The sequence below is a fragment of the Drosophila persimilis genome, unplaced genomic scaffold (genome assembly GCF_003286085.1).
Source record: "Drosophila persimilis strain 14011-0111.01,24,50 unplaced genomic scaffold, DperRS2 tig00000002-arrow-pilon, whole genome shotgun sequence".
Taxonomy (NCBI): domain Eukaryota; kingdom Metazoa; phylum Arthropoda; class Insecta; order Diptera; family Drosophilidae; genus Drosophila; species Drosophila persimilis.
The window spans coordinates 2,909,634-3,029,223 of NW_020825289.1; the positions used below are offsets into that span (position 1 = coordinate 2,909,634).

Below are 119,590 nucleotides of genomic sequence, written 5' to 3' on the forward strand. Positions count from 1 at the left end.
ACTTCGCGCGCTCTTGCAAAAGAGTGAGATACTCTTCGCGCCAACGGCTCCAAAATATTTGTTGTAGTTGGGTGACCCGCTGCCAGCCATCCAGACGATTGTAGTTCAGCTTCGTTAGGTCAGGCTCGAGGATTTGCTCATGGGGGCCGCCTAAAAGCAGATGAGCAGGAGTCAAAACGTCTAAATCATCAGGATTTTCTGAAAGCGAGAGCAAAAGGCGAGAGTTAACAATTGCAGTGATCTGACAGATCAGAGTGCGCAGCTCGTCGAAGCTAAGCACAGATGGTCCAACTGAGCGGTACAGGTGATATTTTGCGGTCTTCACGGCCGCTTCCCACAACCCGCCAAAATGCGGAGAGCGAGGTGGGATGAAACGCCAGTCGATCGAGTCAGCCAAGCAGTATTCGTGGACCTCCTTCATATGCGGTTCGCTCAGACAAAGCTTCTTTAGCTCCAGAAGCTCGTTCTTGGCCCCAACGAAGTTGGTCGCATTGTCCGACCAAATTTGACTTGGCCTTCCTCGAGTGGAAGTAAAACGCTTTAGTGCACCTAGAAACGATGCGGTGGTCAAATCCTTTATGAGCTCCATGTGTATAGCCTTAGAAGTGAAGCAGATGAATACGCTAATGTAGCACTTGATCGGAGGCCTTGTGCGGATTTCTGATCGGTAGAAAAAAGGTCCACAGTAATCTACTCCAGTGACTTCAAAAGCTCGAGATCCCTCCAAACGTTCCTTAGGTAGGTCTCCCATGATGTGTTCAACCATGCGCGGCCTAGTCCTGAAGCATCTCACACATCTGCTGACGACCCTTGACACTGCCTTAACACCTCCAATGGGCCAGTATTCCAGCCGAATTTTGGATAGCAAGGCGCGAGGTCCGGCATGGAGGTTTCTTTCATGATAATATCTTATCAGCGCAAAGGTAATGGAATGTCCCTTTGGCAGAATGAGCGGGTGCTGAGCGTCAAATCCTAGCGATGAGTTGCCAAGACGACCTCCAACTCTAAGTAGTCCAGAATGATCGATTAACGGGTTGAGCGAACTAATAGAACTGGATTTCATGACTTGACCATTGCGCCGAATCTCCTTTATGTCCATCCACAAATTTGCCAGCTGAATGTGTCGAATTAGAAGATGCGTTCCTTGCCGAATATCAGAAACGGTGAGTCCTGGATGCCTAAGACGATGTATAAATTTATGCATGTAGGCGAATGTGCGCTGCATGCGAAAGAATGAATTCGCAAATTTGCATCCGGACGTGAGATCGGCATGTGGAGACGTGATTAGCAATCCTCTCTTGCGAAGCTCCAAAGTTGCTATGTTGTTAGATGGAGATACAGGCCACTTATCCTTGGAGCCTAGCAAAAAAGATGGGCCGTGAAACCATAGCTCTGACTGGATAAGATGGTTGGGAAGCGAGCCTCTCGAGATAATATCAGCAGGATTTAAAGATGTGGGAACATAGCGCCATTCCGTGGCTGCCGTCAACTCCTGAATTGATGCCACTCGATTTGCCACAAAAACTTGAAATTTAGCTGGCTCGTCCCTAATCCAAGATAATGCTGTTAACGAATCCGACCAGCAATAGAACCGACCTGTAAAGATTCCCATGTCCTTTACATTCTGCATGATTTTCGCAAGCAAATGGGCTCCACTTAATTCCAGCTTAGGAATCGATATAGTCTTTAGCGGCGCCACTCGCGACTTTGAGCACAAAACGTGGCTCGAAGACTGGGCTTCCCTGGACACGACATACACGCAAGCGCCATATGCTTCTAAGCTGGCATCACAGAATCCGTGAACTTCTGTGGCCACACTAGAACGAAGAACCAAGCGAGGAAATGAGATCCGAGAAATGCTTGCCAAACTATTTCTCAAGTCCATCCAAGTTGAATGCAACGCTGAGGGTAGGCTTTCATCCCAATCCAAATTTTCTCTCCAAAGCTGCTGAAGGAAGACTTTGCACCTGACAATGACTGGATTTATCAATCCAAGAGGGTCGTAGAGCCTAATCGTAGATAAAACCGACCGCTTTGATGGCTTTGAGTTTGTGTCCAGTGCGGACAAGGCAAAAAGCAGCTGATCCGAAGCAGGGTCCCACGCTAAGCCGAGAGTTTTGGCTATGTCGCTTATTTATTTATTATTAAATTAAAAATTATCTGTTAATAATGGTACTTAGTTACTAAAGGCGGAAAAAGATAACTTAAAAGTTAGCTAAATTTAAATGATTATAAATATTGCATGCAATTAGTTTAAGAGACAGTTCAGGGGATAGGGTTTGACAGAGGGAGGTATAATTATGGCATAAAACCCTAAAAGGTTAATGATCAGCATAATTAGACCTACATATGGGTAGACGGATAGGCCTAAAAGTACGGGTAGGTCTAGATGGAACGGCCAAGTCAATCTGACCCAAGAGAGTTTGGGAGTCAACAGTCCCAAGAAGGAGCTTGTGCACGAACATTACGCCATTGCATATTCTGCGATGATGCAACGACGGCAGGTCAATAAGATTTAGCCTAGACCGGTAGGGTGGCAAGATTCTACCTGAGTCCCAGTTAAAGTTCCGAAGGGCAAAAATTAAAAATTGCTTTTGCACGGATTCAATAACAGCCTGCTGTACTTTATACTGCGGGCTCCACACACAAGAACAATACTCCAATATAGGACGTACTAACGAGATGTACAGTTGTTTCGTAACGTACGGGTCGTCAAACTCCTTGGACCAACGCTTGATGAACGCTAAAACACCCTTAGCTTTATTTACAGTTGCAGCTATATGGGTGTTAAAACACATCTTATGATCAAAAAGGACTCCAAGGTCATTTGAACTCGAAATTCGCTCAAGGACATGATTTCCTAGAACATATGGGACAAAATGAGGAGCGCGACGGTAAAATGTCATAAGTTTGCATTTGGAAAGGTTCAGAAAAAGAAGATTAGTTGAACACCACAATAGTAGTTCACTTAGATCAAGTTGAAGGCGTGTGTGCAAATACCAATCAGAGTAAGAAAGACAGATTTTGACACCATCAGCATACATTAGTGTAGTAGAGTATGTTATAACTTGAGGAAGGTCATTCACAAATAAAATAAACAGAAGCGGGCCCAGATGACTTCCCTGTGGTACACCTGAAGTAACATTAACAGTATTTGACAACACGTTAGAAAACAAAACACGTTGAGTACGGTTAGAGAGATAGGACAAAATCCAATCTAGAAGATTCGTTGGGAACCCTAATAAAGAGAGCTTGTGAATAAGCAGAGCATGGTTCACAGAATCGAATGCCTTGCTGAAGTCAGTAAAAACTACATCCGTCTGCAAACCAATTTGAAAACCACGGTGGATTAGGTTAGAAAACTCAAGAAGGTTAGTCGATGTTGAACGATGTCTGAAAAAACCGTGTTGCGACGGAGATATCAAGCTGCAACAAAGATGTTGCAGTTGCCGGGTGACTAGGAACTCAAGAAGCTTCGGGATGGCGGAAAGCTTTGCGATACCACGATAGTTTTCAATGTTTGATCTTGAACCTTTTTTGTGAAGCGGAATGATATAGGACTCATTCCAAATTACTGGGAGACAAGACTGTTCCAAAGAGAGGTTGAAGAGAAAGGTCAAGGGTTTGCAAAGGGACTGGGCACAGTGTTTTAAGATGCAACTTGGTACCTTATCTGGACCCGCAGAAAACGACATGTCCATAGATGACAAACCTTCCAGAATAACGCTTTCCTCGAAAAAGGGCAGAAAAATGCTGTTAGCTTGAGGTTGTAAATATGAGATGAGTACGTTGTTTGGAAAAAGTTAGCGAATAAATTTGCAATACCAACAGCAGAAGCTTCTGTTTTGTTCTGGTAATGAAGGGACGGAGGAAAACCGTTTGACTTGCGCTTAGAGTTAACGAACGAATAGAATTTTTTAGGATCACTACGAAAGTTTCTACTACATTGTGAAAGGTAATGATTATAACACTGACTATTGACGGCAAGGAATAGAGAGCGAGCGGAGGAGTATAGAGCTAAGGCCAACGTGGAACCCGACTTCTGGTACTTTTTATAGAGCCGGGATTTATTATTTTTTAAGTATGACAAATACTTGGAGAACCAGGGAGGCTTGGACGATACAGGTACAGTGATATCTGGAACAAACTTATTTAGGGCGGAGTAAATAGAACTATAAAACGAGTTAACAGTTGCATCTATGTTCGGTAATGAATAAAGAAACGACCAATCAACACGCGAGAGATGAAGATCTAAATCGATAAAGTTTGTTTTGCGAAAACACTTTATGTGACAAGGAGCCATGGAACCGTCAGCACCTCCAGATTGTGTACACTCCAGTGATATCAACAAAGTTGGATGGTAAGGATCTTCAGGGAGAGATATTGGGCTTGCTCTTGATACCGTAGCAAGAGAACCATCGTTAACAAAAACGAGGTCAAGAAGTCTGTCCCTAATGTTTTTAACGGCATTAATTTGGACAAGGGAAATATCCGTTAGCCCATTGATAAAGTCGTTATGACAATTGGGAAACAACAGGTTGGCGTCATCACAAGGCAGCCAAGAAAGAAATGGGAGGTTAAAGTCCCCCATGACAATAATTCGATCATTGCACCCTAATGCAGAAACAACAATATTAATTGCTGAGAGGTGGTGTAAGTAAAGCTCAGCATCAGACCTGGGAGGAATGTAAGAGCAGGTTAAATAGAAAAATGCGGAGCCAACACGAACTTTGACTGCAACAAATTCAATTCCGTGAATGTTATTAAATGGGAATAACTCAGATGAGAAAACAGATTTAACTGCAATCTGAACCCCACCTGCAAAAGATGGGCGGTCCATTCTATAAATAGTGTAACTATCAATGAAAATTTCATGATCATTGACAGAGGAGTTAAGCCAGGATTCGGTAAACGCGATGGCATCGAAATCAAAGGACGCGCTATTAGTATGAATTGGACGCAATTTTCCCAGCAAACTGCGAACGTTCTGATAGTGCATGGAAAAATAGTACATCAGTTTTTTGGAGCATGTTCGGTAATTCTTGGATTCGAGTTTGAATCTTTGAGAAGGAACTCATGCACAATTGTATGCTCAGGCCATATTGACGGTTCTAGAGAACGGGATAGTAAGTAAGAAGAATTTTAAATGATGATATGTTCCGCTTATGTTTAAATGTAAATTTAGTCACAACTATATCAACAGGCGAAGTGTTAAGTTTAGAGGAAAGATGTTGTTTAACATCCTCTGTTGTAGCCTCAGGAATAAGACGAGAAACAAATATTGCTTTCCAAGGGACCACTGCTCTAAGTTGAAGTCCCGAGCGAGATCGAGATGGTGGAGCCACTCCTAAAAGAGATCTCGGTCCAAGGGCAGAGGAATTGGCAGCAATGGTTGTAGCAGGAATCGGAGTAGGAAATGGGGCAGGAATTGGAGCAGGAATTGGAGCAGGAATTGGCAAGACGTCGTCAGCAACCAGCACACCCGCACTAGGAGCACTCACCGCGTCAGAAGTGACGGCCACATTGCTCGGTGAAAAAGAACTCCGGAGCCACCGTTGGCGGATTTACAGACAACGGCGTGACATGACTACACGGAATTGCTGCCGATGGATGAAGGTGGGAGGCAGGCGTACCAATCGGATTAGGTTGCAAGAGATTGGTATCATTATGCGGAATTTTCCGTCTAGGCGATTCGCTCAAGAGTTTGAGCCCAAGAAACTGTGATTCAAGGGCAAGAAAATTCTCGTTGAGAGCCACAAATTGTTTCCGGACATCCAGAAACCCAGTTCGAGTCTGTCTCATAAATGTGCGCATTTCGGCCTCAATCTCCCGACAAGCCAGACATGACCAAGACAGGCCCATGCGTTTCGAGATCAGATCATTCAGCCGGCCAAAATTTCCACCACCAGCACATTTTATGTGGGCAAAATGGTCGCACAGCCAGCAGCTAAGAAATGAATCACCAATGATAACACCACCGAATTCACATTTCTTTGCACTACAAACGATTGCCATTATTGACAGCAATAGAATCACTGTGCACGAAGAATAAAAGAACGGAGTGAGATCGCAGGTAAAGTAGGAGAGCAGACAGCAGAGCGAGCCAGACAATCAGCTGCAGCAGCAATAATTCAAAGCAGATGATCCAACGAAGTGCAGAAAACGAGCAGTAAACTCACCAAAGCAGAGACACAAAAGAAAAGTCCACAGTGAGGGAGAGTATAGGCAATCCAGAGAGAGTGATAGCAACAATGCGAGCAGCCCGCTTATGCTCACGAGAGAGTGTGGGCGATGCAAACGCTGATGCGCGAGAACAGTGCACACCGAAGAAGCGATAACGAAAAGCAGACTGAGCAAAAAACAATAACAAATTGCCTGCACGAGTCCGATGCGTTACGATTGCAATATTGAATTTATATTAAACACTTGTTTACAAACAAAACACTGGTGGTTAACACAAAGTAGAATCAAATTAAAGAGATGCGATAATATATCAAAACAAAGTCACAACAATGTTGTATGATATTTAGGCAAAGGGCGGAGATTGCGGGAGCAAGAAAAAAAAACACAACCGGCTTAAGCAAGAGCTAGAAGCCAATTATTATTCCATCATTAAACTTTAAGAACTTCTCTATGTCATCTTCAGGTGTTCCCTCAAGTACTTCCTGGTGACGGGAGCACCATTTCCTAAGTCTAAAATTACCACGGGACAGTAAAGCTGATGTTTGATGCATCTTGTCCATGACCTTTGCGACCGAATTACCGCCCGAAATAAGATCATCCACGTAAAACTCCTGCCGCAGAGCAGCTGAGCCAAGAGGGTAGGACTCACCCTCGTCGATGGCCAGCTGGTGCATTGCGCGGACCGCTAAAAATGATGCAGCCCTCGTCCCGTATGTGACGGTGTCTAATGTGTAGACTTGAACCTCGGACTCGATGGAATCTCGCCATAGGATGCATTGATACAAATTGTCGGGTGGAGACACTCGTACGCAGCGGTACATTTTACAAATGTCCCCAGTGAGAGCGACTGGATATGTTCGAAAGCGAATCAATATGTTAAACAATGCAGGCTGAATAACAGGGCCTGTCATCATCACATCATTTAGAGAATATCCAGTTGATGTAGCTGCGGATCCATCGAAAACGACACGGAGTTTTGTCGTCGTACTGTCGTCCTTTAGGACACAGTGATGAGGCAAGAAATACTTGCAGAGGCTACGGTAATCAGGGTTGACTTGGTGCATATGATGAAAATCAATGTACTCCCTCATAAAGGCGGAATACCGCTCCTTGAGTGTAGGATTACGCTCCAGTTTTCGCTCCAGACTGATGAACCGTCGATAAGCCTGCGCATAAGATTCTCCTAAACGATCAGTATTGTTATTTAGCGGCAGACGAACCGCATACTCCCCGGATGGCAACCGTGAAAGGTGGCTTACGAAATGTGCTTCACAATCGTCTTCTTCTTTGGTCTGTATACTATCGAAGTGCAACAAACTATGATGCCTACCGCCGCATACTCGACATTTTCCACTATTGCATGCGCGGGTCCGGTGCCCCGGTTTTAGGCAATTGAAGCATAGGGAAAGCTTCTTCACTTCTTTGTGGCGCAGCAACGGTGAGAGATTTCCGAATATCTTGCACGAGTATATTCCATGGCCCGCTGAGTGGCAAAAGACGCATACAGACGGGTCGGCGGAAGAGTTGGAAGCTACAAACGTTTTCTTAACATGCGTATAGGAATGGTTTTTTCCCACCTGATCGCTACTGGCGTGTGTCGCTGTAGCATATTCCAATCGCTCCATTTTCTGGCAGCGTTGCTGCAAGAATTCGAAGAATTCCTATGCGGTAGGTAAAGCATCCGACGATGTGTGCTCCTCCCATTTGGTTTGCGTCTTCGAATCCAACTTCTGCAGCAGCATGTTGATGACCATGAATCCTGAAATCTCCTCAGCAGTTCCCAATGTCTGCAACGCTCGCATGTGTAAATTGACTGCATCCGAAAACTCCCGAAGCCTTTTAGCAGAAGGCGAGTCTACCCTCTTTAGCCCAAGAATCTTCTTGATGTGTGCCTGGAAAACAAGTCTTTTGTTATTAAAGCGTTTATTAAGTATATCCAGAGACGCACGATAATTGGCACTGGAGAGCTCCAACGATCGAACCGAATCCAAAGCCGCATCAGCGAGGCAAGAGCAACAAGTCTTTTGTTATTAAAGCGTTTATTAAGTATATCCAGAGCCGCACGATAATTGGCACTGGAGAGCTCCAACGATCGAACCGAATCCAAAGCCGCATCAGCGAGGCAAGAGCGAAGGTGCTGGAATTTCTCGATGTCACTGAGATCCGCATACGCTTCAATCACCGATTTTAACATTGCTATAAAATTCGAGAACTCGACGTATCCACCAGAAAACTTCGGCACCTTCAGCTCAGGAAGTCGCTGCTTGTGAGCCATGATGATGGTACTATGTCCGGAATGGCTTGGCAGAGTCGTAGAATGGGCAGCGGCGTGTGACTGGCTTACTTCAACAGCAGCCAGAAACTCAGCTTTCAACGATATGAAAAGAGTATCGAAGATTTCGCGCAGCTCACTCCCAATCTCGTTTTGATCGAGAGCCTCCAACTCATTATGGGCCTTATTAAATTCCTCTCGAATTTCTGCCAACATATCAAGGCGCACCTCGACTTCCGCGGCGGTCAGCTTATCGATTTTATTCCCCGCGAAGGATTCGCCAAGCCTGTGCAATCGATCATATAATGACTGACTTTTACGCTTATACAGACCTAGTTTGGAATCAGTCTGGATCGTTGTCCATGTTAACCGTTGTGCAATCGACACAACAACGGAAAATGAAATACCGCTTAAGCGACGATGTATAGACGCGAGAGCGAGAATGCAAGACACGAAAAGTCAAGAACCGCGGCTGAAGCTGCGCAGAGAATGAGAGATTCGACGCTTAAAGTACCGGAACTTGTCTATAAATATTCCAGCCGCACTCTCACTGAATTTGCACTTTAAACTGTTTTTAATGTGCACACAAATGTATTTGTTGGTAGTTAAACTACCCAACAACACAATATTGTATAATTAATAAGTGTTTTAACGGAACGCGATTAAGCAATGGTTTTATATCACGTCGTGGTCACCATTGTTTGAGATGCCAAGCTTTTTTGGCACCTATGTGTTTCAAAAATGAAAAGAGATTTTGGGTTAAACTTTATAATTCGTATTTAATCTTGGTGGCTTAGCGGAAGCTGATTGCTTGCTATTGCCAGATAAACTTTATGCGAGATCGATATGCAACCAATGCGCAGAGGGGTTAACATAGAACTAAACTATAGACGACAGCGTTAGATCAAAGTGATTGCCGAAGTGGCGGCAGCAGATCAATGTAATTGCCGAAGTGGCGGCGGCAGAGAGCCCCTTTAGCGGGAGAGCGCAGCAGCTCTGCAGAAAGTCAACGCTTTACAACATAGGCGGCTCTCTCTGCTCATACAATAATAATGTTAAAGTTACGGTTATTATTCAGCGGCTGGCCCGAACACATTATTTGAGATCTTCATTTTTGTATTATCTTGGACGTTGACATGCAAGAGGCGATGCATTTACTGCACCGTCAAGTGGCCCCTGTGAAACCAGCAGAAGGCTGTTACGCGCGGATCCCAGGCAAAACGCAGCCCTCCTCCCACCCAACCGACCGACGGACGTTGCCGCATGACGCGCGGTGCGTAGCCGAACCAAACGCGAACATGCAAGAAAGATAGCTATTAGACTAACATTCGAGGAAAATTAGCACTAAACTTACTAAGAAACTAAGCATGCAATCAAAATACAAATACCACTACAATTACTAATTACTAGAAAGGTGTGTAAGGATTAGTAATTTAATAAGAGGAAGAGAATTAGTGTTGGATATAATATGGTAGAGGGAATTATAATCCGAGCATAAGACCCTAAACGGTTCATGAAAGGAATAATTCGATCTACAAAGTGGAAGGAACAACGGTATAAAATTTCTAGTCAGTCTAATAGGAATCGTGAAGCTTATGCGGCTCAACAGATCAGGGCTGTCTATGTCATCCCTGATCAAGTTGTGCATAAATATCACACCAAGCATTTTTCTACGGTTAACTAAGGATGGGAGGTTTACTAATAGTAGTCTTCTCGAGTAAGATGGGAGTCTTAACCCGCATCCCAGTTAAGGCCCCGCAGAGCAAAGAGTAACAAGTTTTTCTGTACTGATTCTATACGGTCCTGGTGTACTTTGTACTGAGGGCACCATACACATTAGCCGTATTCTAAGATCGGACGAACAAGCGAGGTATAGAGAGTCTTTGTTATATAGGGGTCGTCAAATTCCTTTGACCACCTCTTTATAAGAGGTTGAGGGTGGCACACTGGAAAGATTTGTAAGGGATATGGGGGGCCTATTCTTCTTCTTAGCCTTAAACTCCTTCACCACCAAATGCTCCGGCCAAAATTTGGCGGAGCAAATGGTGTCAAATTGAGTTGGGGAAATGCTTATCTTAAACGAGGCTATCTCCCTGGCATAAGAGAAGTTAAATTTCTCCACCTTTAAACCCACGGCTTTTATTTTGCTTTGAATAAAAGCAATTACATCATTAGATGTGAGGTCAGGGGCCAGCCGTGAAACAAAAACTTGTCGTTTTGGTGGGACTCCCACCAGTGGTTTAGTCACCACAGCCTAGTACCTGTGGTGGCAATATCCGGGGGTCCGGAACGTCTATTTACTGGTGGGATCAGGATAGACGGGACAACTAGCGAACGTACTTGGCTACACATTCTCCGAGGCGATGAATTCGGCTACCGAATCTGCATCGCCAGCAGCTGTTGTTGCCCTTGGAGTGGCAAACGAGATCAACTGCTGCACACTTGGAGTCGGAGTCAGTTTTTCGGCGGCGCACGGCTGAGTGACGGTTGGCACTTGCAGATCCCGCGGAGTGACCTTTTTGCGCCTCGGAGACTCATTCACCAGTTTTAAACAGCTAAACTGAGCCTCCATGGCTAGGAGCCGATCGTATTGGTTTTTAAAACCAACGGTCAGCTCCTTAAATCCCCTCCGCGTCTGCCTCATAAAAGCTACCATGTCTTTCTCCACAGCAAACCATTACGCTTTGAAATGGCATCACTCACAAGGCCAGAAAATCCAGCGCATTTTGCGTACACTACGCTGTCACAGAGCCATCAGGGGATAATCGGCTGATCGTGGGTGATCTGCTTATTGCATGATTTTTTGGCACATACAACAGAAAACTCCATATTACAAAATTTGAACAAAATTAAAATTAAAATCAATTAATATTTCAAAACAAATGGCTATCAAACCAGTGTGCCAGACAAACGCTAATAGGAGGAGAGGAGAACAGTTGCAGCAGCAGCTAATGAGAGAGAGAGAGCTACTGAACAGAAAGTTACGAGAGCGAGAGAGAAAGAACAGTTATTTAAGTTTAGGTGATAGGGAGAGAGTGATAACACAACAAAAGCTACCAGACGAGAGCCGACTGCAATGCAATGTAATGCGTACTCACTCACTGCAATAACACAAACACGACAAGCCGACGCCGAAAAATAAAAAGTTAAATAATGTTTTAACACAAATCAAAAGGCATGCACTCGCGCAAACGAATAGGTTTCCAGATTGTTGGCTGGTTAGGAAGTTAATTAAAGTTTATTTAAGAAAACACCGGCTGTTTATTCAAAACAAAAGGAAAAAATGCGGAGCGCAAAACAAAAACGCGTCTGATCACTACGAAAGAGAACGAACGAAATGTTTATATATATAAGTTTATTACAAATAAATTGAGCTTAGAATTCTTTTCTGCATACAGCCTCTATGCTTTTGTATTATAGTTTCAAAGTCATCTTAATATTAATACTTATTATTAATTATTAATACTATATTTTTAATATTTGGTTGGTCCACCATTGGCATCTATTACAGCCTGTAGTCTTCGGGGCATCGATGCCACCAAATGCTGATGTCATACTTCCGTACCAATCTCTCTAAAATATCCCAAAGATGTTGACGTTATTCCTTGTCTGTATGTATCTCTCATTGGTGAGCGATGTCCATCCATCAGTTGTGAGACAAACTCCAGATTCAGAACCAATCTTCTCTTTCACATTGGCAATTAACTCACTGTGTAAATTTGGAAGTAGCACATTAGACAGCGTTTTACGTGTGCGCAACTTATAACCAGGGCAATTTGAAACGTCCTCTATCAGCTTCTTCAAATCCGGCTCCTCCACGATCCAGAGAGCATTCTGGACGTTGACATGCAATGACTGCATCTTGCAAGAGGCGATGCAATTACTGCACCGTCAAGTGGCCCGTCTGAAACCAGCAGAAGGCTGTTACGCGAGCATGCAGGAAAGATAGCTGTTAGACTAATATTCGATGAAAATTAGCATTGAAGTCACTGAGGGAACTAGGCATGCATTAAAAATACAATACCACCATAATTAGTAATTACTAGAGAGGTATGTAAGGATTAGTGATTTAATAAGAGGAAGAGAATTAGTGGTGAATATAATATGGTAGAGGGAATTATAATCCGAGCATAAGACCCTTAACGGTTCATGCAAGGAATAATTCGATCTACAAAGTAGAAGGAACAACGGTATAAAATTTCTAGTAAGTCTAATAGGAATCGTGAAGATTATGCGGCTCAACAGATCGGGGCTGTCTATGTCACCCTTGATCCCTTAAGATGGGAGTCTCACACCTTCATCCCAGTTAAGGCCCCGCAGAGCAACGAGTAAAAAGTTTTTCTGTACTGATTCTATACGGTCCTGGTGTAAATTGGACTGAGAGCACCATACACAGGAGCCGTATTCTAAGATCGGACGAACAAGCGGGGTATAGAGAGTCTTTGATATATAGGGGTCGTCAAATTCCTTTGACGACTTCTTTATAATGCCAAGCACGCCCATTAGGAAAACTTTAACTTTGGGTCTAACATAACACCCAGATCATCCACCAGAGTAAGTCTCTCAAGAGAACCACCTAATAGGGTATAGGGATCGGATACTCAAAATGAGTATTGGGGTATATTAGATTTGTGATGAAAATGGATGTGTGTAACGTCCAGAAGAAATCGTTTCCGACCCCATAAAGTATATATATTCTTGATCAGCATCAATAGCCGAGTCGATTGAGCCCTGTCTGTCTGTCCGTCCCTATCAGCGCCTAGTGCTCAAAGACTATAAGAGCTTGAGCAACGACATTTTATATCCGGACTTCTGTGATATGTCACTGGTACAAGAATATTTGAAAACTTTACCCCACCCACTTCCGCCTCCACAAAAAGCGAAAATCTGTGGCATCCACAATTTCGACGATACGAAAAAACTAAAAACGCAGAATCGTAGAGGATGACCATATGTTCTAGAGTGTAAAATCTGAACAAGATCGTATAATTATTACAGCCAGAATCACGAAAACAATTTCACTCTTTCTCGCTCTGTCTCACTCTAACACACAGGTTTCATAGTCGGTTTTGCCAATTGCAAAATATGAGTTCAAGGATCTCAGAACCTATAAGAGCCAGAGCAACCAAATTTGGTATCCACACTCCTGTGATATCGGACCTTGACCGTTTCGTATCCAAATTTCGCCACACCCCCTTCCGCCCCCGCAAATGACGAAAATCTGAGGCAACCACAAATCTCAGAGACTATTAACGTTAGAGTAACCAAATTTGTTATCCGCACTTCTGTTAGATCTCACTATAAAACGTATATCTCAAAATTTTGCCCCACCCCCTTCCGCCCCCACAAAGGACGAAAATCTGATGCATCCACAATATTGCAGATTTGAGAAAACTAAAAACGCAGAATCATAGATAATGACCATATCTATCAGATTGCTGAATCTGGATCAGATCAGATAATTTTTATAGCCAAAAGGAACAAATCAATTTGCAGTGGCTACGCAGCGCCCGACGTCACGCACAGACTGATTTTCTGTCTCTCTCGCACGCACTCTTTGTCGTGTCGTTTAATATTAGCGGCGTCTGCCGGAGGAGAGCCATACTGACTTAGTATCGGGTATAACCGTAGAGTTGCGGTGTCCGCAGCAACTCACAACGTTCCCCCTCGTTTTTTTTTATAATTGATAAATCCTAATTTCAGTCCGTCCATGTTTATTTATATATTCTATATTATATTATTATATATTTATATATTATATTATAAGATGAGGAAGGCATGAATAGAATATGTAAAATTATGAAATTGAGATGGAAATTATAAGGAATATAATAAATAACCTTTGTTGTTTCGGCATCTAAAACAGGTTCAAAAACGTTCCCTTTTTCTTCAGATTTGGTAGCCTGGCAACAGTAAATTTGAATTACATTGCTGTCATCTCCAAAGACATGACCAAAAACATTCCACACCTTGCTTTTACCACGCTTATGTATTGGCCATCCATTATTTATGCTTTTATATCGGCTGGTAATTCGACGCCAGATGGTGACAAGGACTGGGAATTAAATGTGCATATAATATTCGAATAGAAACATACGCATACATTTTTCTACAAAACATACATAATCAAAAGAACCAACAATCGAATATTCCATTTTCTGTAATTAGCAAACAGTAGAAGCACCGACAGAAAATTAAATACAAATGTCCTTCTCGTTAGCTTTTTTACGTTTTCATTTCTTTCAATTCGGGAGTCACTCGACAATTATGCCTTGAGTCAATGAGTCAGAAAATGAAGGAAAGAAAATGAATTGAAAGATAGAGTGAAAAGAAGACATGAATCATGGTTTAATACTGTGCACAGTGTGATTCCTAGCTGTTAACACGAATTAGTGTAAAGGATTATAAAAAAAACATTACCACAAGCAGGAAATTTTGATTTGTTAAAATATAGTGAGTTTAATGTGGAATATATATTTTATGTGATACTATTTATCTCTGACGGACTACTAGCTGACAAATGAAGAAAGTCAGACTGGTGACTACCTCTTCGTTCCGTAGTACGGAAATCCATATCTACTCCTATGTATGCTTCCAATTCTGCGGAATGGTTGTTATTGTCAGGATCCGTATTGGGAGCGTCACATTTATAAGCCATTTCACTTATAATTAGTATAAGGCATATAATATTAAGTCCAATTATAATACTTTTAGGAGCCCAATAAGCAAGTTTTTATTTTGCATAGACATAGCTAAAAACCCACCCACACCGAAGAAGAAGTGACAGCCCCCAAAAAGGGAGAGAGAACGCCGCTCGGCCGGCCACACCGTGAGATCCGTAGCGAACCAAAGCAACCAAGCAACTCTCTTTCGGAAATATCCCATTGACCCGAAAACCGAACACTGAGCGCAGGCAGGAAAGTGTATGTCATCGGATTGCCACGTGAAACGGAGGCATCGATCTTAGAATACGGCTCCTGTGTATGGTGCCCTCAGTACAAAGTACACCAGGACCGTATAGAATCAGTACAGAAAAACTTTTTACTCTTTGCTCTGCGGGGCCTTAACTGGGATGCGGGTGTAAGACTCCCATCTTACTCTAGTAGACTACTATTAGTAAACCTCCCATCCTTAGTTAACCGTAGAAATATGCTTGGTGTGATATTTATGCACAACTTGATCAGGGTTGACATAGACAGCCCTCATCTGTTGAGCCGCATAAACTTCACGATTCCTATTAGACTGACTAGAAATTTTATACCGTTGTTCCTTCCACTTTGTAGATCGAATTATTCCTTGCATGAACCGTGTAGGGTCTTATGCTCGGATTATAATTCCCTCTCCAATTTATATCCAACACTAATTCTCTTCCTCTTATTAAATTACTAATCCTTACACACCTTTCTATTAATTAGTAACTGTAGTGGTATTTGTATTTTGATTGCATGCTTAGTTTCTTAGTAAGTTTAGTGCTAATTTTCCTCGAATGTTAGTCTAATATCTATCTTTCTTGCATGTTCGCGTTTGGTTCGGCTACGCACCGCGCGTCATGCGGCAGCGCCCCTCGGTCGGTTGGGCGGGAGGAGGGCTGCGTTTTGCCTGGGATCCGCGCGTAACAGCCTTCTGCTGGTGTCACACGGGTGCAGTAACTGCATCGCCTCTTGAAAGATGCAGTCATTGCATGTCAACGTCCAAGAAATATATATACTTTATGGGGTCGGAAACGATTACTTCTGGACGTTACACACATCCACTTTTACCACAAATCTAATATACCCCAATACTCATTTTGAGTATCGGGTATAAAAAGCCAAGCACGCCTCATGGCGTAAGTTCTGTAGAATAGCTCAGAAGCCTCTCGCTTGCGCAAAGTTCTCTCGAAGACAACATCCTCTTTTGGACTACGTCCAGCAATGAGTCGCTACATCTTTTCTTTAACAACCAATTCCCCGGCTGCGATGACAAAAAGACCACACTCCTTCGCGGCTCCTTCCGTGGCCTCAAGTGATATCACGAGCTTGCTAAGCCGGGAGAACATTTCCTGGGAAATCAAAAGCCTTAAACTTTACAAGTCCACTTAATGGCTCAAAAAGGATATTCGAGGGAATCTTCTCCCATGGATTCATCCTGGAAACCTGGCTTCATACCAAAGTCGTCTTCATTCCCAAGGCAGGCAAGCCCTCGCATACTGCCCCCAAAGATGTCAGACTCATAAGGCTATCGTATTTCTTTTTGAAGACGGCTTCTGGGGATGCATCTCACGGCGAGTATTCCGCCTAGTCTAATCTCAGGCTCTCAGCATGCCTATCGGAAGGGAAGATCCACCGAAACGGCCCCACACTCGATCACATCGATCATCGAAGCGTCTCTTAACTTTACATACTTTACTACACAGAAGGCGCCTTTAATAGCATCCTCCCGACCGCCATCACGGGTGCACTGACGGACCTGGGGGTTGGCTCTCGGACGGTGAGCCTGATCGATCAGATGCTACAATGCAGGACGGTTGAGGCATCACTGGTTACGTCAACGTCCACCAGATTTGTCAGCAGAGGCATACCGCAGGGCGGAGTACTCTCGTCCCTCCTATGGAACGGGGCACTGAACGTACTGCTGTGGGAGATAGAGTGCGATAGTGGCGTATGCGTACGATGTTGCCATAGCATTCTCCGGTAAATTTTTGCAGACGCTGTGTGAGTGCTTGACAAGCACACTCATGAAGATGTCAAAATGGGCAGACAAATGCGGTCTAGGTGTCAATCCATCTAAAACGGAACTGGTGCTTTTCACTAGGAAGTACAAAGTTCTGGCACTGATTCCCCTAAAACTATGTGGGGAAGCGCTTGCAGAAAAACCATCGGACTATAATGGAGAATGACCCTCTATATATTTCGGTGGCTTTACACAACTATCATATGACCAATCATGCTCTATGGAGTGGTGGTATGGTGGCCAGCCTCAGAGAAAAAATAAACTCAATAAACTCAGCAGAGTTCAACGCATGGCAGAGCTATGCATAACTGGCGGGCTGCGCACTATCCCAAATGAAGCCCTCGATACCATGCTGGACCTCCTTCCCATAGACCTCATGGGAAAGAAGTTTGCAATCCTTTCCGCCCTCAGAATTAGGGAAGCCAAACTATGGAAAGCATCCGCGTTTGGGCGCTCGGGAATCCTGACGAGACTCCCACAATTACCAGAGAGGACATATTACTGTATGCCTAGTTATCACCTCTCTTTGCCTTTCCATGTATCACATTCCAGGTTTCCCACCTAGGGAGGACTGGGAGATGGGCGAACCAGGACCTGCAAATGCGGTCCACTTCTACACTGATGGCTCAAAGCTAGACGGCCGCGTGGGAGGCGGACTCTACTGTAACGAGCTAAACATCAGTCATTGCTGCAGGCTCCCAGATCGCTGTAGTGTGTTTCAAGCGGAGGTTGCGCCAATCAAAGAGGCCATTTCTATAGCATCCAAACTACCCCTCGACACTGACTTGGTGAGGACTGTGCCGGCTCCACCCCTGGTGGAGCAAGAGAGCAGCGCATGCTGCCTTACAATGGTGAAAGTTTATCTTCAGGAGTATCAGCGACATTCCTGAGTTCCTCCCCGACACCAATGTGCCTGAAGCACCCCTAGCAAGATCGCTCCCGTCGGACACATAGTCATCCCGGATGTCATCCGACACCACTGATGCTACATCCGACACCGCAGGCTTGATCTCCAGGCTCGGAGTCTCCGGGGCCTCCAGGTATGGAGGACTTCTATGTACTTGGCCAAATTCATTAATGAAACCAATTTGGAATTTTGAATCGAAACACAGGAAAGTCATATGCACACTAAATCATCGGGGTCAAGCAACTGAGTGCCATCGGAAGTCATATTGGTTAGAAACCTTCAGTTGTTGCTCCATTTTAAAGGGTACGTTCTGTTCCCTTTGCTTCCCACATTTCCTTCTGTTTATAACCATTATATTGTATAATTGACATATATTGTCTTTTCATTATGTCTTCACTATTAACCAACTTTGTACAACACTTGTAGTGCACTACTTCTCTTTTCAACTGTACCCTGCAGTACCAGGAGTAAGCTGGCTGACGCGCTGGCGTCATGATGACGCGGCGGTAGGCGAACGCCAGAGCCGAGGACCCTGTGTTGGTCGTCCCGTTTAGTTGGCTTTAACAGCACAGATTAATTGCCGCAAGAGCAGTTGGTGTCGCAAGCTGTGCGCGTAAGTAGGTACGATGCTTTGGACTGGCTGTCTATTAAAAACCCGACAGTAAAAAGTAAAAAGCTTAAACTATGGCGGCACCTCATGGTGGCCGAAAAGTATGCCCGTTCATTCATGGCTAGAAATTCACCTATTATCGTTATACATTAAATACTAAATCGAATGCCATGGTCAACTATCGTCCGTCGACACCCTGGGATCTAATTTTGAATGTTCGCTCTAAGAAATGCTCGGTGTATAAAATTTCACATACTCTATGGTTAGTGGTAAAACACACCTTTCAAGCCGTCGACAACTAAGACATCAACCAATTAATCAATCCATCCCAAGAGACGCTGCAACATCAAAATAATGAAACAATAACCAACATGTACTCGAGCCCTGCCGGTGCTATTGAAGTATCTGGCCAGGGACCTTGGGATTCATCCGACGATCAGGTAACAATGCCAAAGCAATAGAGGCTAAAATAATAGGGAAAATACCAAATGGCTTGGCATAGATCAGTACAAGTGTACATAAGCCCAAAACGTTTGAATATTCGTGTGTCGCTTTGTAAAAACAGGAAGACCGTTTATTTCGCTTCTTGGGTTGCAATATTTCGTCTTTCGTTTCTAGAAAACATTGACCCTTGCAGTGGTAAGCTAATGCGCATTGCCGTGCTCTTCAAAAATTCGTTTCGTTTGTCATATCGGACTCTTTTTCTGGATTCGCTCAGCTTGCGTATCGTTCGTATGTTAAGAAGTCTCTTATACTTGGGAAGTTAACTATAACATTGGAGCATCGTACGTCTGTGTGCTTTTCCAGTTCGTTTGTGTGGAAGGCTTCTTAAACGCCATTCGCTTACACTTGTGGAATTAAGTCAAATTGTGTACGTAATTCACTTACCGTTTTGCGCATAGTACGCTTGGTATTGTGTCGAACATTGTTCGAACTTAATACGTCGAGCCAAAGCTTGGCTGTTTCTATCGTGCGCTTAGAACGGTTCGAAGTCCTTTCGTTCAGGCGTTTCGTATTTTATCGAATTTATGCGCGTGTGGCTCGAATATTGTACGGCTGGAACGCACTACATTTAATTTCAGCATTTTATTGCCGCTTAAGTCTCCGTCCGCTCTGTCTCCAACAGCCAATATTATTCCACCAGGACCGCACTATTTCATACCACATCAATGCGCCTTGAAGCCTGATAGTACCTCAACATTGTAATGGTGAGGCCCACTATTTAGAGGGAATTGTTATAATATCTCGTCTGATTTCGATTGAATCGCTTCGCCTATACTCCTCCGCTCGCTCTCTGTTCGTTGCCGTTAATAGTCAGAGTTATAATCACAACGTAGTAGAAACTTTCGTAGTGATCCTAAAAAATTCTATTCTAAGTCAAACGTTTTCCTCCTTCAATTCATTACCAGAACAAAACAGAAGGTTTTGTTGTTGATACTGCAAATTTATTCGCTACCTTTTTCCAAACAACGTACTCGTCTGTCTATTTTCGAGGAAAGCGTTGATCTGAAAGGTTTGTCATCTATGGACAGATCGTTTTCTGCGGGTCCAGAAAAGACACCAAGTTACATTTTAAAACACTGTGCCCCATCCCTTTGCAAACCCTTGACCTTTCTCTTCAACCTCTGCTTGGAACAGTTTTGTCTCCCAGTAATTTGGAATGATTCCTACATCATTCCGCTTCACAATAAAGGTTCAAGATCAAATATTGAAAACTATCGTGGTATCGCTAAGCTTTCCGCCATACCGAAGATTCTTGAGTTCCTGGTCACCCGGCAACTGCAATATCTTTGTTGCAGCTTGATATCTCCGTCGCAACATAGTTTTTTCAGGCATCGTTCAACATCGACTAACCTTCTTGAGGTTTCTAACCTAATCCACCAGTTTTTACGGACTTCAGCAAGGCATACGATTCTGTGAACCATATTCTGCTTATTCACAAGCTCTCTTTATTAGGGTTCCCAACGAATCTTCCGGATTGGATTTTGTCCTTTCTCTCTTACCGTACTCAACGCGTTTTGTTTTCTTATGTGTTGCCAAATATTGTTCATGTTACTTTAGTTATTTGGAAGTTATTTGGACCCGCTTCTGTTTATTTTATTTGTGAATGACCTTGCTCAACATACTCTACTACACTAACGTATGCTGATGATGTTAAAATCTGTCTGCCTTACTCTGATTGGTACTTGCACACACGCCTTCAACTGGATCTAAGTGAACTACTATCGTGGTGTTCAACTAATCTTCTTTTTCTGAACCTTTCTAAATGCAATGCTCCACATTTTGTCTCATATGTTCTAGGAAATCATGTCCCCGAACGAATTTCGAGTTAAAATGACCTCGGAGTCCTTTTTGATCATAAGAGGTTGCAACAGTAAATAAAGCTAAGGTGTTTTAGCGTTCGTCAAGCGTTGGTCCAAGGAGTTTGACGACCCGTATGTTCCGAAACAACTGTAACAACGAAACAACACGAAACAACTCGAGAAGAACAGACGTGCATGTGACACGCTCCGTAGACAAGTGCGTTTTCTGTGGAACCTGCGAACAACAACAAATCAGCTGCTGTACAATCCAAGCATAGGGAGCTTACCAACATCTGAGCACTGTCAACAGATCCCCAGCGGCAGGTCCGTGTGTAGAATATCCATTTCGAACCTGATCATCATCACACTCCAAAGACACTCAATATTGGCGAAGGAAGGCCAGGAAAAAGCGGGGAACGAAATTTCACTAAATACCGAGTGAAAAGCGTGTGGGTGCAAAGAAAACAACATTAACTAGACAGAGGTGATACGTGACAGCTGTTTGCGATCGAAACGTCTGCGTGTCTCAAAACGTCTGCGTGAGAACACGGGGGCAATTCTAAAAGCGCCGCGTGTGTCAGAAACGCCATCCCAGGAATTGGTTCAGCTACTGAACCAACGATTTGAGGAGCAAGCCAGTCTCATTTCTACAACAATGACTGGGGCAGGCAGAATAGCTTATCAGTATGGCTGGCAAGATCCATAATCCCACAAAAAGAGTTCAGTTTCTCGAGGACAAACTGGGTGAGACTCAACACCTTACACGAAAGGTAGATAATATAGAAGCCCAGTTTAAGCAAAAGTTCGATGAACAGGCTAATGCCAAAGACTATACAATACCAAGATGTTGCATGAGAAACAAATTCTTTTTCAATTTTCGTTTGACGCTTCATGGTACGGGCGCGCGGGGCTATTACTTCAATTCTCTTTTACGCTACCTTCGCCTCCGAAATGCTACTCGGCTTCGTCAATGCCTCGGTCAGCGTCGAGTCGGTGTGTCTCGGGACAAAGAATACAAAAACAAAATATGAATCGTCTGCGTGCCGAAACCGTAGGGCAGCGTGGTCGCTGATGTCTTTGGCGCGGCACAGTGGGGACTCAGCCGAAATAGTAAAAAAACTGTATGAGTGCTTTAGATAAATTTAATGTACGCATCTAATAGAGAATTTTCCAATCGAATTTTCAAGATAGTTTTAGTTTAGGAGATATAAGCACTCAAAGTTTAACATTTTTTCAGTGTGCAAATATTTATTGAGCTCATATTCACTAACTAATTTAGAAAGCTGAGACGGCCAAAGGTCCCACTGTGCCGCTCCAAAGACATCGGCGATCCGCGACCACCTCTTCGACGGTGCTGAGGCTCGAGAGTCCAGAATTGCCGAACAGACGAAACCGATGGGCAGCGGGGTCGCGGTAGAGACGAAGTACAGGCGAAAAGGGAATTGAAACCCCGCGCGCTCCCTCGTGACTTTTGGGTTCTAATGTTAGGACCCGACAGAGAACAGCTTTTTGGTCGCTCCTGCAACATCTTGGTATTGTATAGTCTTTGCTAATGCTAACATCGCAAGCAGCCTTAGGATCCATGGAATTCCTTACGTGGAAGGGGAGAAACTGAAGCACATCTTCAACAACTTGTGCCTCAGCCTTAATCACACTCCAGCGCCTGCTATTAAGGAAATCTACCGTATGAAACTGAACAAAAATTTGCCCCACTCTATTGTTGACCCTATCATGGTCAAACTGGAACTGGTGCGCGATAAAGCGGCACTTCTACGTAATATCGGTATGTATAGGCGGGAAACAAAAAAAACCAATCACCTTGCAGTTACTCGGCCTGAACTCGCCAGCGCCAGTATACATCAACGAGCAGCTTACAAAAGAAAACTACCAGATCTTTAAAGAAGCTTTAAAAATGAAGAAGCACCGACAGCTGCAGTCACATAAAGGGGTACAGTTCACATAAAAGTCCGTCAAGAAAGCGAGTTCTGGGAAGTTCTCAAAATACAGGAGCTGAGAGAGATGCAAGCCGACACCGAGGGTCTTGCCGCAGGCGGCGAGAATTGTTCGTTTCGCCAATAACAAAAATATTAGTCATTTTTTTATGTTAGCCTTAAGAATCCCTAATCTAACCGTTGTCCTATATAATATTATTAAGTGGGCCCTTGACTTCTTTTACTATACTGTCATTCTTAGTTTTGATAAAACTTAGTAACACTTACCAATGCGAATACATTTCAGATGCTTAGAATTCTGGTGAAGCAAAAATCGGGTCTCCAAATCTGCCATATTAATGCACAAAGCTTGCCGAAAAAAATTGAAGAATTTAGACATATGTTCGTGGATTCAGGAGTGGATGTTATATTTGTGTCTGAAACTTTGTTTGTGTTGCGATCTGATCGTATAGAACATGCCGGGGGCGTTGCAATATACATAAATAACAAGACAGCTGCTAAACTCGTCTGTAAGCAAATACCGGACAGCGCTATAGAATACATTTTTCTAAAGATCAAAGAGACAAAAAGAGACTGCTCCTTGGCTGTATATATCGACCAAACCAAAACATTGACTATTCGTATTTGACAACACTTGTTACTGACATTTCTCTGACGTATACAGACATAATACTTGCAGGTGACTTTAACTGTGACATTCTGACAGAATCCCGATTGCCAGATAAACTGTTTAGTCTTGGTTTAAATGTTGTAAACCACCAATACCCCACACACTTTACAAAAACCAGAAACACACTATTAGACTTATTTTTTGTTGACAGCACCGAAAAATTGTTACTCTATGATCAACTCACAGTGCCAGGGTATTCAAAACATGTCCTTATTTTCATGACCTACGTCATCAATCCTGACTACCATGACTATGTTACCTTCTATAGAGACTTTAGGAACATTGACCTTGGAAAACTAGACACTGACATTAACATGCTCGACTGGACATCAATATATTATATGCCGGGTGTGAATTCTCAGCTTGCCCACCTTCAATCAAACATCGACTATCTTTATAATGAACATGTACCTATCAAGAAAGCGGCCGTTAGACAAACAGATAACTCCTGGTTCAACCATGAAATAAAAATGGGTATCATTAAAAGAAAAAGTTTAAAATATATAAGACTGAAAGCCACCTTAATATGTACAAATGTAACAAAGCTAAAAACTCTACCAAGACCGCCTTCTACACGTCAAAGTTTAATAACGCGGTATGCGGTAAGAAAAAATGGCAAATTATTAAAAATATTGGAATTGGGAAGAAAACACGAAACACTTAAGTTGACATGGACGTAAATGAAATAAATAACAAATTTGTGCAACTAGTTGTACCTGACTTTCCCCCAACCCTTAACTTGACATCAGTACCCTATCCTAACACTGTTCCTAGCTTCAGTTTCTGTTGTGTTAGTCCGTGTGATATTCTAGAATCCCTACTTAAGATTACGTCGAATGCGATCGGGTTGAACAACATGAACCCTAAATTTCTGAGAATAATTCTCCCTCGAGTTTTAATGCAAGTTATCCAGATTTTTAACACAGCCATTACTACATCAATATTCCCTGAAAAGTGGAAGGAGGGCAAAATAGTCCCTATCCCTAAAGTAAACTCTCTAGATTACAGTTCAATATCCATTTTACCGAGCCTATCAAGAGCGTTCGAGGCTTTGGTGGCTGTGCAAATAAATACATTTCTTTCTGAGCATACATTACTTACAACAACCAATCTGCATTCAGACGATATAGAAGTTGTTCTACCGCCATAATAAAAATTGTAGAGGATATCCGCGAAAGAATGGACGACGGAAATGTGTCATTCCTAACTCTTCTTTAATATACTAAAGCTTTTGATTCAGTTGACCATGGTATCCTCATTGCAAAGCTTCGTAAATCCTATAATTACTCTGTCTCAGCAGTACGGTTGCTATCGTCTTATCTCTTAAATAGGAGTCAGGCTGTTGTCACCGAAACTGAATTGTCGTATTTTGCATATGTTAAGTGTGGTGTCCCACAGGGATCAGTACTTGGTCCATTATTGTTCTCCATTTATGTAAATGACCTGCCAATGGTATTGTCCGATTGTGATGTGCACACATGTACGCCGATGACGTCCAATTATATGTTAGTCGACCGTTAAGTAGAATAGATGAGTGTATCAGAGTCAGATAAACTCAACACTATTAAGACGCGTAGAAATCTCAAATACTCCCATTAGCTACGTAGATAAGGCAAAAAACTTAGGCTTTATTCTAAACAAAACGCTTTCGTGGGATGATCACGTAAGCAAAGCCGTAGGAAAAACCTATGGGATTTTAAGGTCACTAAATATTACCAAACGATTTATACCGCTAAACATTCGGATGCAAATAGCAAAAGCATACCTTGTACCTGTACTCACCTATGGGATAGAGGCATTTGGTAACTGTGGTTACGCAGACAGGCAAAAATATATAGATATATATCTCGGTTAAGCCGTAATGACAGAATTTCAGCTTTTTCATTCAAAATATTCGTAATGCATTTTTTTAAATGGATTGACTATAAGATGCTAACATTCCTTCATAAGATTCTTAGATTCACTAATTCCGTCAGAACAAATAATATTATCACCATTCGAAATAAAACTTTAAATTCCGAGAGCCATTCCTTCGTCTATGTCATTAAATTAAATAAAAGACAACATTACCTATAATTAATAAATGCCGAATATAACTTACATATGTAACCCTAAATTAGAAAAGATTATTATGATTATATAAGTTGTTGAGTTTGACCCAACCAAAACCAATGTGACATCTAGTGACTAGTGCTCTAATTATAAGCCCCATGCTTGTAGCTCTAGGAAAGAAAATAAATAACTGTATATCTCGTTAGTACGTCCTATATTGGAGTATTGTTCTTGTGTGTGGAGCCCGCAGCATAAAGAGCAGCAGGTTGTTATTGAATCAGTGCAAAAGCAATTTTTAATTTTTTCCCTTCGTACCTCTAACTGGACTCGGGTAGGATCTTGCTACCCTACCGGTCAGGGTAAATCTAATTGACCTGCCGTCGTTACACCATCGCAGAATGTGTAATGGGTAATGTTCGTGCCCAAGCTCCTTCTCGGGATTGTTGACTCCCAAACTCTCTTGGTTCAGATTGACTTGGCCGTTGACCCGTACTTTTATGCCATTCTGCTTACCCATATGTAGGTCGACCGTTGCGTGCAATAACTTGGAGATCGTCATAAAGACACACATGAGATCGGCTTTGCACAATTTGCAACGATTTTTATGTGGACTACATGCTTACTGGAGCCGATAAGATTTAAACGTTGCATGTATTATTTAATTAAGTGTCTAAATGGTTTTCAAACCATCCACAACTAGCTGAAGGAATCAATATGGAAACATCCTTTAATTTCAATGATACCTATTCGACCAAAGCCTTAGGTATGCGATGGCGTCGAAATGCAGACACATTCCGCTTTCATTTGGATAAAATTTTAAAGGAAGTGACCCCTACAAAGCGAACAATTCTCTCAGTGAGTGCACGATTATTCGATCCGTTGGGATTGCTGTCAAAAATTCTCCTCCAAAAACTTTGGGAGCTCTGCCATCATCGCTTGCTGTTTTTCTGTCAATTTGTAGCCACAATTCAGGAGCTGTCAGAAGATATTATATGGCGTCATGTGCTTTCGCTATCAAATCCAGCGGTCTCAAGCTCTCGTGGATGCGACGTCTCTGAAGTCCTTGAATCAATTTGGTTATAAGGTCCTAAATTTGTATGTGAGCCTAATCTCAATGTTGGCCAGAGAATTCGAATTTTAACATGCCAGCCGATGTAAGGGATTCGGAGGTAAAAAAGTCCGACCAAGTTTTAATTGGTGTTGAGGACTCATTTCCCAATCAGATATTTGCTCGTTTTTCGTCGTACACAAAATTGGTTCGAGTATTTGAATATGTGTATTGTCAAATTGTCATGCCAATGCAAAGACACTGGTAAGTCTGCTGAGACAAGAGAATTGGCTTGTAAATGCATGTCGGGAATGCACTCGGATAGTTAGGAGATGCATCCATTGTTTTCGCTACAAACCAAAATTAATGACTCAAATCATGGGAAATCATGGGATCGCATCATTATTATAAACAAAAGGAACAAATCAATTTGCAGTGGTCTCTCTCTTTGTTGTTCAATGTTAGCGCAGAGTTCCCCGCGTTTTTTTTTCAATCTGTTTTTTTTTAGTAGAAATCAATCATAAATTATGATCTAATATTAATAATATATACACTACATATTTTAAGAGTTTAATAGTGATGTTTATATGATATTTAGCAAATATTTATATTTTTTACGTACGATGGGTGAAGACGTTTGAGTCTATGTGAGATTTGAGTATGCATCAATCGTCTAGCTGCTTCATTTGGTTAGTGAAATGAAAAGCCTATCATTGTATCGACTTCTATGATGGTTAATTTGATCTCCAATTTTTGGGATGTGGAGATCTTTTCCAGCATTGTGGTCCGAACAAACCACGGGGCACCTGTAAGACGCGTCTTCAGTGCACATCCCCAGGCTTTAGTACCGTATGTCCATATAGGAATTATCATTGCTTACTTTTTGAGTTGATGAGCCAATGCAACTTTTAAGTTTAAACTTAAAAAGTCTCTCAAGAGAACCACCTAATAGGGTATAGGGATCGGATACTCAAAATGAGTATTGGGGTATATTAGATTTGTGATGAAAATGGATGTGTGTAACGTCCAGAAGGAATCGTTTCCGACCCCATAAAGTATATATATTCTTGATCAGCATCAATAGCCGAGTCGATTGAGCCCTGTCTGTCTGTCCGTCCCTATCAGCGCCTAGTGCACAAAGACTATAAGAGCTTGAGCAACGACATTTTATATCCGGACTTCTGTGATATGTCACTGGTACAAGAATATTTCAAAACTTTACCCCACCCACTTCCGCCTCCACAAAAAGCGAAAATCTGTGGCATCCACAATTTTAAATATACGAGAAAACTGAAAACGCAGAATCGTAGAGGATGACCATATCTTCTCGAGTGCAAAATCTGAATCAGATCGTATAATTATTATAGCCAGAATCAAAAAAACAATTTCATTCTTTCTCGCTCTGTATCTCTCTAACACACAGGTTTCATGGTCGGTTTTGCCAATTGCAAAATATGAGTTCAAGGATCTCAGAACCCATAAGAGCTAGAGCAACCAAATTCGGTATCCACACTCCTGTGATATCGCACCTTGACCGTTTCGTGTCCAAATTTCGCCAAACCCCGTTCCGCCCCCGCAAAGAACGAAAATCTGGGCCATCCACAAATCTCAGTGACTATTAACGCTAGAGTAACCAAATTTGGTATCCGCACTTCTGTTAGATCTCACTATAAAACGTATATCTCAGAATTTCGACCCACCCCCTTCCGCCCCCACAAAGGACGAAAATCTGTTGCATCCACAATATTGCAGATTCGAGAAAACTAAAAACGCAGAATCATAGATAATGACCATATGCGTGCGGGAGAGACAGAAAACGTGTCTGAACATGTCGTCGGGCGCTGCGTAGCCACTGCAAATTGATTTGTTCCTTTTGGCTATAAAAATGATCCGATACGGTCATTCTCTATGATTGTGAGTTTTTAGTTTTCTCGTATCTTCGATATTGTGGATGCCACAGATTTTCGCTTTTTGTGGAGGCGCAAGTAGGTGGGGTAAAGTTTTGAAATATTCTTGTACCAGTGACATATCACAGAAGTCCGGATATAAAATGTCGTTGCTCAAGCTCTTATAGTCTTTGAGCACTAGGCGCTGATAGGGACGGACAGACAGACAGGGCTCAATCGACTCGGCTATTGATGCTGATCAAGAATAAGTATACTTTATGGAGTCGGAAACGATTCCTTCTGGGCGTTACACACATCCACTTTTACCACAAATCTAATATATCCCAATACTCGTTTTGAGTATCGGGTATAAAAATGGGAGGAGACCTGAACGCCAGCATTGTTGCGCCGGACTACCACCCACCGTCAGTGAAGTCATCGTTACCAAGGTTGTCCATGCCCACTTTCGACGGAACATATGCAAACTATAAGAATTTTATTCACTCGTTTGAGCAAATTGTTGTGCGTGAGTCTGGATTGTCCAAAATAGAAAAGTTTAATTATTCGCTGACCTGCCTCACCAGCCGCTTTGATAATCCTACTCTTTTGTTTTTAGAAGGTATTGGGAATTGTTTGCACTACAACTTGTGGAAAAGTCCAAGAAGAAATCAAAGATTGATTACCGAATCACTGGTGATCAACACAATTACTGTTTAATAATAAGGTATTCGAAAATGTACAAATAGAAATTAATGTTGTATGATTTTCGAGTAAAGGTTGAAAGTGCAAGAGCGAGATAAAAACACGACCGACTTAAGCAAGAGTACTTACTTGTTATTGAGAGAACACCGATATTCTGAAGACGGATAGAGGCAGTGACAGTGACAAAGAAACAAAAATTTTTTAAATTAAAGAAAAAATGGTGTAGTCGACATGCAACGACTTTATAAGACCATTTTCACTGTTAGACGATGACGAAGAAAATCAACCTCAACTCCACTAATAGACCTCTAGACTAAATTTGTATTTACACAACAGTGATATGTAAATATGAAATCATGCATCAGCACAAGATGGATCCGCTTGTATTCACATACATATGTGTACACATATACTTATATGTATGTATTTATTTTATATGTACACATATTTTTCAATCTGAGCGTGGATGTTGATTGCTTCATAATTATTACAATAACTTCGTCCACAACAAACATTGTAATGGTTGCCCATTGAGTGAGGATGGTTGCAACGAACTTTCGCCTTTCGACGCATGACGAAAGCATTTCTCCGCCAAATTATTTACCCATATGTGTTATTACTGGCAAAGCATATTTCAATGCGGAAATATTATCAATTGCATTAGTACGCATGGGCTACAATGGGTTTTTGTAGTTTTTTTTTATCTAATTGGTACTTGAATGTGTCACATTAGATTTATGTGTTCCCTAATTTATTTCATCCTAAACTAACCAAATTTCAGATTAGATACGAATACCATTGAATGGATAATCCAACACCGGCACAAGCTTTTTTTGAGAAGTATTTCGTCATGAGATCTATATAGGATACTATGTACATAGGTACTAAATAACTTTATCGTTACAACTAAACACACTGCAGAGAATATTTTAAAATTCATTTGTACTTTTTTCATGAGATCTTTGGCAAAGCTCTTAAAATAGTATTTTTCGCACTTGCAGAAGCAACATGTTGCTCTCCATGTCCATCCTAAGTGGGCTGTGACCAACGGAAACGAAAGCGACCGCAATACATAAACTCATACAGCAAAAGTCACCTGCCAACACAGGGGTGAAGCGAAGCTCTTGTCATATACAGGGCTATCTCACACTTATACTTGGAAAGCCAACACCGACACACACAGACACACACATACAATCACCAGCATGTTGGGGATACTGTTGTGTTGCTTCGACACCGCGCGTTCTTCTAGATATAAAAGCAAAGGCAGCTAAAGGATGTGCGCTCATTCAGTTCGGTTGAGTTCTGTGCAAACGTTCGCGGTGATTCTACCAAGCGAAGCCAACGCTACCTGGGGCACTGGCTATTGTGATAGCAGAGCTACTGTGAAAGTTTTGTGAGTAGCCGTTGGAATTGATACTTTATTTAAAAACTACATCTTCCTGCAATTTTTGTTATGAGTTATACTGTGTGCATCAAATATTCCGTGGTTCCTCAAAAATTAAACAGCTCTCATTAGAAAATCATAGAAGGAAAATCATTTCAGAAGCTCAGAAATAAAAAAATGTACAGTCTCCGATTAAAGATGTTTATGTCATCATTAAACGAGTACTAGATACATAAATAATTAAATAAATAAAACAATTTATTATAAATAAAATGAATACTGCATACGTAAATAAAACAATGTATTATCCATAACCAATTTATCACTAATGTCGTTAAATACCTAAGGTATACGAAGGTCCCCCAGTACCTTTTTTTCAAACTACAAGTTAGTCTGTTGATTAATCTGGAAATAGGTTAGAAAATAAATCCACAAAAGCTATGTTTGACGACTAGTATTTATTTAATTAATTTCAATTTTTCGAATTTCCACTATAAACAATATATTTAAACAATATGATTCTATGTTCACAAAATTTGAATATTTGGCAGAAATCTTCAGAAAAAGATGGATTTCGAACGATGACCTCCAAGGCAGCTACCTTATAGAATTATCAATTTCACTATTGATAAACTTGAAATACTTCGTTATCAAAGTAAACGCTGTTATAATCCTGATCCTCATGATTTCGGTTGTTTTATTTTGTAGTTAGCTATTTATTTAATTATATATTCTACCGCTACCAGGTTCAACTTTTATTTATTGCGCTAGTCACATTAAATCTATAGTTTATGTTGAAAGCTTCTTAAATATAATTCTTAAAATTCTTAATTCTGAAACATTAACATTTTTATAAAGAGCTTCTAATTTTCGATTTGTCTTATTTCCTTTTTTTGATTTATTAAGAATTCCTTAAAATGTTAACGAAATTAAGTTGCGCTCCTAATTAATATTAGGATATAGGGCTATGTGCATTCTGGAAAAAAATAATATTTATCGTCCAGAAACATATCTGAATTTGAGTTGCTATTACCTACAACTTTTTTAAGCTTTTGGCCATACTGCCAATCAAACTTCATACAAATAGGCAACAATTTGAAGCCTTAGATAACATTAAATAAGTTTTTCTCACATCACGGAATCGACAAAAAATATACAAATATGATGAGGTTCTTCTAAGAAATTGAATCCATATTAATTAAAGGAAAAACATTTGAGGACAACTAAAATATGTTCACTTTAAATTAAAAAATACAATTTTCGCAATTACTTGTGATAAAAAATATTAAATTAATCTTTTTGTTACCAAGAAGTTCTATGAAAGAACAACAGCAAACAGAAGGATTTCTTCACTTTTCACCAACATTTACAAACTTACTTTAACATTCGAAAAAAATGGTACAGTAACACAAATTTAACATTTGGTTGGTATATCTTTAGTTAGTACATATTATAATTATTTCTTTTATTAAGATACACAAAAGTTGTTGCTACCGTCGGCAAAGCAAATCGATTGATTCTATGCCACTTATATGGTACAGGGACTTGAAAATAAGATTGTTTGGTTTCGATTCAGAGAAGTGTGGCTCGTGAAAATTTTAATTTAGAATTAAAATAAAATTTTTCAGGCTACATTTTTGCAACTGTTTCAGGTTGTTACAAAAAGAAAATTCTGAATATCGTATCTCATCTCCTTAGTTTGAATCCCAACTATGGCGTTCCAATTGGCTCAAATTTCTTACTTTCTGAATGCTCAATCTTTGGCAAATCAATATACTCGATAATTTCTACTTATTGCTCAATAATTAACAACGTATCCAATCAGCATAATTCCAGCTGAATAAATATATGTATACTATTAAATGGGAAATTGAGTAAATATACATAAAAACAACCTGTAAATGGAACTTAGTCAATATGTAGATATTAACTATGTAATAATGAATAGTCCAATTATTATGTTGGTTGCAAATTACTAATAAACAGCAGGGTGAGCGAAAAACTTTACGCAACAAAAGGTTCGTTCAATCAATATTCATGAGTTGAGTGGCATCCGCTTCTTAGCGGGGAAATAAAGTCCGCCCCGTTGATTGTGGCTTACTGCACCAGTGCCAACTTTTGTCCCGACACCGCAGGCCCTTAAAATAGTTTTGTTTTACAGTTTTCTGAAAAATGATACAACCAGCTTGGCAAATAATTTCTTGCACTATATATCGGTCTAGGGACTCCGCTTGCGGATCGACTTGCGAAGGACTCACTAACAACTAATTCTTATGTACATAATTTTAATGTTATGATATTTGGACATTGATATGTAATGATTGCAATGATTAACCGAATCGAACGCGAACATGCAGGAAAGATAGCTGTTAGACTAATATGCGAAGCATTACTAGGAGAACTAAGCATGCATTAAAAATACAAATACCACTACAATTACTAATTACGAGAAAGGTTGTGAGTATTAGTAATTTAATAAGAGGAAGGGAATTCTAACCATAAACGAATAATTCGATCTACAAAACGGATGGGACAGCGGTACATAGTTTGATAGTGTATCTATTAGGAATCGTGAAGTTTATGCGGCTCAACAAAACCGTCACCCTTGAACAAGTTGTGCACAAAAATCACACCAAGAAGTTTTAAAGTGCGGCTGAACATTGTTTTCTTTTCTGTTGGCTGAACGAACGGATATTTATTATTATCAAAATCTGCAATAGCCTCCACTGGCAACCTTCAGAGCCCGGTGTACGGGTGCTGAGAATAAACTCGCAATAATTGTGCTAAAGAAAGTCTTTGCATTATCGAATATTCTATGTATATTAATTAAAAGCTATGAACAAATTTTGAAACAGTTAAATTCGATCATTAATTTGACTGGTATTTTGAAAACTTTTTAATTATGTTAATTTTCATTATTCCATTAAATAAATGGGTTTTAATTAAATCACAGCATATTGAAAAGAATGCAAATAATTTATATTTTACCGAATTCAAGGGTAAACATTCAAAAAAGTCTAAGACTTTGATTGACTTTATTTTCAATCGATTAACCCCACCAACACAAAATTACAACATGGTTTCATACATACCCGTACGTTCGGAAGGAGATTTTCTATCAATGCACCTGTGTGTTTATGTGTATATGTATGTCTATCCTTTAATATTTATTCAAGCGAATGTATAGTAAATATGTATGAATGTGTACTTACACCTATGCAAACAAAAATGGAATTTGAGCAACTGTTTTTATTGTTGTATTGTCATAATGTGGATATATGTATGTACTGACTTACGTACATACATATGTGACTGTAGCAGTATCAGTTTCCTTCAACAAATATTCTACTTTTTTATATAACTATTAGCTAAAAGCTCTTAGCCAGCAGTTTTGTTAACTTCACTATAGTTTTTTTCATCTATACTGCTACATATAAATAAGTTTAAAGTAAAGGTTATTTAAAGGAAAATTAAAATATGCAAAACTTAATATTTGTAAAAAATGTTAGATTGTAGTTTTTAGTTTTATAATAATTTCCTTTTTTAACGACGTACTACCTAAATAAAGTTTACCAATGGTCCTACGTTTGAATTTGTACTTGACCTGCTCCTTGAATTCTAGTATGCTTGGCAAAATATTTTTAATGACGCTGCACACTTAACTTAACTAATGCTGGGTGCTGAATATGTAACACAGGCTTATCCGTTGGGAAAATGCGTAAAATCGGTGAACAAGTTTAAAGATGAATCACTACACAGAAAGGTTCATTAAAGCATTAATTAAATAGGGTTTTTTAATTACCCAATCCCAGGTAGAGGGGCATCATTTCTCTTCTCGGTGTTGGGATTGGGCTAAATTCAGTTATAAATTCTATTAAAGTTTTACAGATGTATTAGGAAGTTTATTTAGCGAAAACCGGTCAATTCGGACATTGCTTTATTAAGGAAGCATGGCATCTGCTCGTGAAAGGTTTGCTTTTGAGGCCCGATAAAGTTTTTCCAAGAGATACCCAGGCTGGTATTGGCATTCAGGCATCTCTGACGCACAAAACTGACGAAATAAAGATTTCGTACGTGTATGCGGCCGTTTGCCCTTTTTAAGACACCTTCCACCTTGTTTAGGTTGTTAAACGATTGTGTTTACAGTAAAATCGAATGTTACCTTTACTCTGGACAAGCCACCATTTCAGCATACTTGCTTTGTGGTTGAGCATGGGGACTCAGAGGTAGATAACAGTATTTACGATGCACGACCGACCCCAACCCATAAATTTTGATTTAAGAACATTCACATTCGCTTCGTTACGCCCTGATGGAAATCAAATTATTGCGCCCGATAACCCAAAATTGAACCAAATTTATGATTGATGCAATTAAATTGCCATTCTCTGAGTACGTGAACTCTCCACATAAGCTACAGGTGCGTTGCTTGACAAGCTCTCTCAGAAATTGATAAAGGCATTAAAACATTGCAACTGTATAATTTGTGATTATTTACAAAATTAAGCTGTATACATATTGAGAAATTAATCAATAAATTTATTACCGCGTATCTGGAATAAGGCGTATCATCAGTGTCAAAATATGGTTTACTCATATGATGAGATATATGTTCATACATATGTACATATGTATGTACTTACACAAATTTTGTACGCCATATCTTAGCAGTCAGTTTGGCGCATTGGTAACGCTAACCGCAGATACATTTTCTGGCGAAGGTGATTGAAAGATCTGTATTTTTTTTTTTCATTGCCACGAGTCGTTTTAAGCCTGAGCTTTACGCTACACCACCAAGTCAAGTCCTTCTGCTTGAGTTCAATACGATTTTGCATTTTCTTCCTATTGTTCTTTGTTCTGTCAACAAGTTCCCACAGCTGCGTAAAGGCTGGCCCGTCAATTACCAAATTGCCAAATATATTCGCTAATTGCAATTTAGGGCGAGTTAATGCGGCGTTTGTTACCTAGAGACGTCTATTAAAATTTATTTGTTTGTGTTTGTGATTGTTGACACTTAAGAAAGTTCCCGCTTATAAAAGAATGTATGTATTCATTTCCTTCGCCAATGAGCCGTTTCTAGTTATTTTTGGTTCCTTGCACTGACCAATACTTTCTAATTTGTGTATGTAAAAAGGGTAGTGCTAAAAACTAAAGGCGATTATTTTAGCTATCATTTATTTGTACACTACCGACAATAATATGGATATATTGCTAGAGGCTGATTTCGCTGATCCACATTGTATATACCATATGTACACTAATATATACTTTATTGGGAATATACTTTTATATGCTTCCTTTTGTGATTTTGAAAATGTGGATTTGACGAGCTTTTAGGTGAAACTGCAAGGGTATTTTAAGTTCCGTCTAATCAGAGCTAACCATCAATTGGGGACGTACTAATGAACAGTAAATAGGACTCACTACTTGACAAAAAAGTACATTTTTGCATTCTGTGCTCCACATAAAGAAATTACACGGCAAAACAAAGTTAAACTACACCTGAATTAGGAACATGACTGTTCGTTGGGAGCACAGACGACCAACATCAGCTTTGGTCCGGTTACAAATTACACCAGCAAACCTCAGTAAACAGCAGACTCCCTAAAAAAAAAAGGTTGAAATGAGTAGAAAGTATGCCCAAGGACCACAAATTTCAGTGAAGCAGGTGTAGCAGTCTCAGGAAAATAGAACGATGCGATAGTATTTACGTGGTTCGTGCGCAGACCAGCTCTGTAATAATGCCGACAACTCTAAGGGTCAGCAAGACCTCCCGCCTCTGGGAGTCCAAGGGCGTTTCAACCAAACATGTGGACGTGTGACATATGACTGCAGACACTGTGGGGGTGGTGTGGTTTGTGGGTAATCTGACCAAAATACAGCAAAAGTTTAAGCACACCCTTACCGGAGTGGGTCAACGTTTTGATCTTTAGAGGTGAAAATTATGCATTATTTATTTGCATAATTTAACCATAAATTTAAGTTAATATATCGGTGCGTATTTTGATCATTATATTGATGTATTCTGATCATTATACATTATACATAGATCACAAGAAATATTGTTTTTCTTATTATGTATGAAAATTTACTCATTGCGCAAATTTCTGGGTATATAATTAATTATATTTTTTAACAAAAATTGCTTACGGCAAAACACTTTATCATTTAGCGATTTCTTTTTATTCTTCAGTACCAATTATTGACAGATTTCCCTGCGGTACTGCCAGAGAGCCAATGCCCAAATCCGATCGTTTCTACATTGGAGGGCGAAAAATTATTGTTTCCCGATCCAATAGTAGAGAGTGGATTACCAACTCCCGGGTGCGCGTTTCTTGTGAAGTGGCCAAGCTTGGCCGCCTCATGTTCGGTTTTCTGGATTTCCGCAGCAGCTGCATGAGCAGCAGCATGTGCCACAGCTGCCTTTGAGGCAGCAAGACGCTGCTGTATCGCCTCAGAACGTTGAATCGCAGCCGCCGCCTGAGACTTTTGCTTCAGTATTACTGCCTGAGTTTGTCTTTCTGTGGCGATGCGTTGCTGATTTAACACGTTTTCCTTAGCCGCTTGTAAATGCTGCTGCGCTATAAGAACATTGGCTGAGGCCTGCTTAGCTACCGAAATAGCGTGTGCAACTTCGTTGGGAGTCGGCCCGATTCCCAGCGAGGTGTGTCCCCCACTCCAAGTGGGCCAACCAAGGTTCCAAGCCCCTCCGTTCAAAGCTCGCGGGCCACTCGTTATAGCCCATGGAATGCTGGCTTCGTCCAAAGCGAGACTCCGCTTTTCTAACGGCTTGGAGCTGGAAGCACACCAGGCACCAGCAGTTAGAACAATTAGTAGAAGCATCAATGGCATAGTTGACCGGCAGCTTCGTGTCTTTGTGAAATGCATTCTTTTGAGGACAACTGAGTTATGCTGAGCTTTGAGCTGTCAGCATTACTATTTATACATAGCTTGGCCTCCTCTCCAATCGGAAAAAGTATCAACAATTACTCACGTAGGAGCGGCGTTATTTGAACGTTTAGTAATAATTTGTAAACTTTCGCTCTTTCAAATTTTGTTGGTGCTTTTCGGCAAGTACCTTACTTACATTTGCCGGAAATGAAAGGGTGCTTTAATAATCCTTATTATTTCAGACCAGTTTTCAAATTGGTCAAAAAGTGAATCGCCATGAAGTTTTTCACTGTTACGTAAGACGTCTACAAAATGAATTTGTCTGTTCTGCGTACTGGACCTGATGATGAGCTGTCGACTCATGGCTGAAATAAAGCTGCCTTTGTAAAGTATTTTTATTGTGAAAAGGTAATTATATCAGCCGCGCCATGAATGTACGTGACCAAAAAGGTATTATTCTGTCAAACAACTGTGCATGGAAGGACAAACTTAAACCTTTTCTGTTCAGCTGCCATTGCAAAATGTTTGCCGTTCATTCTACCCACTTTAATTACCATTAATGCAAGTAACAGCATCGAATTAATTCTGAGGAGTCATTATCTGGGGAATATTGTATTTAATGATTTCTATTTTTATTTATTTAGCATGCGCATTTGGTAGTCAATTTCTTCTCGGGAAACAAATATTATGAATAGATACAATCTAACTCTGCAGCATTTATGCTGACTCGCAATTAACTTATTCTATTGCAGAGATATAGGTAAAAGGACATCAAAATGTGGAATGCGAATCAGCTCCCTACACAGCCGCGACAATTTTATTTGGGGCTCTTATTGATTACGATTTGCGCGGTGCTGTCCGAGGATGTATGTGCAGTGCCCACCGATCAATCGTATGTTGAAAACACGCATGGGCAAGACGGCGGAGGTCTGTACCCCCATATCCAATAGCTTCATTATATTATATTTGTAATTGTTTAACTTTACAGGTATGCAAGCATTGCAAAAAAGGCCCGCCTTCTTTGTGGGAAGTCGCTACGGGCGGTCCAGCGGCAACGCTGTCACCGGCGGTGGGGCAGCTAGTGTTGGTAGCTCGAAAACACGACGTCTCATAATTGTACCACGAAATGATCGTTTTTTTCTTGGCTCTCGATATGGAAAACGGAACGGCGAGTATTTGTCCCCCTACGAGCAAAACAGCCTAAGCCTGGCCCTCAGCAAAGACTCGTCACAGGATGTGGAGCAACAGACATTAAACACCAACAGCAGGTTACGGCCATCCCTTATGTCGTGCGTCTACACAGGCATCAGCAATTACTATCGTTGTAAAGGGTAAGTTTATCTATAGAAATAAATGTACAGGGATTTGCATTTCACTGAACATGGATATTATATTTATTAAACACAGCAGTGACCATCACTCTGCAGTTGATGAAAGTCTCGATTCCACAAGCATGGCAGAAAGTGATGGTGATACAAACAACGTCATCAACTGAGGAAGGAAATCATAAAGAACAAAGAAAAAGAAAAATGCTGGCGATTCATTGACAAACATTCAGAGCTTGTAGTGGCACATGCTTCTATGACATTTAATACGATTCTTGCTATCCAATTGCTTTTCTGCGATTTACTAAACGTACAAGCAAAAAGGTATTAAAACTTTTCAAAGGGGCTGGAAAAAGTTTTAATATTTAACAAATTGATAGATACCCAATGTCGATGTGCCATTAAATTATGGGCAGCTACATTATTTAGTATTTACCGAATTAAAATATTTTAATATGTTGAAATCCGAATTAAGGCGCGCACACGCTCACTGTAAAAATAGACATATAGTACATATATACATAATACGTTTTATTTATGAAAAGGTACAGTACATGCAACAAACATTTATAATAATATTCAATAAATGCAGTTGAAAAAACCAGATATGACTTTTTGGAAATTTTAGCTTATGGGTATTTATCTGAGACATATGTATTTCTGTAGGTATCGAAATAAAGGCTGCACATTCATATAAAACTCTGTCATTGTATAACTAAAGCAATTACATTTGGATGATGCAATTCCCTCACGAATCAGTTCCCCTATGAACATACTTCCATGTGTATGTGGGTCATGTATACCTAGAGCCACAAGAAATTTAATTACCATAGACTCACCCGCACCGCTCTGGCTGCGTAATGAGCAAAAAGACTGAGCACTTACTCGTAAAATGCTTCCTTAAACAATAAATGCAAAATAAAAAAGTACATGCTCAGAGCTGTACACCATACACCATCTTCCGCAGCTCACATTGATTTTAATTGATGACAACAGACAGTGGTATTTTTATATAAGGGCCATCCACCTACAGCATTGCTTAAACTCAAAATTTAAACAACAAAAAACAGAGTGCCTGCTAATTGTATTAGTGCTTGTGCGCAGGCAGCACAGCCATTTAAATTTCTGACATACGGCCAAAAAGGACACACAAGCTTCCAGAAGTTTTGGCCCGCATTAGGACAACTTTTCAGCAACCAGAACGTGGCATCGAGGCGATACTTCCTCATCAAGCAATTTTTCATATCGCACCCTGACATTCACTTTATGTTCGGCAGCAGCTTCCTGAAGATAACACAACCGGTCAAATAATATCACGTTCTCACAGAGCTTCTAAATAATTCAAAAACAAGCCGCTAATCATTTTATGAATAAGTTAAGTAAAATCGCAAATTCATTACCTGCATGGCTGTCTGCAAGCATTGCAAAGCTTCAGCTAGACGGGGACCCTGTTTATCGGTGTATTTGTCGCTTATTGCTATAAAGCGCGTTTTGTGTGTAGGTTGCCACTCTAGCGGAGCGCCTGTCTCCTTTGAGAACAACTGAAATTTTCTCACTATCTCCCAAAATGCATCCTGATTTTCATGAGACGGAAGGATACACTTTTTTGGTTTTACCAATTCATTTGAGTGTCGAACGGAATCCGCCAGTGCACGCGTGTACATCTGATCTCCGTGCTCAGCGTGTTCTTCGTAACTTGTTCGCCGCCAGCGAGCACGCGTTTGTTGGCATGCTAGTCTAAGAAATGGACGATTAAGATATAATTCTGTTTTACATGCTTCTACCGCCTTGCGCAGGGCAATGCTAAGCGGAAAATTTACAAAATTAGGCTGATCAGGGCTATTAACTCCCCCGCCAGCAGACTGCAAAGCTAATTTGTGGTAACAACAGGGCATAATGTGAAGACTTCGCACACGATCCATTTTCAAAAATAATCGCATTGCGTTAATACTCAAATCCGCACAAGCATGCAAGCCTATTATCGACATAGATTTCACCTCCAAGAAGCCGTTATTTTTCGCTAGAGCCAGTGAGTGTGTGTCGATATAAGCCCCTGAGTCAGCGTCAACATATTTTTGCTGGTAGCTAATTGACTTTGTGGCTGCCGATGGTAACCACTGACGACACCGGCTACGTGCCGCCTCCACTCGTGTTTCATCTGCTTCCAATCCAAGTATAGAGCGATTTGGGTCCAGTTCGTATAATGCTTGACTTAGATAGCCCAATCCTGAACCCAAGTCAACCAAAATTTTCTCGTTTAGGCATTGAGTGTGAATGTGAGTGGCAAAATGTTTGATTTCATGCTGTTTTTTTGTCGATATCCTGCGCTTACTGGTGGTTTGGCGTCCCGTTACTTCGAAAAAGCTGTGGTCGAAAGTTTCTTTTGGTGTCAGAGAGGCCAGATTTTTCCGGAAGCTTAATAATGATGTGGGGAAAGAGTCCAAGTTTTCGTAAATAAATGGAAATTCATTAAGCTTTTCGTTTGATACTGCAAGAAAATAGTTTTTCATATCCAGCGGCATTGATTCTATTGAAACAAGACATTCTGTGTTGGCTTTGCGATAAACCCAGGAGTACGAACTCAAAAAATCGACTACTGATTCGAAATACTTCTCAGGATTGGTAAAAGTGTTGGGCATGGCCATTTCTAAGGGATAAAAAAGATAGAAAAATGTAATATTATTTTTCCACTTTATTTAGCTACTAATATTTTTACATAGTACATATACTATACATATAAATATTTAACAAAAGTGAAACACATCGTCTTAACCTTCCATTAAGGAAATACATCGAAATAACAACAATGGATTTATGATGGGTGGCTGAAAAAGTATGAAAGTCTTCCTACGGATATTTTTGAGAACAGTAAAAATTTTAAATACGAATATCTATGCTATGATTTTCCATTTCTGACTAGTTTCCAGTTCCAAACTTTCATTGGCTGGTCCCAAAATGCATTTTCCGTAATTTTTTGATTTCTCCTTAAAGTAACGTTCAATCACGTCGTGGAGTTCATCAATAGTTATAGATAGCATTCGAGAGCGATATTTCACAAACATCTCTTGCGATACTTCATACAAGAAATAATCAATCCCAATATTTCCGGGTGCAATTGGCGAGTCCAGCTGCTGTAGTACTCCGAGTTTCGCCTCAAATAAGGCCTGCTGATCAATCTTACTTTCCGAATGCAACCACTCATATGTTTTTTCAAACGCATCTAGCGTTTTTGTGGAATGGGGGTCACGATAGCTATAGAAGCTAAAAATTCCATCTGAACTTATCTTAGCGCCCGCTCCGTAGGCCCCATTCTGTTCGCGAACCACAGGCAGAAGATACTTAGCCGACACAAGCTTGGCAAGAACGCGCAATGTGGGATGATCTTTATGCAAATATGGGACTGCAAAGAATGCTTTTGCACAGTAGTTGACTGGTATGTTCATGAGGTATTGTTGACAGCTCGGATGTAAGAGTGTAATTTCGCTACTCTCATTCGTTTTTTCTAGAGTGGACAATGTCCCCAAAAAATTCTTCAAATGTTCTAAGGCCGTTGGTAGGTATGATTCTGAGCTGTTGATAGCTACACGCATATTGCTCTTATTAAAAACCTTTGTGCCTATTGACTTTAACTGGTCTCGAATGTCCGCAGTGTTGTTTTTCTGCACAAAATTCTTCATGAAATCTATGTGATCAACTCCTGATAACAGAGACTTCAATTTACTTGCATTACTAACTAACGCTGCCGCTCCTAACATAGCGTATAAGTGACCAGAGCTAGCGATGCCTATTGATATATTGGATATGTAGTTTTCAATAAGCATTTTCAGACGGTCCGTGTCTTCAAGCTTAAAGTTTCGCAGCAAATCTTGGCACAGTAAAAACATATCAGGCACATTTTTATCTAGTGCATGTGTTGTCATCATCAAGCTCAGCCGGTAGCTTTTGGCGTCTTCAACATTTTCGACGAAATTTAACTTGAAATCAATTCCAGCAGTCTTAGAGAGTACGAGTTTGTCAAATTCACGAAAATCATGCTGGGTGGTTCCCATGTCATTGATAATATTGCAAAATAATGGTACGAGCTTTACTTCATCTTCACTCAGACCAGTTATATTAAATAGACATTTAAAATAAGTAATCTCGTTGGTCGGAACTTTGCAAATTTGAGTTTGAACTTCTTCAATAGTTTGGATGCTTAACTTTGGCCAATTCGGTGACTTCTTCACATCGCTAAGCGTAAGACAGGGCAAAAGTTCAGTATTCGGTGCAGCCTTTTGAGAGGCGTCCAATTTCAACCCATTCTGATATATTTTTTCCAACTTTTCATTATCGAGCGCACTAGTTTTCTGCTCTAGCATTTCCAATTCAGCCTGTTTAAAGTTTTCCTCGTACAACTCGTCAGGCGACATCGTAAGTGTAAGTTTGTGTGAATTATTTACAAAATATGTGTTCATTTTTTCTTGGAAATAATTCTTATTCTGCCTTAAACAAGTTCGCAGCCTTGCTATCATATCCGAAACCCGAAGGTTGCTAACTACATCGCCATCATGGTTCCAAAGTGCTGTTGAGTTAAATAACAAAGCATTGCCAAAATGTGGACTTTGATGTTTTAGTGATAATTCAAGATTATGGAGAATACTTTCTACATGTTGGGACTCAAATCCCTCTTTCATGGCTTTGCATATAGTTTGGCTAAAGATGTCGTTGAATTTTTTGAATTCTTCAACACGCAGGTCTTGCAACCCCACAACGAATGCCGTATCCTTGGTGTCTGAAGAATACCCTGTACTCTGGTTGTAGCCCCCGGAAAAGTTTGGTTCTATTAGGCTCTTGTAAAAGGCAGAGTTAGGTCCACGGATCAATATTTCGGATAGGACTTTTAATTCAAAGGTTTCTTGTATGTTGGTCATGTCGCACATAAGCACAGCAATGGCAATTTGGTTCTGTCGATCAAAAGCAGCGCCCATATTGTCCAGTCTGCTGGAAATGTGTACATGCCGTGGCTGTGACCATCGCGGTTGTAGCGGGATACGGCTATAAGAGTTGTCTACTCTGGTGTGCAGAGATAAATATTCTTTATCAATAAGCGAGAGGGTCTTTGTCAAATCGAAAGAACCATAAGAGTATACACGGGCGTTACTTGGATGATAATATTTGCGATGGAACTCAATTAAATCCGTGTGCGTTAATTTGGGTATCTCCAATGGATTTCCTCCGGATACATGTCCATACGTGTGGTCGGGTAAAATATTATTAAGGAGATTCTGTCCAAAAACCAAAGAGTTCTCCGAAAACGCGCCTTTCATTTCATTATAAACCACACCCTTGATGACCAGTTCAGACTTCCGATTATGTAATTCCTTGTTTTCTAATCGCCAACCCTCTTGAAGAAAATCCAAATACGCAAGGTTAGGGCTATAATAAAGAATTTTCAATATTTTTTTTTATGTTTTAACATATATATGTATGTGGACTTACCTAAAAACCGCATCCAAGTAAATACGCTGTAAATTCCTAAAGTCCACTTCATTCATGGTTGAAAAAGGATAGAGTGTGTAATCTGGACCTGTCATGGCATTCATGAACGTGGCTACAGAGCGATTAAGCATCTTGAAGAATGGGTCACGGACGGGATAGTTTTTTGAGCCACATAACGCTAGATGTTCCAAAATATGCGGAAGACCAGTGGAGTCAAAAGGTGTTGTCCGAAAATTGATCGAGAATACATTGTTTGCGTCATTTCGATCGATATGCCATAGTTCCGTGCCAGTTCCTTCATGTCGCAGTGTGTAGGACGTAAGATCAAAGTCAGGTATTCGTTCGACGCGTTCACATTGGAACCCATGATACAGCTTGCCTTCATTAAATTTGTATTCATGCTGCTGTATTAAATGTGGGACTTCAAGCTGAGCTGGGGACGCTACATTCGCTTCCTTTGTCTTTGCATCGCTCAACATGTCATCAAAAGAGGACACCGGTTTGCAATTTGTTCTTCGTTGAGCACGCAACACATTCGTTCTATGCGGAGCCAATCTCAAAAATTTCAACCGTGATAACATTGTATTTGGCTACGAATGATAAACACACAATATAAAAATTCAGATGATTCGCAGATGAAACCATCAGACAGAATAACTAGTAAACAATTAAAATGGCAACACGCGTTTGAGCTGCAGTTACATCAGCCGGAATCCATTGAATTCACATATGTAAATTTGTTCTTTTCTATGTTATAAATGAGTTCCGATGACAATATTTTCAGAAAAATAAATATACACATATCGAGTTACTAAATTGATTTAACTTACCTATGAAACAAACAAGATTATTTTTAGTTTATAAATTCAACAAAGTTTTTCTGAACTAGAATATGTGTGACCAAGTCTTTTTAAGGAGACGATTATAGTTATCGGTATCAGCTGTTTATAGATATATATATGAATCAGTGTTGCCATTTTGGCCTATTTAAGGCTAGATCTACTTAATTTGAAAACGGAAATGATTAGTCCCTTGGCAGAATACAGATGAAACTACAAAGCTTTGGTCAGAAGTACTGACTTATAAAGATTCTGGCAAAAGCAAAACTTTTGGAGAAATCACTTTATTTGGCATTGGAATTTTAAGTCCACCGTGGTCAAATGCTGTGATTGAACGGGTATTCAGTCAAATGAATATCGTTAAGACCAAACTTAGGAACAAAATTACTGTTAAATATTAAATATAAGGTTTGTTTTAGAAATATTTAATTTTGTTATGTATACGACTAACATTCTTTTGAAATTTAACGGATATGGGTTGCGCCGTCATGTGGCCGCAACTACCGCAACTACCAGGAAATATCTAAATTTAATACATTCCAGCGATAAAAATACGGATTGGATTAATAGCGAATTGGATGAAATAATAACACAATTAAAAATGTATATATCTATGTGCTGCTTGATTCGTAGCATATTTTTTAGACTGTATTTTTACAATTTTAAGCTTGTTCTAGCTTGTATTTTTGTGAAATCTAGCATATTTATCTAAGTGCTATCGGTTTAATTACTAATTAATTGTTTTATCATGTAAGTATATACAAAATTTCAAAATTTTAGCGAATAACATGGAGATCTGATAATGTTCGTATCTATGGCATTACCTGCCAACAGGCACATCTAAATTATTGGGCACGTTGACCAACAGAACTTTCTCAGGGAACAGTAATGAATATGATACAATGTCGATTATTAATGACGTTCACGCATACATTCGAGCAACAGATATAGCGTAGATATGGTACGTTCCATATGATCACTAATAGGCTATTCACACTGACGGCCATCCACCATCCATTTCGGGGATGGTCCGTAATAGGCTATTCACACTGACGACCATCCACCATCCATTTCGGGGATGGTCCGTAAGGTTTTGCCGTTCCGAAAATTTCCCAGTTAGTTCACCATCCATTTTGGATGTTCGTAAACCGCACGTTTCTATGCGATAGTTAGCCGATGGTTTTCAAATGCAACTCTGAATAATTGTCATTCACAATGGAAAAATGGTATTCACTGCGAAAACGTAAACAATGATTTTGACAAAATTAACAAAAAACAAAAACAACAACAGAACAGCTCGGAAGGACAGCAGACCAAATTTTCGAAAAACTTATTAATAAAATGGATTTAGTGCCAGAAAACTCCTCCAGTGGTACTGTTGAGACAACGAGCTTTTTCGCTGACTATGATTGTTCAATAATTTCACAAATTATTAATTTCCGAAAACGTTATAAATTTTATTATAGGTATTTTGTGTGTTGAGGGTGGCCGAAGATGCCAGAGCCTTTTACAATAGTATTAGAGTGACACACTTGGATGAGGCAAGCGAGCCGATCTCGAGCCAAAGTAATAGATTGGGGACAAAAAGGGTCTGTTCTCCAACTATATCAAGCGGTAACTGTTAGAGCAGGCGCAGCTGCTGACGGCTTAGCGACGGCATAGGAAAGAAAAGATAACAAGAGCGAGCATAGATAAGAATAGATGATTAAATGAGAGCATGTTGCTGAGCGAGCATAGATAAAGCTACGCTTACGTTACGTTAGTTTAGTATAATGACCAAAATAGAAAAGAAAGTGAATTGATAGGCAATAAAACAATGGTATAAAATTTACACTCGGGCTTCGCCCGAACATACTCCCCCCGTGGAAGGATCCATGCCTTTCACCTCATCTCGTAGAGGCAATAGACATAGTTTTGCAAGTGCTCTTCGGCTAACACCTGTAGCCATCCTGATCAAGGCGACTCGAGATACGCCGTCAGCTCCTGGGATGAGCTCGAGGATTCTCGCTAGAGGCCACTTCAGAGGAGGGAAGTTCTCGTCCTTAACAAGAACGACATCATTGACGTGAAGCTCAGGATTCCGGGTGCGCCACTTCGTTCTTTCTTGAAGACTGGTTAAATACGATTGGCGCCAGCGAGACCAAAAGATTTGCTGAAGCTGTGTGACCTTCTGCCAACGGTCCAAGCGATCGACGTTTAAATGAACCAAGTCAGGCTCCAAGAAGGTTGTGATAGGGGAGCCAACTAGAAAATGGCTGGGCGTGAGTACATCGAGATCTGCAGGGTTCTCTGAAAGAGGAAACAATGGCCTTGAATTAATGATTGCACTGATATTGCACGCGAGAGTGCGCAGCTCATCAAATCCAAGAAGCGAGGATCCGAGGGCACGTCGAAGATGATGCTTAGCAAGCTTGACTGACGCCTCCCACAATCCTCCAAAATGTGGCGATCTAGGAGGAATGAAACGCCAATCGATGCAATCGTTGAGACAAGCTTGATGCACGGCTTCTTGATGACTGTCGCTTAGGAATAGCGACTTAAGTTCCGCCAGTTCGTTCCGCGCTCCAACAAAATTTGTGGCATTATCTGACCAAATACGAATCGGTCTTCCACGGGTGCAAATGAAACGGCGAAGAGCAGAGAGGAACGCAGCTGTTGTAAGATCCTTCACAAGCTCGATGTGAACCGCCTTGGTGGAGAAGCATATAAAAATGCTCATGTAGCACTTTAGTGGGGGCCGGTTTCGAACTTCTGATTTATACAGGAACGGACCGCAATAGTCCACGCCGGTAACTAAAAATGCACGAGATTCGCTGACTCTGTCCACCGGAAGATCTGCCATTATTTGCTCGAGAGTTCGAGGCTTCACTCTAAAGCATCTGACACACTTTTGGATTACGTGTGCTACGGTCTTTCGGCCACCGATTGGCCAGTACGTTTGACGAATGATGGCTAATAGCGACTGGGGTCCAGCGTGAAGGTGCTTTTCGTGTAAGTGCCGTATCAGAGCAGAAGTGATGGAATGATTCTTGGGCAATATTATGGGATGCCGTGCTTCAAAGTCCAAGGTAGAGTTTTTAAGACGCCCTCCAACTCGAAGCAAACCGCAATCATCTAAAAATGGCGAAAGAGAGGCGATCGAGCTTGAAGCCTTGATGTCCTTTCGCGTTTCCAGGGCTCTTATTTCAGTGGATAGACGAGATTGTTGAGTAAGACGAATAAGCAGTTCGGTTCCCAAACGCAAGTCCTCCACAGTTATTCCAGACTTTCGTCGATGAATGAATTTGCATACATACGCAAAAATTCGTTGCATTTTGGGGAAGGAATTTACAAACTTTGATTCTTCCACCAAATATCTTGACGCGCAGTTTGTAATTAGTATGGTTTTTCGTGCCTCCAAAACCGGCTCTGGAAGAGCAGGTGTACTTGGCCATTGATCCTTACTGGCTGTCAAGTATGTAGGTCCATACTTCCAAAGTTGAGAATTGATGAGCTCAGCTGGTAATGATCCTCGAGAAAGCATATCGGCAGGGTTTAGATCAGTTGGCACGTGCAGCCAAGACATTCCAGATGTGAGTTCCTGAATAACAGAAAGTCTATTAGCGACAAATACATTGAAGTTGGATGGTTGATTTTTGATCCAAGCCAAAACGACTGTGGAGTCACACCAGCAATAATAAGAGCACTTGAAGTTCATCAAAGACACTTCATGCATAAGCTGAGCGAGTAGCGCTGCACCACATAATTCCAACTTGGGTATTGTGATAGTCTTCAGTGGCGCTACACGAGATCTGGAAGATAGAAGATTTGCCTTGACTCCATTGTCGCCTTGCGAAACAGCGTAGATGCAAGCTCCATAAGCACTCATGCTGGCATCACAAAATCCATGCATTTCAAGGTTGCTGCTTCGAAGGAAAGATAGGCGCGGGAAAGAAATTTGTTGCATAGAGTCAAACTGCTGAATAAAGTTGATCCAAGTTGTGCGTAAGGAGACTGGCAGACTTTCATCCCAATGAAGCTTTTCTTTCCACAGCTGCTGTAGAAATATTTTTGCTTTAGTAATAACTGGCCCTATAAGTCCGAGTGGATCATAAAATCGTGCAATAGTTGACAATACAACTCGCTTAGTTGGTTTCGAAGGGACTTGATTGGGACAGAATGAAAATAATAGCTCATCCGAAGTGGGATTCCATGCTAAACCTAGCGTCTTGGTTACATCGCTGCCATCAGTAAATTTAACAAATGTTTCCCTATCTTCATGGGGTGTTTGATCGAGTACATATGTATCGTTGGAACACCATTTTCTGATCTTGAAATTTCCTTTGGCTAATAGTCCTGACACCTGGCGAATTATTTCCAGCACCTCATTTGTAGTATCTCCCCCCGTTAGCAAATCATCCACGTAAAAGTCCCGCAGCACAACTTCAGAGCCAATTGGATATGACGAACTCTCGTCTGCCGCTAGTTGGTGCATAGAACGGACGGCCAGAAATGCTGCTGGTTTCGTTCCATAGGTCACGGTATCCAGCTTGAATGTCCTTAGCTCCTCGAGGGGTGAGTCACGCCACAGTATGCACTGCAGAAAACTATCTTGGGGCGAGACACGGACGCATCTATACATTTTACAAATGTCACCAGTCAATGCTATACGAAAGGTACGAAATCGAAGAAGAGTCGTAACTAACTTTGGCTGAATTGTTGGGCCTGACATCAATATATCGTTGAGGGAATATCCTGTAGATGTACAAGCGGATCCGTCGAAAACTACTCGGAGTTTTGTGGTGGTTTTGTCTTCTCTTAAGACGCAGTGATGAGGAAGAAAAAATTTGCATTGTTTAAGTGCGTCACTTTTGACAGGGGACATGTGATTCAAATCGACGTATTCCTTTATAAATGCGGCGTATTGGGCCTTGAGAAGCGGTTTGCGAACCAACTTGCGCTCTAGATTGAGAAATCTGCGATAGGCTTGTTGATAAGAATCTCCAAGAAGACTGTCACTCAGCTTTAAAGGCAATTGAACGCAATATTCGCCACTTGGAAGCCGACCGCAATGTTTTTTGAAATGTTCCTCGCAAGCAATTTCCTCCTTTGTTGCTTCTGTAGCGGGACCGTGGCAGTTTTCCACTTCCCAGAACCTTCGCACTAGCTCATCCAAACCAACGGTAGGCGTTTGACTCAATTCCGTCGAACTAGAGGCAGCTAGGAGCACTGAGCTGCGGGAGTACTGACCTCCACCTGTGACAACCCAGCCGAGACGGGTTTTTTGTATTATAGGAAGTCCCCTTTCCAATTTGATCTGTCCAACGCATAAAATGTCGTAAAATAAGCTGGCTCCAATAAGTACATCGATGCGCTGAGATTTGTTAAAGTGTGGGTCAGCAAGGCTGATATTGGATGGCATTTCCCATTTGGATACATCAAATGAAGAAGCAGGCTGGTTTCCTGTAATACGTGGAGCAACGAGAGCTGTGAGACTCGTGAAGTAATCGGAAGTCCTGGATTGAATGACCAAATTAACTGAACCTTCCGTGTGAAATGCAGAATCAGCGCCGATACCCGATACTGATACCGACCCTTTGGCTCGTTTCAGCTGAAGCCTCTGAGCAAAGCGAGAGGTTATTAAATTAATCTGAGAGCCTGAATCCAGAAGAGCCCGGCAAGGAAGAAGATCACCAACTCGACTCTTTATCATAATGACTGTCGTGGCTAGAAGCACTACGTCTGAGCTAAGATTCTGAGCAGGAGGCGAGCATGGTGATGAAGCGGCAACAAGAGAACTTGAAAGATTGGGGCCTGGGCATAAGTCTGTCTGAATAGGAGACGTAGTAGCGTTTGCAGGTTCCGTGTTAACTGACGTAGGCAGCGGATTGTTGATATGTAAAAGGGTATGATGCTTTTCACCGCATGTGCGACAAGAGCCTGAACTGCAGGAGGTATTCCGATGTCCCTTCTTCAAACAGTTGAAGCAAACTCTAAGCTTCCTTGCCTCTCTAAGACGCAAAGATGGCGAAAGGTTTCCAAAGCGAGTGCAGCTGTAAATGTTATGCCCTTTATTATCACAGAACACGCATTCCAATACGATTGTATTTGTAGCAACAAGACTGTGTTTTGAATGAGTGATTCGTTTATGTTTTCCAACCTGACTGCTATGGATTTGAATCGACATAGCTTGATCCATGGTCTCCATGGCTTGACATCTCCTCTCCAAAAAAGCCGAAAAATGGTCCCATGTTGGTATGACGTTAGGGGGTGACAGCTCCTCCCATTTGGTCCTGGTATCAGAGTCGAGATACTTGTATGTGGAGTGAACGATGATGCATCCAGCTATTTCCTCCATGGTACCCATCGATCTAAGCGCTCTCATGTGAGAATGAAGCTTGTCCGATAAAGTACGTAGCTTTGTAGTTGACCCATCTTCAACCTTCTCATGCCTCAGAATCTCAGCGACGTGTGCCTGAAAGATTAAACGTTTATTATTGAAACGATTGTTTAAAATGTCCAATGCAATATCATAATTGCTCTCCGATACTTCCAAAGAGCGAACAGCCTCCAGGGCAGGTCCATCCAAACATGAGCGCAGGTGCTGGAACTTCTCAATCTTTGATAGAAAGGGCTCCTGATCTATTACTGTGCTAAACATCGAGTAAAAGTCTGCCCACTCAGTATAACCTCCACGGAAAGTGGGAAGTTTAATGTCAGGAATATGATATCGTGACCGTACATTTCCGGAGGCAGTAACGTTGAGCTCGGGTCGTATCGTTGAGTGATGCGGCATGTTCTGGGTAGTCCTGCGGAGTGCTGAGCGAATACGAACTTCGATTTCCATCGCCAAATCCTCAAAATTGTTGCTTAAGTCGCTGCCAATTTCGCTTACATCAAGCTCTTCTAAATTAGAATGAGTAACATTAAATGAGTCGGATATTTTTTCCAAGAATTTTAAATGAACACTTAGCGCATCTTCACTGATTGGGTTGTTTTCATCATTCAATATCGTCTCTCGAAGTGAAACGGCTTTGTTGTATATTGAGAGTGCCTTTAGTTTGTAAAAAGACACCCTGTTTTCCGGCACGTCATTAGACTCATCCATTTTCGACAGGCAGCAGCGAGCAAAGCACAAAGAAGAATAGAAGAACCAACCATTTGATTTTTTTTGGTATGCAAGCGCAAGTGCAGCGAACCCGAAGCCGCTAATGCACGTAGCTGTATTAGTGCTTGTAAGCAAGCGCGCGACGAAATGGGAACTAACCGCTTCGCGTTCGAACAGTTATGTTTAGCGGATAATTTTCACTGTTTATAATTGTTTATTTCCAAATTGTTACTGACGATCACGTCGGGGTCACCAAATGTTGAGACAACGAGCTTTTTCGCTGACTATGATTGTTCAATAATTTCACAAATTATTAATTTCCGAAAACGTTATAAATTTTATTATAGGTATTTTGTGTGTTGAGGGTGGCCGAAGATGCCAGAGCCTTTTACAATAGTATTAGAGTGACACACTTGGATGAGGCAAGCGAGCCGATCTCGAGCCAAAGTAATAGATTGGGGACAAAAAGGGTCTGTTCTCCAACTATATCAAGCGGTAACTGTTAGAGCAGGCGCAGCTGCTGACGGCTTAGCGACGGCATAGGAAAGAAAAGATAACAAGAGCGAGCATAGATAAGAATAGATGATTAAATGAGAGCATGTTGCTGAGCGAGCATAGATAAAGCTACGCTTACGTTACGTTAGTTTAGTATAATGACCAAAATAGAAAAGAAAGTGAATTGATAGGCAATAAAACAATGGTATAAAATTTACACTCGGGCTTCGCCCGAACAGGTACGTTGAATAGATATATTTGTTTTTTATTGTTTATAATATATAATATTATTACACAATGCAGCAAACAAGAGAACAACAGCAGGCGGCAGGGTGAAATGGAGTGCCGCGCTTGAGAGCCTGCTGATTGACATATGGCAGGAGAAAATTGAAGATTTGCGCGGACCACGCAAAAATTCACATGTGTACATGGAGATGGCCGAGTCCATTAAGGAGGCTGGGCTTGAGCTTGGATGGGGCGAGATAAGGACAAAGCTCGAGAACATGACCAAAAAATATATAAATTGGACCGAGCGGGGGTGCTCCATCTGGGTGGCAACATTACGATAAATTAAACTCATTTCTGGGGTGCTACCGGATAAACAACATGGAGCAGAGCACATTGGACAACGACAGTAAGTTTTATTAATTTATTGCTAAAAAAATATATTTCATTTAAGGTGTTCATTGCAGATCCTGATGAGTACTTTTCGGATATTATTGAGATGGACCTGGACGGATCTTGTAGCTCCAGCACCTTGTCTGGGCGTCCGCCAAAGAAAAAGAAAAAGACCGACATTTCGTGGCTGGCAGAGATCGCCCGGGAACGTCTCGAAGAACAGAAGGACCACCACAGAAAGAAGGAAGAGCACGACGTGAGGCAGGAGAAGATGGTGCAGGACCTAATCAGCACACAAACGAAATTTCAAAATGATCTGTTGGAAGTGCTAAACCACAGCCGAAATAATTGCTATATCTTCATCATCCATTATAAGAACCAAGAATTAATAAATCTTCCGCGCAAATTTAATGAACTTGTTATTGGCATCAGCTGTTTTTGACGGATGGTGGATGGTGGCAGTGTGATTCGGAGTTTCACATCTGTCAAAAAATCCCACCATTCCCCCGGGATGGGCTCAGTGTGCAGAGCCTATAACCATACAGTATGACGCTTTCGTTGTATGAACTGGCACATCTATATACTGTATGGTTAGTGATATAATGCAATGCTTTTGGCTTATATCGATAGCCGACAATCGCTAAGAATGAGCAAAAGAATAAAAACGTAAGCAAAGACAAATTAATTCATCTTCTGTTAAAAATTATGCAAAATTTGATTTTTAATTTATAATTTGGATTTGAGCAAAATATAAGCAAACGGCTGCTTGTTCCAATATAGATTTTTTCTGAGCCGATTATATTTATAACTTCAGCTCAGCACACTTAGCACATCCCGGAGGGAATGGTAGGATTTTTTGAACGATATGAAACCTCGATTCACACTGTCACCATCCATCAAAAAGCAACTTCTGAGCATAAAATTACAAAGTTTTGATCTGTATTGTGAAAATTTCACAATTTTATATTTTTAAATTGACTAACTAATTGGCTATAAAAAAAACAATACAAATATAGACTGCAGCTCCTTCGGGTCTTCAAGCATTTTCCGAACAAGATTTTTTCTTTTAAAGGCCGTGAAGAATACGATTTTTTTTTATTATTAATATTATTTATTTATTATTATGGCGCTGCGTAGCCACTGCAAATTGATTTGTTAATTTTAGGTATACAAATTATCAGATATGGTTCCTTATAATTGTGCGTTTTTAGTTTACTCGTAGCATCAATAGCTTTCATCCTTTACGGAGGCGGAAGGTGTTGCGACGAATTTTTAAAAAACATCTGCAAGATCTGCAAGTTATCAAAGGAGTGTGGACACCAAATTTGGTTGCTCTAGCTCTTATAGTCTCTGAGATCTATGCGCTCACTTTCTGCGATAGGTAAAGTCGACCATGAAACGTGTGTGCTAGAGAGAGACAGAGAGAGAAAGAATTAAATTGTTTTCATCATTCTGGCTGTAATAATGATACGAATTGGCTCACATTCTGCAGTCTAAAAGATAAAAAGATAAAAGATATAGTCATTATTTACGATTCTGCGTTTTTTGTCTTTACGTATCTTTGAAATTGTTGATGCAACTGATTTTCGCCCTTTGTGGTGGCGAAAGTCGGCGGGGAGAAGTTTGGAAATATATTTGTAGCAGTGACATATCACAGAAGTCTGGATACAAAATGTCGTTGCACTATCTCTAATAGTCTCTGAGCACTATGCGCACATAGCGGCGCACAGACGGACAGACAGACAGGGCTCAATCGACTCGGCTATTGCTATTGCTAGATTAAAACAGCGTAAACAGAGATGAAATTCGCATGGAACCGATATGAAATTACCTTTTTTCACGATGAAATTGATTTGCTATTGTTTGTTCCATACCAAGTGTTTATAATTTATATAGATATAAATTTTTGTTGATGTTTAGTCCACTTAAGTACATCTGGTCACACTTTGCCGTTGGCAATGTATATGAAACTCATCTGAGCAGCCAAAGCAAGACTAAATTGATTACAGGAATACCCATACATTTTTGTTCCATTATTTCATTTGGTATTTTTTTTTCGAATATTACAGTCTGTACTCACAATTACAGCTGCTGATATAACATTGTGGTGTAAGCTTGTTTTTGTTTCGGAACTTGAAAAATGAGTTCAGATATTGACCCTGATTATTCCACTCGCCGTAACTTACGGCAAAGACAAACAAAGACATCCAATGATGACAATGTGGCTATTGAATCCGAGAAGCACAAGCGAAAAGGAAAGAAAAGAGGTCAAAATTACGGGAAAAATAGTGCTTATGATGAGTATGGAATTATTCGCTACAATGGATTAGACATTTGCGACTGCATGAGCGAAGAGTGTGATGGATGCTGGTACGAATGTCCAAGCTGTGGTTCTACCAGGTGCGGTCCTACCTGTAGAGCTAATCGAAAGTTTTTCTACGAAGGAATGAACCACGATGGAAAAGACTTATCCATAACCAATAAATTCCTTCCAAAATAAACTGAAAATTAGTTTAAAAATTAAAAATGTATGCCTATGACGCGAACCTAGGTCAGGAATTAGTTTTAAGTACCAATAAATGTATTAATATTTTATAAATACAATTTTCGTGTGAAAGCCCAAAGAAAACCTAGTTACATTCATGTGTTAAATTTTCTAAAGAAATATTGAACACAGCCACTACTACTAGATTTAAAAAAAATCTAGCCCTAAATAGATAATAGATTATCATTGTTGATATGACGAGGCATTAAACACTGCAAGATCAATATTTTTTTCCTAGCGATAAAGTCTATTCAATTGTACGGTGTAAGCTTAAAAATTTGTCTGGCAAGCAGGAAGCACTAGAACCAAAGACTATACAATACCAAGATGTTGCATGAGGAACAAATTCTTTTTCAATTTTCGTTTGACGCTTCATGGTACGGGCGCGCGGGGCTATTACTTCAATTCTCTTTTCCGCTACCTTCGCCTCCGAAATGCTACTCGGCTTCGTCAATGCCTCGGTCAGCGTCGAGTCGGTGTGTCTCGAGAGAAAGAATACAAAAACAAAATATGAATCGTCTGCGTGCTGAAACCGTAGGGCAGCGTGGTCGCTGATGTCTTTGGCGCGGCAGTCAGTCACACCAAACTTAAACTTGATTTTTTCAATAGTTTTCCATGAATCTTTAAATCTGGCACGTTTGGTACGTTTGTACTCCTCCCTCCATTGACCATTAAATCCATTTGTCACTTTTGTGAACAGCAATGTCAAAAAGACAAAGAGGTATTACCATATGTACATATGTATGTATACATATGTGAACGTCGTTGTTCTTTTCCTGGTTTACTTTTGAATGTTTCGGATAATTACATTAGTTTATTAACATTTCATGCGAACTTAAATTTTCAAGTTTGCGACATGCGAAACCCAATTAATCAGATCTATTTTGCAGTCGTACCGTCGGCAGTTTGCTTTCTCCGCAAATATGAAATCATGCGCTATATAATTTTTAGAGTTCAAAGTAGATGTGGGACTGTAAGTATAAATATAATTTTCAGTATTAAAGAATCAATTTAGTAATTAAAACGAACCTTAAAACTAAATGAATCAGCTCAGCTCCAACACTGAAGTCCTTGGAAAATCCAATTCTGTTGGCATCACAGATGGCTTGTAAAAGACACTCATGCCCATTGTAGCCGTAACTTTAATAATAAAACCGGATTTAGTACATGTACATACGACTATTACAACATACCCGTTAAGTAAATACTCAATAAAAGCGTATATATTCCAGCGTAGCTGTGTGGGCTTTTGGTACATTTTCCTTTCTTTTCCAGCATTTATAAACTTATTGTGGTTATATTCGGGCAAAAAAGGGTTCTGGCGAAAAACCGTAGCATTATAGGGTAGATGAAACTCGGCTTTTAATACGTAGCCGACGGTGAGCGATTCATAGTCGAGATTAGCTGGTATGCCTATTCCAGCAATGAACTGAAACTATTTTGATACAAATATTTATTCTTAAAGTGAAGTCTTTAACATACATTACCTGATGTCTAGTTGGTGCTTGCCTTGGGAATATTAGGAAACGTTTAGCTCGTACATGCATATCAATTTTTTGGGTTTGAAACGCTAAAATTAGACATATTGTTAAGACTATAGACCAAACACACCTATTCATTTCGCTGACAGTACTATAACTGACCTCAGAAAGATATTTCAAGTCAATATACATACTTTTTTTTAACAATTAGCATACTGCAAAACAGTGAAAAAATAACCAGGCTACAGTATTATTGCAGTTGTTAATACAAGTCGTCAGAATTCGTAAGTACATATTTGTAACTCTAGTGGTTCTTTCAGATGTACATACATACATATATACATATCTGGCGATGCTAATAGCTGCGCGGAGAGCCTAGCAGCCTATGTAATAATGGCATGCGGGGCATCGTAGTGGAACCCGGGTATCGCCACGGCCCACTGCTGTGCCGCGTGACGAAGATGCCAGAGATCTAGAGGCGATCCCGATCACGGACTCAGCTAAGAGGACTTCAGATCGAAGCTTAAGGCTCTAAAGAAAACTATCAAGAGGAGTAAAGCTAAATAATTTCTAGAGCTATGCGACGCTCTCGATGCCGAACCCTTTGGCGTACGAGATGGGAGGCAATGCACAAGAAAATACCAACGAGCCCAGTGAAAGCCACCGTCCACTCGCCTCACAGCCGCGTAGGCGAGAACCTCACCAACACGAAAGAAGTGTCCAAGTAATTGCGAAGATCAAGGCAGAGAAGGAACTTGGCATTGATGGAGGGTCAAATCACACCCAAGAAACCATTATCGCAGCCCATCTAATCGTCTCTATTTAGACCAACGCATCATGGGTCTCTGTAAAAATCACGCGCATATGGAGTATGGACTCTAGAGAGGGCAGAGGCTGGGAATCATTCTAAAGCTATATAAAGAAGCCAACGATATCGACCAATCGCCCCTTGTGCATGCTGGGGAGATATTCGAGCGAAAAATACGCAGACGTATCTATATTGCCACAACTGCAATCTTTATCTGCACTCTATGCGCTAAGGAGCGGACGGCGAGTTCCGCTATAACAGTCGAAAACATCATCAACTGTATGCTGGACAGCGCGGCGAAATTGAAGGCCGTCCAGGGAATGGCAGTACTTCAAAAACTCCCTCTCTTCACCAGTCAAGGTTACTGAAGAGTAGCACAGGGCAGCCATCTAGGCCCCTTAAAAGTTTAACTTTCAAAGGTCACAGGGTCTACAAGTGTTCCTCTTGTTATAAAACAACTTTAATGACGTTTAGAAAATTCTGAAACTCATTTATTTTTTGCCTAGTATTTGGTTATAGTTTGCATAAGTTTAACAGCACTTTCGGCTATATCATTAGCCACTTTTAAATGTTTTAATATATCTAAAGCATTTTGAAAATCTTCATTACTATGCCATTCTGAAGAATCTTCAGTTAAAACACGTTTGGAAATCATAAACATAAAATATTTCGCAGAAATAGGTATCACAATACCAGATAGTCTCTTTGTAATAAACGTTGGAAAATTATTTTCTTCGACATCATCATGGTCAACACAAAGTGCCGAGAGTTGCATCGCCATTTTTCGCTTCTCCATGAAAGTAAGTTTTCGTCAAACAATGCAAGTGAGATATTTTCATCCGATAAAGAACACAAAAGGCTGCAGGTTTGCAATTTTCGGATCAAATTCTTTATAATTGTACATTTTTTGCATAAATTGAAAGTTTAGAATCAACAGCTAATGCTGACCGAAACCAATAATTTATATCAGAACGCTCTACAAAAATAGAAACGTCGCTCAAATATTTTTCTTCTTGAGTTGTCAACTTAAACTTCTCTCGAAAACTATATATTTTAAAGGTATAAATCGCCTCCAGGGAGTCGGAAAAATTACCTTTCGGAACCAATCCGAAACAAATTCGAGTTAACTCTAACGATTTAACGTAATCAGTACGCGCATGAGTTTTCTCAATTTAACTTGACAGAAGTACTGATCAGTAACACCAAACTTAAACTTGATTTTTTCAATAGTTTTTCATGAATCTTTAAATCTGACACGTTTGGTACATTTGTACCTGATGTAGCTTCGGCACATGACTCAAATGCTTCCCGCAAATTTCACTGCTGTGATCTCTGCATGGGAGGCATTATTATATAATAGTTTATTATAATAGTTTCCTTAGGCGGAATATAGCGCCCTGTAGTTGTTCAGAATTGGACACAGTTGCATCAAAACAGGCTTTTTAATTTGATCAGCTACTCCCAATTTCATTCCCATTCATACTCAAAATGAGTATTGGGGTATATTAGATTTGTGGTAAAAGTGGATGTGTGTAACTCCAGATGGAAGCGTTTCGGACCCCATAAAGTATATACATATATTCTTGATCAGCATCAATAGCGGAGTCGATTGAGCCCTGTCTGTCTGTCCGTCTGTCCGTCCGTCTGTCCGTCCCCTTCAGCGCCTAGTGCTCAAAGACTATAAGAGCAAAGCCAACGAAGTTTTGGATCCAGACTTCTGTGATATGTCACTGCTACAAGAATACTTAAAAACTTCGCCCCGCCCACTTCCCACATATTTTATTGTTTTATAACAAAAGGAACATTTTTAGACCCTGAGACTTTTGATTCCGACACATTTTTTTTCGCCCATACAAATAAGCGCAAGCCTAGTAGCCCCTATAGCCGGTGCCCCTATATGCGGTGGTTCTCTTGAGAGAATTACCCTGGTGTATGATCGTGGTGTTATATTAGACGCCAAGCTAAAGTTTTCTGAACATATTTCTAACATGGTAAATAAGGAAATGGTCGTGCTTGAGTTTATAAAGAGGTGGTCAAAGGAATTAGACGACCCCTATATAACAAAGACTATCTATATCTCGGCTATAAACGGCTCTTGTGTTTGGCGCCCTCAGTACAAAGTACATCAGGACCGCCCAGAAGTTTGGGGATACAAGTTTGATATTGACCTTCCATCTTTCATAATAGCAGAAAAAAGCTTAGTGTTATTTTTGTGCACAACTTGATCAATGGTGACGTAGATAGCCCTGGTTTGTTAAGCCGCATAAACTTTACGATTCCTATTAGATCCATTATAAACTAGATAACGTTGTTCCTTCCATTTTGTGGATTGAATTATTTCTTACATGAATCGATTAGGATCATATGCTCGGATTATAATTCCCTCTACCATATCCACCACTAATCCCCTTCCTCTTATTAAACTACTAATACTCACACACCTTTCTTGTAATTAGTAACTGTATTTGTATTTTGAATGCATGCTTAGTTATTTTGGTAAGTTTAGTTCTAAGTTCTAATAGCTATCTTTCCTGAATGTTCGTGATCGGTCCGGTTATCGCGTCGCAGCGCATCTCGGTCGGTTGGGCGGCAGAAGGGCTGCGCTATTGCCTGGGATCCGCGCGTAATAGCCTTTTTCGCGTTAGATGCCAAACAATTTAAACATCGGTCAAAGAAAATTGGTGTAAGAAAATGATACAAAAATACGATCGCGGAGCTTCAAAAGCTGCATATAACATCTACAGAGGTTACGTGTAACGGATATAGGAATTTGAGCACGGAAAAAAACATTTTAATCGACGGTACCCATAACCCATTATGGGTTTAAAACGAGCTATGCATATGTATGTGCAAATGAATATTTGTGCATCATACATATAAATAAAACGGAAAATGCTATTTGGAGGCATAGGTAGTATGGGGTTGCCATTTTCCCACAAGTTATGGAAAATTTGCGCACTACGGAATGGTTTTGGTTCAATTGGTCAATGTAGGTGGTAAATAATTTATTGTAATATTGGAAAGAAGTGTTCAATGGTCAGAAGGAGTAAGAAAATAGTCTTGTTCGGAAAAAGAAGTGAATATAATAATTTCGTCATATTTTCTATTAAAACTATTCTCAGTTCAAAATCTATCTGAATGATATTTTTCACTTAGAATTTGAGCCGATCGGATCAATAAATCATAATGAATCTATACGAACCAAATGTGAAATGTATGACTAAAAATTAGTTTTCATTATAATAATCCATCCAAACATAACATTTCAGAAACAAAACGTTTTTAAATAAATCGCAAAGAAGACGACGATTATGCCAAATGGCAGTTCGTGGAACAATTTTTATACGCGGTACTCGAGAACTTAGGGAAAAATTAGTTTTGTGGTGGTATACAAAATAAACATTCATATTCTTGGTCAGCATCGATAGCCGGGTCGATATGGCTATGTCTTTGAGACCGTCCGACCGATCGTCCGAGCTAGAGAAACAATATTTTGTATCCAGACTTCTTTGATATAACACTGTTACATACATGCAACATATGTATTTCAAAATTTCGTTCCGCCCCCACAAAGCACGAACCAGACAACGTGAAAAAGGTTTAAATCAAATAAGTGGGGCAGCATTTATTTTGAAAAATCGGTAAGAATATGCATCCAAGTTAAAAAATGAACCTATGAATACCAAAATAAAGTCAGTCTTAGATCAGATTCGGTCAGAAAAAGTTAATGACTCGCAATAAAAACTTCTTTTAGGTAGTAACAGAAAAGGACTGAGAAGACAGCGTTCGAATGTGACCGAGGAAGAACGGGAATCCGTACGCGAGAGAAGTAGACTTAACACACAGAGACGTAGCGGGATCCACTGGATTTGAAGGGGAATTCGGCAACGGAAGCGGAATATTGGGAAACTCAATATCGGCAAATCAAAAAATATTTTATACCCACAGGTATTGCATTTGAAAGGTTTAGGGTTTTGTTCATTTCATATCCGTTCTAACACAATGTGCGCCACAACGTAGCGTGGCAGGGCCCACTAGTATATATTTTAAATAATTTTTTTTTTTTTATTATTAATATTAATTAATTAATAATAAATTTGGATTCAATTTTATTTCGCCTTCTTTTTCATCTCTGTCAGCAACTGTTCACCGACTATTCAAATGAATAAAATCATACGAATTGAATCTAGCTTATTGAACAACTGTACAAACTGATCGGAAAGAACACATTCATAAAACGCACAGTTTTGGTGATTTAAAATCAACAATGAACAAAAATACATACATATGTATGTATGTGCATACATATTTTCCGATTGAACGTGAACGGTAGTTATTCAAGTATTGTTCATGTATGAAAGTTTGTGCAACCACCCATGCCTTTTTCGATTTCCATAGAAATTCATTTTGGAAATTCTCAACTATAGTGTTACTGTTAAGAACTATGGAACAATCTTTTATGTATATGCCTGAAGAATTGCATAATTTATTGATTATGTAAAAAATGGAACTCTATACTATTTCTTGTAAATATGCATACATTTTAAATAAAAAGAAACTAGAGACAATAAATGGACACAAGTTACTTACAAACAAATTTTCAAAGCTGCGCAGAATACTTAGAAAAATACTTGAGGACTTCACTTAGGCATAGTTAGTTGTAAAAATAAAAATTGATACACGTAAGTAAAACAAATACCTAACGTAATAATTAAATTAAAATCCTGGCTTAAATATTTATGACGCGACTAAATGAATGAGGACTCGCAGTTTTGCATTTTTCGGAAACTATGAGCATTTGCATTATTCCATTCGTGATTGGAATCTGTAATTATCGTTGTTTATTTGTTCTTGTGAAATTCTTCCATGCAAAGCTTGCAGCTCCAAGATCCTTCTGGTGGAGTAACAAGAGGTGGTGATAGGCAATACATGTGATATCCGCGATCACAATCGTCGCAGAATAAAAGCTGATCGTCATTATCAGATGTCCCACAAATAGAACAGTACTTGCATTCTATGCATTGCCAGCGATACCGTTTAACTGATATTATCATATTTGCTGTGAACTGTAGGCACGATGGATGACCAGAACGACCACAGTCGGAACAGGAAACAAGCTCCTCCGGCATATTAGTTTTTTTGTTTTCGCGCTGATCGCCCAAGCAAAAGTCACAGTATGGAGATGGTTGCGCCACTTCTCGTTCAACACGTAGTTTGAGTTTTTTAGGACTAGCGACAGACGCCACCACTGGCGCTGGTACTGTTGGGTTAACCGCAGCATAAATAGGAGGTCCAGCAGAGACGTTGGATGTTGCGGCTATGCCCATCCCTGCGATTCCAGCCATGGTTGCCAAGGGAATCGAGTCATTGGAAGCTCCTGCATCACTTAAAGTCTTGTCGTAAGATGAAGCAATGTTGGTCGGCATTACCAGAGCCGATTGGGAGGTTTCATCGTTAATGGGAATGGGCGATGCTGAGTTTGAATGCGATGTATAGAGTCCTGTGGCTGCAGCAGCTGCCGTGTTAGCTGCGTGGGCAACTGCTGCTGCAGCAGCCGCTGCAGCTGCAGATGTGTTTCCGCTATTTCCACCGCCTCGACGTCTCCGATCGGTTTCCCCATCAGCAGTGTTTTTGCGACGACTGCCTGCAACAATAAGCACATTCAGAGATCGTAGTGTCCAAGCTCATGAAATTAGTTACTTACCACCGCCTTTGCGACCACGCTTAGGAGTACCTTCTACATTTGCATTGGACCGCCGTGGCCGTGAGCTCCGCTTGCGTTTTCCCCTATTACTGTAAGACTCATCGAAATCGTTATCAGAATCAAAGTCATCTTCATAGTCGTCGCCGCCATGATGGTAGTGGGAAGAGTCTATCTCGTCGTGGAACCACTCCTTTTCGGCATTTGCATGTGAATCTTTACTATCATTGTCTCCCGAAGCCCCCATAGAATTGCCGTCCGTAGCAGCAATAGCTGAAAGAAAAAATAAATATAATAATCGAGCGTAGTTTTACTCAGTTAAGTTTTTCACTTTAACCTGTGAAACCGCCAAATGATCAAATATATAGCATTTGGATTTATATATTTTAAAAATTTCACCAAACTAAAGTGACCTTCCTAATGATATTTACAAGGTGAACAACTAAATTTTTATTGATTTTTGAAACGACTTTAGATAGTCCCTTACCAGCACTTTCAGTCTGATGATGGTCACGTACACTGACTGTACATGTTGGTACATGGTGATGGTGATGTTGTTGATGCTGTTGGTGGTGGGAGTGGGAAAGATGGTGCTCGCGGTACTGATAGGCACGGTAGCTATGATTTGGGTTTAGTAAATACTGTCGCTTCGGCTTACGCCAACGAGTTGATGGGTACGTATAAATCTGTCCATGGCGGAATCCTGGCATACGCTGTTTCTTTTTCATGAAGAGGGCACAGTGTGTCTGCGCAACACCGGTCTGGGGGTCAAGAAATGGCATTCGAAGACGTCTTTCGATACAAAGTCGCGTGTTGAAGTTCTCGCTATTTTCTAGTATCTCCTTATACCTTTCCTTGTCGTTTAGAAAGTTTTGGATTCTCTCAAAGTTTCCAATGTTTACGACCAATGTTTTTTCAATTTCCGAAGCGGAAGCCATATTGATGCGGTTGATGTCGGCGTGCGAGCCTTCGACCAGTAGAAAGAAACTAAGTATCGCGAATTAAATGAAATAATTTATCTCAAACTTTCGGCAATCATTGAAAAAATTGGTTTGATTTAAATGCAAAAACCACGCATTTTTCCCAATTGTATTCGTATGTACAAACAACTTTTTTAAAGTACAAAACAAAGGGACGGGACGCAGAACGAACACACACAAACAAATTAATATTTTCCCGAAGTGGCAACAATACGTTTTTGGTATTCGGATTTCGTACGAATTTGGTATAAATACCGCGACTTCAAGTATCAAAAATAATAGGGGGAGGCCCGTAATATGCTTAAAAATTGGGTTCGTCATCAGTTTATGAGAGTATATGAATGCAAATTTAATTTAATATGGTATTAAAATTACTTTGACATTTGTGATACGATTGACATTTTTTTATTTTATATGGCCTAAGGAATCAGGAAAACGAATATTATAATGTAATACTTTGTGCTACTTAGTTTATTTATTTTCTTCTTACATTGCCTCTTCGGTACATCACTTAACTAATTTTTCGACGGCATACAAGCCAAATAATATTTTACTGAACGAATATATTTAGGGACTATACATATATACAAATAGTATAACTATCTACCGTTTAAGCGCCACAGGTTGTCCTATAACAGTGACTAGACTTAGTTGGTGTTTTCAAAAGGAGTGTCTTTGGTTTGACATCGGTGGGGTTTGAGGCCAGGGTCTTAAGCTGTCTCGGTTAGGGGCGAATGAAAGCCCTCGTTGTTGGAATATATGAGTGTGCCATCAAAGTTTCAATCGTCTGAATGGGGGTCTTGCAATAGAAACACACCTCGGAGTTCAGCATCTGCTGCATGATGCAGTCGATGTAGTCGCACAAATAATGCCTGCAGGGCGTGAATACTGCCGTACTTGGCCCAGCAGATGGGACACAGCGGATCCTCCGATGGTAGTGTTGTGTCCGAGAACAGAGTCTGCTTCATGCGCTTTACACTGAAACAATGCGCTGTGCATTGAAATTAATCGTTCAGTTGTGTTACGTCAATAGGCAAATGCAGCTTTAACAAGAAGATACGCAATACACCACTATAAAGCACACAATTCAGTTTATACAACGAAAATTCCTTGGACGTCTGGTATCAAGAAATGGAAACATCGTTGGTTTCGCCTCAACGAAGTAAGTAACAGAGAAGTTAGCGAATACGGTGATGTAGTAGTCAGCACTTGATTAATATTGTGTTCAAAAATTTATCTTAATGAATTCTAAGGGAGAAAATAAATAAAAATTAATTTTAGAAAGTATGTATAAAAAATACTGTTAAGGAAAATCATTAAAAATATTTAATTTTAATTTAATTAGTATTTTAAGATTTGATAAGCGGTATTTTTTTTTTGGGACGGTTACACTAAAGGGCGTGTGTTGTTTTTATGACGCAAAGGTTTCTTGGGTTGGGTGTTTTTCGTTTGTATAGTCAAACAAATCCCGCGTTCCAAAATGGGGGCGTCAAACCGTAGTACGCAAGTGGCTCTTTGCATTTCCGCGATTTCATTTCTGCTTTTTATTATTGCGTTTTCAACCCCCTATTGGTTGGTTACAGATGGTCGTTTAGAAAAGCCACGCTTTACCAATCTAGGGCTATGGGAAGTGTGCTTCAACGATTTTCAGGATATTCACCGTTTCTACGACAACCCTTTCAATGGATGCATGTGGGTCTTTGAAGAGGAATACTACATCATTCATGATTTTCTACTACCGGGATTCTATATAGCGGTGCAGCTATTTGCAACGCTGTGCTTCGTCATGTGCCTTATTGGCCTTCCCCTTACACTGGCCTTTTTACGGACTTCTCGCGACGATGATAGATATGTTGTGCTGCTACTGACCATTGGAACTTGCCAAGTGTTGGGCTCAATTTTCGGATTTATTGCCGTGGTCATTTTCGGTGCCAAGGGAGACTCTCGTGACTGGATGCCTGGATGGCAGAACAATGACATGGGCTGGTCTTTCGCGTTGGGCGTGGTTGGCGCTGTGTTGTTGCTACCTGGAGGAATACTTTACATGATTGAAGCTCGACGCGAGCGCTACAAGCGCCTCAACGAAATAAGTAACCGAGAATATGGAGATGACTACTATCAGCACCAGGCAAACGTCGCGACGACCCCCACTGCTCCATCACCGTCTCAATCTTACTTTGCACCAGAGCCAAGCCGCCCACGTCGTCCTCAGCCTGGACGTACACCAAATACCCAGCCACAGGGAGGAATCCAAACAGATATATAACCGTTAAAGAGGACTCAACTAATCTAAACATATCAATTCATTTTTAGTACCGTGTCTAGATTAATAATATTAGCTCGATTAACTCCAGCAATTATATTGTCGCTAGATGTAATCAAACATTATTGAAACATCCGTCCATTAATGCTTATTTTTTCAAATTTTACTACAAATATTTTAAGAACAGAACTTGAAATAAATTCTACAAACATTTCAAACTTAAAGTTTTATTTTATTCTCAAGTACTATGATGCAGATTTGAAAAAACTTACAGAGATGTTTCTTATAAAATTAATTTATACTAAAGTACTATTATTTCCTGTCCATGCCTAACAACAACTTAATCTTTTTACAATTTAAACACGACGCATTATGTGGGGCTGCCCAAGTTCACTTCGTCGACAAGAAAACTTAGATGTAAAAGATCATGTTCAATCTGCTGTTTTATTTATGTCGTGCGATTCTTCTATCCATCGCTGTGGTGATTCATTACAGTCGCTGCGATAACGTACAAGAAAAAGTTCTCGCTGCTGTTCCTTTTCCTTAAGCTGTTCCCGCAAAAAGTGGAGCACGTCGGATTCTGTGCCCAACAATTCAGGCTGTCGAAGTTTGGAATCCAGATTATAGTAGTGCTGACCTATGCGACGTACAGCTATCCAGTGTCTCTTTCGTATTGGTAATGTTATTGCGCCGATTTTGTAATCTAATGGAATATTAAGTATGAACCCCACAATTTTATCCAAGTCAATGCAAGACGGGTCTTTTCGTTTATCAAACCAAAAGGCTTCGCAATGTCTTATCTCTAAGGCAGTCATAATAACATTGATATCATAATTTCCGAGTCCCAGAAGAGATCGATGAGGATTTATCCACGCGTTTGGACTTAAGTTACTGCAGATATTATCCAGTTCTGCCTTTTGGTAAATATTTTCTGGCAATAAAATTGCATGTATCAGAATGCCTTTAAAAGCGTAATACAGTAAAAGGTAACTATCATACCTTGAAATAGATTGTTAAGAGCGTGGAGCGCACATAACTGCCTTGTTTGCTTCTCATGATAAATCTTCAAAGTTGTTGGCATGGTTGTCTTAATTATACTAATAATTAATTAATTAATTTGACATAGTTGTGAGTGGGTAGTCGAGTGCGCACTTTTTAGAACTCTTAGTACACTAGAACTCTTAATTGTATTCTTTTTTGTTTTCGTTGGAACTATTTTTATATTTAGGTAGCTAGGGATCAGTGTGACTGCGGAGTTATCGATAAAATATACCGTCGAACCCTCAGAAATATGCGGAAACATACCGCCTATTTTTCAAAATATACCGTAAATATACTGACGAATTCAAGTTATATTTTACATATTCCTCGTTTTTGATATTCCGTCGAATATTACTAGCTATATAGAACATTTAGCCATGCCCACATAATTTTATACGATTGATAAATCAATTTTCTATTTAACTGGTGTATTTTTAATACTTGCTTTTATTGCATTATGCGTAAAAAGAGGTTTTAGCGAAATAAGTCAAACAAAAACAAGTAGCGAAATAGGTAAATCAAGACAAACGAAAAAGGAAATTGCTCAATTTTGATATTCCATTGAATAATGCTGACTAACTAAATCTCTCAACAACGCCCACATGGTTTTTTCCCATTGATGAATAAATTGTCTACAAGACTGGATAGTTTTTAATCCTTGCTTTTATTGTATTTATTGTAAAGAAAGGTTTAAACGAAAAAGTTCAACAAAAAAACGATCGCTATATTGCGTGTAAGCCGTAGTATAGGCCTTTGTATACTCTATTTTGTTGATTTTATATGAAGGTATAAATATTTATTTGAAGATAAAACGTAACTAATAAAGACCTTTTCTCAAATTGACATTTTTTAGACATATTCATGTATATGATGAGTGTTTTGTATATACATACATATATCTCGATCCTGATACCTATTCTTGGTCCCTACAAGAAGACAATAAGCTTTAAAATATAGTTGAAATATTGAACTGCAATGCAATTTTTGCCGTTCTTCCGTTCCTGCTAATTATTATCTCAAAAAAGTAATAGAATAAATTTAACTAATTTGTGCAAAGCATAGACAAAAAGTACTTTTTTTATATACTAGTTTGATCTACAATGAAAGGAAAATACTGCTATGAAAGCTATTTCTTTTATGTTAAACATTTTTTAGCTTAGTCTTATCATATGTAAAAGACTGTTATGAAAGCTTAAGTTTAATGTTTAAGTTTTAAGATTTTTTGTATAATAATAACGCAATAATAATAATATAATCAAATGGGAAAGTTTTGCACTTGATGGATGGCACTATATCTGCAAAGGCTCTACTTTTCCTATTCAATCAGTATATCTGTGAGCATATTATTTATGTAATGAATACAATATATGTATGTTATTTATGTCTTTTGTTACCAATATTCACAAAAGATATAAATAGATATATCTAAAAAAAATCTTTAATATTAGTATTATATTTGTATATTCTTGATCAGTATCCATAGTTTCAAAATTCGGTATACGGGCTTTCATATACATATCACACCATGCAAAAAATTGTTTAAACACAAGCCCTGCAAAGCCAGCCTACCTATATTAGTATTTTAGCTTATATTGACTATTGTATTATTTAGCTTATATTGACTATTGTAGTGATATTGTTTCAGGTTCCAATAGACTAGATACTGTACAAAACTAATCTACACCTTCTCTTTAGACGGCATCTGATCAGATATTGGAACCGCGCAGAAGCATGGATCCCAGACTCTATGGAGTCATCGAGTCGAATTAACGATTTGATATTGTCATGCACTACGTTCTTTTGTCTGTGTCTACTTGTTACTGTGGAAATTCTCAACATTTTGACTTCAATAGCGCTAAGAAAATTTTGAGTTGTATTTAAACTGTAGCGTAAAATGTATCTTTTTATGCATATTCTTGAGTTTTCTGGCAACTTTCTGTGATATCTATATATAAGGTGAAATTGAAAACTCCAGACATTTTATGATCTTTGACCCCTGGAAACTACCTGAAAAAAATGTATCCGTAAAAATATACCAAAACTATTACCAGCAGTATTTAACATTTTTCTATGTACGGTGACACTGAAATTAGGTCACATGATATTCACCTGACGAGTTTTTCTGTGTTTGATGAGAATTTTCTGAGCTTTGCCAAAAATTTACGTACAACTAAACCAAAAGTCGGCAAAATGAAAATCTGTGGTCCAAAATTATCCCTTTGTGGTTTGATTATCTCCGTTTGGGGAATTGTTCAACTGGTGAGTACGTTGGTTCTTTCAGCTGAATGTCTGTGTTTGTGGTCACACTTGAAAGTCACAAGGTTACAGTTTATAGTCATGAGTTATTCTACAAATTTAAATTACTTTTGTTTTAGGTGCTGATGGGGCTGTTTTTCTACATTAATAGTGTTGCCCTTATTGAGGATTTGCCCCTAGATGAGGAGTACCATTCTCTGGAAGATTTTTATGCAGCTGCGAATAGAGCGTACAATCAGGTTAGTTCATATCACGGGATAAATCGGAGTACTTGACATTTACATACATATGTACATGACCAGAGCGTTATATACACACATAAATATATATTTACATGGAATTTAACTATTTCTATGTACATATATATCATATGTACGTATGTACGTAACGCATATTTGCGTTGAACCAGTAATGTTTTTGTTGTTGTAACAGTTATCGGTTTTTTTTTCAGAACGCCTACAACTGCTGGATCGCAGCATGCATTTATGTTTTGACATTGTTGCTTTCTGCACAACAATTCTACATGAACAGCAGAGTAACTGCCAATTAAATATTTCAATTTTAGATTTCCAACTGCTTCTCGTACTCAGTTGTCAATATATAATGTACTGGTGTATTCATCAAAGCTTGCACTAAAAGAAAAGTATTGAAATGTTCAGTTGAAGATATTTGTTAAACCCTTTATTTTAATTGTATAATATTTCCTTACGTGATGTCATTGAAGTATAATTTGAATCATATGTTGTAATCTTTCCACAACACACCCTATATATACAGTATGCGCATGTAATATATTTGTTTTTGTTCATAAAATACATTCCGTCTTGGTTTAATTACTGCCAAATATCTGCAGTAAAGTTGACTTACAATGGGGACAAATGATTATCTTTTAAAATTTTCTTGGATTCAATGCAATGGTTATGACAAAGTTTTCGTAGATGTTCTATGACATCCTTTATAGCTCAAATGTTTATGCAAGAATAAATATAAAATAACTTTAATTCGTATCCTGTTTTGATATCTGAATGGGAAAAATATTTCCTATTTGTTTTACGGAAAGCTTTTGTATGAGTAATTCCTGGTTGAAATGTAGAAAGTCTATGATCTTACCGCGTTGCATATATACAGTATGTATGCACCAATTCAAAAGTATATGAGTATCGGGCTTAGAATGCGAAAGGGAGGGTACATAGTACTAGAGCTCTGCATGAACAAGCAACGAATCGATTTGTTGGGACTTGGTATTCGCTTCGTTCGGTCAGTTAGAATCAGCGTCTCGGCTTTCTCATTACATCGAATCACTCGCTTAATACGCACTGAACGGAGCAGATATCGGTATATTTACTGTATCAGATCCAAAATTTATGCTGACTCATACTTTGGACTGTCACACAATTCTTGTTTCCCAGTTTGTGTAAAACTCGAAGAACCTTACTATCAGAGACATAATGGATGGAACCGAGTTGGTAATGACTTTGGACGGAAGTGTGGAAATGGTAATGGAAATGGGGAACTTTTGAGTGGGATACGACTGGACTGCGAACGGATGCAGGTGAAGACGCGCCTTGATATACAAAAATCATGGAATTGCAAATGATTTGCGGTTAAAACAAAGTTCCTGATTTCGTAGACAATAATATTATTGCAGAATATTTCATGATCAGTTATGGCTTTAAACTAAATTTACCAAAAAAAATTCTGAGCTATGGAAATGTAGAACTGCCTATTAGTGCAAGCAGAGACGACGGCTATGTGGGCAATTTTCAAGCATGTGTGTGGATAAAGTTATGTCGAAGGGATGGAGATGAAAAGTTAGTGGTTGTCGAGTCCGTTGGAAAGAAATCTAAAAACGTTTTGTTGGGAAAGGCTCTTCTACATGCTACTGAAGATGGACAGATACCAGTAATGTTTTTAAACCCAACTTTAACGAATAAAATTATCCGAACAAATTGGACAGTTTCAAGAGTATTCTATGGTTGTAAAATGCGAGTGAAATGAATCACAAATGAGTAATCAGCGTGTGGAACCTGAGCCTTTGGAAAGATTACAGTTACAAAATTGGGTTCATCTACTATCAAAAGATAAAAGATTCTTCCTTGTTAGAAAAGTTTTGGCACTGCAATGCTTTGGATAAATTAACAGGAAGAACAGCTTTTGTTAGGTATATAAATGACACAGGTCAACACGTAGGATTCCACTGCCCATTAGGGAAGAACCAAGAAAATTAATATCGGCCACAGAATGTAATGGAATAATATAACCGTCCATTAGCCCATGGAGTTCTCCAGTAGTGCGAAGATTATCGGAAGTTAAACTGGACTCAGTGGCAAAATTTTGACCTCAAAAACGAAGTCTATAACAATCATGGAAAGCGAGGATTCGAAAACCATACCGACTATACCACAGAAACGAGTTAAAGAACTCATTGAAGAGTACCAAAATGAATGTTGTTCAGGCCAGCAGGAGATGATTGCCGCGCACTGTGCCAACGCCGGGCGCTCCGGTCCCAACTTGCGCTCGCGCGCTCGGAGGGTCGCTCGGGAGGTCTACGATCCACAGGTCACAGGTTAATTGGATCAACGATTTTTGACGTTTGGAGAATTGATCTTCGATCCGCACCACTACAAACAAATGTAGTGGCACATGCCAAGGTCATCATCAATTGGATTGGTTGCCAGGAGTCAGCAACTGAATCGATCCGACTATACGACCGTTGTGCTATGGTGGACCATCCACTAGAAGCCACGGAAAAATGCGTTAGTTCAATTCAGGAACACCGTTTCCCAGTCCACCGTCCATTCCCAGTCAGTCACAGTGTAAATATAGATGTGCCCATGGTATTTGACTATTTTCGAGCAAGTGGACCGAGGTATATCAGATCCTAAATCAGGAGGCGTCACCAGTGGCGAGCGTGTTCACCAGTAATTGGGTAACCAGATTCTGAGGTAAATTGGAATTACACTCTGCCCAGATTCGCAATTTAGAGTCTCATTAGGAATTCGGATAACACGATGGTGATGGTATTGTGGAGCGCTTTGGCAGAAACTTGTACACATACATACATAGTTTACCACAGATCCTTACGCACGGCAGCGGCCCTCGGGTCTATATCCCGAATTCTTCGTTACTGCAGCTGTAGTATTTAGGCTTTTCACTCGCTCTCTATCTATCTTCAGTGCTCGGCTTATCAGCTTACCTTCTATCGCCCTCTTTTGAGCTATTAGGGAATCCTATTAGGGATTTTGATTGGGCCGCCTTGTACCTGTGCACTGATGCTATAAAATGAAGAAATATTTTTATACCTGATACTTAAAATGAGTATAGTTAACCGTATAGTTAATATAGTTATGTAATATATCATATATAGTATAGTTATATAAATAGTTAACCGACAGCTTTGTTATTATATTAAGGAAATTTTTTATTCAGGGGATATTGACTAGCATATTCTTTTACGACGTTAAGCAACTTCTGAAAGTCATCTATTTTTTGGCCAGTATTTGGTTATAGTTTGCATAAGTTTAACAGCACGTTCGGCTATATCATTAGCCACTTTTAAATGTTTTAATATATCTAAAGCATTTTGAAAATCTTCATTACTATGCCATTCTGAAGAATCTTTAGTTAAACACGTTTGGAAATCATAAACATAAAATATTTAGCAGAAATAGGTATCACAATACCAGATAGTCTCTTTGTAATAAACGTTGGAAAATTATTTTCTTCGACATCATCATGGTCAGCACAAAGTGCCATTGCTTCGCCATTTTTCGCTTCCCCATGAAAGTAACTTTATCGTCAAACAATGCAAGTGCGATATTTTCATCTGATAAATACCACAAACGGCTGCAAGACTTTTTTGTTTTTTTAAAACAACGTTTGTAATTTTCGGATCAAATTCTTTATAGTTGTCCAGATTCAACAGCTAATGTTGACCGTAACCAAAAATGTATATAAGAAGGCACTATAAAAATAGAAACGTCACAAAAATATTTATACCCGATACTCAAAATAAGTATAGGCGTATATTAGATTTGTGGTAAAAGTGGATGTGTGTAACGTCCAGAAGGAAGCGTTTCCGACTCCATAAAGTATATATATTCGTGATCAGCATCAATAGCCGAGTCGATTGAGCCATGTCTGTCTGTCCCTGTGAGTGCCTAGTGCTCAGAGATTATAAGAGCCACGACATTTTGTATCCGGACTTCCGTGATATGTCACTGTTACATATGTCACACGTTACATAGTCGGCGTTGCCTATCGCTAAAAGTGAGCGCCTAGATCTCAGAGACTATAAGAGCTACAGCAACCAAATTTGGTATCCACACTGCTGTGATATCGAACCAGCACATGTGCATGTCAAAATATTCATGTATTTCATTTTTGAATACGTCAGCAAATAATAATCAGGCAATCGCCGATCTTTTCCCCCAATTTTTCCAAACCACATATTCTCAGGAAAGCTACTCTGGTCAGCCGTACCCAAACGGTTTACCGAGATCGGAAGCCATTTTCAGTATTTTGCTAAATAAAAGCTTACTGTTTCATGATTTTCTACTAGTTAAGCGAGAGTTTTTACCGTGTCCTGACGGAGTTCCTGGCTGTGTTCTCAAGTAGTGCACCGAGGTTCTGTGTGGACTCTTGCTTAAACTATTCACCCTGTCCATAAGAAATGTAGGAAGTATAATGCAAAGAACAATAGAGGTATTTCTAAGTTATCCGCTATTCCGGAAATGTTTGAGAAGATTTTAACTCCGCACCTGCCAAATCTCTGCAAGTCACTTATATCTCCAACTCAGCATGGATTTATAAGGCGGCAATCAACCACCACGTGCTTGTTAGAGTTTACGTCTTTCATCTTTAAATGCTTTCAAGGTAGCTTACAGACGGATGCTATTTACATCGACTTTAGTAAGGCATTCAACTCTGCAAACCATTCCATTCTAGCACATAGACCTTTTAGCATATCCGCTTAACCTCTTGAGATGGATTTCTAGCTACCTTTGTTCCACGTCTTAAAAAGTCATCTTCAAAAAATCCCTCTCCTCACCAGTCAAGGTTACTTCTGAAGTACCACAGGGCAGCCATCTAGGCCCCTTTCTTTTCGAACGTTGCCTTCGGTACTAAGATACTCTCGAGTACTCATGTATGCTGATGATATTAAGCACATTTCATTTCATTCTCCTTTGCAATCCGATCTTGTTACACCTTCATGCCTCGAAATGCAACGTAATGATATTTCATCGTTCTAGCGCCTTGTTGGCACCCTATACCCTACGCAGTGGTTCTCTTAGGAGAATTACCCTGGTGGATGATCTTGGTGTTATATTAGACGCCAAGCGTGATTCGGTTTATAAAGAGATGGTCAATTTGACGACAAAGACTCTCTATACCACTCTTATACGTCCGACCTTAGAATACGTCTCTTATGTATGGTACCCTCAGTACAAAGAATACCAAGACCGTATTGAATCAGTCCAGAAAAACGTTACTTTTTGCGCGTGTGTGAGACTGCCATCTTACCCTAGTATGTAGATTGGTTTTAATAGACCTTCCATCCTTAGTTAGTGTGCCATCCTTAGGCACGATTTCTGAGGGTTTAATTAGACACTGGAATCAGACGCGGCCACGCGAACGTTCCCGTCCGCTCCTGGGATTGCCTCCTCCACTATTCCGGTGAGCCACATTTGAAGTGGCACGTTGTCCTTGTGAATTGCCACCACTCTGCCTGGCTCCAAGTTGGCGACCTCCTCGGACCACTTCCCTCGCTGTTGAAGGCTGAGAAGATAGTCTCTGGACCAATCTCTCCAAAATCTTTGCTTGATGGCAGACACGAGCTGCCATCGTTGCAGATATGAGAGGCTGCTGTCTGGTCTGTGCAGCTCTGATTCGGGCGGCAGCGAAACTAGCGTTCTGCCGACTAGCAGATGCGCTGGAGTCAACACCTCCCCTTCGTTGGGGCTGCCGCCCTCCGACCACCAGTGGTCTGGAATTGAGCACGGCCTCGACGTCCACGAGAACCGTAAGCAGCTCGTCCTCCTTGAGCACTGCGCTGCCCATAGCCCTGAGCAGCAGATTCTTGGCGGACTTCACCGCCGACTCCCACAGGCCTCCAATGTGCGGGGCTCGCGGGGGAATGAATTCCACCGGAAAACTGTGAGCCGCAGCATACGCCTTGAGGGCTTCGTCCTTGGCATTGACTGCATCCATGCGCGCAACAAAATTCGTAGCGTTGTCGCAATAGAGTTTGACAAGAGGCCCACGACGTCCAACAAACCTGGATAAGCACAAAATAAATGTATAAGAGGTCAAGTCTTTTACAATATCTAGGTGTACGGCCTTAGATGCAAAGCAGACAAACACTGCTAATAATAGGCGCCCACCTACTCGAACCAATGAAAACGAGCATGAGCCCACTTGTTCTTCTGAAATGAAGGGAGTTAGTTTTTGAACAGATGCCTGCAACTTTGATGAGTTTTTTATTTTGTCAATCTCCTGCGAGAATGCGTCTCTTTGAGCAGCTTCAACTGCTGCTAGAAACGCTGCGCCGAGCTCTTCTGATGACGGACAAGTACTACTCCAAGTTACTCCTTTCCTTTTATTTATGAACCGGCGGATATATGCAATTGTGCCTACCACTTTCATATATGATGATGAGTTTTCTATGAGGATGGGATTGTGTTCGCCATCGGTCGCGACAAGCGAAGTGGCTACCTTCTTCTTCTCTAATGACGCGTCCCCTTCTGTCAAACGTAAATTAAGATTTTGAGGCCAATCCATGGCATTTTGTTGCAGGAATGACGGGCCGTTAAACCAAAATAGTGAATCTAAGTCTGCTACTGATGATCCCCGAGATACTGGATCTGCAGGATTTTCTTTGGTGGGTACATGTCTCCATGAGGCAGTCGAAGTGATTTCCTGTATCTCTGCAACTCGATTTGAAACAAATGTTGTTAACTGGGAGGGATGAGTTTGCAGCCAATGTAGAACCACTTCCGAATCTGACCACAATATAACCTTCTCTACGGGGCAATCAATAGTAGATCGAACTTCCTCCCACAACTTTGCCAACAGATGAGCGGCACATAGCTCCAATCTTGGGATTGTTTTTGGCTTTAAGGGTGCCACCCTTGACTTTACCGTTAATAAGTTAACGGACACTCCATTTGAATGGGACACACGAGCGTAGATGCAGCAGCCGTATGCTCGCGTGGACGCATCTGCAAACCCATGTATTTGACATCGAGTGCTTGTGCTAGCTCCTACAAAACGTGGAATGGTGACTTCATGCAACCTTTTCATGTCCGAAACCATCGACTCCCATCTTTGTTACAATTTTAAAGGAATGGGATCGTCCCAACCAAGGCTCAAAAGCTCTCTTGGTTGTGGTTTCGGACGAGACTATTGGTTTCAGACAGTAGTTGAAAATGTCTGCCTGTGGGTTCCAAATCAGTCCAAGAATTTTGCAATCTTGCTGATCTCCACTTGAAATAACCAGATTCTCTTTCTGACTGTTACCTAGTTGACAATTAGCAGTCCACTTCGTCAGCACAAATCCGGCTGGCTCTAGGATTTCAACTAACTGTTGACGCAATATCCGTAGTTCGGATTTCGTGTCTGCGCCTGTAAGAAGATCGTCAACATAGAAATCGGAAGCAAGAGACTTTGAGCCAAGTGGATGCGAATTTAAATGAGTTTCGCTTAGATACTTCAAGCACCTGACAGCAAGAAATGGTGCGCTGGCCGTGCCATAAGTTACCGTATTTAGACGAAACACTTGCAAGGGATCCGAACTTGCACGTCTCCAAATAATTAATTGCAATTTGCGATGCGCCTCATCAAGTTCGACTTGACGGTACATTTTTGTAATGTCTGCTGTAAGAGCGAATTTGCGACACCGAAATCTTAACAACGTTGCGTATAGGCACGGCTGGATGGTTGCTCCCACCATGAGTAAATCATTGAGCGAGACTTGACTCGTTGTTTTGCACGACGCATCGAACACTACTTTAAGCTTAGTGGATGTACTTTGTGGTCGTTCCACGCATTGATACGGGATGAAACAATGCGGCTCTGCCGGGATCGAGTTTTCCATTGTAGTTATATGGCCTAACGACAGGTATTCCTCCATAAAGTCCATAAACATCGATTTTATGGCAGGTTTTTGGCATAATCGCCTTTCTAAAGACAAAAATCGTCTTCTGGCTGTCTCAAACGACGAACCGAGAGATGTCGGGCTAGACTTAAATGGCAAAGAAACTTGCAATCGACCGGAGGGTAGACGTGTGATAGTGTCGATAAAGGATTTTTCACACATAGTATCTTCGGGGGTATACAGTCTTTCTATGGATGCATTTGGAACATTTTCCAACTCCCAGAAACGTTTGACCAAGCTGTCGAGAGGGCAGGCTTCTTGAACTGCTCACCATAGAGCAAGTTTATGTGGCTTGAGAGCCTTTGGACTTGCAACGTCCAGACACCACCCACCCAAAAACAGTGTTTTGTAAGGTTAGTGCCTCTCTGCCCTGTTTTACTTGACCATTACTTAAGATATCGAAAAAGTCGTCTGCACCTAATAGCAGATCAACTTTTTGTGGCTTGTAAAAGACTGGATCAGCCAGTGGATAGTTCTCAGTAGCATCCATTAAGGAATCAGGCGGAATCGCCTTTTCTGGATGCTACGAGAAAATCGATTTTAAAATCACGAAATCTGCCACCATTTCGAATGGGTGTATGCGAGAGCAGATTGTGGTTTGCACATCTTGGTGTGCCGATAAGCTTAAGGATTTTCCAATACCTAACAAACTAATATGCTTTCTAGTTCTCTTTAAATGCAGACTTTTTGCCAATTCATCGGTTATAAAATTCACTTGAGAACCAGAGTCCAACAATACTCTGGCTGGCTGACGCTGGCTTGAGCTGCCTTTAATGTCAATCGCTATCCACTACGCTACTAAATAGGCCGATAAAATTTGTATACTCGGTATAATCGCCACTAAATTTGGTAATTTTACTGGCGGCAAATGTCTATTTGTAGCAATTGTCGTATTTAATACCGACTCATTTGCTGTCCGTTGATCAAGTTTAGTAGACATGGACTTGAGCGTGGATTTAGCCTCAATACATAAATCCTCAAGCTCGGCTCGAGAAGCTAAATCTGGTTGACATCCTCAATTGCTACTTGTAATTGGAAAGCCCGTTCAATATATGACTCTAATATTTCCATGCGGCACTCCAATTGTGCCTTTGAAAAGGAAGACTCTTTATCTTTAAGAACGCTCCATATACGACTGATATCTTTCTTAACTGCACTCAGCTTGCGAAGAATGTCTAACGACTCCACATCGTCAGCCTCTGCAGATTGTCTAGACATTCCTCGCCGTTTTCCAGGCATTTTAGTTCTATACAATTTTTGTTTCTCAAAAATGGCACTTGTCCCACTGTCACACTCAGCCATTACGCTCACAAATTTTTTCTGCCTGCTAACAGCCCAATGCTATTACCGTGCTAGAGTTCGAGTCGAGCTTGTAGTTCACCGAAACGCAGCTTAAATGCGCGTATATGCGTATGCTGCTTTAGCGACCGGCCGAGATGCAGTTCTGCCTAAAAAACATTGGAAAAGTACGAGTCTGCACCAAAGGGATTGAGTGAGCTTTTCTGATTAGTCGAGAGTATGCCAAAACTTATTCGGAATGTGATAAAAGTACAACAATTTGAAACGTACAAAAATGGATACATGGACTTTTTTTGAACAAATTAAGATCTCTTAAGGAAAATAATCTCTTTAAATTGAAATTATTGTTTTTTGTCTTTCTCACTAAATTGAAGAATCTATGAAAAAAAATCACTGAAAACTGAAAAGTGATAAACATGTAGCTACACATGCTCGACACTGCAGATAGGTTTGGTTCCATGCATGAATCAACATTAAATGTTGAGACTATAATTCCCTAAATCACACTATACAAGTATTGAACACTAATCTACTTTCTCTTCGTAAATTATAAATACTAATACATACCTGGAATATTTTCTCGGTCTGATTACCTCGCTTTAAACGTTAATATTTCGAAAACCGCTAGTAAAAGTGCACAGAACGTATTGATATTTATTAACTTTACAGAACTAAATGGTTGTTTTTAACTCACATTTGAAAAATAGTTTTACAAAGTCAATGACAAGAAGTAGTATTCATTTTGAAATTCACACAGTACATCTGGCAGTCAGAACAAAAGATAATAAAATAATTTGTATTTTTTGCATGATTCGATTTATTAACAATGACATATTATGTTAGTTTTAAGCTAAAATATAATAGAATCCATTACATAGAAGAATATTTTTTAATTGCAATGCGAATATGTTTTTATATCAACAATAATTTTAACAGTCCGCAAAGTTTAGAAATATTTATGTATTTACTTAAGCTAGTTCTTATATTGGTTTATACTGCTTAAATAGATAAGTCTACAAACTAGAGAGCAAAAACTTATCCTATTCGAATTGGCTCAAGCAAAATCATTTTAAGCTTGTCCGTTTACCCGCAGGGATTTTGAACAGATATATATATTTATATATGTAAATATGTATATTCGTCCTGTTATATTTAACGAAAATAATAAATAGGCGGCACCAAAATATTGGAAGGTTCTGTTATATTGGTAAAATGAGATGAGCTGTGTTCTACAAACTACAAAACTACAAAAATTTGTTACGTGCCTCGACAACAAAAATTCTTGCATCTATAGAACACGATGAATTTGGTTTTGGCTAAAGCAAAACGACTAAAAAGCATTGTGCTAGTAGAAAGGAATAACAAATTATCCACAATTTATTCGCTCCTGATTGCGACTCGATGATCGTGAAGATTTTCGATTGATTGATTCCAGATACGCGGCTGGGGTCCAGCCTTCTGAATTGGCATCTGTGAATGATCCAACATGGATATTATGATTATTTTTAAATTTGCAATAAATATTTATAACAATTTTTTAAATAAGTAAATAAATTAGGTATTATGAATTTGGTTGGTACATGCATTAAATTTGAACATTTACCTAAGATTCGAACATACCACCATCCAGCACAGCCCACCTTAAGCAGCTCTACAGTTTCACCTTCACGCATCGAAACTTCCGAGTGTCCCATAGCAGTATAGTCAGCCAGGGCAATGAATTTACTGCCCTGTATTAAAATTCACACAAAGTGTTAGTATATATATCGTATGCAAGAAATAATATGTTGATATCGTTATTCATTCCAATAAGAAAAATGTATGAAGAAAAATGTAAGAAAAAGTATTCAAGAAATGTGTAGTAGCTCTAAAACTATTTATATGTACATTTGTAATTTTAGGTACATGGCATGGCGTTACAAACGATTCTAACAAACCAAACATTCTTCAATAAGATATAAACTTTTTCCTTTTTCTTGAAATTTCCATTGAGACTGTACCGAGCAGCGTAGTGCCAGAAAAATTTGGCGTTGTATGGAAGTGACTTTAGTATTGGACCTAAAAGCTTCTATGAAAAGTTGGAAAATACGCTTCTTAAATGTAATAATTATTCAAGGACTATCAAATCAAGCCTAACTAAAATCATGATAATATAAAAAAATTCGCGTGCACAACTGATTAAAACTCAGGAAATAAATTTCCTATATATACATATGTATCTTTTTTAGTAAAAGCAGTTAGAGCCAGTTTAAGCCAGAAAAGCCAGAAAAAGCTATTAACCGATTTCGGTTTTTTCGTTTAATTTGGTTATTGCTGTTAAAGACCTGCGCATTTGCGATGAGCATTGAATAAATAATTATACGGAGTAAGTTTTACTATACTACATATACATTTGATAAATTTAACGCTTATGGCTACGATGTAAGTTCTAGCTGTCCATTCATACAATTTCTAGCATCTTTAACTTATCAGTTACGCATATTTGATGTCAAATTTCGATTATTATTTGGCTTTTTATATAGTATAGATACAATTTATTGATCGAATGAAACATAGAAAACTGAATTTGATTTGCTGTTTCCTGTAAGTGAGGCCCGAATTGGTGGATCATCTCTATGTTTCGTCACCCACTGTGTAAACCCAATGAAATATTTCATATATTGTGCAGTTTACGAGCACAATTTTTGGTTTTTATTAAATGGTTTGTTGTTTGTTCATGAAAATAAAGAAACAACCCATAAATATTGAATTGAATGAAGAAAATATAAGTCATTGTATATTGTAAGTCATATAATTAAATTTAATTCAAACAAAATGTAAGCGATCTCGATGAAATTATCATTTAATTTCAATGACAAGTAGTCGAACTTATGTACATATGTTCTTGTGGTATGTTAGATGCGAACGAATAGCAAGAGATGTTTGTTAGGTCGCTAAAACTAATAATATTATAACCCACACAAGACACATATTCATACTATGTATGTATATTTTTGATCAAAGTTACAGGCCGAATCAAACCTCATAGAATTAACGTGTGTCAATGAAACATTGTCGTCATTCCTAAGTGGGTTAATTATTTTTCGGGTTTGGTATGTTTCGATTGCAAAGATTGGTCGAATAACAAAAAGTGTTTGAATATTTCATTACCAAATATAATATAATATATATATATACTAATATAATATAATTATTTGCGCAAAATAGAGAAAGAAAACTTTTACTGCGTGTCGATTTAGATTATCTTGATTTTTTTTTTTAGAACTCTAGAATTGTAAGCTTGGAGATTTGCGTATTTTTTTTGGAATAACTAAAAGAATTAGGTCCACTCACCGGGGTGCTATTATCTTCGACCAAAGACAATTCGTCCTCGCTATTCGAGCAGTCGGAGCTCCATCCACAAACTTCCTGCTGCTCTTTGTCAGCAGCGCCGCTAAGAGAGTTGACGAAAGTAGCTCCAGCGTTATCGTCGCTGCTGCAGTTTGAGTTTCGGTTGGAAGACTCTGAAGTGGCGTCACAGCTTATCGTGTTCGCAAGAATAATGTTAGGGGTGTCCCAAGAAGTTGTCTGCCTGAGGCCACGGTGGTTAAGGCTGTACTGTTTAATTTTTTCGCCTTTTAATTCCTCTAGCTGATTGAGTAAAACACGCTTGATCTCTGCCACCCACTTGTTCTTTAAATCGACCGTCGGTGCCTGCAGAGTATGTACCTCCTGTCGACCCTGAAGCCAAACTTCAAAACGTTTGGTATCGCCCCGAACAGATTCAGTCAACCCGATTTGAGACATCTGAAAATTTTAATAAGTGGGTATGTACCACTTAAGATATAATTCGGTTCGCCGATTTGGCAAATTTCAATGAGACTCACCTTTACGTGGTGTTTGAACTGGTAGGTGCTTTTGTTATGACCAGACTTTGAGGTTTGTTTACAGAACAACATGGATTTTTGGTAAAGAAATATGTGACGCTGCTGGGGCTTGATGCGAAGACGAATGTCCTTTTTTGATTCTGTCCAAACCTGGAAAGAATCCTGAAGAAGTAGTTCGCCCTGTTGGGATAGATCGGTCTGTAAAAATTAAAAAAGAGAACATTAGGGAAAGAAAATCTACTGAACGAAGTTAATTACCGGAAAACCAGTTATAGCTACTTGATGCATGGAGTCGTTGACGCACTTCAGTACGATCAACATGCAATCTAGCGCCTTCTGAAGTTCCTTGGTGCAGCTGCCACTATCGCTGAAGCGGAGCAAATCTTTCAGAAGAAGTTGGTACTTGGTGATCCTTTGTACTGGCTTTAGCAAATACGCCGCTAGCGGGAGCTTATGACCCAGTCGCATTTGACACTCTTGTAGAAATAGGTGCGTGTCCACAAGGGTTTCGCGCAACCGCTCTGATCTTGGGATGTTTTGACAATAAAATGAATACAGCCGGTAAAAAGTATCTCGCTAAAGAAATTGAAGAGTACTTAAGTTTTAGGGAGATATATATACACTTGACAACACTTACCCGTTGAACAAAGCAAAGCGCCACAAGCTCAGTGGTTGAAATACAGTTTTCCAGGTCTTTAAGAAAGACATCGTTATGAAAGGTATAGAGTTCGTGTAGGTTGCCAAACAAGATATCCTCCTTCCCATTTAAACTCGGGGGGGCAAGATGCAAAAGATCTTCTGATTTCATCCGATCATAATAGCCCTGAAAAAAAGCATATCAAGATAAAACTGGGATTTTCAAAAAACATCGGGGCAGTTCAAGTACAAATAATAAAGTGAATTACATCAAAAAATTCAATATTATTGAAAACGGAACACTCGTTGCTTTCCTTGATGAACTGTCCAAATTTTTGATCCACATACTGTGCAACGGTACCAAAGCCATGTGCTGACACAAAATCGTTAAGAACCCGCTCATACTTAGCTGGCTTATATTGAGAATGGCGTATCTTGGGAAGTGTGCCAGCATCGTTTTTCAGGAAGCTTTCTTGAAAAAATTCATGACAAAATTTAAGTATCTCGTCGTAGTCTTTGCGTTCGTTTGATTGTTTCTTTCTTTTCTTTTCATCCTGTAAAATTGAGCTATTCTCCAGGGGACCAAAGTGGTTTTGTTCCAGGTTAAGTCGACATTTGTGGCAAATGTGACTGTCGATCGGAGGCACGTAGTTAGGTTCTATCAGGGCCTTAGGAGTGGACAACACTTTTTCGTTGTTCAACAAGCTGAGCGAGCTTTGTGCACGTGCCACTGACGGGGATACGGATAGAAAACTTTTCTGTTCACTATCTTCGAGATAGGCGACTATGTCAGAATAATTTTTACGTTGAAGATACTCTCTGAACTCAGTATCGTTTTCAATTTCAGAATAAGTGTTTGACTCTAAATAGTCCTTGACCAGTCGGTATTCCAGCGATTCGTCACAACTGGACAACTCAATTAGCTCCTTGAAAACGGTGCGACGTTCGTCTTTTAAACGTCGAAGGCTTGTGCTTGGTGTTAGCCCACAAGGATCAGGACCCACTTCCTTATCTCTGTCGGAAAATGGCATATCCTCGCATTTTTGTAGTTTGTTAAAGATGCTAATAGTAGATTTTCCATTTAGTACGTTCCGCGTGGCGAAATTGCAAAAATTCATGCCGAAAACGTAGCTTCCGTCATTCCCAACAATAGTTGGGGCAAAGTGGGAACGAAAATCGCTAGGACGATAGCAGAGGGACCCATTAGACGGGTGAGACTCAAAAAGGGAGCCTTGAAACGAAAGAGGAGAGGCACGAGGAATTTTCGAATCTCCCATCGAAAAGCTAAGTTGCCTGCTCATGGAGCTCCCTAATTTAAAATTGAAGCGACTGACAATATTGTTTGCTGCATTTTGTACCCGTCGCAACTGAATGGAGTATTGTCCACCAGAAGACTTTGGCTTTGATGCTTTATTAAGATCATATCCGCCATATCGCATATTTATATTTGCTTCTAGATTTGAGCAGAGCTTAGAGTTCGATCGCCCGTCCGACCGTCGCGTACAAAAGCTAAACACAGAATGAGTGGACTGCCGTACCGCTTTGGTACGTGTGCAGTAGATGTTCTTGAAGATGATAAACATTATGAACTTAATGCACTAATTACAACCACGAGCATTCATGCATGGCCCGGGCCTTATGATAGTGGGCCTTTAAACAATTCTGTTTCGGCTCCAGTTCGCTGACCACTTTTGAGCTAGAAACATTAGGAATAAAATCTTGGAGTTTTACGGTTGGTTGCACGTGTGGCCAGCGGAGAACCGCCTCGTTCGTCTAAAATTTGTTTTAATCAAACGACTTTTTGTAGGCATACAATATTTGCAGTTTATACCTACGAAAAATTAAATTAAAAATACCTTAAGAATCGAGCTCATTTCGGTTACGTAGATGCGTTCCGTCTCTAAAAGCTCCGTTAGAACATGACCACGTTTTAGGCGTCGGGCCTCCACGTCCTAAAATACAGCAATGAAATTCAATTATTATGAGTGTGAGCTAAACTAAACAACACTGCTTCTTTGGTCTGTCTTGAAGCTCAATATGAGTGCATTTTCAATTTGTCTATTTTGAATTACTAACCTGTTGATTTTGTACGTGCTCGACGCTGTCTGGGTTCGAGTTGCTGGTTAACGAGATCCCCGAGTCCGTTGCACCATCGATAGATGTAGGCCTTAAATCATGGATTCCATCAGTCTGTAAATCAACAAAGAAATGCATACTAAGTGGTTACAGATTACTTGAAATACCTTCGACAGGCATAATTAAAAAACACGAAACTACCATATAATCGAACTTCAGTTCGCACTACATTATGGGGTTTAATTGTACAACATTTGAAAAGATCCTAAAAAATTGTTTAAATTATCTATTATTTACTATTATTTCCTGTGGAAATTATGATCTTAACCCTATGACTGACACTAGTCACATACATATTCTTAACAAAGAGCGCTTTCCCTTGAATTTTGAGAGCACGGGGGGCACGGGTCTATCGACTCAGCTGTTGATGTTGATCAATTTTTCTACGTTACAAAAATTTGGACCTTCATACGATTCACCGGTTGACATTAATCGCAATCGGCCACGCGATTCTCAGACCAACATAAATATAAAAAGAGGGCCCGAGGCTATTGTATTCTTTACACAACAAGAGCTCTCTAATTCTGCCAATTCAACAGAAAGTAGACTTCCAAACTTCTCAAACTACAATCGCTAATTTATATGGGAAAACGGTTCTTTGTGTTTAGCCATCTTAGCATGTCCAGAGCAACTTTCGTTTGGCTTTCGTGGCTATGTTTCGTTGGCAGTCATAGTTATGCCAACAACGTCAAAGAGCTGCATCTCGAAAATAACTGTAATAGTTCTTGGCAGTGCTATGTTGTGAAGCTAGCCTGGGGTCTGGTGTCTTTAGCTTAATATTAGATCGTTTCTTTCGAGCTTACCATTATTCAATACCGTGAATTTTTACGCTAGCAATTTAAAGGACTACAATTGCAAGGCATTTCACTAGGCCAACAAATATGTTTGTATGTAAATATGCCATAGAAATTCCTATGTATTCTTACCGAGATTCCAGAAAAAGGTTTTTAAGGGTATGCAAGTTTCGATGCATGTTAAAGTAAGGTAACGCTTTCTTTGTTCTCTGTGAGCTTAACGCAAACTTGCTCACATTTTAAAGAAGTGTGGAATAGGGGCATGAAAACTAGAGTAAGCCTCGCTATGGCTACCCAAATATGTGTTTCTTTTGAACAACGATACGTTATACGTGGCTACAATCGACTGAAATCGTTTAGAAAGTAATATTAAATGTTTAATGACTTTGTACAAGCAAGAGGAACCTCAATCAGAGTTGGTAAAATGTGTTTAATATTGAGGAGACGACTGAGTGAATAGCAGCGGAATCAGCTCGATGATTTCTGTATTAAATTTTTATGAACATGGAACCTGCTCTTTTATGCTGTGCCCCTCTATGTCTTTTAAGCATGCGAAGGTAAATTTGTACCGTACTTTGAAGGCTAACAAAAATAGGGTCACTGAATATAAACTAAATCTCTTTTTGGGAGAGATTTATACATAAACATTCTAGAAATTATTTCGGATGCGATGGTTCTACCTGTGGATTGTAAACCAAAACAACAGAGGCTCTGATCTGGCCTGAACTCATCTTGCGTTGTATTCAAGTATTGGAAATGCACAAAAAATAGAGAAAGTGAAAGGCCGAGCGGTATTTACGTGTCGGTGATGATTCGGCGACGATTTCATGTGGCCACACACGTAACGTAACCCTAGGCATATTGACACTAAAATAGATAGAGAGTGGCATTTAACTATCAACTAAGGTCCCTAATATTGGCTAATATATGCCATTGATTCAAAGCGAGGTTCCATATCTTGAACTATTCAGATTGGTAGGATATGCGTGAGATTGGTAACGTGTGCATCACAAAAGCTCTTATTCGTATAGTCTGGAAGATCTAACCAGACAGACAGAGAAATGGCCTTGTAATCTACGAACACCTGGCATGAATACCCCCAGTTTTCTGTATGATTCATGGGAAAATTCAGCAGGCAAGCGGAAGTCCAAAGCTTTATGCCCAGCGCCAGTTCCTAGTACAACTTCCGCCTTATTAGACACAATAATTATTAGGTCTGCATAGCAGTACGAGATTCGTTTCCTACCTTAAGCAGTAATTTTTTGTTTCGTATGAGCTCTTTGGAAGTGTGTGTCAGTTGGCTCCCGCGCCAAGTTTGCAAGCATGCTATGTTGTTGCTGGAATCCCCATCGTAGTAGGAGCAGTCATCTTCGTCGCAGCTGGATATACTACAGCAACAGCTAGCCGCAACGTCCGTCGAAGATTCGTTATATGCACTGTTCCAGAAAACACCGCCGACGGCATTGCAGCAGTCTTTCGAAAGGATGTTCGCCGATTTTGAGGGGTTGCATTGGCAACAATCCTGTTCCGAGTCACACTGCGAGCTAATGTCAAGATAGCATTCCTCGCCGCAACCAGACGAAGACGTTGAGATGCTTGATGACAGGGCCACAGAATGGCTTCTGGGCGTTTCCTTCAACTTCACACCATTGCTGTTGTTGTTTACAATCGTTTTTAAGTTGTCTATTGTGTCTGGTTTGAAAAATGAGTGGTTTAAAAAGCCGGCAGATTTCGAAAACGTTTGAGCCTCGGTTTCCATGTAGTTATCATAGGGATCTATGCTGGACTCTCGGACCCAGCTGTCGTCGATAGCTACGATTGTGGACTTAGTGTCCGCTCCCTTTACATTAAGACCGTTAATGTTGCGTTGTTTTTCGATATTGCATTGCTTTGCATGAACTGCGGCAGCTTTTAGCAGCTCGTTGGTAGTGACCTTAGTGAGATTCTTCTTGGCAAAGTTTTGTACATCGTTGTGATCAGCAGCCGATTTCATCTGAGTAGGAGCAGTTGTTTCATCGAATTTCTTGATCTGGCTTTGCTTTTCAAGACCCTTTTTGCAGCCCACACACTCTCCATTCTGGCGGTTGTTCGTTTGCTTACCCCGTTCCTGGCTATTGTCATTAGAGAAAGATACACCAGAGTCAGAGCAGCTCTCGATAGAAAAACGCTTCTCTCCATTAACAGTTATATTATCTCGACACCTATCATGCCGGGAGAGGGAACAGTACGCAAAGCTGCATGTTGAAAGTTCAGAATTGCTGTTCGAAACCTGTATTTTGTAGCCACTCTGTGGTTTTTTAACCTCTAAGTGGTTAACGATAAGCAGTGGCTGCCGCTTCTTTCGAATGTGAACACGTTCCAACTTGACTTTTTGCTGAATGCGGTGAGACTCCTGCTCTGTTACCAATTGTGAACTGCTTCCACTCGCGCCATCTGTTTTCTGAAACATCCATGTTGGTGCAGTCTCCTTTACATCGCAATTCGTTATCGTGTTTGGGATTCGGAGCCGCGATTGCAGACGTGTATCGCCCTCTCTGTTTTCGATGCGCGCGATACGATCTGCCCGAGATTTTATGCCTACAGCCGCGCGCTGGAAGTCACGTTTATTCCTATGGTACTTCCAGCTCTGCGATTTCTTACAGTCATCTACACCGGTGTTGGTCTCTGTTGTGTCAGAATGCGACTCATCACATGAGCAGGAAGAATTAGTGCAACACTGCGACAGAGCACATTCCAATTCATTCGGCAGAGTGGTCTGCGTACCTTTCTGAGAATTGACCCTGGGCAGAGATGTGCGCTTCTGTTGCAAGAGCAACTGCCACGACTCTATTGTAGGTGGTGGTAAAGAAGGCTTTGGATCCGGCACAATCTTGGGTGAGAAGCAGTGCTGTCGTCCTGACATGCTCATCTCAGCTTCGATACTTGATTGGGGTGGTTGTCTGCGGTATCCACCAAATCGGGCGGGATTGTTCAGCCTGAGAGCCTGTGGGGACTGATTCGGCTTGTGCATTATAGCCTGCTTGCACTGATGCACATAGTTAACTTTTAGTAGCTCCATTTTGGGTATTCCGCCGATGCCACTATTAGACATTCGTGAGTCAATCGTGCTGTCCTGCCCACACATGTCGCCTGCAAACGGCTTTGGCGGTAGGGGAAGAGGCAATTTGCCTATGGGCATTTTTATCGAAAACTTTTAAATAATAATACTTGTAGTTTTTGCCTGCTCACAAGGGAAATTCAGCAATACTTTATGTACATTGTACAATATGTACATAAATATAAACACAGACTCCATACGAGTATATATATTGTATCAAGCTTTACTACACACACGTCTAAAACTCTTTTGACTGTTCACGATTCATATGCTAATCTTGGTGGTTGCGTTGCTTTTATTAGGATTATCAATAGATTCATTTGTGATTACGGATTACGGACTGGGGAAGCTACAGTCGCGGTCGATCATACTTAAGCTCCGTTTAGGACTTTTGCATAAATACAAATCATAATAAATATACATATTAAGGCCACTGTCACTTGTAAGCTGTTCTTTTCGTCGGTTCTGTGCTTGTATTTTTTGTTTTGTTAATGTATTCGTACATGTGTAAGTGATATTTTTCTGCGCGAATATCAATACGGATATTTTTGAGGTATTTATCAACTACTTTCGTTGTCCGCGACTCGAAAAAGATTGATGCAGAAAAATCTACAGTGCTTCCACTCCACTGTCTCAGCTACTACTCACTTCTTGCATGTTGCTGGTAAACCGGTTCCAGTGATATCTTTTGGAATATGGACGCTTGTACACCCTATTATCGTTAAAAGTCTGTTTTTCAGGCTGCCTCTCAATAAATATCGTTAAAACTTATTTCATACGGCGGTGCCACTGTTTGTCACTCCAACCTGAATACGCAATCCGGTTGGTTTAAAAACTAGTATTATCACTTGAAGTTTGGTAAAACAGACTCGTAAAGAATGTTTTAGTTTTAGAACATACCTATCTGCATCATCATAATTTAATAATGATGATATTTTCACGATTTATAATGTAAACAATTAATGCTTGCCAGTCACACGCAATCAGAAACATTTTTTCTACAAATAAGAAGTGGATATTTTGAATAAAAATGAAAAAATAAAAAAAAACAAAACTTAAAGATATGAAAACTCTGTGCTACAATTCTCATTGCTGTGCGTGAACTACGAAAAAGTGTCCGAAAAATGATTTGGAAAAACTCTTAAGTCAAAAACTCTAGAGTTTTTTGTGGAACCCTCCTTAATACAAATGGGAAATCTCGTTGAGACAGCTTAAAAAAAGGTTAGTTTCCTGTTTCTCGAAAATTAAATTTAGAAAATCGGTTAATTTAATATACTATTAATATATTAATCATACTATGGATCCACGATATGAAAAAAATGTCACTAATATGCCTTTTGCCCAAGGGTATTTACAATGTTGCCCACTCTCGTCCACATGTTGCTGGGGTATAATCTTCGGGTTTGATGAGCACTGCAGCGAGTTCGATGCAACATGTTTGGGTTTGAGGCCACGTACAGTGGATAAAACAAACGGCCAATCAGCTTATAGAAATGAATGTGGTGTAAATCATAGAATTTTATATATATAAAATATTTTTTAGAATAATATTCGGACAGAATTCTTCCCTGCATACTGGAAACAGACAACACTTTCGACTATCTAAATCACATTGGCCAATATTACAAACAGAACCGGACATTTGGACGCCACAAAAGAATACATAAAACAACAAATTGTGTTTTACATTATTAAAAAATTAATAATGAAAACAAATATTTTGTTTTTATGGTACGTATTTAAAAACATATTTTATTTCTCCTGATTACATTAATATTAAATAGATTAAACATTTCGAAATTAGAGATATATATTAGATATGTATATTTTTCGTTTTATCCACTGCCACAGCGAACCGTTTCTTGGCCGCAATCCACCTAGATTCTTGCGCTTTCTTTCTCATTTTGCCACCTGCCACCTTGGTCTGATTGTAAGTCGGGTTTCCGCTAATGACGGCTTCTTGAAATGTTTCTTATATTGACGAAAATAAGATTTTGTTGGGTTTCCAAATATACAGTATTTTTTCTAGAGTCTATAATTAAGTAATTGCTAAATTAACCGTCGGGCTTCCAAGACCTGCGGCACTACTATCTGTTGAGGTTGGGATGCTTGAAGTAGTTAGGTAGGTTTTATTACAACAGCTTTACCTTAAAAAAAAAATTTAAAGCTAACGATAAGATTGCAGAAAAATTATGATAAAAAAACTGACGAAGACTAATTAATTGGAAAATCGGATGAAAAATAAAAATATTTCCTTTGTATTGTATTGAAATTCTGTTGAAACTACATTTATATTGATACATTTAATTTCCTTTCACCAGTGCCATGAAAAAAATGTCAAGTAGGGGTTTAAAAGGAAAGAATTAATACAACCACAAATAGACTACCACCAGCAGTAGCGTACACTGGAAAATATAGTGCAAACGAAACGAACCCAACAGAAAGTTCAATTGAAAGAGAAACTTCGTCGAAAACAATGAAACTGAAAAATTCATCTTTTCATTAATTAAATTAAACAAAAAGCGACAAGAGAAATTATCGCGTAACAAACATGCGTGTATACCATTGTATGCGACGCAAAGTCAGCGGTGAACTCAGCATCACTAAAATTAAGCTTTTGATTTTATCGTCCACACCAAACCAAACCTTTGCCGTAATGTGAAGTATATGGGAGTGACACTAGGTCGCGAAAGGCTTTAAGCGGAAAGCCTAATACGGCGTTGCAACTGCTTCAATCCGAGAGTCCGAAGCGTAATAACCGAAACGTACGAAATACATCGGTCTCAACTGATTTTGCTTCAATAAGTAAATTTGTAAGCCTATTCCAGATCTAATTGAATGTTGGCGTAATACTTTCTCTCATCTGTGACAAATATCACAACAAATAGTACCAGTAGTAGTTTAAAAATTAGACTTTGAGAAATCCATGTGTAGTCAGTCCATTGTCTTAGATCCAGCCAAATTTTTGTACCCAGCCACTGTAATTACATTTGTTCCTTCTGGCTATAACATCTACTCATCCGATCTAGTTCTAGATTTGCACTTCTTGGGGGCGTGAAATTTATAAAAATAAACTTGATTCAGTGTGATATCACGAGGACCGAGGGAGTACTCGTCAAGATAAAAATGATGTTGAACCCTCAGCTGTATGAAGATATTAAAAACTTTCTGACGTACAGTACCTGCCGTGTAGTCCAGGTTGGTGCAGCTTCTTTGACCAAGACCATCAAGGCAGGAGTACCGCAAGGCAGCGTACTGCGTACAGCGTCCGACACTGTACTGCTTATCCACCCTCGCCATGCCAAATCGCTCTACGGTCCGAAGGCAAACAGGGCAGACCCTCAAGGTGGCAGCTCAGAGCAGTACTCTCGAGGGCTAGCTGTGTCTATGATGCCACAGACAATCTACAGCAATACTTCAAGCTGTTTAAGAACTGAGCCTGCCGATGGAACATCTCCATAAACCCTGATAAAAGTGCAGTGGTGACGCACACTTTAAGAATAGGCTCTAGTCCTGGCGTCTTCCTGCTTGGGAAAGGAATCACACATACCTCGGATTTATACTTTCGACAGTCACATTCGTAGCGTGAGGAGCAAGTTGGTGGGTAAGGCTCAGAAAATGTTCTGGGTAGTTAAACAAAGCAACAAGCTCAGCTCAACAAGCTAAAAACGAGGGGGAACGTTGTGAGTTGCTGCGGACACAGCAACTCTACAGTTATACCCGATACTTAGCCTTACCAGTATGGCTCTCCTCCAGCAGACGGCGCTAATATTAAACGACACGACAAAGAGTGCGTGCGAGAGAGACAGAAAATCAGTCTGAGCGTGACGTCGGGCGCTGCGTAGCCACTGCAAATTGATTTGTTCCTGTTGGCTATAAAAATGATCTGATCTGATCCAGATTAAGCAGTCTGATAGATATGATCATTATCTATGATTCTGCGTTTTTAGTTTTCTTGTATCCTCAATATTATGGATGCAACAGTTTTTCGTCCTTTGTGGGGGTGGAAGGGGGTGGGGCGAAATTCTGAGATATACGTTTTATAGTGAGATCTAACAGGAGTACGGACACTAAATTTGGTTACTCTAGCCTTAATACTCTCTGAGATTTGTGAATATCCCCAGATTTGCATCCTTTGCGGGGGCGGAAGGGGGTGTGGCGAAATTTTGAAACAAACTCGTCTCGGTCCGATATATTAGGAGTGTGGATACCAAATTTGGTTGCTCTAGCTTTTATAGTCTCTGAGATCTAGGCGCTAATGTTTTACTCTAAGCAAAGGCGCCTATGCTACGTGTGTGTTAGAGAGAGACAGGGCGAGAAAAAATGAAATTGTTTTCTTGATGCTGGCTATAATAATAATACGATCCAATTCAGATTCTGCAGTCTAAAAGATATGGTCATTCTCTACGATTCTGCGTTTTTGGTTTTATCGTATCTTTAAAAATGTGGATGCCACAGATTTTCGTCCTTTGTGGGGGCGGAAGTGGGCGGGGCAAAGTTTTGAAATATTTTTGTAGCAGTGACATATCACAGAAGTCTGGATCTCTAGCTCTTATAGTCTCTGAGCACTAGGCGCTGAAGGGGACGGACAGACGCTGATTGATTGATTGATGCTGATCAAGAATATATATACTTTATAGGGTCGGAAACGATTCCTTCTGGACGTTACACACATCCACTTTTACCACAAATCTAATATACCCCAATACTCATTTTGAGTATCGGGTATAACAAAGTCATGATCTATAAAGTCATACTAGCCCGTGCCACGGCATTCAGGTGTATGGGATTGCAGCCAAGACTAACCACATTTGTAAGCTCAGAAGCCACCCTAATGTACTGGCGAGGCGTCTTGCGAGATCCAGATACCGGTGTAGGCTGGCCCAATACACCCAGTCGAACTGCACAACAGGAGAGGACCTCTGCCCTAGAAAACCTTGACAGATAATTGAACCAAATAATATCCTCATCCGAATTCTTCGACCTTGATGACACGCATTTTTTTGTATTTATTTATTTGTGACTTTTGTATAAGTTGCTCTAACAGGAACAAAAAATTGTTTGTTTCAGGGATATTATTTCATAATCAAAAATACAAAATACAATACTAATTATCTAATTTTACTAATAAAAAATAAATATTAAATAAAAAAAAGTGTGATATCACAGGAGTCTGCACACAAAATTGCTTGGAGATTCTAGCTCTTCTAGTATCAAAGAATTAGGCGTCAAACAAGTCGAACTGACGGACGAACAGACAGATATATGATTCTCGACTCGGTTATTGATGATGATCAAGAATATATATACTTTATGGAGTTTGTAACGCTTCCTCCTCAGTGGTACATATATCCACTTCTACCACAAATCTAATATACCAATATACTCTTCGAGTACTCTACCAAAAATGGTTGGGTACCTGTTAGGCCTAGTAGAAGGTAGCACTTAAAAACCGCTATGCAGATTGTATACGAGCTTAATTTAAATTAATTCAAATGGCGGAAATCAAGGTCCTAAGAAATTATAATTACTGAAGATAAATCATATGGCATAGAAAAATATATTTTTCTTGATGCATTGATCGGTCGATAAATGCGCAATATACAGAAGTCATATGTGGTCAAGACATATTTAAATATATATTTTATATTATTTAAAATCACTACAAACTTATCTTAAAGAAGCGTTCAATTGCTATACGACTTTTACATGATTTTTGCTCCTTTCGTTCGGGATATAATTGGCTGCTATTTCATAAAGTAAAGATGAAAAAAACATTACTATTAACATCCACTTTAAAAAAATAAATGGCCAAGTTGATATACCCTTCGAAAACCAAATACTTCCACTTTAGCGTTTATAATTGACAATAGATAACCGTTTACATCAATTTGTTCAATTGCTTCATTTGATAAGCAAACAAAAAAAATAAAATCGGTCAAAGCTATTGCAATTTCAGCTCAATTTGGTGTAAATAAATCGCTCGACTTCCAACCATCGAATGTTCAAAATGAAAATGTTATTTGTGCAGCAGAGTTGGTCGCTTGTTCTTAATTCTATAAGTAAGTAAGTTGATGGCGAAAAGGAAAATACTTCAAGGAAAATATGTCATACAAAGTAGGAACCTATTTGAATGGGAGTACCATATGCCTATTTTGGAATAGGAACTTTGAGTTCCAGCCACAAGCCTCTGTTGCTGATTATGCCAGTTTCGTGGGTATTAATATAAATAATCTGAAGGGAAGTTTTGATGAAGGCACTGTTGATGTACGGTCAATGAAAAAACAGCTACAGGAGAAAAATTTGCTGTACGATGACCTTCTGCTCAAGCTTATGATATCTATTGAGGTGACACACTGTGAGGTACGATTTTCAAATTGGTTTTACAATCTACTATTCACAATTTCTTTTCTTAAATGCAGACTTTTATGGTATTTGGAAATGACATAGCACGTTTCGTGGACGCTTTCACAAATGCATCCATGTATTCCATATGGCGTTCTTTGCACAACAGATTCATTTTCTCGCACGTGGCTGATGAGCTGAACGAGAATTGCTGTGACAACTTCTTCTTCGAGGGTAAATAATTAAAATATCATCCATCAAATATCATCATCATTAGAATATCCTCAGATCAGCCGAACATTCTGTTTATAGTGGAGAGTCAAGATGCATCTGGGGCCGTCTTTGAAATAAAGACCAACAAATATGTGGGCACTAGGGCGGAAAAACCGGCACAATTACAACTATTGGACCGATACTATGTCGCAGAGCAACGATTTCAGCTAAAGAATTTGTTGTTCCCGAATAAGCTAAAGGACTTGCAGGGCCGTGAGGTAATCATCGCCGGCTTTGACTATAGACCCTATACGGTTATAAAATATGTAAGCTATTTGCCAAACCTCGCAGTAAAAAACTTAAGGTATCTGTATCCATTCTACAGAACAAAGAGAATAGCAACACACGTGATATAGGTGTGACACAAGATTCAGGCTTGAGCAATGTCTACATTGATGGCACGGAAGCACGCGTTGTTCTCAACTTTTGTGCAAAGTTCAATTGTACAGTGCAAATTGACACAAGTAAGTCGTCAATACGTTTTAACTTAGGTCCTAGTGTCTACCAAGAAGACTACAATTAACTACACTGAGTTGAACCCCTTCTCTTTTAACATTGACAGCTGATGCCGATGATTGGGGCACCGTTTACCAAAATATGTCTGGGGATGGCGCCATGGGCATGGTTATTAATCACAAAGCAGATATTTGCATTGGCGCAATGTATTCGTGGTATGAGGGCTACACATATTTAGATCTATCAATGTATCTCGTGCGGTCCGGAATAACTTGTCTGGTCCCAGCACCTCTCCGACTAGCTAGCTGGTACCTTCCCCTTCAGCCGTTTCAAACAAACCTCTGGGCTGCGGTCCTGGTGTATCTCTGTTTGGAGACCTTGGGGTTGGTGTTGGCCTACAGAAGCGAGCAAGAGCTGTACGTCTCGGAAATCGCCCGTGATGGCTGGTGGTGCTGCGCAAAGCTGGGCCTGGCTACGGCTTTTAAGCTTTTCATCTCGCAGTCTGGAAACAGTAAAACGACTTCTGTAACTGTCCGTGTGCTGCTCTTTGCCTGCTTTCTCAACGACATAATCATAACCAGCATTTATGGTGGTGGTCTGGCTAGTATATTGACTATACCAAGTATGTCTGAAGCGGCGGACACAGTGCCACGGTTGCGCAACCACCGTTTGCAGTGGGCCGCTAACTCGGAGGCATGGGTTTCAGCTATCCGTGGTTCTGATGATGTAAGTTGTGTGTGGTACAATAGCTATGCTACGAGCCATTTATCTTTCGCAGCCTTTGGTGCAAGATCTTTTAAGCAATTTCCACATCTACAGCGATGAGCAGCTGCTCGAATTGGCACAGGAGACTCAAGTGCGAATGGGTTTCACTGTAGAACGTCTTCCCTTCGGTATCTTAGATATTTTGAAAATGTATATGTCATTTAATGTTGATATCCAATGTCTCCAGGTCACTTTGCAATTGGGGACTACTTATTACCAGAAGCTATCGATCAAATGGTAATCATGCAGGAGGACCTCTACTACCAATACACGGTGGCTTTCGTTCCCAGACTGTGGCCATTACTTGAGCAGTTCAATACGCTAATCTATAGTTGGCATTCATCCGGATTCGATAAATACTGGGAGTACCGTGTGGTCGCCGACAATCTCAACGTTCAGAAACAACAGCAGGTGGAGAGCACCATGACGAGGAGCCAAGAGGATATTGGTCCTGTCCGGCTTGGGATGTCGAATTTTGCAGGTATTATACTCGTCTGGGTATTGGGATCTACAGTCGCCACGCTGATCTTTGTAGCCGAGTTGTTTGTCGACAATTTTAAAAAAACACCAACAAATACATAATTGATTTAGGAAATTGTTGCACAACCCTCTTAGAGGTATTTAATAGCTAAACCTATACGAGGTAGACTTTAATTTAAAACAAAAAATTTATTTTTGAGAATATTACTCTTAAAAAATATTACCCAATAAAATTGAGCATAAGAGTTTAACGCACAGATGAAATAACTGCTCTGTGAAATCGAATAACAGTTCTTTATATTGTATCTTTATTGAAAGCTTATACACGTACTCAAGCAAATAATTTTCATGCATGGAGATTCTGTGGAAATTTGTATGTCGGCCAAAAGTAGGCCAAAATTCTATAGCAGTATTGCCATCAGTAAGACAAAAAGTTAGTTTGGGTAGTCAGCCGTCATGTCATGCTCATATTTATGCGACGTGAAAATGTCTGGGCAGCCTGGCCACAGACACGTGACATATTTTTTTGGTGAAAGGTTAATTGGCCCTCAACGCAGCTTTCTTTTTGTGTCCGATTTAATCTTGATTCCCTGGAACGTTTGCCATGGCAAGGCCAAATCTATTACTTGAAAAAATTACAGTATCTTGAATATTTGTAGAGTAAGAGTATATTAATGAGTAAAGTCAATGAGTCTCAGGAATGATTGCACTATACAACACCATATTTACTCTTCGTGCCGACTTTTCTGATAGATTTGGGCCTTTACAATGGTTTTTTTATACCCGATACTCAGAGTGAGTATAGGGGCATATTAGATTTTTTGGGAAAATGGATGTGTGTAACGTCCAGTAGGAAGCGTTTCCGACTCCATAAAGTATATATGTATATTCTTGATCAGCATCACTAGCCGGCCGAGTCAATAGAGCCATGTCCGTCTGTCTGTCCGACTTATTTGACGCCTAGCTCTCATATAACGCCTAGCGCCTAGCTCTCATATAACAGATAGAGCAACGAAATGTTGTATCCAGACTACTGTAAAATTTGTAGCATCCACAATTTTGAAGATACGAGAAAAGAAAATCAGAATCAGCAGAATCATAGAAACTGACCATATCTTCCAGACTGCATATCTGAATCAGATCGGATCAGAACCAGACGGAAGAAATGAAATTTCTACGCAGCGTGTCTGACTCCCTCTCACACAGTCTTTGTCGGGCATTATGTGCACACTCTGGCGGAGGGTAGCAGCGCCACACAACGTTCCCCCTCGTTTTAAATATATACACAAATCCATCAGAAAACTCGGTTTATTTCGAAGCGTAAGTATAAAGTTCAATGTTGTTTCCTAGTAATGCCAAAAGGCTCTTTATTTTAAGCGTATACTAGTTATGTTTTTAATAGAGTATTTATAATGCTTTGAATTATTATTCATGATCACTACATACTTTTAAAACGTATTGCCAAAATGATAGAAATATGGGGCAACGCTTCTGTTGCATAAGGGGATTATCCATAATTCCAGTACGCGTACGAGCATGCAATTCAAAGATAATGTATCTCTGTCCACCGATAGATTTATGTTCTTGCGTGCTCGTATCAAAGGAAAGTCACGAACAACGTACGCAGTGTGACCTCTGATTTACCCATCAGCGTTAAATTAGAGAGTTCGACTTGTGACTGTGCTGCTTTTACTGCACTTGCTCAACCTTACGTGCGCAGCTTTAACAATTTTAAAACGCCAAACATCAAAAGAAAACAAACGTCAACAGCGCGGCGAGTACAGCAGACCAAACATTTTATAATAATAAGTACAATAGTTTATGCATAAATATGTGAAAGTGAAAAAGCTACTACAACGCGCGGATCGTTGACAAGCCTAGAAAAGCGAATTAATTATATAATTATGGATAAACTGAAAATAAATTCATTGGTAAAAATATCAGTAGCTGTTGCTTTCTGTAAGGCGATTAACTTTCATCAAATAGTTAGGTTAGGGAATGATGTGATTCCCGTATCTTGGAGGTGGTGAAAACATGCGGTAAAGGGTGGTAGATGTAAGATCCAAGCATCGTAGCTACTGGTTTCATTAATGCTTTTACTGAGTGTAATTTATATGAGCACCTGATAGTAGCATAATATAACTGACTTTCGATTGTTTGCCTGATTAATAGGTGTACAAATTGGACTTTATGTACAATGGCTGTGTTCGAGTGAAACGTTGTTCAAAGCGGACTTTTGAAATGTTGGAAATGTCTCCAGTAGAAAGCTCTAAAAACTATACGTACAAAATGTGCGTACACTGGTCAGAACGTGTCGCTTCAATATCAACCTTTAGCTACTTTTGCGATCCACACACAATAAAAAGCGGAACCAAATCGGTCCCAGCATTAATCATCCACCCAGAAGTTCAGAAAAAGGTCTTAATGTGCCAAGTATAGTATGATGGTAGCCTCATTATTCATTTATTTCATGACAGTCGTCAACAGTACATTTGTTGCATGTTGGCGGCGACAGTGACACAGACTTAGAAAAGAGTAAAACATCTGGCCTTTTTTATAAATGCTCCGTTTAGAATTGGCCAAGCAAAACGGTAAATAAAAGTCTATCCAAGCTGTATTTAGATATGTCTTTCCACGGCATTGAAGACTTTGAATTTAGCGCAAATTATTTTCTCTCTCCGGAAAGAAAACCCAACTGTTTAAACAGTTACAGCATGTAATAAAATTAGTTTAGATTGTTACTGCCGCTATCGAGTGCATATATCTGACCTTCCCTGTACAGCCACAAGCCGCGGAATGGAGCGTACGTGCTCATTCATATCTTCAGAGCGTATGCACGTACGTACGTACATGTGTACATATGTATGGCAAGGCACCTAAGACTACCGAACGTGTAACTCCCAACTGAGAACAACGTTCTTTCGTACACTCGTATACTTCTCGCCTGGGTTTGTATTGGCTTATGTAAATGCAAGCCAATGACCACATCATAGACCGCCAGTGGTGGTAAGCTCTTGGGCTTCTTGTAGCTATATATGCTGGTTTAAAAGGAAATGCCTTTAAATGGCTGTTGGTGTCATTAAAACGATCGTAATGCTAAATACCAGCAGCGGTTCCACTCAGCTATGATTTGTCCGCAAACAAAATGTAGCGCCGCGTCGCAGCGGGTCATTAAACAACCGTGGATTGCGGCTGGCGGTTGCAAGTATCCATCCAGACCTTAAAGCTTTTGTGGACTCGGGCTCTCGGTCGAGTTGAGTCGCGTCGAGTCGACCTCCGAATAGAGAAAAGTGAAATTTGTCGTAGAGGTGTCTTATCATGCAGAGCCAAGTGACTTGGCTCTGTTTCGCCCTGAGCTTTTGTTAAACCAATTTGATGCAACGAAACAATTGCTCATAGCCGCCAGGCCAAATCTTTTGTATAAGTAGATAAAAAGATCAGTGTGTGAAATTCGCACAATGAACTTGAAACATGTACAACAACTGTGCAACACAAAAGAAAATCTTTAAAGTGGTTACCGTGGAAGTTTCACTTAAATCAAAATGCTAGGTCGGCTTTTACATACCCTGTGTACTGGTAGTACTTTCGTGGTGCTCAATTATCATTAATATATACATATACATAAAACGAGGGGGAACGTTGTGAGTTGCTGCGGACACCGCAACTCTACAGTTATACCCGATACTAAGTCAGTATGGCTCTCCTCCGGCAGACGCCGCTAATATTAAACGACACGACAAAGAGTGCGTGCGAGAGAGACAGAAAATCAGTCTGAGCGTGACGTCGGGCGCTGCGTAGCCACTAAAAATTGATTTCTTGCTTTTGGCTACAAAAATGATCCGATCTGATCCGATCTATCGGCAACCGGATAGATATGGTCATTGTCTATGATTCTGCGTTTTTAGTTTACTCGATTTTGCAATATTGTGGATGCAACAGATTTTCGTCCTTTGTGTGGGCGGAAGGGGGTGGGGCGAAATTTTGAGATATACGTTTTATAGTGAGATCTAACAGGAGTGCGGATACCAAATTTGGTTACTCTAGCCTTAATAGTCTCTGAGATTTATGAATATCCCCAGATCTGCATCCTTTGCGGGGGCGGAAGGGGGTGTGGCGAAATTGGTTGCTCTAGCTTTTATAGTCTCTGAGATCTAGGCGCTAATGTTTTACTCTAAGCAAAGCCGCCTATGCTACGTGTGTGTTAGAGAGAGACAGGGCGAGAAAAAATGAAATTGTTTTCTTGATGCTGGCTATAATAATAATACGATCCAATTCAGATTCCGCAGTCTAAAAGATATCGTCATTCTCTACGATTCTGCATTTTTGGTTTTCTCGTATCTTTAAAATTGTGGATGCCACAGATTTTCGCCCTTTGTGGGGGCGGAAGTGGGCGGGGCAAAGTTTTGAAATATTTTTGTAGCAGTGACATATCACAGAAGTCTGGATCCAAAACATCGTTGCTCTAGCTCTTATAGTCTTTGAGCATTAGGCGCTGAAGGGGACGGACAGACGGACAGACGGACAGACGGACGGACGGACAGACAGACAGGGCTCAATCGACTCGGCTATTGATGCTGATCAAGAATATATATACTTTATAGGGTCGGAAACGATTCCTTCTGGACGTTACACACATCCACTTTTACCACAAATCTAATATACCCCAATACTCATTTTGAGTATCGGGTATAATTAACAAATAGAAGATATGTAACCAAATTGTTTTCCAAAGAATTTAGATTTAAGCTATGCACATATGTACATACTTACGCAAGTATTTTTTTCTATACGAATTTAAAGTGTGGTACTTACCTTATTTTGCTTACGGCGGAGTAGGTGTGGTGCCCCTCCGGGGGGTTGTAGAGGAACAGCCGGCTCCGGTGTAACTTGCTGCACAGGTCGCGGAGGTTTCAGTGCTAACTTCTTGAGACTGGCAATTCGCTTGTCGCACATTAAAGACACATCATCAATTCTCTGCAGCACCTGAAGAATAGAATTTATAAACTTATATAAAATATGCTACAAATAATCATTCACGTATTCTGCACGTATTCAGATATATTCATATATAACGAGGGGGAACGTTGTGAGTCGAAGTTAGGGCCGCGACCCTACACTTATACCCGATACTCAGTCAGTATGGCTCCCCTCTGCCAAAGGGCGCATAATGCACGACAAAGATTGTGTGAGAGAGAGAGACAGAAAATGAGTATGGGGCGTGGCCAATCAACGAAGCTATAATAATGATCCTATCTGATTCAGATTCTGTAGTCTGGAAGACATGGTCATTCTCTATGATTCTGCTGATTCTGATTTTGTTTGCTCGTATCTTCAAAGTTGAGGGTGCCACAGAATTTCTTGTGGCGGCGGAAGTGGGCGTAGCCAAATTTTAAAAACCTGATTCTGACTTGATTCAGTGTGATATCACAAGAGTCTGGATACAAAATTTCGATTCGTTAGCTTTTATAGTCTTTGAGAACTTGGCGTCAAACAAGACGGATGGACGGAAATGCGGACAGACAGACATGGCTCTATCTCACTCGGCTATCGCTGCTGATCAAGAATATATATACTTTATGGGGTCGGAAACCCTTCCTTCTGGACGGTACACGCATCCATTTTCCGTACAAATACAATATACCGCTATACTCTTTTTGAGTGTCGGGTATTAAAACTATATAATGCATTTCATTATTAAAAAACTACCTCTATGAAAGTAGTCAGTAGAAAACTATTTAAACGCTATTTAAAGTCCCGAGAGATAGCGCGCCGCCAGGAAACTTAGATTAGCCAGCCCCATCGGATTTTTACACAATATACGTATAAGCATTTCAAGCACATCATTGCACGGTGTTTGAATTGTAGGCAGCGAAAATCCGTTCTGTTCTTATGCACTCATTTTATTCGATATATATTTTGTTTACTTTAAATGTCTATGGCCTTACTTCTGAACGAATATATGTAGATGTTTTTATGATATGAACTGTCTTGTGTAGATTGCTTAGTTTTTGTACAATTTTTTTTTCGATAAAGAACTTCTAATGATTATTTTTAATATAAATAATAATTTTTTATTAAATTTTTAAATTAAAAACTCAAAAGTTGGTCTAATTATTTGCACTTTGTATTCTTCTTCAACCAGGGGCTATTTTTTCTGAACGTTACGTCAAAATTGAAAAATATAAGAAAACAAATAGATCAAGAGTTTGAAGGCTCACATCTCCTAAATTAAACTAAAAATTCGATTTTCGCGGAGTTTTTAAAGCCCCGCTGAAGTCTCTATCAAATTATAAAAATCACTTTTGCCACCGGTTTTCAGATTTTGCAACACTGTGCGGCGGTTCTGGGCGAAATCATGGAAATGCTCTTATTCTAGTTTTACTCTGTACTCTGGTTACAATACTTATTCTTTGCCTAACTGCATATTATTTTCGTTTTAAAATGTAAACATAAAGTGAAAAGAATCAAAACGTATCACCATGATTAATGATAAAAGAGGGCGAGAGAATGAGCAAACTCAACGGCGAGATAGATGTGATCAAAACTTAAACTGATTTTATACGATTATAGCTTTTATTTTTACATTTATCCTGTACATTTTATTGTACAATACAAGTGTTTGGGACGCTTTCATGGGACCTCGCTAACCCTTGCCACAGTTCATGGATTACACTTAAGACGCAGAATTCAGTTGAAGAGCATGTGATTTCGTTTCCATTGTTGAGTGAAAACCTTTTTAGTGTAACGGAAAGAAAAACTTTTTAGAAAGTCACCCGCACGGAAGATGATCCATTTCTTGAGGCAGCTGAAAACAGACAATAAAACGCACAAGGTTTTGGATTTTCAGCGATTCTAATGCTTACGAATAATTGCCCTATAACCAAGGCACAATCCGGCTTCTAACTTAAAATCTAATATGGGCTTTCTCATAACAAATTCATCAGATGAATTACTTTTACCAAACTCTTAACATGTTGACGATATGTTTACTAGTTCTAATTTCAGATAAATGATTAGTTCACTTGCTGGTACCTTGCTTGCATCTGCATTGATATTTTTCCGGGCTCTTGTTTAATTTGTCTAGGACGCCATTATTGCACAACGGTTTTTGAACGGGGATTGCAGTAAAGTTGCGGTGTTATGCCGTTTGACATATTACGTAATTGCGCCAAGGCGACCCCACTTTATCTATATCCACGTCCACTTTCGCTTTCACCTGAGCCGGGCTTTTATCAAAAATGCTTGAGCGCATCTTCAACTTGCCGAAGGCACAAGCTTCGATGTACATGATGCTGACACAGCACTGAGCTAACCAGTTTTTAACAATTTGAAATTTACCGAAAGTCCAGTCAAATAATGTAATTTAACATTTTCCTACTAAACATTTTGTAGCCTTTCGAGTACATTGGTTAAGTTTAATTTATTTGGCCAGGGTTCCCATAAACTTTCTGTTGTTTTGGCAGGATTGTCAAGGCGTTATTGAACTTCAACAACCTCTTTGGGTTGCACAACCACCAGCTGTGAAAGAGACTTCCGTTGACCTCCTCTTATGCAAGATGCCATCGATGAACGCGCTTGTTTTAGCCGTTTTTGCGAATGGTTTTCAGATTTAACCAAATTTAAATGAACTATGTTCATGTTCATGTTACGATTGGTATGCAAATATATTATTGTTCCTCTCGTTGTCGAATGCTGGTGCGTAATGTTCTTACCAACTTTTTTTAGATCAATCTGCATTTCCTTCCTATCAAGGACGTCGATTTTTCTAACTGATTAAACATGCTTAGAAAGCGGCCTAGCGAGCTTGGAAAAATGGGTCAGGTTTAATGTGCTTACAGTTAAATAACTGGTAGAAAGAAAACGGGTTTGCATGGCCTATTTCATGCATACTTGGACAGGCCTTTCTGGAACAAAAAAACAGAGAAACCTGCGCAAGAGTGGCCTTCCCGACTCATGACTGTTCAAACAATTTGGAATCTGCATCTCTAAACGTCTTTAGAGACTGTCTTGCCTCACAAGGATATGACCTAATACAATTATTTTTTAATGTTCTTTTTATATAATAAAAAGCGATTTAGTAATTTCTTCGTATTATGCATATTGCCTTAAACTACAGGAAACCAGTTTGAAAACTAGAGAATAAGTCTTTCAACTACAATTTAACGAAACAAGTTTGACGGCATAGCAATGCAACAAAAAGAAAGAAGTTGAACTACCTCAATATATTGGTTCCATTGATTTTATTAATTGAAGAAGATATTTTTAAGAAATAAACTAAGCAAAATGTATACCTGTCTCATTTTATATTTTATTCGCTGGAGACAAATCTGCTGCTTGCCAAACAGTCATATGGTCGACCCAGCTGTTTCTCTGATCATATGTTTCTTTTGTGCGTTTCAATTATCTGGTCAAAAAAGTAAGGTACCTTCTACAAGAGTATAAGAAGAGTACAAAATAGTCCAGCCCAGTCACTTGTGCGAATGGGCGGGTTGAGAGCAACGAAACTTCTTTTTTTATATGGGACAGAAGCAGTTGCCTTGGGTACCCATGCCAAGATTTAATCTAAGTATGACGAATTGCAGCATCAACAGACCAATCTTTTTGTTTTGTACTTATTAACAGCTAACCAAATAAAAATATAAAATAAATCAAGAAAATAAAAGTAAAAAGAAAGTAAAAAGAAGTATTTGTTTTTGGTTTTATCAAGTTTTTGAGTGTTTCTTAAGAAAAAAGCTTATTTAACTAAGTAAACAATATAAAAGTCTACCAAAACATGCCTACAGTTTAAATACAAATGTCCTTGGTTTTAAAAGAATCCTTAAATCAAAAATTATTCACGTTGGTATTCACTTATTTAATTCAAAATAATAATTGTACAATTTCATTATAGGTCTGTGTCCTCTGTCCTCTGTGCTATTTTCTACGCGAAGGCCTGGTATCTCTAGATTACAGATTGTTTAGTTGTTTATATCGTTATGTCTCACTTATTTCTATATTTTTTTCAATACATAAAAATAAAGTTTTGTCTCTGCTTTCATAAAAAATGGTTCAGGATGTGCCAAAATTTCTCCATCGGATTCATAACAGCTAAAAAATTAGCTAAAAAAAAAACAAATCATTGGAAAGATCAAACCTTTTAAATAAATTGTAGCACAATACAATAACAAAGTTTAAAAAAATATTTCTGACAAATCTTGCACGGAGCCAAGGAATGGAATCAGAATGGTCCTAGAAGATGAGGGCGTCAGAATATAGAAAGTGCTCCTCATTAGCCGGTCTGAGGTTTTACTCTGAAATTTGTTTCGACGTGACCGAGTTCACCTACTCGTCAATTAGAGCCAGATACCCAACTCCATAAAAAAATATAAAAAAACATCCCCATCCAGACAATCCTGTTGCCTCCCTGCCACATCGTTCGTTTAAGTCATGCCGACTTTCCGACGATCATTTGTCATACTTTCCCAAACAGGTTTATCTTAGATTCATTAAAAACGAGGGGGAACGTTGTGAGTTGCTGCGGACACCGCAACTCTACAATTATACCCGATACTAAGTCAGTATGCTCTCCTCCGGCAGACGCCGCTAATATTAAACGACACGACAAAGAGTGCGTGCGAGAGAGACAGAAAATCAGTCTGAGATTGACGTCGGGCGCTGCGTAGCCACTAAAAATTGATTTCTTGCTTTTGGCTACAAAAATGATCCGATCTGATCCAGATTCGGCAACCGGATAGATATGGTCATTGTCTATGATTCTGCGTTTTTAGTTTACTCGAATTTGCAATATAGTGGATGCAACAGATTTTCGTCCTTTGTGTGGGCGGAAGGGGGTGGGGCGAAATTCTGAGATATACGTTTTATAGTGAGATCTAACAGGAGTGCGGATACCAAATTTGGTTACTCTAGCTCTAATAGTCTCTGAGATTTGTGGTTGCTCCAGATTTTCGTCCTTTGCGGGGGCGGAAGGGGGTGTGTCGAAATTTTGATACAAAACGGAGTGTGGATACCAAATTTGGTTGCTTTAGCTCTTATGGGTTCTGAGATCCTTGAACTCATATTTTGCAATTGGCAAAACCGACCATGAAACCTGTGTGAGAATTTAAGATTTTGAATTCCCGCTGTCGATTTAAGATTAGTTAATATAAGGCCATACATTAAAGTACAGACAACTACAAAATGGAAAATTATTTATAACTTTATAATTTTTTCTTCAAAATACCGTTTACCATATACAATAGCTTAATGATCGGCAAATTGATACAAAATTCTAAAATACACAATTTTTGCGCTAAAACACGATTCTCGAAAGTTTGAGTTAAACTTCAAGCTCTATTTGTTCAACCTTTTTGCAATGAAAGAAATCTTTATAAATCGTTTTAGAAACAAACCCAAAACAATAGTGCAAATAATCGATATTAAACCAGCCCTGACGTCGAAGAGTCGCGACACTAAACTACCCAGTGGTTGTCAATATGCAATTCTATAATTTATGCAACTTTTTCAATTTTTTCCCGCACTCCGCCATCCTCTTTCCACCTATTAACAAATATTCGTACTGTTAAGATACCGCACAGCCCCGCAAAAGTTTCTGCCATAGACAAAAAAAAACGAGGGGGAACGTTGTGAGTCGCTGCTACGGCCGCGACTCTACATTTACTATAGCCACATGCGTTTTCTGTCCCCCTCTCACACATGCTTTGCCGCGCATAATGTGTGCCCTCTGGCGGAGTTGACCTATACTGACTTAGTATCGGGTATAGTAAATGTAGAGCACTACATGCACTACGAAGCAACTGACACTTAATTTTTTCCGCCTGACTATAATAATGATCTAATTTAGATTCTGCAGTCAGGAGGAATCTGCGATTTTGGTTTTCTCGTATCTTAAAAATTGTGGATCCCAAAGATTTTCGGTCTTTGTGGGGGCGGAAGGGGGCGTGGCGAAGTTTTGAAATACACTTGTAACCGTGACATATCACAGAAGTCTGGATACAAAATGTCCTTGCGCTGGCTCTTATTGTCTCTGAGCGCGAGGCGCTCACAGGGACGGACGGACAGACAGAACAGGCTCTATCGCCTCGGCTATTAATGCTGATCAAGAGTATATATCATTTATGGGGTCGGAAACGCTTCTTTCTGGATGTTACACACATCCACTTTCCGTAAAAATCTAATATATCCTAATACTTCTATACTCATTAGGAGTATCGGGTATAAAAATGCACATCTCGTATTCTTTTGAATGGCACAATGCGTGTATCCACAAAAACCGTAAACAATCATCGCAATAAAAATTTCACGATGTACTTTAACTTTAGTCAGCATGATACAATTTTGATTTATAATCAAACAAAATTATAATCTTTTTAATGGATCCACTGATCCACTCACCTGTGATACGAGAGCTTTGGTCTCAGGAGTAGTGCTATCAAGGAAAATTTTTTTAAATTCACTTGGACTAGATAATTTAAATTCAGAAGCAGAAGCGATGAAAGCTTGTATCTCGTGTAGACTCTGCTCGGCCAAATCTGCTGATACTGAGCACTTTTCGATGCGTTGGGAAGCCAACAACTCCACACCATTGGCGCACCACTGATTAGCCTTCATAAAAGGAATGGGAACGTCAGTAGAAAAACTTTGTGAAATCAATCTAGCAATGCTTACCTTTTCAACTCTCTCCATTAGTTCGCTATTTTTGGCCAGGATATCCAACCTTTTGGTTAGACGCATGCCAATTACGTCGCGAACGCGCTGGAGCTCATCACATTTGGGCTGAACGACCTCCCAGGGGTAAACTCCCCGTGATCCTATCAACTGCTGTCCGGCATGAACAACTTCTTCGATACGCTCAACGTCAGTCCTGATCATTGCTTGAAAGTACTCGGTTTCTTGTATCAGCATAGCAACACGTTCCACGCTCTCGCCGATTTCATTCATTTCAGCAATCGCCTTAAAATGCCCATCGAATAGGTTCTATAGGAGGGGTTCAGAATAATGAGGAACAGTTTTGATAAGACTGCATCATGGCACTGCACCATACCTGCAGATCGCGAAACCCCTGCTCGAACATCCGCAGACGCAGACACTGTTCCAGGCGATTGCGGTGCGTTCGCCAGAACTCATCGAAGCGTCGCTCAGTCTCCTCCAGCTGCACGAGTAGTCTACGGTAATCGCGACAATCATCATAATGTTGGGGTTTTTTAAATGTATATTGTTGATGATAAATAATTTGCTGACGGTGCATCGGCTGCCCTGCACTGGATCTGCACGTCGGGTTGTTGGTAGGCGAACAGTGCATTGAGTTCATTTGATTTTGAAATATTATTTTGTTATGTTACATATGTATGCACCCGTGCGCACGTTGGGAAAGACAAAAGACGACAACAACTTTGATAAGCGAGATGGGTGACACTTAAATGAGCTTGAAAACATTTGATCAGTTGTTTAAATTCACACAAATGTATACGTGTTGGTGCTGTTGGTGAATTGAGTGAATAAATGGGTGCCAATTTAAAATTCTAATGCTGCTAGTGATTATGTCCAGGATGTCTGAAGGTTGATATTATTCATATATATATATGTACATATTTAATTGAGACAATTATGTCGGGTTGGACGGTGGTCAATCCGCTTGAGCACTGGGATCCTCGAGACCATCTGTAGTAGAGCTAGTATGCTTAACGCTTCCATGACCGGAAATGCTACATTATTTGAATTGGGCATTATTGAATTTGCATCTTGATGTCGACAAAGCAAACAATCCGCAACTATAGCGTTCTAAGTTATATTTATCATAAATTTTTTGTTATATCGTCTACTAAAAAAAAGCACAAACAATTATATGTACATCCATGCAATGGCAACGAGAAGCACTATTTGCACTAATTGATTACAGGATTAAAATTCATCTAAAATCATAACTAGTAACAAATGTATACATCAATGCTGCAAACCCATTTTAGAAAAGTTAGTACTCTGTCACTAAATGTTATTTTTTAATGAATGTATTTCAAATATTTGATGTATTATTGTCGACATCTTTTGAATTCTTAAATGCCTAATGATTCAAACATAAAGAATATCAAATAATTGGATCTAGTTCTCAAACATGCCCCTTAACTGAATATCTTACTTTCTTAAATTATGAGAATACAAAACCAGTGCAGAGCTTTAAAACCGAATTTACTTGGAGTTAGTTGTAAACATTTAGTTTTAGTTGTTAGAACACAAACAAGATTTTCAAAATATATTAAAATCGTTAAGTCGAATTATTATTCTTGTTAGTACATATTTTGAAATTCTGATTACAAACCTTTCTATGGCACTAACGTTACCGGTGCGCTCAGAGAATTCCTTATACTCATCAATTAACTTAATGTTGTCAAGAAGGGACTCTCCGTGCTTAGATGCAGAAAGTATTTCCTCCTAGGTGAATACACAAATGACAAACACATAAAAAACAAAAAGGACTGAAACTGACCTTTAAGCGGGTATAGTCTGTCCCTTGAACTTCTAATAGATTTTTAGTGGCCTCTACTGAATTAGGAAACTCAGTATCGTGTATATTTGTAATAAATATATCCAGTTCAGCAGAAACTTGGTGTGTTAGGCTCGAAAACTTTTCAAGCGACTGTAAAGTATAACACAATTGAAGTAAAACAAAAAAAAAACCTATATGTATGTATGTACATATATACTGGAAATAAAATACATACAATTCTTTGTTGTATCCACTCGTGATGAGAGTAGATCAAAACGCCTCCCATATCGGGTGTTAATTGGCTAGCATCGACAAACTCATGCAGATCAGAAAGAGCCGAGCACACAACCAGTCGAAATCTATATTCATCTTTGGAAAATTTAGTGCTTACTTCTGATATAGCTTTTTGAAAGAGCCCCGACGGACGAAGCACATATACTACATGAATAATACCCGGAAAATAAATCTAGAAATTAATAACGATATTTTCAATTTCTGAGTCCATCTTGGGCTGGTTGAAAGCAGTCCGTGCTAGTTAATTACCGAGATTCTTTGCAAAACAGTCTTCACCGAAGTCCACCTGTCCTTTCGTCGATCCACAATTAAATGAAACCCAAGATCAGCGTCTTGCAATCTGAAATATAAAATGTAACTCTAACGACTAAACAACAGCCTAGAGTCAGCAATCACTGGTACTTACGACGGTACTGAACTGAGATACAAAATTAGCTTTTGGTAATCTGCTTCTTCTAACAAATTAAAATTATTGTTATCTGGAAATATGATTAGCGGGCACCCCTCCTGCGAGCGTCCACCAGTGATGATAGCATGTTGTGGGTGTAACAGATCTGCCACATCGGCAATGTTCAGCACGCCCTCGCCGTTCATGGCAGCTGCCACTTGGGCTGGATTAATGTGTTCCACAAGGGAATTTATAAGTTCCGATGGACGCTGAGCGATCAACGCGTCTGTTGCGTAGAACACACCTTGTGTGTTGACAGATGTGGCGGAAATGCTACTGAACGTTGACGTCGTGAAGTGCATGGGTTCTGTGGCTGCTTGATCTTGATGTGCCGGGGAATTGTTGAGCGACTGAAAAAAAGCCGTCTGTATGGATGCCCCACTGCTGATCGAAATTTGGGAGTCGATCATGTGCTGGCTAAGCTTTGCCTGCTGACGCGGCTGTGTTTGAGAAGTGCCCACCACTTTTTCCTGTGATTCAGTCGGCTGGCTCCCGACATCATTAGCTGTGTTTCATTGACAAAACAGAACATAATTAGTTCATTTCTTATATCGTTTAATAACAAAGTTCGATTTGAACTATAACTAGTCGAATATTTCTGAATAAGGATAAGGCCAATTATTATGCTATTAAATAAACATTCTTGGTACTAATCAAGTATTTACGTTTCAAAGTATGTATAGTTTTTCTAAACTTAATTTTAAAGCTGATAGATTTAAGTGCAATAATAAAGATATGAATTTGCATACGCTAGGTAGAAATTACTCATAATGTCGACTGCATAGACCTTTGTTATAACGTAAGGATCCTTACCATATAGCCATACATATCTTTTAAGTTTTCACAATTTATGTACATATATACCCTAGTAGAGATATTATGACTTTTACCTGATGTTGCAACGCACAAAGGATAGGCAAAATACCATTAGGGATGCACACATATACATATGTAGATATGTATATATTTATATGTATAAATAATCTAAATCAGGATGTTGAGCCGAGTCGATCTAGCCACTTCCCTCCGCCTGTCTGATTTTATGCGCAAGTATCTGGTATACCAAATGCTTCGAATTATTTTTAAAACTATTATATTCAATTAACCGCATCTGTATGTACACAGTATGTACAAGTATGTACATACTTGACTCATACATAGCGGCTAAATATAACTTATATATGTATGTATGTATGTAACTGTGGTTTGATAATGGAATAAACATTATGCATAATACCGATAAGTTGTAAATTGTCTGTGATTCAATTAGCTGCACGTGCCAGCTGTGAAAGACTCGCATCCCTTATTTTCATGTCGATCATAATTGATGTACATTTTACATAAAAAAAACTATTTGTGAAAACACCGGCGTATATTAAATTATGTACATATATAGAACTACAAATGGGGTTTGTGGTTTACCTCCAGGCACAGGATAATCGTCTACCGTTTCCTTAAGTCGCGTAAAACCGTCAGATTAATACAACTTAAATATATTATTTTTACTATCCTAATGCACTAGCTAGTGAACCTGTTGAACAGCTCCGTCTGCATAATGCATGTCAGGGCATGCACCACGATGCGTACTCCACGCTCCACATCCAAAATCCAAAATACAAATTTGTGGCGCCTCCAAACCGTTGTTGCAACGCAATGTTTCAGCTGTTTTCGTTGCAAAAGAAATATATCCTATTTCGAAGGCAGCGAATCGATTTCTTTAAGATTTTTATTTGTTTCACAATATTTACATTTGCTCAATGCATTACATGGCAACTACACATTTTTTACATAAGGGGAGGAAAAAGGAGGGTATAGACAAAAGGCAAAACGGCCCAGAAAATGCAACGCAGGAAACGTAAAAACCACCCCTTTTTCTGAACATACCTTGAAGACAGGTATATTGTCCTCACAAGCGAGGTGAGGTTTGTACGAACCTTGCAATTTGTCTTGGCTGTTTTTGCCTGTTGTCCATACCCCCCCTCTATAAACCATTCAAAATTACGACTAATGTTATCGTTTCGAAGAGATCAGACGTGTGACCGTCTGACCCTCAGAAATATACCGTACATATACCGATGAAAAAATGAACTTAAGAACCATACAGTTTACTGTATGGTTAGTGGTAGTAGTAAGTATGTTTATTTGAGTTAACTATGATTAAATATATAACCGAAAAATTTCAATGAAACGGATTGTTTAAATTTCGACTGAGACTAATATTAACAGATCTATTTAATCAATGGCATTTGCATAAACAGATTTAAATTTTATTGAAAATACCAAGATAACCCAGCCCGTTAGCTAGGTCTAATTTCATACCGCTTTAAAAATTAATGGAGTAGACTAGATTCTTACGTTTCTACTGTTCGTATTTCGGATTGAGGAGCGTAGAATTTGTATGCTCTTCCAAACAACACCGAGAGACTGACTATTTTGTATTAAAAATAATCGGCCTACTGGATTTTCACAATCGTTACACTGCTTTCCTCCACCTTAGCTTGTTCGTCTCGAATAAGTTCCTAGCCGGTTCCATGGTAAGCTTCAGTTATCTTACTTTCGAATACGATACAATAGATCATTAATTCGTTCTATGATTGTATAAGGACCCTGCCAATTTGTGCGTAGCTTCGGAGATAATACTTTATTATTATAAAACAGATAAAACGCCTTCAGATCTTTGTTCTATCACTAATTAATTGGATGGGACTTCTTCTGAATTTGTGAATCTCGATCAACTGGTCTCTTCTATCACCATCATTGGTAGTTCCATTAAAAGTTTGGGTTACGCCGAATTTCAAATCAGCCGGAAGCCTTAAATCGTTCCTAAATATTGTCGTTGCCAAATATATGGTCGCTGTCGTATCCTGCTTTCCGGTGCGATATGCCATTAAAAATATTTCAATAAGCTCATCCCAATTATTATACCCGATACTCAAAATGAGTATTGGGGTATATTAGATTTGTGGTAAAAGCGGATGTGTGTAACGTCCAGAAGGAATCGTTTCCGACCCCATAAAGTATATATATTCTTGATTAGCATCAATAGTCGAGTCGATTGAGCCCTGTCTGTCTGTCCGTCCGTCCGTCTGTCCGTCCCTATTAGCGCCTAGTGCTCAAAGACTATAAGAGTTAGAGTAACGATGTTTTGAATTCAGACTTCTGTGATATGTCACTGCTTCAAGTACATATATATCAAAACTTACCCCGCCCACTTCCGCCCCACAAAGGGCGAAAATCTGTGGCATCCACAATTTCGACGATACGATAAAACTAAAAACGCAGAATCGTAGAGGATGACTATATCTTCTAAAGTTCAAAATCTGAACCAGATCGTATAATTATTATAGCCAGAATCAAGAAAACAATTTCATTCTTTCTCGCTCTGTCTCTCTCTAACACACAGGTTTCATGGTCTTTTTTGCCAATTGCAAAATATGAGTTCAAGGCTCTCTGAACCTATAAGAGCCAGAGCAACCAAATTTGGTATCCACTTTCCTGTGATATCGGACCTTGACCGTTTTGTGTCAAAATTTCGACACACCCCCTTCTGCCCCCGCAAAGGACGAAAATCCTGGGAATCCACAAATCTTAGAGACTATTTACGCTAGAGTCACCAAATTTGGTATCCGCACTCTTGTTAGATCTCACTATAAAACGTATATCTAAAATTTTTCCCCACCCTCTTACGCCCCCACAAAGGACGAAAATCTGTTGCATCCACAATATTGCAGATTCGAGAAAACTAAAAACGCAGAATCATAGATAATGACCATATCTATCAGATTGCTGAATCTGGATTAGATCAGATCATTTTTATAGCCAAAAGGAACAAATCAATTTGCAGTAGCTACGCATCGCCCGACGACCCGCTCAGACTGATTTTCTGTCTCTCGCAGGCACTCTTTGTCGTGTATTTTAATAATAGCGGCGTCTGCCGGATTAGAGCCATACTGACTAAGTATCGGGTATAAATGTAGAGTTGCTGTGTCCGCAGCAACTCACAACGTTCCCCCTCGTTCTGATTTGCATCGACGATTTTCCAAAGATGCTCTTCTAAGGTTCTGTTAAAACGTTCCACCATTCCACCGGATTGATGGTGAAGTGGTGTCGGACGTGTTTAGCCACTTGCTAAAATAATCAATTACCACGAGCACATATTTATTTTCACTGTTACTGGTTGGGAATGGGCCTGCTATATCCACTGCAAACCTCTCACACGGTGCTTCTGAACTGAAAACTGCACTGCTTTTGAGTTCTCCTGGAGTTTCTTTCTTCCGGAATGAAGGAGACTTTATTTCCAAAAGAATAGTTAAAAATACAAAGAATCCCATAGTCGGCCTACTAGATTTCCCATTCGATACAATATAAAATATCAGCCGATTTAATAAAAAAGAATATGCTATGACCAGAGTCAATAAAATTTCAACTTTTTGAGATTTGTTGAATATTGAAAACAATTAGTTCTATGACAGATATATGTGTTTATGTAGTGATTTTTGGCTGAATCACAGTTTTTCACAGCTCTAGCTGTTTTTGTCTTTAACGGATGTATCCTAATAAATTATTGAAGTGCTTCATCAAAGACTATAAAATATTAATATATTGCATCAGAAACAAATTCCATTTAAATTCCGATTCAGGTTCGAGCGGAAGGGTACTGTTCAATTTCCCAATATCAATTGTCATTCTTTCTAGGCTTCGCCTGCGGCAGTGCTGTGTTCTTTGCTTCGTTTGTTCGTCAATGGCGTGGGCAGCTGAGTCGGTCTATTGTGGTTCTCTGAATCTAATAATAAAATACACAGTCTTTAGCGACGCTCACCGGGGACTGCTGTACCGAGGTTCGTGACTCGGTTTGGTCGCAAGAAACCAAAAACAATATTCAACGCATGACCCAGTAAATTGATGGTCAAGAACTCGTGCCCATGACAATAAAATGTCTGGTCATTTATTATAGAATACATGTGCTTATACATTGAATTATTGCCATCCCGCTTTGATCCATTCGCTTGTGCACTGGAATCAAGCCAGGCTTCGGTTTTTGCTTTTACAAATATTTCCTGTTTCCCGCCACACTCAAGTGTTGGTCCAACAAATTAATCCTTTGGCCATGCTGTTACTCAAAGCTCGCCGAGTACACAGCTCTGCCGCAGTTAGAGACGATGCATAGGATAAAATAAATTGAAACCCCACGCGAAGGGAAAAAACCCCGCCGTTGAAAATTTGTCGGTTTTTTGGATCCGTATGCATCATTTTGGTAATTGTATAGCTTTTGGCTTCATTTAATTACGATAAATCTTTGCCAATATAAATGCAGAAACATGTACATATGTATGTACATATACATATATGTTAGCTTGGTAAATGCAATATCTTTATCAGTTTCAAAAAAAGGGAAAAATCAATAATATTACATTTGTAGTGGCTTTTGTGCCCTTGAATTTACTAATGATACCTACCACTTGATTCGGATACGACTGAGCAGTTGGATTGACTCATTGCTTTTTTTAAGAATTTTTCTTTTTGACGTAGCGGGCTTCCTGGTTGTCCAGAGATAGACGCTGCTCCGTGAATGCCTTTTCCATTGCTCCATTCGCTGCCATCAATTTCGACGGCCTTAGAAGCACTACGTTTAAAGTGCTCAAGGAAACTATCAATTTGTATTTCAATTGAATGGCACGGCGAGTTTTCCATTACAGAATCCTTCTTCTGTATTTATGTACAAACATATCTACGTATCTTTGTATAAATTTAGTTTTTTGTAAAGTTTTAGCTTTGGTTTCACAAATTCACAAATTGTAAAATCAACAATATTGATCAAAAAGACATGACACTCAGGGCATTTTTCACATTTAACCGTCGTTTAAACGATTTTAATTTTAAAAATGTACAATACTATATTTGCATGTACATAATATTTGTACATCATAATATACAATTTTTAATAAGTAGTTTCACCACTATTTATGCTTTTGTTCATCAAATGAGTGTCAAATGCAAAAATTCTCTACCAGAGCCTTTTTTACAGTGGACAATACTACTACGAAAAAGGAATTACAACTCCGAACCGGCAACTTTGATCTTAATCCACTTGTTTGTGATGCTTGTCATAACGTACTTAAAAGCTGAAATCATTGGATTGGTATGCATTTGCTGATGATGAGCATGCGCACAATCATTTCCTCTAAGGTCGCCGTTTATGTATTTACGTATATAGGTACATGCATAGGTTATACGTATACCTACTTATACTTGTACTTATACATTTGAATAATGACGGTACTCTATAAATTGCTCTTGATTAATCAGAAGACCGACATTATTCATAAAAGCTTTAGAGCTTTTATGTGCTCCGGTGTGGCGGGAAACAGCTGTCCTACCCCGCTGTTCGCGCACATTTGTGCACATTTTTGTCAGCGCTCCGATAAGCCAATCCGGCTGCTTCAGCACGAAAACGAAAAGTGTTGTTTCTTTGACCAATTATTTCCGAGCCAAATTTGAGCCGAGCCAAACAAAATATTTATAAGGATATTTATAATATTTATATACAAGCTGAATTGCCCTGGTAATGGTATTA

At 39.7% G+C, this 119,590-nt stretch overlaps 12 protein-coding genes and 1 long non-coding RNA gene across 21 annotated transcripts; 6 read left to right on the forward strand and 7 right to left on the reverse strand.

Moving 5' to 3' along the window:
* The first annotated feature begins 30,612 nt into the window (after positions 1-30,612).
* On the forward strand, positions 30,613-39,357 carry LOC6590163. Of its 2 annotated transcripts, none has more exons than XM_026985882.1 (4): positions 30,613-30,693; positions 38,328-38,502; positions 38,564-38,906; positions 38,986-39,357. In XM_026985882.1, the coding sequence occupies exons 2-4, from the start codon at positions 38,352-38,354 to the stop codon at positions 39,068-39,070; spliced, it is 579 nt and encodes a 192-aa protein (XP_026841683.1). In that variant the 5' UTR covers positions 30,613-30,693; positions 38,328-38,351; the 3' UTR covers positions 39,071-39,357. The 2 variants fall into 2 exon arrangements, with proteins under 2 accessions (XP_026841683.1, XP_026841682.1); XM_026985881.1 differs by having other exon boundaries at positions 30,614-30,693; positions 38,983-39,357.
* Positions 36,867-37,536, reverse strand: LOC113565247. The gene is made up of 3 exons (XM_026986992.1): positions 37,165-37,536; positions 37,003-37,107; positions 36,867-36,941 (listed from the first exon to the last, which is right to left on the reverse strand). The coding sequence occupies exons 1-3, from the start codon at positions 37,534-37,536 to the stop codon at positions 36,867-36,869; spliced, it is 552 nt and encodes a 183-aa protein (XP_026842793.1).
* A 53-nt stretch (positions 39,358-39,410) lies between the features above and the next one.
* On the reverse strand, positions 39,411-41,490 carry LOC113565117 (protein RRNAD1-like). Its single transcript, XM_026985880.1, has 2 exons — positions 40,301-41,490; positions 39,411-40,232 (listed from the first exon to the last, which is right to left on the reverse strand). The coding sequence occupies exons 1-2, from the start codon at positions 41,420-41,422 to the stop codon at positions 40,077-40,079; spliced, it is 1,278 nt and encodes a 425-aa protein (XP_026841681.1). The 5' UTR covers positions 41,423-41,490; the 3' UTR covers positions 39,411-40,076.
* An 82-nt stretch (positions 41,491-41,572) lies between these two features.
* On the reverse strand, positions 41,573-44,970 carry LOC6590164 (presequence protease, mitochondrial). The gene is made up of 2 exons (XM_002015353.2): positions 44,379-44,970; positions 41,573-44,315 (listed from the first exon to the last, which is right to left on the reverse strand). The coding sequence occupies exons 1-2, from the start codon at positions 44,957-44,959 to the stop codon at positions 41,792-41,794; spliced, it is 3,105 nt and encodes a 1,034-aa protein (XP_002015389.2). The 5' UTR covers positions 44,960-44,970; the 3' UTR covers positions 41,573-41,791.
* Positions 44,971-55,527: 10,557 nt separating this feature from the next.
* On the forward strand, positions 55,528-56,063 carry LOC113565136 (ARL14 effector protein). The gene has a single exon (XM_026986067.1). The coding sequence runs from the start codon at positions 55,558-55,560 to the stop codon at positions 55,915-55,917; it is 360 nt and encodes a 119-aa protein (XP_026841868.1). The 5' UTR covers positions 55,528-55,557; the 3' UTR covers positions 55,918-56,063.
* A 443-nt stretch (positions 56,064-56,506) lies between these two features.
* Positions 56,507-57,193, forward strand: LOC113565148. Its single transcript, XR_003408472.1, has 3 exons — positions 56,507-56,603; positions 56,853-56,935; positions 57,012-57,193. It is a non-coding gene; the product is annotated as an uncharacterized LOC113565148 (long non-coding RNA).
* On the reverse strand, positions 56,685-57,581 carry LOC6590166. The gene is made up of 4 exons (XM_026986229.1): positions 57,450-57,581; positions 57,156-57,391; positions 56,992-57,102; positions 56,685-56,933 (listed from the first exon to the last, which is right to left on the reverse strand). The coding sequence occupies exons 1-4, from the start codon at positions 57,579-57,581 to the stop codon at positions 56,798-56,800; spliced, it is 615 nt and encodes a 204-aa protein (XP_026842030.1). The 3' UTR covers positions 56,685-56,797.
* A 5,190-nt stretch (positions 57,582-62,771) lies between these two features.
* Positions 62,772-64,990, reverse strand: LOC6590167 (zinc finger protein DPF3). Its single transcript, XM_026985363.1, has 3 exons — positions 64,440-64,990; positions 63,956-64,225; positions 62,772-63,895 (listed from the first exon to the last, which is right to left on the reverse strand). The coding sequence occupies exons 1-3, from the start codon at positions 64,888-64,890 to the stop codon at positions 63,093-63,095; spliced, it is 1,524 nt and encodes a 507-aa protein (XP_026841164.1). The 5' UTR covers positions 64,891-64,990; the 3' UTR covers positions 62,772-63,092.
* A 1,378-nt stretch (positions 64,991-66,368) lies between these two features.
* Positions 66,369-67,396, forward strand: LOC6590761. The gene has a single exon (XM_002015357.2). The coding sequence runs from the start codon at positions 66,413-66,415 to the stop codon at positions 67,196-67,198; it is 786 nt and encodes a 261-aa protein (XP_002015393.1). The 5' UTR covers positions 66,369-66,412; the 3' UTR covers positions 67,199-67,396.
* A 224-nt stretch (positions 67,397-67,620) lies between these two features.
* Positions 67,621-68,400, reverse strand: LOC6590762 (josephin-like protein). The gene is made up of 2 exons (XM_002015358.2): positions 68,195-68,400; positions 67,621-68,126 (listed from the first exon to the last, which is right to left on the reverse strand). Exons 1-2 carry the CDS (start codon positions 68,274-68,276, stop codon positions 67,627-67,629), a joined length of 582 nt encoding a protein of 193 aa, XP_002015394.1. The 5' UTR covers positions 68,277-68,400; the 3' UTR covers positions 67,621-67,626.
* A 2,009-nt stretch (positions 68,401-70,409) lies between these two features.
* Positions 70,410-71,336, forward strand: LOC6590763 (ribonuclease kappa). Its single transcript, XM_002015359.2, has 3 exons — positions 70,410-70,495; positions 70,612-70,731; positions 70,944-71,336. Exons 1-3 carry the CDS (start codon positions 70,427-70,429, stop codon positions 71,040-71,042), a joined length of 288 nt encoding a protein of 95 aa, XP_002015395.1. The 5' UTR covers positions 70,410-70,426; the 3' UTR covers positions 71,043-71,336.
* Positions 71,337-80,878: 9,542 nt separating this feature from the next.
* On the reverse strand, positions 80,879-118,701 carry LOC6590764 (guanine nucleotide exchange factor DBS). Of its 8 annotated transcripts, none has more exons than XM_026984852.1 (18): positions 118,473-118,686; positions 112,975-113,521; positions 112,818-112,908; positions 112,510-112,740; positions 112,275-112,424; positions 112,107-112,219; positions 110,835-111,057; positions 110,459-110,767; positions 110,186-110,395; positions 103,607-103,777; positions 86,525-86,638; positions 86,305-86,400; positions 84,450-84,635; positions 84,071-84,388; positions 83,813-84,010; positions 83,280-83,732; positions 81,550-81,676; positions 80,879-81,416 (listed from the first exon to the last, which is right to left on the reverse strand). In XM_026984852.1, exons 1-18 carry the CDS (start codon positions 118,510-118,512, stop codon positions 81,313-81,315), a joined length of 3,681 nt encoding a protein of 1,226 aa, XP_026840653.1. In that variant the 5' UTR covers positions 118,513-118,686; the 3' UTR covers positions 80,879-81,312. The 8 variants fall into 8 exon arrangements, with proteins under 8 accessions (XP_026840653.1, XP_026840654.1, XP_026840657.1 ...); XM_026984853.1 differs by having other exon boundaries at positions 80,880-81,416; positions 110,835-110,955; XM_026984856.1 differs by lacking the exon at positions 118,473-118,686 and adding an exon at positions 114,548-114,698 and having other exon boundaries at positions 80,880-81,416.
* LOC6590765 lies at positions 96,486-98,896 on the forward strand. The gene is made up of 8 exons (XM_002015361.2): positions 96,486-96,537; positions 96,594-96,838; positions 96,898-97,054; positions 97,109-97,359; positions 97,419-97,557; positions 97,656-98,275; positions 98,328-98,442; positions 98,502-98,896. The coding sequence occupies exons 1-8, from the start codon at positions 96,486-96,488 to the stop codon at positions 98,894-98,896; spliced, it is 1,974 nt and encodes a 657-aa protein (XP_002015397.2).
* Positions 118,702-119,590: the final 889 nt, after the last annotated feature.

What these genes read in the sequence shown, in the direction of transcription:
- LOC113565247 (XM_026986992.1), bottom strand. Translation starts at nt 37,536, where the DNA reads ATGCCATTGATGCTTCTACTAATTGTTCTAACTGCTGGTGCCTGGTGT. An exon ending in TACTGAAGCAAAAGTCTCAG is followed by an intron (nt 37,108 to 37,164) that starts GCGGCGGCTGCG and finishes GCTGCCTCAAAG; the next exon opens with GCAGCTGTGGCACATGCTGC. An exon ending in CAAGAAACGCGCACCCGGGA is followed by an intron (nt 36,942 to 37,002) that starts GTTGGTAATCCA and finishes CCTCCAATGTAG; the next exon opens with AAACGATCGGATTTGGGCAT.
- LOC6590163 (XM_026985881.1), top strand. Translation starts at nt 38,352, where the DNA reads ATGTGGAATGCGAATCAGCTCCCTACACAGCCGCGACAATTTTATTTG. An exon ending in GCATGGGCAAGACGGCGGAG is followed by an intron (nt 38,503 to 38,563) that starts GTCTGTACCCCC and finishes TTAACTTTACAG; the next exon opens with GTATGCAAGCATTGCAAAAA. An exon ending in AATTACTATCGTTGTAAAGG is followed by an intron (nt 38,907 to 38,982) that starts GTAAGTTTATCT and finishes TATTAAACACAG; the next exon opens with CAGTGACCATCACTCTGCAG.
- LOC113565117 (XM_026985880.1), bottom strand. Translation starts at nt 41,422, where the DNA reads ATGCCGCTGGATATGAAAAACTATTTTCTTGCAGTATCAAACGAAAAG. An exon ending in GCTTGCAGACAGCCATGCAG is followed by an intron (nt 40,233 to 40,300) that starts GTAATGAATTTG and finishes TGAATTATTTAG; the next exon opens with AAGCTCTGTGAGAACGTGAT.
- LOC6590164 (XM_002015353.2), bottom strand. Translation starts at nt 44,959, where the DNA reads ATGTTATCACGGTTGAAATTTTTGAGATTGGCTCCGCATAGAACGAAT. An exon ending in TACTTGGATGCGGTTTTTAG is followed by an intron (nt 44,316 to 44,378) that starts GTAAGTCCACAT and finishes TCTTTATTATAG; the next exon opens with CCCTAACCTTGCGTATTTGG.
- LOC113565136 (XM_026986067.1), top strand. Translation starts at nt 55,558, where the DNA reads ATGAGTTCAGATATTGACCCTGATTATTCCACTCGCCGTAACTTACGG.
- LOC6590166 (XM_026986229.1), bottom strand. Translation starts at nt 57,581, where the DNA reads ATGAATAGGTGTGTTTGGTCTATAGTCTTAACAATATGTCTAATTTTA. An exon ending in AAGCACCAACTAGACATCAG is followed by an intron (nt 57,392 to 57,449) that starts GTAATGTATGTT and finishes AAATAGTTTCAG; the next exon opens with TTCATTGCTGGAATAGGCAT. An exon ending in CTGATTCATTTAGTTTTAAG is followed by an intron (nt 56,934 to 56,991) that starts GTTCGTTTTAAT and finishes TTATACTTACAG; the next exon opens with TCCCACATCTACTTTGAACT.
- LOC6590167 (XM_026985363.1), bottom strand. Translation starts at nt 64,890, where the DNA reads ATGGCTTCCGCTTCGGAAATTGAAAAAACATTGGTCGTAAACATTGGA. An exon ending in TCATCAGACTGAAAGTGCTG is followed by an intron (nt 64,226 to 64,439) that starts GTAAGGGACTAT and finishes TTTTTCTTTCAG; the next exon opens with CTATTGCTGCTACGGACGGC. An exon ending in GCGTGGTCGCAAAGGCGGTG is followed by an intron (nt 63,896 to 63,955) that starts GTAAGTAACTAA and finishes TTATTGTTGCAG; the next exon opens with GCAGTCGTCGCAAAAACACT.
- LOC6590761 (XM_002015357.2), top strand. Translation starts at nt 66,413, where the DNA reads ATGGGGGCGTCAAACCGTAGTACGCAAGTGGCTCTTTGCATTTCCGCG.
- LOC6590762 (XM_002015358.2), bottom strand. Translation starts at nt 68,276, where the DNA reads ATGCCAACAACTTTGAAGATTTATCATGAGAAGCAAACAAGGCAGTTA. An exon ending in TCTTAACAATCTATTTCAAG is followed by an intron (nt 68,127 to 68,194) that starts GTATGATAGTTA and finishes TTTTATTGCCAG; the next exon opens with AAAATATTTACCAAAAGGCA.
- LOC6590763 (XM_002015359.2), top strand. Translation starts at nt 70,427, where the DNA reads ATGAAAATCTGTGGTCCAAAATTATCCCTTTGTGGTTTGATTATCTCC. An exon ending in TTTGGGGAATTGTTCAACTG is followed by an intron (nt 70,496 to 70,611) that starts GTGAGTACGTTG and finishes CTTTTGTTTTAG; the next exon opens with GTGCTGATGGGGCTGTTTTT. An exon ending in CGAATAGAGCGTACAATCAG is followed by an intron (nt 70,732 to 70,943) that starts GTTAGTTCATAT and finishes TTTTTTTTTCAG; the next exon opens with AACGCCTACAACTGCTGGAT.
- LOC6590765 (XM_002015361.2), top strand. Translation starts at nt 96,486, where the DNA reads ATGAAAATGTTATTTGTGCAGCAGAGTTGGTCGCTTGTTCTTAATTCT. An exon ending in TTGAGGTGACACACTGTGAG is followed by an intron (nt 96,839 to 96,897) that starts GTACGATTTTCA and finishes TCTTAAATGCAG; the next exon opens with ACTTTTATGGTATTTGGAAA. An exon ending in TACAGTGCAAATTGACACAA is followed by an intron (nt 97,558 to 97,655) that starts GTAAGTCGTCAA and finishes TAACATTGACAG; the next exon opens with CTGATGCCGATGATTGGGGC.
- LOC6590764 (XM_026984852.1), bottom strand. Translation starts at nt 118,512, where the DNA reads ATGAGTCAATCCAACTGCTCAGTCGTATCCGAATCAAGTG. An exon ending in TAATGGAGAGAGTTGAAAAG is followed by an intron (nt 110,396 to 110,458) that starts GTAAGCATTGCT and finishes CCTTTTATGAAG; the next exon opens with GCTAATCAGTGGTGCGCCAA. An exon ending in CCAAAGCTCTCGTATCACAG is followed by an intron (nt 103,778 to 110,185) that starts GTGAGTGGATCA and finishes TCTATTCTTCAG; the next exon opens with GTGCTGCAGAGAATTGATGA.